The 141,935-nt window shown below is 49.2% G+C and overlaps 2 protein-coding genes across 3 annotated transcripts in view; one reads left to right on the forward strand and one right to left on the reverse strand.

Annotated features, from left to right (window-relative positions):
- The first annotated feature begins 40,919 nt into the window (after window positions 1-40,919).
- AR (androgen receptor) lies at window positions 40,920-108,616 on the forward strand. The gene is made up of 8 exons (XM_074601114.1): window positions 40,920-42,368; window positions 73,640-73,791; window positions 83,668-83,784; window positions 90,768-91,055; window positions 98,991-99,135; window positions 100,000-100,130; window positions 100,693-100,850; window positions 101,843-108,616. Exons 1-8 carry the CDS (start codon window positions 41,365-41,367, stop codon window positions 101,996-101,998), a joined length of 2,151 nt encoding a protein of 716 aa, XP_074457215.1. The 5' UTR covers window positions 40,920-41,364; the 3' UTR covers window positions 101,999-108,616.
- An 8,077-nt stretch (window positions 108,617-116,693) lies between these two features.
- Window positions 116,694-141,935, reverse strand: part of OPHN1 (oligophrenin 1) — a 68,968-nt gene continuing 43,726 nt past the window's right edge. Inside the window, exons 10-24 of one of the 2 annotated variants that reach the window (XM_074599638.1) lie at window positions 141,276-141,367; window positions 141,065-141,143; window positions 140,152-140,185; window positions 138,341-138,403; window positions 137,226-137,300; window positions 135,032-135,116; window positions 134,622-134,680; window positions 132,993-133,098; window positions 131,050-131,209; window positions 127,074-127,221; window positions 125,510-125,812; window positions 122,217-122,382; window positions 120,646-120,696; window positions 119,795-119,845; window positions 116,694-119,412 (exon numbers count right to left, since the gene is read on the reverse strand). In XM_074599638.1, coding sequence (XP_074455739.1) covers window positions 119,803-119,845; window positions 120,646-120,696; window positions 122,217-122,382; window positions 125,510-125,812; window positions 127,074-127,221; window positions 131,050-131,209; window positions 132,993-133,098; window positions 134,622-134,680; window positions 135,032-135,116; window positions 137,226-137,300; window positions 138,341-138,403; window positions 140,152-140,185; window positions 141,065-141,143; window positions 141,276-141,367 — 1,464 coding nt within the window. In that variant the 3' untranslated portion in view covers window positions 116,694-119,412; window positions 119,795-119,802. Of the gene's footprint in view, window positions 119,413-119,794; window positions 119,846-120,645; window positions 120,697-122,216; window positions 122,383-125,509; window positions 125,816-127,073; window positions 127,222-131,049; window positions 131,210-132,992; window positions 133,099-134,621; window positions 134,681-135,031; window positions 135,117-137,225; window positions 137,301-138,340; window positions 138,404-140,151; window positions 140,186-141,064; window positions 141,144-141,275; window positions 141,368-141,935 lie in introns of both variants that reach the window. The other variant, XM_074599636.1, reaches the window with a different exon arrangement.

Here is a 141,935-nt window from a genome sequence, read left to right on the forward strand (position 1 = left end):
AAATAAGCCTGGGTTGTGGACAATCCTCCTTTCTACTGAGACAGATAGGCAGGACAGTAGCCTGAGCTCAGACGTGCCCCAGACACTCCTTTCTAGAGGAGCGGCAAATGAACTGTGGCTTGATTTTTCCTCCCTTCACCGTATACCAGAACATGGCAGACTGCAATACAAATAGTATAGTGTTGAGCATGCATTTTGTAACTGTTGGTATTCCAAGAGAGTCCAGAATCTAACACAAATCAGCCTTGTGGAGGCACTGTACCTGTGAACGTTATTTATACTGGAAAGTTTGCATTCAGAGACAAGAAATGTTACAAACTGGAGATTAAAAGAGGAACAGAAAACAGATTTTCCCAGGCCAGTGACAAAGTCAGGAATGGAGTTTCGGTTCCTGTTAAGCTAACAACCTTTCCTAAATTTCTATCAAATGGGCATAATAGATTGATGTGGGTTTAATATTATCAAAATCTATACATATTGGTAACATTTTCTGTTTAGGTGTCAAGCCTAAACCGAGAAGCTGAGATACGAAACAAAGTGTGTATAATAGAACACTTTTTTTTTTTTCTTAACTGGAAACAGAATTCAGAGTTGCGAGCCTGATCCTCAGTATAGGCTCTGAATTCCGATGGATGTGTTCAGAACGACAGGAGGAGGATCTGAGAATAGGTATTGGTTTCATATCCCCACAGAGAGCATTTGGGATGAATCTTTCATGAGTTCAGAAAGGTCTTGAGAAATATGCATGATAAAAAAGCACCAGTTAGTTTGAAAGAGGTTAATATGTATTTCGAATAGAGTAGATTTCATGGGGCTTTCAGCCAGATAAATTCAGGCTTCTTTCCTCATTTCTCTGCTGTGAAACAGTCCTCTGTTGCTCACTTAGACCTTTCCTTTCATGGAGGTGGGAAATGGAGGCCTCAGACAAAACAGATGATGTTTGGTCAGATAAGAATTTAAAATAGGCCAACTAAAGTTGCTGATAATCCTGCCTATTTAAGATTTTTATGTGCCGAAGAGAGATATTTTGTAGTAGACAAGTAATTTATAGCTGTGGAGCAGATTCTGAAAAAAGGGACAGAATTGCTCTGTTACCAGTTTCAGCCTCCCTGGTGAAATCTGTCTGCATGCGTTGCACCTTGCCTGTCGGTGGAATTTGTTAAATGCTCCTGGCAGAAACAGCCTTCCTACTGTGCTTATGTGATTTATGTGACATAAATTCATACCAGGCAATCCCTAAACATTAGTGTACAGTCATCATAGGGTGACAATGTTACAGTCATACAGTCACAATAAATCATAAAGCTGGGACTCTCCTTAAATATATAATTTTCTCAGCTGCATGCAAAAGTCAAGGTACAAACGCTATTTTTACCATGAGCTTTGCTGCGACTAAGTGATTGGACTGATTATGTGCATGATTTTGCTCTTAAATACTCCTAAATGTAGGTTTGTGACGTGCTGGGTCAATTATTTCCTGAGGGCTAACTAGACTTACAGACATGACTCCGTGTCTCCTTAACTCTTATTCTACTCTAGAACTAGTGCTACTCTGTGTGACAGCCTGTGAACTTGCTTGAAAACTTGAAATATTTGAATTTATAAACAGTTAAAGCACTCTAATATTTAAATTCTGTAGTATAGACTCTGCTGGAACATCTGCTGAAAGGATGAAGTTTGCATTTGGTATCCTGATTCATGTAACCCTGAGGTATCATCCACGTCGTATAAAATCAGCAGAGTAATTCCCCCAGAATCAGAAGTAGTGGTGTCCGGTCCCCTCTTCGTGTGTGAAACGTGATTGATATTCCAAATGAGTTTGAAGGAGCTGGTACTCTCTAAATGAAGTGTGTTAAGGCAATGATGTGACCTGCACCTTACCAGGTATTAGTGAACAAAACATTTTCAAAAGTGTGAACTCTAACTGAAGCTTTTCTCTCCCATGTTTTGTGAATGTGTAATACCTCTCCCTTATGTGACTTCTTCAGTGGCTAAAAGGGACTGAGGTCACATTGCAGCTTTTCACCTCTAACAAGTCATTAGTTCATTCTCCAGCTCCTACAAATAAGCTTTTTTTCACAACACTGCTAGGATTTAACTTCATTGGCCCCTTGGGAGTAGTCCTCCATCAAAAAAATTGGAGGCAGTGAAAAGATCCCCACACCTGCTTGCGTATGGACATACACACACAGACAGCATGACAGCATTAACTTAATTTCCTTAGGAAAACGGGCTGAAAGAGAGGAGGAAGAGGAAGTACCATTTGACCTTCCCAAGTCAGTGATTTATGAAATAAACAAACATGGCATTAATTTGTTTTGTACTCCAACACGAAAACAGAATGAAATCTACCTGGGAGTTTAGATTGAAACACAAATAGATTTAAAAAAAAATCCCAACCCATAAAACGGACTGAAATGTGAATGGCAAAAAAATATCTAGAAGGAACCTTGGTTGTTTAGTAATATTCCCCAGGAGAGCAGGTTCTCCACCCAGCTTACCCTCTGTGCTGTGCCCAGGCTCAGAAGTGAGGGCTCACATAAATAAGGGGGTTTCCAAACTATCAACTTTAAGGTTTGCCCCTTTTCTCTGTTTTGGGGCTAGTTGCCTCGATTCTCTGCTGACAGAATGAACACCTGAAGCAGAAAACAGGCAAGAAGCTGGCCAGCTAGGAAGTGGGAAGAGGAGAGCTAATGAAATGCAGCTGATAAATTTCTCAAACTCTAAATATGAAGTACATGTCATGGCTGTATCCCTATTCTGCAATTTTCATATGCTATTTGTTCTTCTCAACAGACCTTTCACTGACAAGACATACATTTCCTGACACGGGCATATTTTGCTTTAGCTCTTTGTCTTTTAGCCTGTATACAATTTCAAGCAAAAGGTGCTTAGACACTCAACACTTGTAGTACACCCTGCCCAGCATATCTGGGCGCTAGCAGGGAGATCCTTCCCCTTCCTTTCCTCTTCTCACCTCCAGCAATAATACAACACAAAGTCACGAAGCAACTGCTATTGCCTCCATCCACACCCACATGTATCAACTCTGCCAAACATGGATCATGCACTGGAGAGTTGAGGATTTTGGAAATGCACTATATGGCTCTTCTTGACCCAAGCCAGTGGTTCAGAGGAGAACCCTGTGAGGAGTCACTCCAAAATCCAGTAGATACCTGGTGGTCATTCAGCCTGCTCCTGAGCAGAGGGTGTTCAGCAGTGTTGGAGGTGGTACCTGTTTGCCCCAGTAAAGAGCTTGCAGTTGGGAAGCTGGGGTGAAGCGTCCGGCAGTGGTCGATTGCCTTGTTACCAATGGTCCCTTTAGGTCTGGGGCTGCCGTGATTGCAGGGAAGCCATAAAGAAGGCAGTTCTGTTGCTCCACCTCTCCTGCCAGCATCTCACCCGGCCAGCTGGGTAGCGCCAATGAACTCATACTTTCTACCAACACTAAAAATAACCTTTTAGTTGCCGTTGTATTTAAAAAGAAATCAGCCATTTACAAGCAACCTGGCAGCTACTCTTCCCTGAATGTTTCTTGACATCTAAGCTCTGTAGCATTACTGGTGCTTGCCAGGAAGCATGCCTTTCTGAAACATCTACGTGCCATTAGTTACGCTGAGACCAATCAGTCTGGCCCTGTCCCATCCAGCTGCCAGCGTCAGTATCAACGTTGCTGAAGGCTGTGACAAAATATTTGTTTTATTTTCACTTCTTTTAAAGCTTATTTAAATCTTCTTGCTTTCCAATGTAAATTGAACATCAAAACCTCTCTGGGCAGCAAAATGCACATGATACCCAGGATTACCAGAGTTTTTTTCCATGAAGAGTTCTTTATGTTATTTGCAGATTTGCACAACGGATTTTTACCTTCTGTGATATTTTCAAAGGAATTTTAATTTCAAACACAGTTTAAGCTTGTGTCATGTAAGTACTAAATATTCTCAGTAGGAAGTTTTGAAAGGTTTCTGGGATGATCGAGTAAATGAGAAAAATAAGCCGGCATTCAGAAATTAGACATTGCTTTAGCTGAGCACACTGTGTGCAGTGGAAGGCACTGCAAGAATCACAGCTGTGGGTCCTGTCTCATGCAGAAGTACTCACTGCCTGCATCATGTTAGCTTATCAGTTCTCTGTTGTAACAACACAGACTTCGATGTGTCTCCTGTTTCCAAATCCACCATGATTACCCAACCTCAAAATTGCTCATGTTCTTCTAAATCTAGAACTATGTTTGGTGTTAATTGTGCAAAACCAGCAAATTCTATGCAGATGGAAACAGCACAAAAACCCTGCACAACTATGAGCCTATAAGTGTGGAAGGAAAGAAGGAACCCCCAGCATCCAGTCAAAATGTTTTGGAGAATATTCCTTGCTAATGAGAAGCACTGTATCCCGGGTGCTTTTCTTATATCTGTTCTTCAGTGATTACTGGTTCATGCTGGGTATATACCTGTGAGACGTGAGGACTGCTGTTCATAGGAATGAGCCTTTTGGGTAACAGCGCTACAGGAACTCGAAGTTGGTTTCAGTGACAAATCGCATCAGCCAGCCAAGACAAAACCAGGAATGACCTCAGCACTGGCTTTGCAAATTTAAGCTGCGTTAGCTGATTAAAAAGAAATAAGAGGTAAGAAGGGTGTCATGGGAGCACTCCCAGGGGTACCCTTTGTGTTTGATGAAGGGCTGGTTTTGCAAAAAGCCAAGGCAAGAGCGGCAGTGTTTGGAGCTGGAAAGGAGCGGAAGCACATTCAGCTTGTCGTGAGGCTGCGCTGGGCCAACCGCCTGCCAGCAGAACTGCAGCCATCCCAGCACAGGGACTGGGACTGGAGCTGGCCTGGGCACTGAAGGGAGGGCTGGGATGAGGTCAAGCCTGTCTAACGAGAGCCCAGAACTGACCCAGCATTTAGTAGAAATGCTTTCCCTTGATGCTAGAAATACCTAGGGAAAACTTCCCATCCATCAATGACAGACAGAGAAGATCCCGATCTCGGTATGGTAAGGGCTAGAGACAGTGTGCAGCACCAGTAATGCTGACTTGCTAGCACAGAAAAGTCTCTTTAGAAAGTCCAGGCCTCACAGAGAAACTTCCAGAGTGGATAAAACATCAAAATGCTGAAAATTCAAATCAGTAATTGCTAAGCACTCTCAGTTATTTGTTAGCTTCCCTTAATGCAAACACAATATTCACTATCTCCTCTATTTAATTGGTTTCTTGAGCAGAATTTCAATTCCATCTATTCATTCTTTAAGCACAAAGAAATAGTTCTAAACCTTTTGTAAGTATCTGAATGGATTATTATCTTTTACACACATACACATAGACTAGTTCCTGTATTCACACCAGGAAGAAACTAGAAGCCAGACAGAGAAAGGACCTGGAATAATAAGAGCAAATCTTCATGCCGTCTGCTGGATGACAACTAAAAAGCCCAAAGCAGCTCATCAGGTACAGCAAGTTATGAAGTGCACCTTATGTAGCAGCATTTGAGAAGCTGAGCACGCCCGAGTTCTCTCCTAGCTTTGCCTCTGACTCCATCTGTGGACCTGGGTCACTCACTTCAACCCCGATGAAAATACCGGCAGGCATTACATGCTTAATGCAGATACTGCAGTCTAATGGGAAGAAAAGTTCCACCTCTCTCGGCATGCCTCTGACTAGGAAGATGCTTTGTTTGACCTGAAAGTTCCTTTGGACATGTGTGAGTCTGGTTCTGGGCAAGACCCAGCCCAAGAAGCTTAAGCTCTGAAGAGCTACAAATGAAATAGCATCTATGTCGATTTTTGAAGTGCTGACAGTGGCGTTGGTTCTGCTGGCTAACATGTCATCTTAGTGGAAGTATTTGTTCCAGACAGGGCAGCTATTACACTTGCCTTATTCCACTATTATTATCTTTATTACTATTATTATACTTGTAATTATTTCCCAACCTGGGGGCATCCAAACCTGTAAGACTGGACCACATCCATAACGCTTATAGGCTAACCTTGCTGGTTATATGCAGAAAGGAACAGCTTCCACCATTCCTCCTGATTCCTCTTCTTTTCGTATAGATGAATCCAAGATTTGCAGAGAAAACAAAATACGTTGTTAGTCTCAAGACCAGAAACATAGTTGAATATGTGGGGCCCTGAATTCTGGCCCCAGTTCCACTGCTGTTTAGGAATTTTCTAAAGTACCAATTGAATAAACCCCAGACTTCTCCTGCTCTATTTCCTTCTGGTTTGGTCCATTCTCCATTGTTTAAATAGTCCAAATGATTTCAAAGTTTCATTATGTGCCTTTTGTTATTTTACTTTGCAACAGTTATGATCCATTATCACCATAGATTCACTAAGCATGGGGGGCTCTATGAGTTGCTCACATCAGAACACAAACAGGCTCTGAGAAATGTCTGTTTGTCCTTGTGAACACGTATGTCTGTAAATTGGCTGCTGAATTCAAACCATTATGAAATGCTTTGCTTTTTTATTTTGGGTACAAAACAAAAGTGAAAATTCGGGGGGGTTTTTTGGTATGTTTACTTTTTAAACTTGACTGAAGAGCTATAGAGTTCTAGATTATCCATTAACTTCAAAAATGTTTTGTTTTTCCAAAAGAACGGACGGAGGTATTAAAGAGAAAAACAAAAGAGCACTCTCCAGATTATTCCCTGAGTGGGAATGAGTCATCTGCAAAACTTCAACTACTACACAGCACAAGATCCTGTCTTTAAAAAGTTTCTGAAATCATTTGAAATTTGGACAAGGATTTTCAGTGTTACCAGCTGAATCTCTTGCTACTAAGGAAAAAGAGAAGTAAAGAAAAAACCTGTACTGAAAGGATGAATTCTTTGTTTGTATTTGTAATTAATTTAAGGCTGATAAAATGCGCTGGAGTATCAGTCTCAGACAATCGCATCCATCTCAGACAATCGCAGGTGCAATGTAGGGATCTCCTGCAGGGCCATCTGTGGGTACTGCAGCTTACTTCCAAGGTCTGTCCTGAACATTGGCCTCATTGAAGGGCAGTTGCACATTGGCGGCCTGAATTTGAGATAGTTCTGGACTAGAATTGCCTTTGAGACAAGACCACCTCTTTAAGGCCCTTTAAAATACCAGCTGTTTACAAATGCATCTCATTTCACCTAATTCCCTAACTTTTGGGTAGCACAGTAGGGCTCTAATCCTCCTCCTTAGGACAAGAGGAAATGGCCCCAAGTTGCACCAGGGGAGGTTTAGATTAGATATTAGGAAAAACTTTTACACTGAAAGGGTTATCAAACATTGGAATAGGCTGCCCAGGGACATGGTTGAGTCTCCACCCTGGAAGTATTTACAAGGTGGGTAGATGTCGTGCTTAGAGATATGATTTAGTGATGGTTTTTGTCAGAGTTAGGTTGATGGTTGGACTCGATGATCAAAAAGGTCCCTTCCAACCTAGACAATTGTATGATTCTATGAAAAAAGTAATGTACCCAATTTAACCTGAGCTCAAAGAAGCATCCTTGGCTTCAAAAGCAGTGAGTAGATGAGGCAGAAATGCTAAGTTTGCTGACCCTTAGTCATACACTGACTTCAAGCCCTGCTGTTGGCAGGAGCCAGAGCGGACCACAGGACATGGCACTCCTTTCTATATATTGGAGCAAAGTGACAGCTCTGTTGTTAACTATGGCTGAACATCACTCTCTACTTAAAGGTCAAGTATTATAAGTGCTCTAAATCCTCATGCTGACTTGGGCTGCTTTGAATTTCCTGTGCTTCTTCAGGGTGTCATGTAAGATAATGGCTGAGATACAGGGTCATTACTGAAAGACTTTGTGCATTTCAACCCCATTAAAGCAGGCTTTATATTGTAACCTCCTTTAGAGAACTCCCACGTCGCTAGAGTCAAACTTCGTACCTAGTCTTCCAAAAAATACCCTTAGTTGTTCGGGAATGACCTCAGTTAGCTCACACTTCCCACAGCCCCTGCAGGGAACCGTTACTGCCGGTGTGAGGTTGGCGTGAGGCTGGTCCAGTGCAGGCAGCAGGCGGAGCACGGGGCAGGACATGGGCTCACGCCTGATGTGCTGTCGTACGTCCCTGTTGTCACAGGAGCCTCGGGAGTCTGTGCAGTTGTCTCTGAAGCTGAGCAGTGCTGGCAGGCTGGCGAGTTTGAAATCCATCCGGTAACTTGCAGGAATTGTGGCACGTATTTTCTTCACAGACTCCTAGTGACAGTCTGGGGGCAAAGATCAATCCTGTATGTTCCCAGGAATTTTTTATCAGGTGATTTAAAGCCCCCACACAGACAGAAATTCTTCAGAAATGGCCTTGGGAAATTAGTGGCCATTAAATACAGAAAGTCACTAGTAAGCAGATGGTAAATTATTCAGAAAAAACTATGAAGGGCATGAAGCATCAGCAGTTCCTTGCTGTTTTTCTTTCAGGCTTCTTTGTCCCAGGTGGCCGAGTCCAGCTTCGTCTCTCAGCCTCCAGATTAATTCCTTTGGCGACCCAGGAAACTTATCAAACTCAGCACAGTGCAGAGCATTGACCTGAAAAGGGGGCTTTTCGGGTCAAAACTGACGGGAGGATTGCCATAGTTCCCTTCTGAACTGCTCCAAAGTAAAATTGCCCCAACAGACCACAGGAAGAGCCCTAATAATTTACAATTTGCATTGTAGAGACCATGTGGGAGTCTGGTCTTGTTATCTGAAGCATGCTCTAGCCTAGGTGCGCAGGCAGAGTCTCTCTACAATATTGCTTCTAGCTGTTGCAGACACCTCTGGCACCAGAAATGGGAATGATAATACTGTGTGCTGTGGCCCAGGCATTAGTGGGCAACGAATTAAATAACATGAGTACAGTCAGACCAGAATGAGAGCAGACTGGGTAAGGGAATATGTTGCAATATGGAAACGGAAAGGTTCTGCAGCAGAGGGTTGTAATTGTCTTTGTGATAACAACTTCATGCCAGGTGATACCTTGGAGAGTCTCTTAGTATACAGTTCTCCTCCCCTGGAGTAAAAAGGAGCATCGGGAAGCCACAGTAGAGCTAGGAAAAGCCAATGTGTGTGAACACATTCTCCCGTTCCCTTCTGTTTTACTAAAGATGAATTGGAAATGCTTTGTGACAAACAGGCATTTATTCATTCTAAAGTGGTATTCCAGAAGGAAAGTGTCATGGGTTGTCATTGGCATGGCAATGCACCAAGACCAGGTCTTAAGACTGACTTTTTCAAAAATAGTTGTATGCAAAATTCTCATGGCATCCATAGTCTTCATCAAATGAGTATTTTCTGGGCTGGCTATACTAGATACCTGTGATATTAGCAGCATTCCAGACATAAATAATTATGAAATTATGAGCTAATTCATAATTTTCCCATGGAGGGAAATTGCCTACCAGGTTGCGCCTGGATCACCTTGATCATCCAGTGGCAGACTAGAGTCCATAGACTTCCTCTGGGCAACTGTCTTATCAATCTTATCATGAAACTGACCTAGTGCTCAGACTGAGTTAGGGCACAACCGATTGTTTGAATTTCTAGCAAAAATGGATTATATTGATGTTGGAGAAGGCACAAATCAAATACTGAAATGTGTTCATACTGGTCAAAGACCTGAACCTCCGCCTCACTTCAGTTTGGAAAAAAAATGATGCTGTATGCAGAGAAGATCTGCCCTGACTGAGCATTATAGACATTTAGAAGAGGGAAGAGAAGGTAGCTGTTTAAAATTTCTGTTTCATTTTTTTAAAGGATGTAATCTCTTTTGCAGTATGTATTGGAGAACACCTGATTCACAGGGCACACGCATCTCAGACTCTCCCGGTTTCTAAATGAACATTTTAGGACAGTGTCAATGGGATCTAATTCTAAAAAAAAAAGGCTTATAGATTTAATCACTATTGGTAAACTCATATATCTGTAAATGTTTACATATATAGATGTAAGTGTGGCTTGGGGAAGTGTGGCTGGAGAGCTGCGTGGCAGAAAAGGACCTGGGGGTTCTAATTGACAAGAGGCTGAACATGAGCCAGCAGTGTGCCCAGGTGGCCAAGAGGGCCAATGGCATCCTGGCTTGTATTAGAAATAGTGTGACCAGCAGAAGGAGGGAGGTGATTGTCCCCCTGTACTTAGCACTGGTGAGGCCACACCTTGAGTATTGTGTCCAGTTCTGGGCACCTCAATACAAGAGAGACATCGAGGTGCTGGAGCGAGCGCAGAGGAGGGCAACGAAGCTGGTGAAGGGCCTGGAGAATAAATCTTATGAGGAGCAATTGAAGGAGCTGGGACTGTTTAGTTTGAGGAAGAGGAGGCTGAGAGACCTCATCACTCTCTACAACTACTTGAAAGGACACTGTAGAGAGGTTGGTGCTGGTCTCTTCTCACAGGTAATTAGTGATAGAACAAGAGGGAATGGGTTCAAGCTGCAGCAGAGGAGGTTTAGGCTGGACATTAGGAAAAAATTCTTCACAGAAAGAGTGGTTAGACACTGGAATAGGCTGCCCAGGGAGGTGGTGGAGTCACCATCCCTGGATGTGTTTAAGACCCGTCTAGATGTGGTGTTAAGGGATATGGTGTAAGGGAGAACTTTGTAGAGTGGAGTTGGTGGTTGGACTCGATGATCCCAAGGGTCTTTTCCAACCTAAATGATTCTAGGATTCTAGGATTCTATGATAAGTGTATACATCTGTTCTGAGGAAGGTCTGGAAGTAGAAGGAAGCTGCCTCGCTAGACTGAGGAAGAGATTTGAGGTATGGACAGGCAGGAGAAAAGCTACAGAGGGTGGTGAAGTGCATAAAAGCTGAGGGCGCACATGGGGCAAGAAGAGAGGAATACAAAATGAAATGTGGGGAGCAGCAGAGCCAGACGGCCCTTGGAGAGGGGACTGGAGGAGTCCGAGCATTTACAGAAGGGGATTAGAAGGCAGCAGAAATGCTCTAGCCGAAGGAGAAGAGGGCAAGATTCACTTCCATATGGCAAGTAGATACGTAGGATCTGACGAGCAATGAGCTCATGAGGAGAGAACTGCGCTGGGAACTGCCAGAGACCTGCTAGTGTTCAGCCATCGTACTGGGCTTGCTGTAGTGATTGGGAAGGGCAGATCACAGAGGGGGAGAGCTGACGAAAAAGCTTGCCCAGAACATGGGCTGGTGGCACAGTCTGAGATTACTGTGTTCTGGGGTTGGGTGTTCTGACACAGCTTCATGGGCACCCCAGACCTTAGTGGAAATAAAGAGAGAACAGTGAGAAAGAGCGCAGGGCAGGGCGAGATAAATTAGCAGCAGAAAAAATTAAAACAGCTGAGACTTGCAAGTTTGAACTGAGAGACCTAAAAAGAGATGGAGGGAGAAGGTAAAAGAGTGGGTCTGGACATGTGTTGGCAGTGCTGGGTAAGAAAGCCTGCGAAGTTTCTGCATGCGAGGCCAGCTGTCAGCAGGTGTGAAGGTCCGCTCGCTCCTTGCATGGGCCCTGCAATACATCCAGTGTTCCGCTCATCAGTCCGGAAACTGCGGGCTCAGGGCCAGGTCCAGATGCCAAAAGGCAAACAAACAGCCACTTCACCAGCTTTCTTACTAGCAGCTCCTGCCTCGGAGTCAAAGGAAGCCTCATGAGGACTTCAGGAGCCTTGTGGTCACTCCGGCATGGTTCCCACTGACCTCGTCTTTACTCCCCTGTCAGGAGATGGTGCCATCAACACCTCCACCCTCACCTCTGCCCATGTTGAGAGCTGCCACTGGAAGCAATCCCGGGTTCAGGTCTTTCTGTTTCGCCATTGCACACACATAACCTTTTATTAAGCAAAGCTTTTTGTTCAACTCTTGAGGAGGTGTTTTCGCATGCAGCAAGAAGCCCAGCATGAGACTCTGGTTTAGGTTTATCTTCACAGGAACAACCAGGCAGATACTTTCTTGAAACTGAGTGAAGAATGTGAGTGATCATTAGGAGGAGAAAAAATCAAGGACAAGAACAAGCTGCAAAATCCTGGCCTGCGCAAGAAATACACAAAAGTTTCCAACTGGTGTTTTTTTTCCAGGGGAGTTAAATATCAATGACCTATTTTAACTTTGGTTTCTTTGCTAAAACTGACAACAGGAATAGTAAGTAACTGTGCGGGTGGGTCCTGTTACATGGGATCCTGTTCATCAGCGGGTACACTCAAGAGCCAACACCTGGGCTTGCTGATAATTAATCCTTCTTGTAAGGAGTGCGTTCCTCAGACAATAGCTCGTTCACAAACTTCGCTTTTTCTGTACCTGCTTCGTAGGGCAGAACATGCTCCTTGTATATTCTCCACAGCACTGATATCGATCTCCGTCAAAACAGTCCCAGAAGAATTAAAATACAGTCACCGCAATGGACAGAATTACAGTACAGTGCCTCGAAGCTAAGCAGTGACAGCTTAATAGACCGGCAATAAATGAACAGCAAGACAAAAACAGTATGCTGTGGGAACCATAAATATGTGATTATGAAATAACAAACCAGGATTCTCTAAGTGCCAACAACCTTCTGGCATTCCATTTAAAAACTATAAATCTGCCATGGCCCAAGTTAAGTAAATTCCCCTCAGTGTATTAAACTCTCTGTTTACAGGAAGGGTAATTATACTGACTCTCAGTGCAAGGAAGCGATGCCCACTCCAGAGCATGTAAAATTAAACAAGGACATTTCATACTAAGTTGAAAAGCTCCCTCTGACATTCGGGAAAAACTCCCCATCTTCTCAGGCAGGAATGGTCTGTACCCAGCATTGCTGCGTACCTGCAGCCTTTTCCGTGGGGTGGTGGGAAGGGGTTAAAGTCTCCTGGTAGTTGTTGATGTGGGCAGGAATGGATCATGCAATGTGCCAGTGGTAAACTGAATGGGGAGGTTTTCTGCAGGAGGAGCAAGGTCAGATCCCAGGAACAGGAGCTAAGGATTTCTGAGTTTTAACCTTGATTCTGACATTGACTTTTTTATGAGCTTGGAGAAAACAGAGAACTTCACCGCGGATAGGTGAAGGATCAGAAAACTCACCAACCTCAAAAGGAAGTTTTGCACATTAATTAGGGTTTATTTTCATGGCGCTTTGCATGTAAAAGGTGCTAAGAGATACATCTGATCAGAAAATTTACAAAAGGCCACAGATCAAACCACAGCCGAGAAAGCTGTAAAATATTTGTTGCAAATTCAGTGGAACAGGAATGGTTCAGATACAAGAAAGGAATAGGAATAGTACAGGAAATCAACTCAATTTCCAGTTTCTGAGTAGCATCCCTCTGTAGGTCAGGAGGCTGCCAAAGAGTGACAGCGTTAGAGCATTTGCTTCCACCATCAACAACATTAATTCTTAAGGTTGACGGGTAATTACCAAATGGACTTCCAAGGATACCGTGCAACCAGTGCCTGACTCTTTAATCTAAATTTAAGCTGAACAGCAGTGAATGAGCTTAATTGTGCCTTAGGGAAAAATGAAAGATGAAAAGAAGATTGACATCAACTTAATGGTCCTCAGAAATAACCACTGAATAGAAGTTCAGGTGAAAAGAAAACAAACAAGACAGTAAAAATGTCTTTATACACATTGGCACAGGACAAACACTGTAGTCACACTGAGTCACTGGAGGAGAAGCTTAAGGAATCACGGCCACACAATTTGGCAAGGAGGTGGAACACTGGTGTCGGTTTATTCAGGGTGAATCTAGAGATCCTGCCTGCACGTGGAAGAATATCTGTTCTGCACCTCAGATGCTCATGTCCTGGGTTTGTTTCTAGCAGCTCTACTGACTGTCAGTTGTCAACACCTAGCACTCAGCTAAGCTCCCAGTGAAAACTGCTAAAAAGGCTAAAATTAAAGAAATAAATCATTGCTTAGAGTATGACTAAGGAGCACAAGAGAGCACAGAGATGTCCTTCAACACACTGTACGCTCCTACCCATGTCTGATACCTCATTACATATAAAGAGTCCCCGCAGCTAATCTCAAACATTACGATTTGGCCCAGATGAAGCCATAGACGTGGCTTCACAGGTGAAAACCTGCAGGTCAGTCACTGCTATTATAAAAAAGCAAGCAAACTTCAAACAGCACAAATGTTCATGTCCGTAACAAAGAAAGGGGAAAACATTCTGCAGCATCCTAGCAGCTCAGACCTGTTTGCAGTTGACAGCTCTACTTTTACTGCTTGAGCTTTTCAGATTTTCCTAGTCCAAGCCCTACACCCAAGAACACCAAACAGCTCTGCCTATTTTGCCAACTAAGGCTCAGGTATAACATGTGTTACTGTTACCTGTACAGTCACTTCGGCTCGGAAATTTGGCAAAATGAGTGTTTCTGGTCCCCTTGAACTTTCTTTCAGAAACATTCAAGGACTTTTTGGCAACCTTTTCAGTGGGTTGATTATGTCCTGAAGCCACCTTGTATTTTTGAGCAGTGATGATTTCTTTTATTCAGGAGTTGTCATTCTGCATGTTCCCTTTTGCCTTGTAAGAAAAATAAGAGTACCTTTAGGGAAAGCAAGGGGACTGGGGAATACTTCTCATGCATTGAAAGCCAACACGGCTCAGAAGTAAATTGGAAGAGATACATTCTGCAGCCTAGAAGGAGTGTTACTCAGGGGGAAAATTTTGCTTTGTGCTCTTCAACATCCAAGTCCAGCACCATTAAAATCAATAAGGGAAAAGGGTTTGCAGAAGCTCTGGCTTTCCCAGAGCCAACATTTGTCCATAGGAATAAGGCCAATTTTCAAGATAAATGTAAAAATAAATGAAAATTCTTTCTTTGGGAAGAAGCATACAAAAAGATGCTTCAAGGCTATTTACTTTAGCTAGGCACAGGATGTCCACCAAGCTATTTTAGAAGGTAGTAAAGGCTGACTACTGACCCATTTGCACTCGCCAGCATTAAAAGTGCAAAAGAATTGGGAGGCTAAAACAAAATAAAAAGAGAAATGAACTATCTATTTAGTCTTTTTTCCAGTAGAAGTGTTTCAATTGCCAGAAACAGAAAAATAAATAGAAATTATGGAGTCAGAATTACCGTACCATAAGGTACTGCAAGCACATTGCTAGCTGGCTGGCTGCAGAGAGGCAGAAAACTCTTCTGTATACACACACACAGTGCAATGTATGGATTCCCAGGCAAGTTCTCAACCCAGTACCCATGGACTGGAAGGTACAAGGCAGCATCAGTGCTAGTTTATCCTCCTTCTCTATTTATTTTTGGGACTCCTTCCATTACATTGTGCCTTGTACCTGTTTCCCATGGGGTATAGTAGAGGTTGCACGTCATCTCATTCTCAGAGCACTCCCCAAAAGCATTACATGTTCGAGACAGGTGAGACAGGGTCTTAGGAGAGGGCAAAGAACAGCGATGTTTTGCTTGCTATTGCGCCGAGGTTTTGAAATGTACAGGAAAAGCTCTCCATGCTCTGCTTGCTTCATTAAATGACAAACTCGTGGTGCCTAAAAGGGGGAGGATCTCTGATAAGCTGTATACCCCTATCTAGGTTGTAAGTGAGGCATAATTTATGCAATAAATAATTAAACAAAAAAAGTAGTTAAGAGCTCACTCTAAAATATTTGTGTCAGTTATGACCATTGGTGAAGGAACTGTGATCATTGCAATCTTTCATGCAAAGGAAAGTAGCTTTTATTAACAAATGAGGGGGAAATCCTCAGCTTTTGAAAAATATATCTCTTTTTTCATCCCTTTTGTAATCAATATTGGCCCAAAAAATATTATTAAGATAACTGTTCATAGCAAGCTAAAAATTCCTATAGTTCTTGATTTTGATTAAAATGTCAGTTATTTAAATTCTCTTGTTACGTCAAAGCCTAGAAACACCTTTGGATTTTTTTTTTGTGAATGTCTTAAAAATATCTACTTGGATGCAAATAATTTTACTCATTATTTGTTAAATATCAAAACTACATGATGCTGTTGTTAGTTCTTGAACTTGTGTTCCTAGAGCCTTGAATTTCACTAATCTCAGAGAAATTTCCTCCTTGTAATTACAGTCTAAACTGTTTTTTCAAGACATTAGAAATCTTGTCTTGTTGCATTATATAAGCTGTTTTTTTCCTGAATTACTATTAGAAAGCTGGTAATTGTTTTTAGCTGCTTGAACTCTCTCCAGAAATTGCCCATCCCATAGAACAAGGAACTCCTCAGCTGGTTTATGCAAACCCTTCCTGTAATTTTTCTGAAACAAGAAGTTGCTCAGATCCTGTTTAGCCTAAGCCATCTACTTGATCCTTGATTGAGATCAGAGGGTGGAGGAAACAGAAAAATCCTGTTCTTTTCCCTTTCCCAGCTTTTCTCCAGCGATGCAAGTTGATTGTAGTGGGTTAAAGAGTACTGGCCTGAGCGCACACACGCAGACATGCCTTGGATTGGTGCTGAAGTGTCGTCCTGCCAAAGTACATTGCTGTATCACGTCGTGGCAGAGGAGAGTCCACCAGACTCCAAACCTCTCACAGATGATTCCTAATTGTGTCAAAACTAGAGAGAATCAGAGATCATTTAGATCTACTTTGGAAGTTCTCTCTAACCTGCATTTGCCTTAAAAGGCAATCTTGCTTTATACCCAACTCCTTAATTATGATTATATTTAATAAGAACTTTTGCCTTTCACGCAGGGTTATCGCAATAGCAGACCTTTCCTCCAGAAGGCTTTATGAGATCACTTCAAAAGTGACTTTTCAACACTTCTCTTTCAAGGAACCCAAACGGGCAGGTTTGGGGGTGTTTTTAATGAGCACAATTTGCAAAAATGGATTTCCCCCTTATTTCTTCACCATGGCTGCACACTGACTGTTGAACTGCTCCCACACATTGTGACTCCAAGGTGGACTGAACAAGGAACACCATGTAACGTTCTCCAGCTGCATCAGCAGCAGGAACAAAAGTGATTGGAATTGGAAAACACGATATAAACAAAAAATATAAAGTGGTAGTAAACAAAACTGAGACTTTAAAACCCATGCAAATTCTGGGCATAAGACCTTAGCAGGAGGCTAAATGAAAATGAATATTAAAATTAAGGCGTACCGTGTTAGGTATTAATAAGCCATTTTCAGAATGAAGACTGACTCCGGGACAGCAGCCTGGAGTCCTGCGTTGGGCATAGTCAGCGCCGTCGCACGGGCAGAGCTGGGTACGACCGTCTCTAAAGGGGACACGACCAGCTTCTGGATGTGAAGTTCTAGCAGCCACCGCAGTCACGGCTCAGTGTTGCCCGCTCATTCCCTGTCGTCACCAGCCTCTACAGGCTGGCAATTTATGGGGGATTTAAGTGTCTTCCTATGTGTTCGTCCTAAAATAATCATTATTTTCTGCATGAGAGTTGTATTCCAGGTATTCATAATGTCTCTTAAAACAATATTAATGCAAAATCATCTTTATAGACTTTGAATACTGTCAGACAGAAGAACTTACTTTAAATGAATGGATTCAATGGAGACAAATCCTATTTCTAACCTGGTTTTAATTTTTTTTTAAATAAAAAAAATCAGAGTACAATAAATTCTTCCATCAGCTATACCCCAATAACTTAATTAGACTGACAGTAAGCTGATACTTATTTCAGGATACATTTCATTTAAATTCTGCAAAAGTTAAAGAACTCTTGTTTGTTTCACAAGAAACTGTACCTTTAGAAGAGTGTAGTTCTGAAAATCTCAAGGAAAACAAGCCATTATTTCCCATACATTACATGCCTAGAGTCAGATGCCTAAATACACATCACATTAGCTCAGAGGCTAGAAATTAGGATAAATGGAGAAACCTCCACTGCAGCATGTCTAGCTGCAGATTCACACCACACATCCAGGACCCATCTGCTGAAATAAAAATAATCTCTACACCAGAATTTTTCCATCTGTGTCTTGGAGCACTTTACAGAAAAGGGTGGGAAGACCCTAGATGCTAAAATCTTATCTGTCTATATATCTACGTGTTTATCTGTCTGTCTGTCTATCTATTTACCTGTCTACATCTCCAAGCTACCTGTCTACCTAACTGTTGGCTGGCAGCCTGGCTAAAGGATTTTGTATTTTTGAGTTAGCTTACAGTTGCTATGTTTCTTCATTCTTCTAGTGAGGTGAAAAGCCTTACTAGCCTCATTAGCCACGACAACACTTGAAGTAGATGTGGCGACAGGAGTCATAGGCAATGAGCCATTGGCAACGTGTTGTCCAAATGAGCAACAAATGTAGGAAGCAGTCACAGAGACCAAGTTTTTGCCCTTTTTCTTCCTTCACCTGCTCAGATGAAGAAGCAAATGCTAGCAGCACTGCCAGGACCTTTTGCGACTCTAAAGAAAGAAAAGGAGCTGGTTTTGTCAAGAGAGAAGGAAGTCGGGCAGCTCGGTACTGCATGAGCAGTCAGCACCGCGATGGATTGTCCAGTCAGTGTGTCACTGAAGGATGCAAAAAAATCTAAGTTCAAAACAGAAAGCTATTAAATTAGATATCCAACACCATGGACAGAAAGGCAAGAGTAACTGTGTTTGAGGAGAATTCATGCATGTCCTTGGACCCTCCTGTTTTACAAACCAAATGGAAACTGGCAAGGAATTTGGTGCTTTGCCGTAGAAAGTGCTTGTGTCTTCCAGCTTGACTGTTGCCAGAGTTTGGTTTCAGGGGAAGTGTTGTTGACAGAGGCAGAGGGGCTGGCCCACTCAAGGGACTGTGGAACATTATAGATGGAATTCTGTCTTTTATGCCAGTGGCCTTACACAGAGGAAAAGGAATTTTCTTTCTACTTGACAAGACCGTTTTTTCAAGACAGCAACACCCTAACCATTCTAAGGACGGGCAGAGCTGACGTGGAAGGTCTCTTTTCTCTGTTGGGTGTTTGTGATTCTTTCATCCACACTTTTTTGTTTTATTTTCTATTATATTGTAGTCTCTGCAGCTGTCCCCCATTTTTCTCTCAAAACATATAATTTCATCCAAATCAATAAGGTCCCACCCTTAAAAATGACTGGAAGCATTCCCTGAAACTTGTTACATGGAAACGTTCTTGCATGGCTGAGAAGAAGATAGAGCTGGATAAGGAATTGCATTTCACTTTGCCAAATGAATCGACACAATGAAGGCAGCAATCAGTCAGTAAACATGAGGCAGAACCTGGCACCTTCTTGCAGATAGACAGATAGATAGGACAGTGTGGAGGCAACATGTCCCATATTACCCAATAAGCAGCTAATATGGATCTGCAGTGTCGTTACTGAGGTCTGGAACAAGAGCAGGTAGTTTGTTGAACAGAGATTTTCTTTGCAGAGAAAAAGATGAATTGGAAATATTATATTTGGCCACTCTATTAATACCTTTGAGACACACTGGGATTTTTCAATGGGACTTTAAATATTTGCTGTCACACTGGTGAAAGCAACTGATTCCTTTTATCTCATTGTTTTTCTGAGATCTTAAATCTTTTTCCCAAGAAGTTCATGGATAAGACTTCAATCTTATCTGCAGCACTGTTACACACTCTGATTCCTCCTTCTTTGAATCAGGTCTCTGATTCTTCAGGCCTGGCTAGATTCCACCAACAAGTACAGATGGTTTGGACTTCACACAAACCTCAGAGCCCAAAAGATTGTGGAGGCTCAAAGAGATGCAAAAATCTCATTCTCAGACTTCCCTTCCTGTCCTTTGTTGTCTATTTGCGTATCAGTTACACTGGAGAGTAAAACCAGCCAATTCAAATTTCCTCGTTGTTTGTCATGTGGCTCATTGATCTAATAATACGAGATGTGTTTGTGTTTCCAGGTCTAACAGGATTATTTATACATAAAGCAGCTTTGTTCTTGTTTGCCCAGATCAATTTTCTCATTGCACTTGAATCCAGTTTTATGGCAATTAAGTTTTAGGGCTGGAGAATCTTACGAGCTCCACTGGATACACAGCGGGATGATTACACTTCTGTGCCTGTGAGACGAAAGCATCTGACACATGTGAGCACAGTGCAGGGTACAAGGACAGCAGCTGGACTGTTTGCACCAGGATAACTATGTAGAGCTGTCTTCTCTTACAAAAAGCATGATGCCCTGAAGGCACTGAGGCCATTGATGGATTAAAGAACTGATGCAGTGTTGTAGGAAGGTCAAAAAAGGGAAAAGAAGGACTAACCACCACTAAAATAAAGAGGGAGAGCAGGCTGCTAGTTTATGTCTCTTTTCTTTGTCTGCCAAATATTGTACGGCCATTTGCCTTTCCCTTTCCCTGGGGTAAAATTGCGGACATCAAGGGGGAAAATCGCCTTCTTGGCTTTACTGTGGTCCTCGGGGCATCCACTTTTTGCATTTCTTCTCAACTTGTTTCTCCCAGGCTGAAAAGATTGGTTTGTTTTGGTTTGGTTTAGGTTTTTTTGCTACCGCGTGAAGACCAACTCAGTTCAGGTCATGTTTAGTAGATAGTACAGCTTTAAGGTAGTCAAAGATCAGTTGTGAGGCAGGACCTGGATAGTGGCAATCAATTCGAAATAGACTGCTCATTTGGTTTGTTTCTACTTTACCTTATTTTGTTAACACCAAATAGGATTTTGTCTAATGGAGCAGAAAAGCAGATGCCCCTGATGAGCTGGTGTGAGCCGCACTAGTAAAGGGGAAGGAAGCACTAAATATTTGGTTGAAAGTCTTGGCTTCCCAGCAAATAGTATAAACAAGGTTGTCAGACACTGACATGAGTTTCTGACACAAGGGAATTCTATTTTCCTTTTAAGCTGTGTTTTCTATAACATGAGTGTTTCACCTAGCTTTGTGCTGCAGGTTTGCAAACACAATATTCATCCTCCAGCAAGACAGCTCTTCTAAATCCATGCAGCTGGCTTCACTTTTGTAAAATATCCAAAAGCCTCTGCTTTCAGCAAAACTGATGGACACTGTAAAGTGTGTGCTTCAAGGAATCACAGAATGTACCAGCTTGAAAGAAATGTGGAGTGTGTGTTGATACGCTGGACCGGCTTTGTTATATGCCTGGGCTGAACTGCTGCAAGGAAAATCATATAACAATAGTTTTATATGCTCTGTGGCTCAGTGACAGTTGCCTGTTTGGCACAAACAAGACCAGAAAGTTAGTATTTCAGGCTGACTCTGTGGAGATTAGAACGTGACACTGCATCGGGTTATTTTTGAAGGGTTACAACTGTATCTTGAAGGCACAAAAAACATGAAACAAAATTCATCAAAATAAAGCAAAGTGTAGCTCTGCAGAGCTAAGACAGCTACAAAAGATGGTTTAGCCACCACCGCCCCTTCCAGGCAACTATGGCCAATATGGCCCCAGGTTCAGGGGAAAGAGAGGAGACCTGAAACCTGGAATGAAACCTGGTGCTTGGCTTCCACGTGAAAAGGAACAAGAAACAATACCATCAGGCTTCCCTTCGGTCAGTAAAAAGACAGCAGCTTGCTGCTTCTACGTGGCAGAGGGACTGCGAAACGGCGTCTGGCTGGTCACAAGGGTGGCAATTATAGAATGACTCTGATAACGAGCAAGGCTTCCTGGGGATGGGTGGACACCAGGCTAGTGAAGTCTCTCCACAGTGAGGGTAGGTCAGGATTTCAAAACCCGACTGGTACTTCTTGTTTCTGCTTTCATAATAGGGCTTGATATCAAAAGTCCATATTCCTTGGGGGAAAAACTGAAAAACAACAGCATACAAATATATGCAAGTACTGAAGACTTTTCTTGTTTAATAAGGAGCTACAGTAACAACAACAACAATGTTCTTCTTTTTTTTATTAGTAAAGCTGCCAGTTTCTGGATGTTTCATAAAAACGAGACATCTGCCAATAATTTACGAGCACAAAAAGACTCCCCAAATGAATTTGCAACAACAGTTTATGAAAGGACCCAGAATATCACATGATGAACAATAATCAGCTCTAAAAAGAAGGCTTTGGACAATATGGTTCCAGTTACAATTATGTAAAACTTTAAAGTCAATAAACGTTGGTCGTTGGCTAAGCAAGGCACAGACCAACACTCCACTTGTTAGCATTTCAGTTCTCTGTTCAGTTCACCAAAGGGTAAGAGAAGGGTGGTAGCCATTATCAGCTTTCCTTACCTGTGTTCCCAGTGTGGGACAAGGCTGCGGCCACTCAACTACAAACCTAGCACTGAACACTTGAATTTGAGAAGGTTGTTTTTGACTGTTAAAGCCTTTCCTGAGATTTCACAACGTTTTAAAGCCTAGTTGGATATTTCTTAACCATATATCAGAGCAAGTACTGATTGCACAGTCCCGCTAATCGTATAGTTCCTGCTATGTCCAGGTGTGCCCTGCACTGCCTGGCGTTGCCGTTTTCTTATTGTTCAGAGCAGGAACTTGTCTGAAATGTGACAGGGCTCCTGCCCGGCTCCTGCACCCAGGCTGCCTTTCCAGGGGAAAAGGATACTGGCAGTGGCAGCCTTGTCTTGCTGTCAGGTTAAGACATTGCTAAACTAGGCAGCTAGACCCTAGAGATGGAAATTGCTACCTGAGATTTACACGTATTCTGTACAGATGGTATGAGATCTACTGACAAACAGAAACCTGGAGGCGAAGTGCTTTGTCTGATCCAGCTGTCTCCTGTAATGCATACGCATATGCCTACACCTCCTTCATTTTCTGGGTTCTTGTCATTCACAGGGGCTGGAAGAACTGCAGCACGTGTGCGTGTGTGTGCCTGAGTCTGCGTCTGTGCGTGCCCTTATGTGCGCTGTTAAGGCTGGAATTGGAGCAGCAAAGATAAAGCCTAAGAAATAAAAACGGCATCTCTCTCCCCACGGGAGCAGTATTCTAGAAATACTGCTCAGGATGCAGAAAGGCTAGAAGTCTCTGTTGCCTGCTTATGCCAAGATTTACTGCCCTGTAATGATGTCACTAACAATTGTTTGTACTATAAGCCAAAACTTTTCAATACTAATTGAAAGGCAGTAGGAGGCAAATCACTGCAAACCTGTTTCACCAGCAGGTTACTTTTGTACCGCAGAAGAACATTTGGTGAACGTAAACCCATCCAGCCTCTCAGAGTTTTCTTTAAATTATTCTCACCTCTGTTAAGGCTGTATTACATTTGTTCTGGTCAGTTCAGGTTCCCGCACAAAAAGATTTCTTTGTTTTCATTCACTGGAGACACTTTGGAGACACTAAACTACCCATATGGTGATTTTAAGTTAATGGTATATTCCTATTAGCAGCACAAAATTGATTACATCTTTTTATGACAGTCTATTTATACCTGCCCCTGAACTCACTGATCTTTGCCATCCTTAAATTTCTCGATTCTTTCTGTGCAGTATCACCTGTGTTATAGATGGCACAACTTGCTGTGCAGCACAAAAATAATTCAGTGATAGTCTTTAAGATATAGATCCTCAATCCATGATACCCTGCTGCATTCTGGTATTTCTTATGCTACAGAAAATTTTAAAAATTAAGACTTGAGACCAATAGGAACTTCAAGGGGGTTGTTACCTACAGCAAGCGATTGCTATAGCATCAATGCTGTGGATGATCCAGGGACAGTTCCCTTTTGCACATGAATAAATGCTTTTTTTTCTGTCAAATCTGCAGGTGAAACCTGTGGTATCCTCTGGGATACTGACCATCCAGCCCTGGTCAGCGGAGACAGAGGACCGTAAGCACTGTTTCTGGAGAACAGATTCCCCACCACAAACTCATCTTCACAGGTGGGTCTAATCAATGACCACCATCATTTTAACTTTCCACAGAAAAAAGCTAGGTTTGGACCAGCTTGTGGTGGGCTTTGCTGTCACATCACCCTCAGTGGGACATCCTTTCAGAGTAGGTGGGGTGGGGTGAGAAACAGTTGACGTAGCTGTTGTCCAGATGTGTCAGTGCTGTGTGTAAATAGCTCTCCTGCGGATTAGCTGACATTTTTCCCATCATTGTGCTTAGTAGCTGTAAAAAAAAAAAAAAGGGGGTGGAGGGGGACACAACCCTCCACACCTGTGTGTTACAACCATTTTGCTATATATGGCTTTCTTTTCCAGGTCATCTAAGTGAGGTTTCGCTTGCCAAATACTTTTCATTTCTACTGTCTCCCTTGGGGATGCACTATGCGAGTTTTCCTTTTATTACACAAGCACGCTTCTTCCTTATTCCAGAGAGTTATTCCTTATTCCTCTCTACAATGAGAGTGGTGAGACACTGGCCCAGGTTGCTCAGAGAGGTGGTGGAGGCCCCATCCCTGGAGACATTCAAGGCCAGGCTGGATGGGGTTCTGAGCAACCTGGTCTAGTTGAAGATGTCCCTGCTCACTGCAGGGGGTTGGACTAGATGGCCTTTAGAGGTCCCTTCAACCCAACACATTCTAAGATTCTAAGATTCTAAGAGTCAGGCAGTTCCTCAGAAAGTGCACTTAAGCAGTACACACCAGCCAGGCCTGGATTTACCTGACCAGGGCAAGCCCAAGGACACATCTGATCCACCTTGCCTGTTATTCCAGGATGCTGCGTGGTCTGCAGCGTGGAATACAATTGCAGCTGCTCAGCTTCTCCGGCGCCTTGCAGCTGCCTCCTGGTCAGTGCCCCAGGGTGTGTATTAGTCAGCAAAGGAGCCACGTATGGAGACAGACAGAAGAAACAGAAACTATCCACTTCAGAAACTTACCTTACTCTGTAAGGGACAAAGGGTGCTTTTCGTACTGGCCCATGCAATGCCCTGCAGAAAGAGCTCTGTGCTCAGTGAAGGGCAGGGCCAAGGCGCTCAGAAAAGATGGTAGATGGGGATACTGTAGAAAGAACTCAAGATTCAAGAGGAATGACTTAAAACTGGCATGGGAGTAATGCAGTTTTTCTCGGTGCAGTGTACATAGATCGGTTAAACATCCAGGCAGTTTGCATTTGCACATTTGGTCACTGGCTTACTGATGTCTGGATCACAAATTGTCTTGGCAAAGATTTTTCTGAAAGAAGGATGGATAAGGGGACTAAAGGGAAAAATCAGAAAAATCAGTTCTGCTCACATGCAGCTTAAATACACGATCATAGCATTTGGGAGATTTAGAGTCTTTTTCTGGCTGACGGTTGTGTTATCAGCAAGCTCTGTGATAATGGATCTGTAGAGCTGTCCTCAGTCGCAGCTCCTCCTTAGAAACATTCCAGCCACCTGGAGCAGTGATCAGCTCCATCCTGAGCAAGGTTTTACTTCCAGTGCTCCAGTCAGTGTGAGCTGCTATTCAGAGTTTCAGAAAAGGCAAAATGCGTTAGTGCAGAAGTAAGTTTTAATAAAGATCTAGGACACACTAAACTACTACTTCAGTCACACAATATATTTACCTGATGAAAGAATGGACTCCTCGGTGTCCCATTAGCAGTTATGAAAATGGGGTTACAAAGTAAATTGTGCAAAGTCTTATACCTCTAGGGCATTGCATCAGAGTTTTCGTGACCCGTACCGTAACGAAGTGATACAGATGTGTAGTTTTACTGAAGTTTCCAGTGGGAAATTTCCTTCCCACAGCAGCTTATACTATGATCAATGCAACCTAATCCTATCAATCACACTCTCAGCTGAGCCATGACACATTTTTCCTCTATGATATTCCTTAGCTACGTTACAGGATCTTTAAATAGCAGCACTGGAAACAAGAACTTAAAATGACCTCCAAGAGGTACTGAAGAAGAGCTGTGCCTGCTAAGATGGGACAAAGACCAGTAACATTAGAAACTTCAGATAAAGGAAAACATTCTGATGCTTCCTGGAGATCCTCAGAGTAGACAAACAAGCAGCAACAACATAACATCAACTACGTATTTAAGCCTGGATGAAATGCTGGACTGCTGAAGGCAGCAGCAAAGTGCCAATGGACTTTGGTGGACCCCTTGACTCTCTGTTAAAGTCTGAGATCTCACCTTAAGTGGTCATTCCTGTCTGGCAATGCAAGTAGCCTTATCCCAGCCTTCTCCCAGCTGTACGCTGGGAAAATGGATCTGCCAGCATTGCTGCCTTGGACCAGATTTCTTATAGGAACTTTGAAGTCACAGCATCATGTATTACCTCCCCAGCTCCTGAGGAACTTCAAACTGCCCAAAATGCAATTGTGTAAGACACGATAAATGGTACAAATGTGTGTTTCATTAGGAATGAAATTTCTTAGCTCTCAGTACTGCAATGATTGCCTTTGATCAAATGGACCAAGCACTCCAGTCATTTCATTAAGGTGCATGAACAGGCTGTTCTGAAAATCTGTCTCCAATCTGTAAAAGAAGGAAAATACTTTAGTGATTCTTCGGAGGTGACAGAGATGAAAAAATAACATTTCAGATTGTAACTGTTCCAGAAATATTACCTAAGGCATCTGCTTATTCCTGTATTTAAAGCAAGATTTGTTTCAAAACATGTGAACAAAGGCATTTGAAAGCTACCGCGCAGGTCTGCTGCTTTCTGTGCAAGGATGCTGATGGTTGCTGAGCAACCTGGTGCTGGCCTGAGGCTGCTCCTGGGCAGAAAGTGGCCAGTGGATCCTACCGCATGCCTGGAATTGATCAAACTCATCTTCTCCTAAGTGCTTTCTTCTTGAGAGGTAATGATGCTCAATCAATGTCCCCCCCTCGCTGGGACTAGGCATTACAGGGTGACTGATGAACAGAGCAGGATCCTCTCACTAATCTGTGCCGTAAGTGTGATCAAAACTCACTGAAGGCAGTGGCACGGAGCCAGGCAATTCCTCTCCCAGGGGCACGTGAGTTTTGGGCTTTCTTCTGTAAAAGCAACACGAGCGTTGGACATCAAAGAGAGGTACAGGGGAGAGCTAAGCACCCTATGGTCCTAAATCAGAAGAATGCAACGTATTGAGCAACGAGATGTAAGCCACGCTTACCTTTCAGAATTAAAATAGATGAAAGTGAAAACATTTTCTGCACCTCTCTGCAAAGACAATTTTTAAAGCTTTTTAACCCACCCACATGAACTCACACGTCTTTCTGACAAGACAAGGCAAAGTCAGCAGTCCAGGATTGATACAAGTGGCCAAAATATTCAAAATTTTAAGAAATGTGCTACTTCTGTGTAGCACTAGGCAATCTAAGAATAACAGGCTCCATCAAATAACGAGGAAGAGCTGTGGGTGGTAGAACTAACGAAGCCTGGTTTCCTGCAGACTTCTGCCTTGTTACTGTCTGTAGGTGCTGACTGGTGGGAGGTCTCTGGGGCTGTCTGCTGGACCTAATAACCCATCAGCCCTCATCGTGGTTCCCTCGGGACAACGTCCGGAAGAGGTACAAATAAGATCTCTCTCACCTACTTGCATGTTTCTTTCCCTCAAATTACGTGGTCTTCACTGCCGCTGAATCCGTGCTTCCCTGTCATAATTAGGTGAGAACAGTAACAAGTTCAAACACACACATACACAAGCGCTCACACCACGGCTACGTGCCTTTGGCTAATGAAGGTGCCTCTGCCCCAGGCGGAGAGCGGGATGACGTTTGTGCTCAAGATGCCTTTTGAATATTTGCCATTATTTTAAATGCACCGCAGGAACAATTCTTAATTTTCCCATACAGGCTACTGTGGTTGGAAAGGACTTCATTATTTCCACATGTATGGGACATTAATAAGGCAGGTCTTCTGCAGCTACATTGCAAATGGATTAATGACCTCATAGCTGGGATGGCACAAAAGAAGTAGCACAATCAAGATAATACTGTAAGCAACTGGCTAATGGATTATGCCTGCAACTTGCCTCAACTGAGTGGAAGCCAAGCTGCCGAACTGTGTGCTAATTGCTTTATTTTACTAGAGATTAATGGCAAAAAAAGATTGATTCTGCTGCTGGCAAGCTCTACAAGACTATGGTAACATTTGAGCTCTCAATGACTGTAGATTTGTGCTCTTGAAGATCATCTGGTGTTGAATTTTTTTCAGGAAACAAAGCAAAGGAACAGCTGTTAATCTTGAGTCTAGAGAGAAATTTTTAATGGAATGTCCCCTATCGCTCTGAAAAATGTTATGGCTGGAGTTCTGAGCAGTCACATAGGATATTCTGAGCCAAAGGATTTTATCAGAATAAGTATTTTCTTAGTGTCTGATGTATTTGACAGCACTTCATAACAATTATTTTGGTACTGAACCAGCAGAGCACTTAAAGTCAATACTTAATGTTAAGCACATGGGTATTTCCTAGATTTCGGTGGGGCTATTTATATACTTAAAGATGAAAACGTCTTGAAGTGTTTTGCGGGATCAGGTTTCTTTAGCATCTCCCCCTGCCCTAATCAGATCTCATGCGGCTTGTGATGAAGTCAAAGTGCCTGTTGAGTAATGCAGAATCAAGTCCATCATCTTTTCTTTTTTTTCCTCCCCGTTTGTTTAAATTGACTTTCTCTGAACTGAAAGACAAAACTCTCAGTCACATCCACAGATCAAACCTGAGCCTGTGGTGAAAGTCCCTTATAAATATCTGGAGGGGACTTTAAAGTTCACCCTTGAAAAAGATGTTTACAAACAGATACAAATTTCTTCAATACATGCGGTTGAGAGAATGTGAAAATAAAATTCAAAACCGTGTCAAATTCAAGTTGAGAATAGGTCATCTTCAAAATATTGCATGATGCCTAAAGCAGAAGGAGGGCCAGGGAACAAGTTCTTTTTCATACTGTTCTCTCAGGATATTTTGTTTGCCTCCTCTGCCAGGCAGCCCAGGTTTCTCCTCTGCCTTCTGGAAAGCAGAGAGGCCAACGCAGCTAGAGAAAGGCAGGCTTTTGAACTCTGCTTGCCTTCACGCCCTGTGAGGGATGGGGAATATGGGAGAAAAGACAGATGGAATCTTTTTATCCTTATTTGACCTGGCAGTCCTATCGGTTGGAAGAATCCTACTCTGTTTATTGAGCAAGCTGTCTCTGGGACTGACTGAGAAAGAAGAAATATGAAATACCCAGATAGATGATCACTTTTCTAACCGTGACTGACTTGCAATAAGCCACACGTGGAAAAAGCTTGGAGTCAGAGCACAAGAAAATAAAAAGCCGTGAGCGCTGTTCCCAGCCCTGCCACTGACTCACCGCCTGATCGCCACCAGGTCATGCAGCTGCACAGCCACCACGCGTTTCCCAGGGTGGGAAACAGGGACAATTAGTGATACCACTGCCTCCGTCTTCCCAGATCTGCACCAAGGTTCAATTTGAAAAAGGTTGTAAAGCATTTTGGTGATTACAAATAGGGAAACCACAGGAATGAGAAAAGGAGAGATGTCTGACAGTTTTCTATTTGACCAAAGAGGTGAAATTTCTAAAAGCTGCGTATCTGAACCTTCCTTGAATGAAGATTAACCCCTCTGCATTTCCACTGATTTTTCCTTCACGTCTTAGGAATACAAATACTTTGCTTTTATAACTGTAGTGTATGTCTCCCCAAGGCAAGTCAGGTTGCCTGAAATCTGAAAAATCCCTGCATCCTGCTGAGCAAACTGAACCCTGCACGGAGAGAGTGACGCGAGGTGTGACAGCCCCCATCCTCCGTGCAGCACTCAGTACTGATCTCTCCGCTGACTTTGTTGAATGCTGATAGTTTGGGAGGAACCGAGCACGCTAGAGATCCCGAACGTGGGACAGGCTACCCTGCGACACAGAGCTACGATCTACCTCCTTTCTTCCCCGCTCCCCTTGCTTTTTCAGGGACCCTGCCCTGGGCCAGGTGCAGAATGCACATTCTGGCCCCGTGGGCTGCTCCAGTCAGCTGCCTCCGTGGCAGAGCTATCCCAGTTCTCCATTGCCTGCAGGAGAGAGAGAAGAGCCCCTCAAAAGAATGGCAGCAAAAGGGAGATAGCCAACATATATCCAGGGGGCATGGAGGGGACAGCAAAGGTGGTTCTGTGAAAGAAGGTGGGAATTCCCATCCAGTCCCTCCCAGGGGTGATATCTCAGGAAATACCACTGATGGACTGACACTAATCTGAAATTCTTTCTGGCAGTTCAGTGTTTTAGAGTATTAATAAGTTGTAAATGTTAATTAAACTACCATGTTCATTAGAATTGCTTCTTTTTTTCTTTTTGATGTTTTTTTCCAATAGCTCTAGCTGGCAATTTCAGCGAGAGGCAAAATACTGACTGTGGCCATGGGAATGAACTTGCTTGCTATCAACTGACCCCTGGAGAGTATGTGGGTGAGCACAGGGGAAGCCTGCACCATGGTATGGTACCTATTTTCCTACTTTTTCCATTGCTTTCAGCTGGACACTCTTGCCTGCCCTTCAAATCTGCACCCAGCCCACTGCTCAAACTGGAGTGTTGCCCGTTACATGGAGCAGAAGTTGTGGAGAGTTGAATCTTGTATTTTTAACTGCTAGGATGAAGGGAGGCAAGTGCAGAGGAAGATGAATTATTTGCAAGCTCTTCTTCAGACCCCTCCGAAACTGGCGTGTCCAGGTTTCCCCTGTAGAACTGCAGAATTATGTTTTTAAATAGTCACAGTCTTGACCCAGTGCCCAATAATTCTCCTCAACCAAAGAGCTCTCCACGTTGCAACAGCACCACTGGCTTCAGTGGGTAGGTGTTGGTTAAGGGGATGAATCCTGAGCGCAGCGAGTCAATACAGGAGTAAGACAAGGATAGAGCTCCCATATGGGACTCAAGGCCAAACAAGTCAGTGCTGGATGCTGTTTGTGTTATTTGTGCCCCAAACAGCAAATGCCTGTCACACCTCCTTTGTATTGTTTTCTGCTATGTCAAGCCCCACTGCAAATCACTAAAATATAGAAAAATCTTTTCACAGAAGATAATAAGTTTTCTCCCATTGTGCAAGGCCCTTAGCCAATAAAGCGTGGTGGACACATGCTGAGTTTTAAGCATGGAGGCCTCACAGACTTGAAAATAACTTTTTTTTTTTTTGCCTGAAGTTAACAGCATGACTGCTATTTGCTATACCAGGGCCTAAATGATTTGAAATGAGACGGCTACTGCAACTTTCGGTTCCTGAAATCCTGATGATAAAATCTAAAATCCTCAAAAAAGAATGATGATTTCAGTGCTTAAGCTGAAATAGAAACTTTACAGACAAGGTTTGAACAAATTTCTTGCACTTAGTTTAAAAGCAGAAGTTTTAAAAGCATTTTTGTGTGCTGTAGACAGGCACAATCAGGTCGCTGAAGATGTGTATCTTCATAGTAGAAAGAAACTGAAAATTGCATACAATAACATTTTCTTTCTGTGGTCAGAGTGGCAGAAGAAACTGTCTAATTTCCTGTGACAGTTGCATTCAAGAATAACTAACTATCCTCAATTTACTGTTTGTTGTCCCTTAGCACAGCCTGAAGAGTATTTATAGCTGTTGTCCTATTGTGTCTACAGAGCATGGAACATTTTGAGCTGGATTCTGATATATGGGGTGTCACTGAAAGCCCTGCAGTCGTCTCCTTGGAGTAAGTTCCTACAATGTAAGATACTCAGACTCTAGCTCTCACCTACCCAGGTACTAAGACTCTGCGGCCGAATCATACTCTAACAGGTTTAAGTCATACAAAAGGGAAAGGCTAATAAGATAAAGATTCCTGGTTAATTGGAAATTTCCTAATTAGAAAAGGCATCCCAAAGGACTCTATTAATGAAGCAATTGCAGCATATAGTTATCTCTGTATGATTACATATATAAATACTGGGAACACCCCCCTTCAATCAGTGGAGGCCAGTCCCAGCTCTCAGTAAATACCATCTTTTATAGGCTCTTGTTACTGGTATTTCCTTGCCACAGTGTTTAATTCTAACTTTAAGGCAATTCCCAGGCAGCTACTGCGCAAGGATGAGAATCTATTTTAATTTTGCAAAGGTTGCGTCTCAGTTGCAAACTGCACCTTATCCACATATCAGTAATCTTCTGGTGCCATCATTTCCACCGCAACGCCCGACAAGCGTGTATCAAGTTACTGCAAGAAACCCATGTGCTGTTCTCTTCCTCCCATTCTGAAAAGTCAATGCCTCCTTGATCTTTCTAGGGATGAGCAATCGTATAATGTCTCCAGAGAGCATTTTCGTCTGTTATAAAACTCCTGATCTAATTCATCTGCTTGCCAGGGAAAGCCTCCTTGAAGAATTACCTCCTCTGACTTTCAAGAGAAGGTGTATGTTCCAGATGAATAAAATTAAGTCTCTGCAGAGACATTTTCACTGTCACACCAAATAGAAGTAGCAGGTAATTGTTTCCCTCCATGGGGTAAGAATCCATCTGTCTGCCCACCTCTCTACTGGCAATTTTCCCCCACCTTCCTCTTGCCCACTCCCCCAGATGATGACCATGTGGTTCTGCCACGGCTTTTTCTGAGGGTGAGAGAACAGCCGAAACATTTTAGGTTGTGTAATGAAAAACAGCATTTCGGAAACTGCTTTTTTTTGGTAAGGATTCAAAATGGTAAATGCTAATAAGGGCTGGAAGAATCAAGCTTTTAACTTTGTGAGTCTGTAGGTATTATTGAAAAGAATGCCAAAAGCTCCTCTGGTATCAGTAATGCAGAAACAAGCTACAGAAAGAATGCAGGAAACGTTTATAAAATCATAAAATTGTTTAGGTTTGAAAAGATCTTTAAGATCAAGTCCAACTGTTAACCTATCAGTGCCAAGTCCACCACTAAACCAGGTCCCTCAGTCCCTCAGCACCACATCCACACGTCTCTTAAATACCTCCAGGGATGGCAACTCAACCACATCCCTGGGCAGCCTGTTCCAGTGTTTGATAACCCTTGCAGTGTAAAAATTTTTCCTAATATCCACTCTAAACCTCCGCTGGTGCAACTTAAGGCCATTTCCTCTTGTCCTACTACTTGTTGCTTGGGAGAAGAGACCGACCCCCCCTGACTACCCCCTCCTTTCAGGCAGTTGCAGAGAGCGAGAAGGTCTCCCCTCAGCCTCCTTTTCTCCAGGCTGAACACCCCCAGCTCCCTCAGCCGCTCCTCATCAGACTTGTGCTCCAGACCCCTCACCAGCTTTGTTGCCCTTCTCTGGACACGCTCCAGCACCTCAATATTTTCCTTGCAGTGAGGGTCCCAAAACTGGACACAGCACTCAAGGTGTGGCCTCACCAGTGCCGCGTACAGGGGGACAATTGCTTCCCTCGTCTTGCTGGCCACACTCTTTCTGACACAAGCCAGAATGCTGTTGGCCTTCTTGGCCTCCTGGGCACACTGCTGGCTCACATTCAGCTGGCAGTTGACAAACCCCCCCAGGTCCTTTTCCACCGAGCAGCTCTCCAGCCCCTCTTCCCCAAGCCTGTAGCGCTGCATGGGGTTGTTGTGACCCAAGTGCAGGACCCAGCACTTGGCCTTGTTGAACCCCATACCACTGGCCTTGGTTCATCAATCCAGCCTGTCCAGGCCCCTCTGTAGACCCTTCCTACCCTCCAGCAGACCAACACTCCTGCCCAACTTGGTGTCACCTGCAAACTTACTGAGGGTGCACACCATCCCCTCATCCACATCATTGATAAAGATACTAAACAGAACTGTTCCCAATACCACTTGTGACCGGCCACCATCAACTCTTTGGGCCCAGCCCTTGAGCCAGTTTTTTGCCCAGCGAAGAATACACCCATCCATGCTGTGAACAGCCAGTTTCTCCAGGAGAATGCTGTGGGAAACGATGTCAAAAGCTTTACTAAAGTCTAGGTAGACAACATCCCCAGCCTTTCCCTTGTCCACTAAGCGGGTCACCTTGTCACAGAAGGAGATCAGGTTTGTCAGCAGGACTTATGTAATGGCTGGAGTGGTGTTACCAACACTGTGATGGGTTTTGTCTTACTGTCAGTAACACGTTTTTCTGGCTAATATCCTGCATTTTCTTTTTAAAGGACGTTCCATGGGCAGGTAAGGTCAGTCATTAAGATGTGAACGCGGCTGAGGTACTAAAGGGCAGTGATGCACAGTATTAGTATAAATATTGTCACGCTTTTGGATTTAACATAATTAATTTTTCTCAATTTTAACTGTCGTCTTGAGGTCAGTAGCACTAAATAAAAGCATGAAAATGGAAAGAGAGAAGCTGTTCTCTTACTTCTTTTTCATGGGAGGCAGAGTGCTGGGAGGAGGAGGAAGAAAGGAGGCCCTTGCTTGGAGAGGAGGTGGTGTGGCAGGAGGGTGGAGGATGTGGGGAGTGTTTGGGTGGCTTCTCAGCAGAAGGGGAAAGACCAGCAAATCTGGGTCTCAGAATAATTCGACTGCTCCCCCGACTCTGCCCAGGGGCTCTATAGTGCCCGAGGCCAACGCCATACAGCACACGGTGCTACGAACAACAGGGACACTGGGGAATGCACGGGTGGTTTGGATAAAGCATGCTTAAAAGCTCAGAATTAAAATAGATAACTAATCCTATTTGTCTGTGTCTTTATGCACAAGCAGCTCCAGCAGTGAAGGAAGTTCCACGTGGGTTTCCATCGAAGTCACTGGAAGCAAATGCCGCCCTTTCTTGGAGAAGCAAAGGGATGTGTCACTACAAGTCCTGCCCGTCCCTCTGGCAGCGCCGGAGCCCAGCCGGTGCCTTCTCCTGCCAACCAGGAAGCGATGGTACACACACACACACAAAAAAAAGACATTCCAAACCCGCCTGGACGCGTTCCTGTGCAACCTGCTCTGGGTGACCCTGCTCTGGCAGGGGGTTGGACTGGATGATCTCCAGAGGTCCCTTCCAACCCTGTGATTCTATGATTCTATAGCTTTACTTTTTGTTCTTGCAGGATCTGCGCTCACTCCTTTCGCCAACTGATTCCTACCAAGAAGAGCCACCCGCTGCTGGAAACCAAACAGGCACCAGTGTAAGGACAGAAAGCCAACCCGATGGCTGACAAGAGGTAGCAGCATCCTTAGGAAAGATAAAAAGATAAGCTAAAAAAAGCTACAGGGGCTTGGGAAGGAAAAATGGAAGCTTATTAGGTCAGATGTTAACTAAAATCCCTCATACTGCTTTTTGCCATAAATACATATTTTAACATTGCTTATGATAAAATAAAACATAAATGATTTGCTCTTGTATGAGAGTCATTAGAAAGCACATATTGGACATTTTTATTGGTAAACAAGATTGTATAAGTACCAAAACAGAAGCTATAGGAATACAATGTAGCTAACATGGAGCTGCTTTTGAAGTCCCAAAGGATTCATGTCAAATTTTCATGTATTCTATTCAGGCAAACTTTCTATTAACCTGATATCAGTAACAAGTAATTGCTTATGTGAAATCCTTTTTAATTTTAGCACTGTAAGGGGTATACTGCCTTGTAGCCAAAGAGATTCTAATTATACGCTTGGTCTCTACAGAGCAAGTTGAACAAATCCAGCTGTAAGGTAACCATAAAGGTTTCTAACATGGAGTAAATGAAGTAAAAGTTTACTTCCATGTCCTTGGCTATCTTTAAGCTGTGCCTAACTTCAAGGCAAGAAGAATGTGTTCTTTTTAAATATTTTTAATGGAGAAACTGCTTGTAAGATGCGTATAGCTGAAATAACAAAATACATGCAAACCGATTTTTTAAATTAAGAGACTAGAGAAAAATATCTCAAAGGTTTTCTAAATGGATTCCTTTATTAAAATGTCTATTTTGTGTTGCGAATCGTGCAAGTGTACATGGTGCACTGCACTAATGCTCTTCCCATCCCAAACATCCAAACAAACAGGTAAGCTTACGTCTTGTTTTACAGCTAAGCACACGGTTACCTCATTCAGTTGCTTTTTATTCTGTATTCAATACACGTACAACTCACTGGTTATCTAAATAACTTGTATTTTATCACACAGCTCAGGCTAGTAGAAGATTAATCAATATAAAAAAGTTTTAATCCTCTACTTAGGTAAGAGAAACAATCTGCAAATGTTGGACTGCACCTTGTTCAGCATTTATTTTTTTCATACTTTTCGTAACATTTATCACATTAAATAACGGTGAATGAAATATTTCTTAATTACAGTGCGATTACTCCTTTTATTTGGGTGCTGTATCACTGCATTTAAAATCAGTTAAAACATATATGCAGAATTTCAAGATTGTTTTTACAGTTACAGAAAATGCTATTCAATTCTGAGGACGAAAAAACTTTATTATTTAAATGTAAAGAAGTATTTTATTAAATAAATAAAGCGCTATCCACATGCAATGCATTGCATCAACTGCACATGGTCCTTGTCTCCCTCCTGATTTTAGAAGTAGTAGATCTCATCCATTCGCATCCCATTTTGGCTATAGGATAGGAACAAGAGGGTTTTCCTGCTTTACCCAGTTTTGAGCGCATGAGTTACTGATCGGGGCTAGTTGAACGAACTAAAATGAAAAATTCCCTCTGACCCTTAATAAGACACTTGGAAATGGTGATTTAACTTTTCAATAAACTTTAATTTTAGGTGCTCATATAGTGACTTCCACCAGGCAAATGACTAAAATTTCTTTATAATTCTGGGAGCAAATACAGAGATTAATATGATGCTTTGATGTTTAATTTAACTTATTTTCCTAAACTATATTAAGCTTAGACATGAATCTATGGTGTCATTTTTTAAAAAAAAATGAATCAGTATGCATTTAGATTGCATCAGTAAACCACTCGTAAAATAAAAATTATTTTACGCACTTTACGTATTTTATTTTCAAAACATCTCCTTTATTTGTATCTCTTCGCTCCCTGCCCCGCTATACAAATTCACATCTGTCTGACTGCCAGGTATTACCACGTCGATACGCTGCTCACATGTGTAGAATACCAAACCCGGCTGCCAGCTGTGCCGCCTTCGGACCAAAGAGGCAAGAAAACTGAGGCCGCAGATCCCTGCAATGCCGCAACGGAGAGAAGAGCTTTGCGGAAGCAGCTGGAGTCCGTGGAGACCTTCACCAACCCTGCCGGCAGCGGGGCTGTGCTGGACCCCACACGTGCCCAGCTCCTTGCTCCCTGTTCACCCCCCCAAGGATGCTGCCAGCTCCCCCAGCCGCTGGGATAAACTGGTTTAGCAACACCTGCCTCCTACTGCATCGCCCCCCCGCTCTTCCTTTCCCCTTCTTCACTCAGCACGAAGCCGCGATAACCTGAAGGAACATATGCCACAAAACATTCAGATAAGTGCTGGATTTTTCTTTGAGTCATTATTTTATAATAAAAGCCACATGTACCTCAGTTAGAATCAAGCTGGTTTGCGAAAAAAAAAAAAATATCTGTTTTCCCTCACGGCTAATTTTCCATCTAAATGATGCATTATCCGTAGTCAGAAAAACAAGCGACTGTGGGGAGATGCAGAGAGGGGCAGGGCCCTGTGCTGGCAGCCCCACAGGCAGAGCTCAGTCCCGCGCGGGGACCGGGCCACCGGCCAGGCGACACTCGGCTTCACTCTGTCAAAACAGTCAGTTCATCGGTACATGCCTCCAAACGTGTTTATCTGATGTAAACTGCAGTACTTTTAGATTGGATATCCACCCCGACGGCCGATTTTAATGCTATTTTACGTAACAGAAAACAATCTCGGATTTAATGAATAAAACCACTCAGATTTAGTGAATAAAACCAACTACCACTGGGGTGTTAGAAAAGAATGCTTCAGCATTTGTAGGGCAGGAAAGTGAAACAGAATACGTTCAGCCTGCCTTCACGTTTTAGCAATCAAATGCAATCAAATGCGCGAATACCTTGGCCTCAGCCACTGACAGCCACGTGTAAGGTCCAAGCAAACAACCCATAACATGTTCTTCAACTTCGTTCTGAAGAACGGCACAGACTCGTTTATGAGAAAAGCACTTTTCTGAAACATGCAGAGGCTCATACTGCTGCTCATTTTTCACTAATTTCATAATCAAAACTACAGCTTAGCTTGCATACAGAAAAAAAAAATACACATTTGTGTAGGTTTCGCCTGGTCTTTCCATAAACGATGCCTATTTTACCGTCTTAAATATATAGCGCTCAGCATTTAAGATGTAAGCTGAGATCATGGTTGAGGTCTAAACTGTAGAAAGTGATTGATGGAAAGGGTTTAACTCAGCTTTAATGAAACTAGTAAAAGAACTTCGAAACACTACAGCAAGTTACATTTTAATATTTGTAAGATAGTGACTGCAAGTAAAACACTCCCTGTGCACTAGCAGTACAGATTTTTCTTTGTCAACCAAGTATAAAGATTAAAATACGTGAAGCCTTTAAAAAATAGCATGCGCAGCCATACATGTACACATCCAGAAAATCCATTAGCGTTTAATAATTTTTATAAGAAACATGAGAATACCAGGAAAACAAATTGCTCGCAAGACGCCTTTTCAGGAAATACATTAAAAAGAAGAAAAAATTAAAATGGGGAGCTTCTTCAAATTTATGTGAAGATCGAATCACAAAATTGCTTCTAAAATAGTACTTCTTAACCACACAGACAATCAGTCAAAACTAAAGTGTTGGCTCTGTAAACTGAGAAGAGCATAAACCATTTTGCAGTCTTTCTCTATGTGCATTTGTTGTGCTTAGATCTCCCAAACCCCGGCAGCAAACTCCAGATTGTGGGAAAATCCATGCACCCGCAGATGTTGCAAAGATAGGAGAGGCCAGGAGAACACCAAGAGCAGCGGGACAAATACCAGCCCGAGAGACAAAGAGCCAGGAGACACATGCAAAGGCCCAAATATATCCGATCCCAGACAGAAAAGGCTATCTGAACATAAAACGTCTCACTTGTACCAAGGTCTTCAGGGCTCCTGGTGTTTTCAGTGCGTAAGAACTGGGGACATTTCTTCCTTGGTGGGAATGGTGATGGCAAGCAAAGTTCTTCCGTGGCTTGTCAGAATCGCACATGGGAATAATCCACTTTTTACTTAAAACAGAGAGCCATCTGTTTCTTAAGTGATATTACACTACATCGCCGATCCTCAGCTTTTTTTTCAATACATTTCATGATGCTAATCGTGAGAATCCTCCCCTTGATGTTTTCCAGAGTCCGTATATTTTCACTCCAGAAGCTTGACAACTATTGGAGGCTGAAAGAGCAAAAACAACGGAATCCACATCCACTTGGCAGGTACCTGCATGGATTCGTGGCAACAGCTAGTTTTCTGGGATGGGGGGTGTTTGCATCATTTACAGGGGATACCATAAGATACAGTTGTGAATCCTGGGTTTGTGCCTCTGGGTTTTTGCCATCATTTCTGAAGCTCAGAGCAGCTTTGCAGTAAAGCTAGACTATCATTATTACTGTGTAGCTGGTAGGAAGAGTGACTTCATACGCTCATCTGTGTCCAAGAGGAAAAAAAAAAGAGGTTCTTAGAACTAATGGTACTAATCTTTCAGAAAATCCAATTAAGGCTTTACACCAGCTCTTTGAAAAGCGATGCACACAACCTTACTTCTGCAGGAGACACTTCTCACAAGCCGACCCCATGAAAAGGCATCCTACACGCAGGCTTTTCCCCAAGTAGGTACGCGAAGAACAATTTGTAACATGGTTAACGCTTGGCCACACAAACGCCCTCCTTGTCTCTACGGGTTTCTTTGCACCCCTCCGAAACACCTCTCCGATCCCTTCCCGTCATGTTCCCTTCCCTCGTACCTGGGGCTGCGGCTCGTTCCTGCAGGGCTGTGCTGTGCCCATGTCACTAGGCTGGGGCTTCTGGGCCACACGCGAGGAGGGAGCCCCCATCGAGCTTCAGACAGGCTGTCTCCAATGATGCAGGTGGGATCACTGAGACCTACGAGTGTTTAAATAGGCGCTTTGCACATATTTTGCAGTATCTCCCTCTATTTTTACCTTTTCAGGTGTTAGCTGTGCGTCTTTATTATTTTAAAGGCTCTATTACTTGTCATTAAAAACCAACTTGGTGTTTCATCCATAGTGAAAGCCTACAAGGTTTCTCCATAAATTCCTCTCCAATGGCCAGGAAGAGCTGGGCCCAGCATGGCCCGGGGGGTGGCAGCCCCTGCCCGCCACCTTCCTGCCCCACTGGCACCAACGAACGGTGAGGTCTGTGGGACGGGCAGCGACGCCATCCTCACCTTGTGCACTAATCCTTTGCCTTCTCCAGCTGCTTTGCCGGCGGGAGGTGGGGTTCTCTGGCCACTCAGGCCGTATGGTGGACACTGCCAAATTTTGCTTGGCTGTACTTAGTTTTCTATTTTTATCTTCTATGGCTTGTAAAAATGCTTTTAAAAGACTGGATGTGATTCTTCCTTTTCCCGACTGGGTCCACTTCTCCATTTGCAGCAAATTATTATTTTTTTCCCTTTGTCTCCAAAGGGGTTGAAATTAATGGGCTTATTTTAACTTATCTCAAATGAGTATGATTCCATTACCTGGCTGCCTGGGAATGGAGCCTACCAGAAGTTGCTTTAAGACTCTTATTACAGGACCAGTAAGGGGAGCTCAAGTCTTGTTTACAGTCGGTCCTACACTAATTATATCTGCTATCTGTTTGGTCTTTTTCAACCTTGTGCTGTGACCAGAGCAGTGGTACGGACCCACTGTTTCTCTCTGGTGGCGAGTGGGGATTATTCCAAGGTGTGGAGCAGAGGGAGCTGGGAGCAAAGTCTCCCACTCGGTGAGGAGAGCGCACCTGGTTCCCGCGGGTGTGCGGTGAAAGGTACGCGGGTGCTGAGTTAGGCAGCCCCCCTCCCTTCTCCAGGCCCAGCTGGAGGAACCTGTTGACCAGCGCGCAACGAAAAGGAGCGGATTTTCCGCTGAATTCCGCCCAGCTGCGCGCAGTCCACGGGCTGCGAGCCGGGGAGGAGAGAGGGGAGCCATCCCGGCCCGGGGCTGCACGACCACGCTCCCTCGGCAGCCGGGGCCGCCCGCCTCCTCCGCCAGCTCGGGGAACCGGAGCAGCCGCGCTCCCGCTCCGCTCCGCCCGGCCGGGCGCTCGCCTGGAGGCCGCGGTGACGGGCGCTGTGTCCCGGCGTGCCGAGCCGGGCACTCCCGTCCCGCTCCGCTCCGCTCCGCCCGCGGGGGCCGACGCCGGTGAGACGCCGAGCCCAGAAATTGCGGCGAACGCCGGCGGCGGCGCTGCGGATCCGCAGGCCGCGCTGGCCCGGGGCCGCCCCGCGGGCTCCGCTCGCCGCCCCCGCCGCCGGAGAGGTAGCCGAGCCGAGGGCAGGGCGGGCGCCGCTTCCCTCCGCAGCGGGTCACCGGATTAATCATTGCATAGCCCCCGGACCGCGCCGGCGGCGCGGGGCGGTCTCCTCCGCCGCACCTCCTTCCCCGGCAGCCTGCCTCCCGCTCTCCCTCCGCCGCCGCTCACACGGACCGCAGGCAGCTGCCCGCCGCAGCCGCACCTGCCCGCTCTCCCGGCGCCAACTTTTCCTGCCTGTTGCACGCACCGAGTATCCCGCCCGCCGCCGCCGCTCCCGCGGGGATGGACGCCGCGGGGCAGCACGGCTGCTAGCCGGGACGGCGGCCGGCCGGCCGGGGGGTGCTTGCCGGGGCTCTCCGCCCCCACCTCGTCTGCCGCTACCGTTTTCGCTGTCCCGCTCTCTGCGGGTATGGAGGTGCAGCTGGGAGTCGGCCGCGTCTACCCGCGGGCGGGTGGCAGGACCTTCCGCGGGGCTTTCCAGAGCTTCTTCCAGAGCGTCTGCGAGGCTTTCCAGGCGCCGCGGGAGGAGCCGGGCACCAGCCAGCAACCGCCGGCGTGCGCGCCCTGCCCGCCGAGCCCCCCGCCGCCGCCGGGCTCGCCCGCCTGCCTGCCGCCCCAGGAACCCCGCGGCGCCGGGAAAGCGCTGCCGGTTGGCGGCCCGGCCGCGGGCTCGCCCTTCCCCTGCGCCGGCGAGCTGAGGGAGCTGCTGTGCGAGGCGGGAGCGCTGCCGTTGCTGCCGCCGCCCGAGGCCGAACCGGCGCCCAAGGAGGACCCTCTGGGCGACAGCGCCAAGCAGCTCTGCAGAGCGGTGTCCGCTTCCATGGGCCTGGCCCTGGAGGCGCTGGAGGCGCCGGGAGAGCCGCTGCCCCGCGAGGACTGCATGTTCGCGATGCCCGCCGAGCCGCCCCGCGCCCCGCGACCCCCCGGCGGGGACCCGCCGGAGACCCCGCCCGCCCCGCCCGCCTTCGCCGCCGAAGCCGCCCTGGCCGTCGACGTGGCCGCCGGGCCGGGGCTCTACCGCGGCTCGCCGGGGCACGCGGCTCGGCCGCCCACCGCCTTCAGCTTGGCGCCGCCGCCCGCCCGCATCAAGCTGGAGACCCCGCCGGGGCCGGGACCGGCGGCGGGCGGTGTCTGGGGCGGACCGTGCCGCTACGGAGCCGAACTGGCCCCGCCGGGCCCCGCGCCCCCCTGGCCCGCCTTCTTCGCCGAGGAGGGGCAGCTGTACGGGCCCTGCACCGAGCCTCCCGCCGGCCCCTTCGGCTGCGGGCGCGGACCGACCGCCGAGACCGCCGACTTCCCCGCAGACGGCTGGTACCCGGCGGGCCGGGCGCCCTTCGCCGCCCCCGCCGCCTGCATTAAGAGCGAGCTGGGGCCCTGGGCCGAGGGCTACGCCGGCGCCTACGGCGACGTCCGGTGAGTACCCGCGTCCCAACAGCTTCCCGCAGCCCATCGGCATCCCGCATCCCGCCGGCATCGGCATCCTGGACCCGGCATCCCGCATCCCACGGCTTCCCGCACCCCGCCGGCATCGGCATCCCGCATCCCACGGCTTCCCGCACCCCGCCGGCATCGGCATCCCGCATCCCACGGCTTCCCGCACCCCGCCGGCATCGGCATCCCGCATCCCACGGCTTCCCGCACCCCGCCGGCATCGGCATCCCGTACCCTGCATCCTGCATCACACTGGCATCCCGCATCCCACCGGCACCCCTCGCCCCCCCATCCTCCCCGCCGCCTCCCGCAGCTGCCCCGGCAAATGCGGCGGGTCCCCCCCGCCTCTGTCCCGGCTGCCCCTGGCTTGATTCACCTCTCCGGTGTCGGAGCTTTCCCTTTTTACCAAAATGCTGTCACTTGTGCTGGGCAAGATTGTGCCAGAAATACTGCGCTAAGCTCCTGGTGTTCTCCACCACCCCCTTTATGGGTTTGTCTCGTTTTGTTATGCGTCTGTTATACCCCTTCTCTCGGCTGCTCTAAGTGTGTGGGAATCAGGATGCCGCGCTTCGAGCACAGACCAATACTGAGAGTAAGTTAAAATTCTCCCTGCACTTTGCTGTCACACGAGCTAGCTGTGCAGAACATGCTGCAACTGCTGAATGTATAGGCAGAGAAATACTGCATGTGCTTTGAATCTCAGTTTTAAGTACAGATAGAAGATACATTTTGAAGTAGATAGAAGAATATTTAGGAGTACGGCAAAGGCAGAAGAGTTCATGTGTTTGAAAAGAAGGATTTGATCAGAAGTAATTTTTTCTGGTGGATTAACCTCAAAAAAAGGAGATTAATTGTCTCTGTAAAATAAGTATACGCAAACAGTGGGCATACTGCATCATCACCTTCCATCATGGCAAAATCCATTACTGTGTGAGAGAATCACTGCAGCTGATAGAAATGGGAGGGAGAACATGAATGCAAAAGGATTTTTCTGCTGGCTCGGAGGTAGCCCCAGCCACAGGTGGCTGGTAGCAGCCTCGGCCGGGGTTTGCATCGCTGGAGTTTCACATCCATATGCTCACCCTGTGGTACTCTGCGTGATGGGAGCAAAGATTAAAACAAACTGATTTTTCCCTTTAAATTAGCACAGGGCAAAGGCATCACACTCCTGCTTCTGTGCCTGTTTTGCGGCTTTAAAATGCTCCCAGCTTTGTTTGGGCAGTGTAGTAATTATCATCCACACAACTGTTTACTTGGGAATTTTATGAAGAAGTTGAGGGCTTCACAAAAAAAAGGGTTAAAAATAAGGAAAGGACCAAATGAGTGTCGTACCGGTGGCGGGAGTTGTGTGTACCCTGTGTATCTTCCTCTGGAGCCTGGATAAATCTCTGCTGAAATCAGTGCAGAGTGAGCAGGGATGAGTGAAGTTGGAAAAGTTCAACTGCCGAAATGCAGTCAATGGATGATGCAGGTTCTTGATAGCAAAAGGTTGTAATGGTTTGTTTGCCTGCGAAGCCCGTGCGATAGAGCCCCGCACAGATAGGGAATATTGTGCTAAGGAGAAGAGGTTTGGGCTTCCGTGGTGGTCAGCGGGCAGTCCTGTGGGCTGGACCTGGGCAGAAGGTAAATTTTCCCCGAGCCTTGCCATAGAGATAAATGATGCCTCCCTTATACCTGTGGGAAATGCTGTATCCTCCTCTTCCTTGCGGCTCCGTTCAGTGTTGTGTCCATGTCCCTGCTTCCCCTGGCACAGCAGCTCCGAGGGGACCTGGGCTCCTGCTGGCAGACTTCTTGCAGGGATCAGCGGAGTCGGAGCTGGCACAGAGAGCTTTTAAAATACCATTATCTTGTCCTTTGAACTACATTGCTCGTACAGCGTTACCTAGCTGCTGCGAGTGAGCGACGGGACTGGCGGTATTTATACCCCTCTCTGTGCTTGGATGTGACTTTAAAACGCTGTAAGGAAAGCAGAACGCTCCATTGTGGTCTGTCTAAAGCTGTGCGGGTTAATTGCTGCCAGGTTTCTATTTCATCCCAGCATAGTCTCCATTAACTTTACAGCGCGGTGCCTATCAATTGCCATGGCTTTTGATTTTCTCCTAGACAGGCAGCGGTGCCGGTGCAGTGAGCAGCCTCTGCTGCAGCTGGAGCTGATGGCAGCAGATCGTGTACCAGCTTCCCAGGCAGCAGCGCTCGTACGGAAAGAGGGTCATGGGAGCTAAAACGCTTTGTAGTGAAGTTTCCTCAGGACGGTCTGCTTTGGACCTGTACTCCCCTGGTATCTTCTAGTGCTAGGTTTAAGTTCCTGCCCTACGTGGCGTTGCACAGAAAGCTTTACCCTCTCAGCCTCACAAAGTGTAGTCTCAGCGTTTTCTTGAAGGGCACCACTGTGGGCTCGCTGCAGCTTTACCAGCCTGAGGAGATCAGCGTTCCAGATCCCCGTGCCGCTGCAGTGCTGGCAGCTGCAGATGCAGCCCAGTCTTCGTTGAAGACGAATATGGAGCATTTTAAGGTGTGTTGATCCTAGCTCTTTCCCTTTGTGAACAGTCCTGCTTTGGGCTGGCAGGGCTGCATCTCTTCCCTCCAAAGTGAAGCTCTCTTCAAAACCCTGTCTCTGCTCTGGTGCAGTCTGGGTTGGCGTAGATTGGTATTTTTGAAGTTAGAGACAACCCCCGGCCTCCCTTCGTATATGACACTAAAGCACGAACAGTTTCTTACTATTTTGGGGGAGTTGTTTACATTTTCCCTTCATGTAAACTACTATTGATTTGGGTTTTGGGGTTCCTAGTAGCAGAGTTTAACTCTAAAGCCGTGAGAAAGGGGGACTGGGCTGCTTGAAGGACCATTAATGGAAAATCAGGCGCTGGCTTCCACCTCGGTCCAGGATACAACACGCGCAGCTCATAAAACAAATGCTGTCACCCGCCGGGGGAAGCCGGCACATCCGACAGGACCGAGTGAAGGTGCCCCCTCGGCAGGAGCCGTCCTCGCCGCTCCGTGGCATGGTCAGGGGTCTCCCGGGGTGCGGCGTGGGACGGGTGCTCGGAGCAGCGCCCCTGTGGATCCGCGACTGCTGCCGGCCCCTTGGCGTGTGCAGAGACGGGGTTTGTCTGGGCTTAGAGGCACCGAAACATTGCAGAGGAAGCAAAATAGGCATTAACGCAATTTGAATTAATTTAAAGCTTTTGATATGCTGTACCTGATTTTGCCAGTAATGATTACATATAATTAGCAAATTAATCCAAGCTTTTGTTACACTACAGACTCATAGCTGTTTATCTTCGTGTTCTTGTTATTGCATAATTATTACCAGCAGTCTTTGGTGTGACTAAATAATCAGTTTTAAGGGTGAGACGCGGCATTGATAGAATAAATCCAAGGTTACCATGTCAAAATGACTTGTAAGACCAAAACACAGCACCGGGTTAGTGGTGTAGGTGGTTTAAGCTAAAATGGACTCAAGAAGGAGCTATTACTGAAGCAATGGCAACAAAGGTGATAAATGAATTTAGGGGGGTGGTTGGCTCAGAAAAATCTAGCTGTCCATGTAGTTTCAGACTTTTTTTTTTTAAGTGGCATTTGCTATTACTGCTGCTACCTGTTTGGTATCCCTGTGTTTGCTGGTTACGCTTACCTGCAGATTCCTTTCTTTGGTTCGGTTGCAATCAGCTTGGCCGAGCGCCATGTGTTTATGCATCACCTGGCATAATGGCTATATAATCTTGTTGTGACCAGCTATGTAATTGTGATCCTGCTTACAGATAATACCTGTAATAATTTCTACCTACTGAAGGAGATAAGTCTCATATAAAAAGATCAAGGGCAGGTTATTACACTAACAGATGAGAGAAGGCAGGAGGCTGTTCTCTGGGCTGCCCTTGCTCCCAGCTGCCGTCCGGCCGGTGCCCGCCTGGGCGCTGCTCTGGCATCCCCTTCCCCAGGAGAGGTCTGGGGGACCCTCAGGTCATCATTGGTGGGACTTAAAAGCCCTTGGGAAGGGGCTGAGTCCACTGTTGTCAGTATGACCTTTCTGTGCAGGCGAAAGGCGGTATTATGTAAATATTTCTTTCGAAGACAAGCCGTGCATGGATGAATGCTCATTCTGAAGCCTGTCCCTCTGGCCAGCTTCGTGGTCCACAGCTGCTGGTACGGACCCATGGATTGTGAACCTCGGGTGGCTGAGAACGTCATTGACCTGCTAAAGCTTTTTGATGATTCCCGATAAAAGCAGAAGAGAAAGCATTAAAAAAAAAAAGTTCTTCCTCATCACCTTTCAGTTCTTGTTTTTAATTCTTTAGGCTTACACTCCTGTTACCAGGGCTCTCGGCTGGAATCAGGTCCTTCTCCCGAGGCGCAACTGAGGTTTTGCTCTTTTCAGGAGACCTTGGGCATTGTGTTCTGAGGTTTCTGCGTAGGTACGAGTCATTGTGGGGCAAACGCACGCTGTCTTCACAGCACTGCATCTTCCCCAGGTAATGCCCATTTCTTGTCTCCCTTATTTAGTAGGTGATGGGGTTGGTCTCTTGTCAGACCTTGTTTGGAACACCAGATTCCGTATTTTTCCTGATGACTTCCAGATTTTAGGCAAGTCTTGGGTAGCAGCGAGTTCAGTGGTGTACGCTTAAATCATGGTCATCTGTGTTTTCATGTTGCGCCAGGCCAGCTTGCATCGCTGTTGTTCGTCGGGAGTGACTATGCCTTAAATTAGCAGTTAATTTTCCAGGTTGCAACAGAGATCCCAGCAAGTTTACAGCAGGAGAAATCTTTCGTAGGACACGCCTGAAAAGTATCCTGAATTCATGTAGGTGCTTGCCAAGCTGCCTTCAGTCACTGCTAACCGTCGGGCTTCTCACAGTCAAAGGGGGAGCCCAGGGTGGAAGAGGGGACCCCAGATCCTGCGATACTTGGCTGACGGGCTCCGTGGCGTCAGTGGCTGCTGGATCTGGCCACTGATTTAAAGCCTGTAGATCTGCAGGGTTTATAACTGCGTGCGAAAGGTCTCCTGCAGCCAAGTTTTGTCCCTGCTTGCCAAACCAGTGCTCCGCTTTTCCGTGCAGAATCAGATCCACATGGAGCACAGCTGAGTCACGGGTGGCTTCTGGAGTACGGGGCAGGGCCGGCGGGGCTGCCTTTCAAACCGCCTAAACACGGAGGGGAAAGAAGCAGAAGACTCAGGCAAAGCTCAGGAGGGATCAGAGCTGAGCTTTCCCCAGGTTACAGCGTTAATTAAAAGCTGCTTTCATAGGTTCCCTACCGACAGGCAGGAGAAGGCTGTTGCAAATGCAGCACAAAACGCCCGTCCTGCACCAGTGCTGTGTCTGGCTTGGAGAACTCGGGACGCATTTAAAAGCGAATTGGCACGCTACCAGGCTATGGCATCTGTCCTGGCTCGAGTTAAGGTTGTGAAACAAGTGATACACTGGGGCAGGGTAACCAGAGTAGCCGGGATGTTCAAGTTCTGCTCAAAGCTTATTCTCACAGGGTAACAGCGGGCACAGCAAACCCCTCGTGGCCAGGGAGAGCAGCAGAGATGGGCACTGCCAGCTTTCCCCGCGGTTGGTGTGGCCGCTGGGTCACCCAGTGCCAGGACACAGCGGTTGCGGTTCCTTTTCCTTGCTCCTAAGAGTTGCTGTCAGAAGGGTTGTGGCGTGCAAGCCAAAGCTCATTTCTTTTTTTCCAAGCTTAGCCGGTTAACTTGCTTTCATTTCCTTTTGAGGGCGATGATTTATTTAGTGTTTCCCATGAGTTAGTTTTCATTTAAATCAATAAACAAGGTTATCCTTTTTCACATTTAGTCACCTAGACTCAGCCCACGGTGGCCTGAGGGCAGCAAGTGTCCCTTTCTGAGGATGGGCTGTTTGACTTGATGCTGGGTGTGCGTTGGGATCTGCTCCAGGAGCGTGGGTGCTGGTGGGGTAACACACAGAGAGACTGGCTGTCAGAAGACACTCCAGATCCAGGATTGTGGTCCTTGTGTTGACACACTGGCGGCATCCATAGGCATCAAAAAAGCGGCGGTACTCTCAATCCTCACCCAGGTTTGTACTTGCCGGTGCAGCAGCCCGAGTGCGGTGTTGGAGGTGGGGAACTGGGGAACAGCTCTGCCCAAGGGGCTGGCATGGTCCTCTGCCATGCTGTTAAACTGGGGTTTATGTCCTTGGCAACGAATGAAGGAAAAATAACTGTTTAGAATGTTCTTTATTTTCCAACTTGCTCCTTCCGCTCAGTTGATGTTGGTTCTGGAGTTTTCCTAGTGTTTCCGTATACCAAGTTTCATAAAATGGGCTCCCTCTTTCCCCCTCCCTCCTCTGTCTGTCCCTCCCTGTCTTCCCTCTCTTGCCGACTCTCCCACTCTCCAGCTCTCCCTACCTACTGGGAAGTGGAGATGCGTCACCTTGTTAAGGGACAGCTCTGGAGGGCGCACACACGCGGTGTGTTTGTGTGGGACCTGCCTGTCTGCTCTTACAACACAAACCTTCTATTTGCTTTTTTACCCGTTCATTACGAGACTGTTCAAGGGCAGATGTTCCCCCATCCACCTGTGTGCTTTCCCATCCTCTTCTCCCCGTGTCTTGAATTTCTGAGCTCTTACACCCTCTGGAAACTGGTTCCAGCGTCTCATGCTTGATATCAACAGTGATTGCTTCCCCCGCACCCCCACTTACTCTTAAGTGCTGGTTGCAACGAAAGCATATGCTCTACAAGACACTTGGCATGGAAAGCAGTGGCTGAGAACTTGGAAAACTTTACCAAAGAAATAATACATAAAAAGCTGTAATTGGTATTGTTGGGTTTGAATTGTACAAGCATTTTGTTTACTCTGTCCTGTATTACCAAGGGCTTCTGGGCAGGAAGCAGTGGATTTGCCCATGGCAGCTACTCTCCCACTTGTACAGCCTTTACATTTTTTCTGCTGCTTGCGGCATTCACTGGTATTTATTTCTTACGCAGATGCTGGCTGTGCTCTGCGTTACTTCTTACAGGCAGTCTATAGTGTAACCCATTGATTTTCCTGTTCTGAGAACTTCATTTCAGCTGAAGAGAGCTAGTTAAAAAGCGGTAGTCATTCAGTGCTTTTCCTGAGGTCGAAAGGGCAATATATTTCAAAATACTGATTGTGAATGAGAGAGAAGGCGTGTTTTGTAGCTCCCGTAGGAACCTGTGGCTTTGCATATTGCCGTATCTGAAAGAAGACTGCGCCGGTGCACAGCTGCGCCTTTCCACCCACGTTTCCTTCTCGGGAGGCTATGGAGATGGGCATCGTCCCCCGGTGCGGCATCACCCGCTCCCTCGGGACGTGCCTCCTCTGGGGCTGCACGCTGAGCTGGGATAATGGTGCTGCTGCCAGCGGGTGCCTGACAGCGTGGTCACGCTCGGTGACGATCTGTCACCACGCTGCCAAAAGCGCCTGTGGGCATCGTGGCGTAGGAGATATCGGCAGAGGGCAGGGGACGTGCCGTGCCGAGGAGCCCGGGAGCCTCCGACAGGTTGGTGGGCGCTCCTGTCGGGAGCGCGCCACTGCTGCCAGCCTGTCCCTGTGGCATGGAGCTGGCGATTCCTGGAAGTCTCTGGCCCCTTGCTGCAGATTGAGGACGCTGTGGGGCAGTCCCGGGAAGAATTAAAGCAGAAACAGTGTAGCGAGGCGGTGAATGCTGAATGCCATCCATTGCCCAGGCAGCCCCTCCGGATGATGCGCAACTCCCCTGGCCTCCGCTCCGAGGACCCTCCAAGGCCACGCTTAGCTCCAGGCAGGAGACAACAGTTCGCTCTGTGTCCCTTCCCAGGGTGGCACCTTTGAATCGCGTCTCTCAGGCAAACGAAAGGCAAAGGCACCGCAGTACTTCGAGAGCGAATTTCAGACGGGCAGTCCAAGGGAAAAGCACAGTGAAAACTGGAGCCCATCAGCAATCAGTCTGTGCATGGTGCGGGGGGGAGAACAGGCATGCGGGGGAACTGGGAAGAACGCTGGAAATGTTGCTATTTGTTGCAGGAAGAAATTCCGATATTTCTTAAAATGTTGGAAACTTTTTTTTAGTCATATGGGAACATTTTGTTTTGGTATGGTGAAAGCGGTTTAATTTCACTAGGGTTAAAAGTAATTTGTAATAGCGGGTGGTAGTTGAGTTCCATGTATTTTTCTGCCATTCACGTTAATTACATTCTTGTCTAAGCACTGAGCTTCGCTTGCAATTTATAAACTGCTGATTTTAAAATGGCTGTCCTAATTTGCCATTTCTGTATTGGCAATTGGTGTTCTAGTTGGCTTTCAGTCTGTACTTGGCACACTGGCTGGTGCCTGTCTGCTGGGCTGCTTTGGTGGGCTGTTTAGTTAGAAATGGATACTTCCCGCTTGTGATTGGAGGCTAAAATTACAAAGATAAATATAAAAGAAAAAAAATCATATTATTTTATCATCCTGTGGAACGTTTTTGAATTTTTCAAGGGAGCATTTGCTGAAAGAAAACTATTCTGTGGGAGACTTTCTACTACTTTTAGTAAAAACTGTTTGTTTCTGTGAGTTTGATCTCTGCTCAAACAGATCCCAAAGATCTGTGCAGTGGTTGTAGGACTCTGACAGTTAAACACTGGAAATATGTAGCAAAGCACCTTCCCTCGGCAGGTGGAGGGAGGGGATTCTGCCCCTCTGCTCCGCTCTGGGGAGACCCCACCTGCAGTGCTGTGTCCAGCTCTGGAGCCCCCAACATCAGAAGGACATGGACCTGTTGGAGCGAGTCCAGAGGAGGCCACGAAGATGCTCAGAGGGCTGGAGCCCCTCTGCTGTGAGGACAGGCTGAGAGAGCTGGGGGGGTTCAGCCTGGAGAAGAGAAGGCTCTGGGGAGACCTTAGAGCCCCTGCCAGAACCTAAAGGGGCTCCAGGAGAGGTGGGGAGGGACTCTGGATCAGGGAGTGTAGCGCTAGGACAAGGGGTAACGGTTTTAAACTGAAAGAGGGGAGATTTAGATGAGATACCAGGAAGGAATCCTTTGCTGTGAGGGTGGTGAGCCCCTGGCCCAGGTTGCCCAGAGAAGCTGTGGCTGCCCCATCCCTGGAGGGGTTCAAGGGCAGGTTGGACGGGGCTTGGAGCAACCTGGTCTGGTGGGAGGTGTCCCTGCCCAGGGCAGGGGGATGGCACTGGATGGTCTTTAAAGTCCCTTCCAACCCAAACCATTCTATGACTCTATGAAAATGAAGTTCCCCCTTGCACAGGCATTCAGTGCGAGGCCTGGGAGCATCTTTCCCAGTGAGATGCTCCCAGGTGGGGCTGTGGTGTTGGCTGGGACCGTGTCCCCGCTGCGTGGGGCTCAGCCCGCAGCCCTGGGAGCTGCCAGGCTGCACCTTCCCCAAGGCAGCAGGCGGGACCCCAGGGGTTGAGAGAGGGGATGCTCCTCTGCAACAGCACCAGGACAGTGTGATGCAGCTCAGCTGGTGCACAGTAATTTGTGAGTGTAATCTGCACTGCAGTAGTTCATAGAGGTCCTGAGCAGCCTCTGGCCCTTGTCACGCAGTTCCTCAAACCCCTCCTTTGCTGTTACAGCTCACAGACATCTTGACATAATAGCCCAATAAACCTCACACATCCGCATTTACATGAGTTTTTTAAAGGAGGATTTTAGTGTTTGGTATATTGCAAGATGGTTTACATGCCTTGAGAGGTATCAGCTTTACCTGTTTGCTCTATTCCCTCTGCATTCCTCTGTTGGATTTTCGGAGTGTTGGCAGTCTTGAACGCATTTGCAAGTGGAATAAAAACAGCTCGACATCGTAAGCCAGAAGGCAACGCTAAGCAAGAAGCATCAGATGAACCTAGCTGCCTGCCGGGCTTATGAGACATGGTCTTTTCATCCTCGTTTGGTTTATTTCAATATTTTTTTGCAATTTAAAGTGAATTTTCTTTTTTTGAATAATGTTTTCTGCCAAAAGGGACGTCTGCACCAGAAACTGACACAAAATGAACACTGTAAAGTCATCTGGGACAGACCAACCAGCTTGTGTCAGCCGGGAAGAGGCGGCTCTTTGACACCACGTTGAATTGGTGATGTGATGCAGAGGACATAGAATCATAGAATCATAGAATTGTTGAGGTTGGAAGGGACCTTTAAGATCATCGAGTCCAACCTTTAGCCTACCCTGACAAGAGCCACTTCTAAACCATGTCCCTCAGTGCCCCATCTACCCTTTTTTTAAACACCTCCAGGGATGGTGAATCCACCACCTCCCTGGGCAGCCTCTTCCAATGTTTAATAACCCTTTCAGTGAAAAAATGTCTCCTAATATCTAATCTAAACCTCCCCTGATGTAACTTGAACCCGTTTCCCCTCGTCCTATCACTTGTCACCAGGGAGAAGAGGTCAGCCCCCATCTCTCTACAACCTCCTTTCAGGTAGTTGTAGAGGGTGATAAGGTCTCCCCTCAGCCTCCTCTTCTCCAGGCTAAACAACCCCAGCTCCCTCAGTCGTTCTTCATAAGGTTTGTCCTCCAGACCCCTCGCCAGCTTTGTAGCCCTTCTCTGGACACGCTCCAACACCTCAATGTCCCTCTTGTAGCGAGGGGCCCAAAACTGAACGCAGTACTCGAGGTGGGGCCTCACCAGTGCCGAGTACAGGGGGATGATCACTTCCCTAGTCCGGCTCACCACACTATTCCTGATACAGGCTAGGATGCTGTTGGCCTTCTTGGCCACCTGGGCACACTGCTGGCTCATATTCAGCCGGCTGTCAACCAACACCCCCAGGTCCTTTTCTGTCGAGCTGCTTTCGAGCCACTCTGCCCCAATCCTGTAGCGCTGCATGGGGTTGTTGTGTCCCAAGTGCAGGACCCGGCATTTGGCCTTGTTGAACCTCATACCATTGGTCTCAGCCCATCGGTCCAGCCTGTCCAGATCCCTCTGCAGAGCCAACCTACCCTCAAGCAGATCAACACGCCCGCCCAGCTTAGTGTCATCTGCGAACTTACTGAGGGTGCATTCGATCCCTTCATCCAGATCATTGATAAAGATATTAAAGAGAACCGGCCCCAGCATGGGCACCTTTCTTTGTTCTTATCATTACCATTTGCCAGGCGTGATCTCCTCTCACCTTGGATGAACCCATTTCTACACCATATTCATAGGAATGCAGCAATGGCAAAGTTTTCTGCATGGGTACCGGATCCTTTCCAGCTGTTTTTTTTTTTTCTTCAAGAGAGCTAGGAGACAGCGTGCACAAGAGGCAGATGTTCTCTCTCCCTTTTTAGTGGAGCATTTATGCCTGGTAAACAATTAAGAGACAGATAACAGACTCTCTTAATACCTGGCCAATGCAGGCGTGCTATCCTGTCTCTGCTGACTGTCTTCCTCTTGGTGTCACAGCTGTTGGATTGCAAACCAAACTGCCGTATTGCAACTTCTCGTTGCCACCAGGGGTCAAGAGGCAGCTCCGGAGTGCAACTCGCTGGCTTCTGCCAGATGTGTCTGTAGAAGATGTTTGGCAGTGTCTTTCTGAGTCTCTGCTTCAGCTGGATCTTCTCCTCCTCCTGCATGGGCTGGCACAGATACCAGCAGGGAACGCCTGGAAGGTCCTCTCTGGCCACTACAAATGTTCTGCCTGGGAAGCATATGCAGCAGCATGGACTTAGAGGGACCGATAACCTGCTCAGAGTCCTCCTCTATAGCCCAGGCTTCATGGTCCAGTGAGCAATGAAGGGGGGGAGGCCACAGGGCCACTGTCTGGATCTCGCTAGTGTTCTTTTAAGAAGTCTTGAGGACAGCAGTGGATGTGTTACCTTCCAGTATGCCGGTAGGATGTGGTGAGTGCCGAGAGGTCGCACCGCCAGGGGTTAGGATGCTGCCACACCGATGCTGACATCCAGCATTCACCCGTGGGGTGTCCCTGCCCTGCTACAGCTCACATCAGGTGGAAGCACTACCAAATCCGGGTCCTGCTTCCTTTCCCTCTCATCCTCGGCTGCGAGGGCGGACCAGCCAGTACCTCAGTCTGTGCTGGGCCTGGCACGCTGCTCCGTGCGGTTTGGTTGTTGGATGCAGGATGCTGTGCATGTGCGGTACCGTATGGAGCACCGTGTTGCATGTGCGCGTACCATCCCTGCTTCTCTTCTGCAGCCCAGGGGAGCCCTGATGGCTGCAGCCTCCCGCTGCGTGCTCCCTGGGCACTGCAGGAGGTACCCCCCTGCATCAAGTATTGTCACACGTACGGGTCCTTGCAGAAGCTTGTTTTGCTCTGCATAAGAGCTTTAAATTAATTAATAGAAAGTGTAACAGCATGTGACACTGAATATGAACAGTAGGAGGACACAAAGAACTTCTACCTGATACCCAGAAGCACAGTCATTTTCTTGTAGGTTCAGATCTTTTGCAGAGATGGGTCATATGACACACAGCTGAATAAAAAGCCTCATTTATTTGAGGGAGTGAGAAGCAAATCTTGGATTTTACATACCCACAGGGGTGAGAATGATATACTTTCAGTGCCCTCATCACTCACAGTTTTGAGTTAGCACCTAAGTGAGGAGGGTGGCAGGGGCCTCCCCTTGGACGTCCGGAGGCCTCGGTCTCGCAGGCTGCGGTCGCAGAGCGGTGAGCCTTGCTTTGGAAAGAGTTTTGGGGTCCAGGGGTAGGAAGTCAGGTCTGATTGTTGCCAGTATTTGCTCGGAAAAGCTAAAGCCTGTAAAAGAAGTTGGTTTGTGAACTTCAGATTTGCGCTGTGCAGCAGAAAGTATAAATTCTGCTTGGAGAAAAAAAGAGCCTGAGGGAGGAGCTGAGGCGTCCCTGCGTGGCTGGCGGTGCCGCTGGCAGCAGCGGTGTCCTGCTGAGCGGGGCAGGGAGCCCCATCCATTATTGCGCTCATGTGCTGACAGCAAAGGATCCTTGTGATAGCTTGTGGTCCTGGAGGGAATCCCAAGAGCCGAGGCTGAGGCTGCGGGAGGCATTCATCCTCTGCTTGATCTCACGCAGAGGGAGTTAAAGCAGCCGGGCAAGCTGGAGTCTGGTGGGGCGCGTGAGCTGCTCTTGACCAGGTGAAAACATCTCTCTTTCGGGAGGGAGGTGTTTCAGGGCTTGGGATTTACAGAATACACAGCAGTACTGATATAGGGGAAGGGAAAAAAAATGTAGAGATTATGGCCGTTTTCCACCATCCGATGATTCTCAGTATTTTGAGAAGCTGGTTGTGACAACAGGGGGGACCCAAAGGGAAACAGAATATGGTCAACGGCTATTTTATCCTTTTATCCTCCTTTGGCCAGGATGGGGTTGTAGTGCTCTGTCAGTTGGTGTCACCGCTCTGCACCGCCTGCCAGCATCACCGCAGGCTTTTCCGGCTGTCGCCGTGGGGTGGCTGGACGCCGTAATCTGTTCTGCTATCAACGTACAGAGTCAATTGCTCTTCAGCCGAGGAGAGAAGAGTTCGTTTAGATTAGTGAGTCTGTCGCAGCGCTCACAAGTATGAAAAAAGCCCGAGGGCTGCGAGCAGCCCGGCCAGCCCTGTGTGGCCGCGGGCAGTTGGGCACAGCCGTGCCATAGCCACCGTGCCACGGCATCCCAGGGGGGAACGGAGAAATCCCTCCTCAGTAAGTAAAAGGTTGAGGAATACCTCCCTCGCAGGGAATCGAAGGAGTACGGCTGCGTGGAGATAGGTAGTTTGGTGGCCGCATCTGCGTGAATGAGCATTCCTGGCTTTTGAGCTGGAGCGACCTTGTCCAGCCCTGACCCGGCGTCGGAGGCTCCGTGCCACGGAGGAGCCAGGCTCTGTTTGTTTTCCTGCGGTGCAAGAAAGCACTTTGGGTCACTTGGGGGTTTTAACTCAGATGGGCTGCTGTTACCACTGGTCGCTGCGCGCTGTGTGGACCAGAACTGGCTTTATTTTTTAAGAATAATAGTGGTATGAGTAAGCTCATTAAAATAAAAAGGAACTGACCTAGTTGTCATGGCAAAGAGTTGTGATGGAGGTTCTTCATCCATATTCCCTTTTGCTGTATCCACCGCTGTCTCTCTCTCCTCTGCTGACCTGCCTGTGTTGCCTGTGATACTCATCCGCGTCCAGCTACAGCTTAATCCTTCGCCCAGCTCTGGATTTTGGGCAAAGCGAAGGAGAAGCAGCCCCTGGGAGAGCCCCGCAGCGAGATGCCCCGCTCCCCCGGGCGAGTGTCTGCAACAGGCAGCGTTGGCAGTTGCCGCAACGTGTGTTTGTGTTTGAGTCTGCTTTAGAAATAGTCATTATGACCCTGATTCTTCTCGTGACTATTTTTAAGTGAAATTCAATGTATCCTGTAACAGTAATGGAAATACTACCAGTAACAGTACTTTGTGCTTTTATGGCACTTTTCTCCTGAAGCACTTACGAGCAGCGATTCATTTAGCCTCCAGGCAACCATGCAAAATAGGTATTATTCCTTTTCTGGAGATGGAGGGAGGTGAGCCTTTGGCAGCAGTCCCTCAAAGCATATGAACGGCCGTGGGCCCTGGCAGCCGTCGGAGCTGGGCTCCCGGGGGACCAGGTTGGGGTTGGGTTTGTGCTTGATTTTTGGGAGAGAGTCCTGCCGAAGCAGACTTGTGCGCTGGACTTTACGCCCCGTCAATAGTCCCATTTACTTTAGCAGACCCGAGTGCTGTCCTCAGGGACGTCTGACCCCGTCCAGCTCTAGACTCCAGGACAGTGCTTGCAGGACAGGGGTTACGGGAGTGCAGCATCTCACCTCGGGGGACCCGGGCAGGAGCCTCTGCGCGCCCCGGGTGACTGCGCGGGTGGCGGGCAGGGGCAGGCAGGGCAGGCTCAGCCTACAGGCTGCTCTCTTGCTGCTGTTTTTTTCCCGTTTGATGCAATCTGAGCAGAAGCCAGGAAGAGCAAGGTCACCCGTGCTCCTCTGTGGTTTGAAACTCCCCAGCCCCCCGTCTGGGGAGGCCTTTTTAAATAATGAGAACAAAGTCAAACGCTGACATGTCCTCAGAAGCGGTAAGAATGATTTGTCGGGACACAGACCAGAGATTAAATGGTTTTGCAGGAACAGAAATAATCTTAAAAATACAGCCCAGCTCTACAGGTATTTATAGCTGCTGCCCTTTCCCCGGGCAGCAGGCACCTATCCCACTGGGGCGGGAATTGGATGCCGCGCTGCTCCGGGCATCTCAGGTATCCGCACAGGCTGGATTACACCCTGAGCTGGTGGCTTTCCTGTGCAATCAAAAGGTGGAATGGAGCACACCATAATAAATAAATAACAGTCCCCAGTGAAGAGCAGTGGATAAGCCCGTGGTTTTGCTGGAGGGGCTGGTTGGGTGCCTCCATCGCGCTGCCCGGGGACGTGGGGCTGCCGAGGGGCTGCGTGGTGCTAGGGAACACGGTGAGGTCCTCGAGATTGCAGCAAGATGGATGCTGCTTCCAAAGCAGCTCTGAGAGCAAGACATACATCTTGAATAAGGCTTAGCAGTCGGTGCAGAACTGCCAGTATTGGGACACCAGTAGCATTTGTATGGGGCATCCTCTGCTGTGAGAGCGAGGGAACGCTGCCGTCCTGTGAGTTAGCTGGGGAGAGCAGCCAGGCACGTTCTGCTGTACGTAACCATGGTGGACATCGGTGGATCTGCATCTCAGAGAGCTGCGTTCCCTCCAGGACACGTTTGCTGTGTGCCTGGGCCAGCAGAGCCTTGGTCATGCTGTGCAGAGCACGGAGAGCTGCTTCAGCGTGTCCCGGCCACTGCTCCTGTGCTGTGCATGGACATAGTTGTAATGATTTATCTTTGTTTAATGTCTTTAGCCGGCCGTCTTTGACAGGCAGCACTGGGAGGGATATCCCTGGGTGCTGGCTGCCTGATCTGGGGTGTCAGCGCTGCCTGCGAAGCTTGGGGTTAAGCCCTTGCTGGAGCCCAGGGGGTCTGATGTGCTGGTGAGTCGTTGAGGGTGGGTGGGTGCCCTCTCCCTCCGCACCGATGTGCTCCTGCTGGGAGTAGAAACTGGGGCTGTCCGCAGCTGGTGGCTTTGGGAAGAGCCACGGGGGTAAATCCCGCTTTACAACAGCATCTTCCCCCTTGCCGCTGGATCACCATCCGGCTGGGTGTTCCTGGGGTTGCTGCCATCAGGAGAAATCCCCAGAAGTGCCAGAGGAGAGGATGCAGATTTCCTAGAATGCATTTTATAGAGTCACTAGGACATGGTCAGTTCTCAGGATGAGGTGGGAAAACCCTGGACTTTGGTTCCTCTCCTCTCACCCTGTTCTCGGGGGAGGGGAAGGCCTTAGAGGGCTGCTTCTTGTCTTCCCCAAGATGATACTTTACTTCTTTTTCCAGTGTTTTCTCACCAGCCCTTCAGCAGTTTGACTGCGGTTACATATTTTAGCTGCATTAGCTTCTTTGCTGGTTAGAAATGGCAGAAAAAATGCTTTGACCTTGGCCCATGTGCTGAGAATGGAGTCCAGGCGCAAGTTTTTATATCAGTAATTTCCTAGCGAAGGCTTCTGCCTCCTCCCCCTCCCGCCTATCTGGAGCAGCAGCAGCGCTCGCACATTTTCCGACATGCCGTTGGGGAGGGTTCGGGCGGGCTATCTCGGCAGCTCCGCTTTCCTCTTATAAAAGAGAGGAAAGGAGAAAAGCAATTTGGGTGCTGATCAGGTTAATTGCTTTCATCTGGGTGGCAGTTAGGTGCCTTAACTGCAAAATGAAATACCGCGTGCAAATATTGTTCAGGTGATCTACGGCTTTCTTGACTCGTGTGCGTGTGTGCGCATTTGTGGGCATGCGTCTTCTTCCACCCGTGGACACAACGCATGAGTTTTGTTATATGTATTCTTGTCTTGTATAAAGTGCAGCTCCATCCCTTGCCCTGGTGGCTGCAGCAATCCGTCTGCAGACACTGCGGAGGAGGCATGGAGAAACGGGGGTTTTGCACCATCCTGTCCATGGGAAGGTCACAGGAGTCCCCCCCGGAGGGATGGGGCTCTGCCAGCCTCTGCGTGGGGACATTGCGGGGGTTGGCATGAAATCGGCATCGCTGCTTCTCGCTGCTCAGGCACAAAGTTGAGAACTAACCCTCCAGGTCACCCCTCTCCCTTCTCCCGCTCTCTGGAAGTGCCGTCTCCGTTCAGCAGGGCAGGTCTGGGTGGCCCGTGTCCAGCTTGGGTCCGAAGCCTGGAGCCATGGGGTCCCACGGGGACCGTGTCCCCTCCTCTACCAGCTCTGGGCTTTGTCCCTGCGTGTGCTCGTACACTTCAGAACGTGTAAGGTCATCCCAGTTAGCTCAGCCTGTTCACATGGATTTAGTTTTCTGGTTCTCAGTTATTTGCTTTGTTTTGATGTGTCCCCTGTGGTCGGAAAGTCTTTCCCTGATAACATGATCTTCTACTTGTGAATAAATCCATTACTTCCCGATGTGCTCCCGAGTCCCCAGGAACATCTTCAAATGGTTAGGAAAAAAATAAAATAGCAGCAGAGGGATTTATTTTTCCCCTTTCTTGTTTACAGCACAGCCTGTGTCAAATGCCAGGCCCTCGGTTCTGGGCCGTTTTGGAGGGCGGCTTTGAGGGGGGAGCGCAGCGGGGCAGTGCCGGGGTGCCTGCGGGATGGAGCATCCCCCCCCGGAGCTGTGCCGAGGGTGGGACGGGGACGGGCTGAGGGTGAGCGGTTCTCCCTTGGTTCAGCTCGCCCTCCGTTTTGCCACATTGGTGCTTAAACTCGTGAATGACGGCCTGCGTCGGAACAGTTGCCCGAGTCCCCGCGGGGATGAGGTGGCAGGCTGAGGGTAGCAGGGTGGCGAGCTGGTCCCTCTGTGTGCCTGTCTGCAGTTAGCTGAGGGGGGTCCGCGTGTCCTGTGGGGACCCCCTGGGATCAGCAGTGATCCTTTTGCTCCCGGGTGGCAGGGCAGAGCCGTGCCCTCGCCACCGGAGGAGGGGATGGGGCTCTGCGCCTCTGGCTTTCCAAGAGCTGGGGTCAAGGTGGGCGCTCGGCCGCTTCGGCGCCTTTGTCCCGAGATGACTATCTTGCTGCTCGCTTAAAAGAGACTTATGAGAACGCTCTCAAGGCTAGGAGGCCTAAAATTAGACGTGGCATCTGTGTTTTGGTTTGCAGGCGGGCTTAAAAAAAAAAAAAACCCGATTCCTGGCTGCTTTCGTTCTTTGCCTGCTTGGAAGAGTGAAGCAGAGGCAGAGGCGAGGCAGACAGGGCGCTGGGCTCTTAAACGATTGCAAAAGCGCCTCGGCTCTCTCAGGACGTGGCTGCCCTGCAGGGCCAGCACATCTGCAGGTTTCAATGTCTGTCTGTGTTTTATGGGGGTACCTCCCATGCACGTGGATCCCCTGGGATCAGCCGATTGCAGCTGCTGCAGGGTTCTGCTCTCTGTATTTCCCAAGAAACGCTTCCAGCCCCCAAAACGACAGGTCCAGCCGGCCGTGCCTTGTGTCACAAAATGGAGCATACCGGCATCAAGGCACCGTTTCCCGTGTCTCTGCCGGGCCGGGATGCCCCGGGCTTGCCGTAAGCGTGCCGCCGGGGTTGGTGACAGCATGGCTCGCTGCTCGTCCCCGCTGCAGTGTCCTGCCCCAGGTGTGGGCAGCTGGGAGCCGTGGGCACGCACGGCCGTAGGGCAGCCACCAGGGAAGGCAAGGCCACGGAGCAGGAGGACCCGGCTGGGCCTTAGCCGCTTGCTGCGGGATGCTGAGGAATTTGCCTCCGCGTTGCCTCTGTTGCTGAGATCAGGGCTAAGAGTGCCAAGAAGACCATAGATATGTGAAACCTTTGCTATAATTTGCGTGTTTACTCTTTGTGAGATGACTCAAAGCTTGATCTGCTTTGAGGGCACGGGGAGATGATATTATTGCGTAAATTGTGAAGTCTCTAGAAAACAAGTGGTTTGCCAGCAGAAAAGAAATTTTGCAGATATAACTTACGCCCGTTTCCCAGACATAATAAGGAAAAGCATTTTTATGCCCCTGCAGCTGTGTCTCTGCAAAGGCTTGCTCTTGGTATAAACATGCCTAAGAATAAAACAATTCTGCCAGTAAGTTCTGGCACCAGCTGAAGTTCCCACCTAGGCCAGCCCAAAAACCCCACCGCAGGCTCTCGGCAGCTGCGCCAGGTGCGGCGCGAGAGCTGGCACGGCTGGCGACGCACAGCCACCGCGGCGCGGCAAGTCCCGGCATCCTCCTCCGGCTAGAGGGGACGCTGCGGGGCCGAGGGCGGGAGCTGCTCCCTGGGTGGGATGTTGCTCTTTCTTCCTCTCTTCCCCATCCATCCCCAGGGCCGCTGGGCTTTGCCGAGAGGAGGAGGGTGCTGGTCCACTCGGGGAGGTGGGGGAGGCAGGAGCAGTGGTCCTCCCAGGGGCAGCGATGCTGCCTTTTGCTTTGCTGCCTGTGCCAGCAGGTGTTGCTCCGGTGGTGTGTGCCTCCCTGGTTGGCTGCCACCGCGAGAAGTGTTTCTTGTGGTCTTTTTCCATGCTGGATTCCTCCCTCGTCTGCCATCTGCCCATTTTCAACTCACTCTTCATCCAATAGAGACATAAAAATGCAGAATTTGTGGTAGCGATAATTCCACTGCCAAATAAAGTGGGGAAAATATTCTGTGTTTTAAATATCTGCGTCTGGGAGTGACTCCTGACATCCATCAGCATTCCGGCTGGGAGCCTTCCCGTTGTACTGGTGGTCTGAGGTCTGAGCCGGGCACAGGGAGCGCTCCGGTCTGCAGCCCCCGTTTGCACCGACTTGTTCTTTGGTGGAATAACTGGGATTATCAGACAGTTTTCCACGAGTTCCCGCAGGAGCAGTGGCGGATGCCATCTCCAGCTGCAGAGCCGATGGGGCGGTTCGTGGTCCGTCAGAGGAACGCTGTTAAGCCCATGTTGCAAGTGGGGCAAGGTGTGGAGCCATATTCCCACTTTCTCATCAGGGAAGAAGAGTGTGGAAGCCCGTGTTTACTAGAGTCTGTGAAACTCAGGGGAGGTCAGTAAAATATAATGGTGGGTGGTTCACGGGTTTTGCTGGCGTCTCGGAAGAGGTCAAGCTCCCAGCGGAAGGCAGCACCTCAGCACCGGGAATTCCCTGTGTGGCTGAACCAGCTCCCGAAAGCAGAGAAAATCCAGTTTATTCAGCCAGTTCAATTCGAAGGCTGGTCATTCAAAACGCAGACCTACTCAGAGCTGAAAAAGCCGGAAAATGTGAGAGGTTTTCTTCCAACCTGTGTAGAGAATGAGGCATGGGACAGGGGTATCCAACCACTGTAAAATCTTGGAGATCCCTTAGGAAAGGGCCAGTCAGCAGGGTTTGCAGCTCACAGGTAAGCCTGACTTGGCTTTAGTCAATTGATTTGAAATACAGTCTGCTTTGATAAGTTTAGTTCCGGCTTACCGGAAAAGCAATTTAGAATGTTCACATTTCCATTGAATTTATGGATCCATTTGAATGCAACTGGATGCGTATCACAAATAAAATATTAACCCAGCATCTAATAAATAAGAAGTGTGTTGTACACCATTTTCTAAGTTATAGAATGGAAAATCAAAAGTCACGGCAAACTGTATAATTGCTTCAAAAAAAAATAAAATATAAATGGGTATTTGCTAAAAAGGAGAAGGCTCTTGCTAACAAAAAGAACTGTCACATCCTCTGCAGAAGGATCAGCATGGCCCCTATTTAATGCCAAGGTAGGGAACATCACTGAATGCATTCTTTAGGGAAAATCACTGCAAAAGAGAGACATAGGAAAGATGAAAATAAATTACTTAAGTAGAGGGATCCTTGTTGCCAAATTAAATTCTGATTACATTAGAAGTTCTATATGGTGTTGATTTAAACCAGCCCACTTTTGTTTTCTTTTTGCAGTACCTCATCAGAGCTAGCTGAAGGTGCTGAGGGGACCACGAGGGAAGCTCTGTTCCAGCAGGCATCCTCCTGCGGGTGGGGGCGAAGCTGAGCCCCTCGGTCCCTGCCCAGGGATGGCTGGAGGGGTCAGCCCATGCTCGGAACGGGACACCACGTCTTGGGGTGACCCCCGGTGTGGGGCTCAGGGGGGTTGAGCATCTCGAGGGTCAGTTGCCCGATTCTGCTGCCCGCGGGCTGGAGGTGACGGTGAGCGCTCTGCCGACGGCGCCCGGAGGTTTCCCGTTCTCTTTTAGAAAGCCAAAGCTGGTGAACGAGGCTCGTGGTGCTCATCCTGCTGCCAGGCTGCAGAGGAGATGCCCGTGGGCTGGAGAGGGGCTTTCTCCTCGCCCGAGCGCAGAGGTGAGCAGGGCGTCTGCATACGGCATTGCCAGCAGTGCCCCCGTCCTGCCAGCACCCTGCGTACCCGATCGGCTCTCCCGCCAGCAGCTGCTGCTTTCAGTTTGAGGCATGACAGTACTTTGTGGATTGGGCAAGTGATTTGTGGAGATACCTTGGGGACCAAATGGCCGGTTCACATGAGGCTGCGCTTCTGGACACAGCTCCGTTTGTGCTGGCCGACGGCCAGCCTCTGCAAACCTCCCCTTATCCCTCAACCCTGCCAGGGAAAAGGCTGGGAGCAGGTATTGTTCTACAGAGGCTTTGGGAGCAGGAGCAGGGACCACTTGTCTCATTTATAAACACAGTGCTGGCATTAAGGTCCATGTACTACAAGAACAAAAAGAGCATTAATCTGCACGTGAAGGACGTGTGGAGAGAGTAGCTTTGGTCTTCTGCCCCAGGCTGATCTCTGTCGTTGCTTGAGTCTGGCAAGCCCTGGGAGAGGACGGGAATTCCTGCTGAGAAACCCGCTCCTGCCCCGGGATTGTCACCCCAGCACTGTTTGAGGCTCCTGGAGCCGTGCTGCTGGCACGGCCGGCTGCGGGTCCGGCAGCCTCCCATCCCCCTTCCCAGCCCCGTGAGACATGGGCTGCCGAGGGGTGGCCCTGGCCAGTGGGATCAGAGCTGGCGCAGGCAGGGAGATGTTCTGTTCCTCTGTAGATTCACACTTCAGACCTGAGTGTTCTGAAAAGCTACCAAGAAATTTGCATCACCTCTTCCAAAGCATTTAATAAGTATGGCTTATTTTCAAAGAGGGAAAGCTTAATGCGGGAAAGCCAGCAGGTCGAGGGAGGGGATTCTGCCCCTCTGCTCCGCTCTGGGGAGACCCCACCTGCAGTGCTGTGTCCAGCTCTGGAGCCCCCAACATCAGAAGGACATGGACCTGTTGGAGCGAGTCCAGAGGAGGCCACGAAGATGCTCAGAGGGCTGGAGCCCCTCTGCTGTGGGGACAGGCTGAGAGAGCTGGGGGGGTTCAGCCTGGAGAAGAGAAGGCTCTGGGGAGACCTTAGAGCCCCTGCCAGAACCTAAAGGGGCTCTACGGGAAGGACGGGGAGGGACTCTGGATCAGGGAGTGTAATGATAGGACAAGGGGTAGCAGTTTCAAACTGAAAGAGGGGAGATTCGGATCGGATATTAGGAAGAAATTCTTTGCTGTGAGGGTGGTGAGCCCCTGGCCCAGGTTGCCCAGAGAAGCTGTGGCTGCCCCATCCCTGGAGGGGTTCAAGGCCAGGTTGGACGGGGCTTGGAGCAACCTGTTCTGGTGGGAGGTGTCCCTGCCCAGGGCAGGGGGATGGCACTGGGTGGTCTTTAAAGTCCCTTCCAACCCGAACCATTCTAAGATTCTATGAAAAGTCTTCCTATAAAAGCAGACCGTTAGTATGTGGTACTACAAGCCTGAGGTACCCCGCCAAGTACAGTAACAGCCAGGATGCCTCCTAGGGGACTGTAAGCAGTACTCCCTATCTGGCATGATGGCAGTCTCTCTTGGAGCATGAAATACATGGATCAAAAGTATCTTATTATTTGTGGTTTTCTTCATAGTCACATTTTCTTTTTGTCAGCAGAGGAGATGGGTTTGAGAATGGAAGATTATAGTGTGGGCTAAACTAACTTAAAAAATATTAGCCAGGACAGACTGTTTCCTTGGGAAATAAGTCGGGCTCTCTGTGCACCGAGGACACCAAGGTCTTGTCCTTGGAGGCTCCAGGTGACTGCTGTCACCAGGACGATATGGTGTACAGCGCTGATGACCTCGGGGGTGCTCGTCAGGGCTGAAGCCTGCTTGCATTACTCCTGTTTTGCTTTTTGTTCCCTTCGTGATCAGGTGAGTTCCCATCTTAAATAACCTTGCAATACGCTTATGCCGTCTCTTTTCATGGATACCTTCTCTGTCTGGGGAAATCAAGTGTTTCATCTTCTCTAAGCTGATTTACTTAAGCCACTCCCTGAGCTCGCTGGCTGGAAATCAGGTTTTGAGGCAGAAGTTTTGGTCTCAGTACTGTATCCAAAATACAGAGCCCGCCTGTGTGATACAGAGCCTGCAGAGTGGCTTTGCGTTTCAGGTATAGCATACTTGCCTCCTTTCACCTTTTTAACCTTATTTTCTGCATCTTCCTGAGGGATGACTGGAAGGTGAGAGCCAATGATGGTCATTAAAATCAGGAGAGACCCCAGTGGTTTGGGTTGTGATGTGGCCTCTGCTGTCCATCCTGTGAATAGGGGAGGGACTCTTTGTCAGGGAGTGGAGCGATAGGACGAGGGGTAACGGTTTCAAACTGAAAGAGGTAGATTCAGATGAGATATTAGGAAGGAATTCTTGGCTGTGAGGGCGGTGAGCCCCTGGCCCAGGTTGCCCAGAGAAGCTGTGGCTGCCCCATCCCTGGAGGGGTTCAAGGCCAGGTTGGACGGGGCTTGGAGCAACCTGGTCTGGTGGGAGGTGTCCCTGCCCAGGGCAGGGGGTGGCACTGGATGGTCTTTAAGGTCCCTTCCAACCCAAACCATTCTGTGATTCTATAATAGGTGTGGGGTGGCTCGGTTGGTCGGGGTGGCGGTTTGGGACTGTCACCTGGGTGCCAGGGCAAAGGCCACCCATGGGACAAAGGGCGGCCAGCTTCCAAGCAGCTCCGGGCTGGAGCAGCGAAGGAATGCAAAAGGAAAAAGAGCCGTGGGCTTGCCTGGACCTGGGCTGGTGGAGATGGGGCTTCAGCTACGGCTGGGACCCAATGTGTGAAAAATAAACTGCCAAAATAAGTAAACAGAGCATTTGAAAAGAAAAAAAAAAAAGAAAAGAGAATTTAATTTGGGAGATTTGAGAATAGGTTTGTGCAGCTGTGCTTGTTGAAGTTATTCATGCCCCCAGGGCCGGGAGGCAGCCGCTGAGCTGCTGCCCTCTCTGCTGGAGAGCCCCAGGCTGCTGCTCCTGGGAGCTGCTGGTGGGAGGACCCTCTCCGGAGGGCGTGCTCGTTCTGCCTGCCCTCAGTGCCAGGGATGTTTGGAAAAACCTCTTGTCATCTGCTAATGTTATTTAAATCCAATGAAGATCAAGTTCCCATATGTGTTTACCACGGACGCGTCCCTGTTGTTCGCGCTGTGCACCATGCTCTGCTCTCTCGGAGATGCTATCTCACCTCTCCGCCTCCAGCGGTTATACATGAAAACAAGGCATGGTCAGTTTAGAAACATATTCAAGGCTATTTAGAAAAAAGGAAATAAATTCAGTGTACAAGGCTGCGTGTTTATAGATTAAAGTGCTCAAAGCGTTTTAACAGATGGGATGCTTTAAAGTTTCCGTGCAGGCTTTGTTATCTGAACCGGGGCGGCTTAGTGACTGTGGTTTGAAGATTCAGTTCAGCTCGGGCTGAAGCCAGTGGCAGTGAAATGGGAATGTGCGAGAGGACACGAGGCTCGTGCCTGAAATGAACAGCCCCTCTCGTGGCTGAACGTGGGTCTTGCCCCTCGATGGGAGTCACAGCCCTCGGTCCAGGCAGGAGCCACACAACTCCGTTGACGGGAAGCCGGTTATTTTTAATACTGTGTTCGAAAATGTCGTGCACGGATGGTACCATTTTAAATGCAGCATTTACTACTGATAACATCACAGTATCGCAGAAATGACAGTACTTGAAATGACCGGACAGGATTCTGTGTCATCCCGAGTTTTTGTGCGAGTGTTTATTCAGTTCATGGCTCGGCGTCTTCTCGAGCGTTATGGCCGGGCAGATTTTTAGAGACAGCGTGGTAAAGGTGCAAAAGCCACCAGCCGCTTTCTCCAAAGGGCAAGGCGTGCTCCGTGCTGGGGATTCCCAGCTGATGGCTGGTCGGGCTGGGATGAGCTGGGCTGCGTGGCAGCCGCTGTGGGCGGGCAGGCAAATCCCAGTTAGGGATTCTCCGACGGCCAGCCCAGCGTTTGCAAATCCACCGCGTTGTGCTGTAGCGGATATGTTTCTGGACATGGCAGCTAAACCCCGGAGCGGGTTCCAAGCCCGCTGGTGCTAACAACGGCGCTGAGCGGTTTCACGCCGTGAGCTGGTGGCACGAGGAGGTCGTGCCAGCCCGGAGGGCACAGCCGTGCAGAGAACACCGCGGACGCCTTCCACTTCAGCCTGGTGGGTTGTGCTGCTGCAACTGTTAGCGTGATTTTAACACGGAAAGTGCAGTCAAATTTAAGAGTGAGGGAGGTGGAAATTGTGTTTGTTCAGTTCTGTCAGATTGAGGGAAAACAGAGGGAGTGTGAGGAATCTGCATCGTGTTATATTAGCGTGGTGAACTGCTTAATGAATTAATCTTATTTGAGCTGGTAGGCAGGGACTGCAGAAGCCATGCAGATAAAAGCAGCAAACATACTTTTTCGTGGTTTGTCTTTGGAATCAGAAGTTCTGGGCAGGGGGCAGTTGTGCCTTGGCTCCTCTTGGGTAGCGTGTACCGTCTGTTGCTGAGACGGAAACTTTCTTTGTGGCTTGTGAGAAGTGGTTGACTTTTCTCCGTGATTGCCCTTGGTTTTCTGGCTGTGTTGTGGAATCTGGGCTGTTGGGTGAAATCTGCTATGGACAAGTGCTCCCACTGCAAAAGTATGGTTCCTGCTCTACAGAAATATTTGCGTGTGGCAGGAGCTCAATAGATTCTATTCGTTTCCTTAAAGAACCCTTCTGAAACGACAGTAAAAATCTTCCTATGGCCGTAAGAGAGATACTGAGGTTGTTTTTTTCTCCCTGCTGAAAACCGCCGTGCTCCTTTGTGAGCAGCCCTGACCTTGGCCTTCAAACTGTGTGCCAGGGCTGGAATCTCTGCCCGACGTCACAGCTGCACCAGTTGTGTCTGCCCGTGCCGCGCTATCTCCTTGCTTTGGGTTTCGGAGGCAGTGTGACACTTGCCATATATTGTGTAAACTTCGGTCACGTCTTCTGGAGCCCTCGGCAACGCGCTCGGTGTATCAGCAGGTACCGACAGAGTGAAAACTTCCGCTTGGGGGAGAGCTTTGGCCAGCCCATGGTGAAGCTGCTGCCGAGCCACCCCTCCGGTCCCTTGCAGAGGAGCTGCTGGTGGCTGGGACACCCCCTGCAGGGGGGAGTCCGGGGCTCTGCCCGGAAAGCTGCCAGTCCACACACCATTACAGCCTCTGTAAACCATCTTTTTTGGCTCATTGTGGTGTTATTACCTACATATTTTGAGAACGCCTTTAAAAGGTCTCTTGGAAACTAGAAAATAGATCACTAAAGGTACCATTATCACAACTCACGCCGAGTTGCCTGTGTTTTCAGCTTTATTTTTCTTACAATTTTACCTCTAAAAATTAAAAAAGAAAAGGCAAATTGGCATCTTTTTAAAATCAAGGGCGTTCCTGGGCAAATCCTTCTGCTCTGTGGACAGTGGCTGCCAGTAATAGAAGTGCAGGAGTGAGCTGGAAATCGCGTTGCTGCTGCCGGGCTCGGCCTGGAGCCGAGCCGCTCCCCAGCTGCCAAAACATCGAATCCTGACAGATGCTCCCCTGTGCAAACCCCGAAGGCAGGAGGGTTAGACCCGTGACGAGCGTGTCTCACAGCCAGGATTAACCTTCAGTGTCTGCCAGCTCCCTCTGATTTCCATCCGTAAGCGGGTGGCTGGGGGTGAGACCGGCCGAGCACACGGAGGTTTGCGAGGATAGCCTGAGCACCTCTGGGATGCTCTGCTCAGCACCCTTCGCAGGCAGATGCACATGTATAGCTACTCTAGATACGTAGAATCACAGAATGGTCAGGGTTGGAAGAGACCTTAAAGGCCACCCAGTGCCACCCCCTGCCCTGGGCAGGGACACCTCCCACCAGCCCAGGTTGCTCCAAGCCCCGTCCAACCTGGCCTTGAACCCCTCCAGGGATGGGGCAGCCACAGCTTCTCTGGGCAACCTGGGCCAGGGCCTCCACCCTCACAGATTTCTTCCTGAGATCTCATCTAAATCTCCCCTCTTTCAGTTTAAAGACGTTACCCCTCGTCCTGTCGCTACACTCCCTGATCCAGAGTCCCTCCCCATCTCTCCTGGAGCCCCTTTAGGTTCTGGCAGGGGCTCTAAGGTCTCCCTGGAGCCTTCTCTTCTCCAGGCTGAACCCCCCCAACTCTCTCAGCCTGTCCTCACAGCAGAGGGGCTCCAGCCCTCTGAGCATCTTCTGATCATCACACATCCATGAAAGCGTATTTCTACGTGCACAACTCTCCTCCTGCAGAAACCGCTATCTAAAAAGCTGTTGAAAATTGCTAACCTACTTTGCAGCTTTTAAATAATTAAGCCTCAAAAATACTCCAAGGTCTTCCAGGGGTCCTACTTCTCTCATCACAACAGCTGCTACTGTGAGAGTCACTTTTGCTCGTTTCCAATCTGAAATACATAGTGCAAAGAGTAGGGAAAGCACAGTGTGGAAGGCCTTATGGAAAAAAAGAAATTAGCCCTTTTCAGATTTCTGATTGCATAGAGGGGAGAAAAAAGGTAGCAGGTCGTTTAGAGGAAAGGTCTGGTACTGCTGGAATCTAAAAAATTGCTGGGTAAGTAAGACATTTTTAGCCAAACTTTTATATCTGCTGCTGGTTGTTTCTTAGTAGCGTCTGCTCTCCAATAGCACCTCACAGCGAGTGCCAAGGCTGCGTAGCGTTGGGTGCTTGTGCAGACGTGGCACGGGGGAAACGGGGGGTGCCCTGGGCTGCTGCTGGGGATGGGACAGTGCGGTTGCACTGGGAAGACAGGCGGGATGCTGGGGGGCGAGGGAGGGAGATGACTGTTGCAGCAGGACCTAACTACGGCAGGTGTGCTGCAGCCAACTGTGTCTCCTCCGTTTAATCACTAATTCGAGAAAAGCCTTGGAAATTGAGATTGTCAGGAGACAATCTCAAGGAGATTGTTGGCAGGAGAGTTGAGCAGCATCTACAGGTGAATCACCGATTCCGATTGCTGCTGCTAAAAGGATGAGAAATCACTCAAAACGTTTCTTGCCTTAAGAAGAGAGGATAAAATTGCTGCTCCGGTTATTAACCTACAATTTAGGTAGGATCTGCATAGCTGTCATATGAGGAATAGAAGATAGCAGCGTTCTTGAAGGACACAACCGACAGCAAGATCAGAGGAGAGAGGTGAGCCCGGGTTTTGATCTCACCAATAATTGTCCCATTTCGTGCTTTGTTCTCAAGGTGCGAGGGGCTCAGAAAAGACAGTCGTACTTCGGCAAAGAGCCCTGACCTGTGTGAAAGGCAAACCACAGCCGGACTCTGGTCACAGACTTTTAAGCTTTGGTTGAAATTAAGCATCCCAGCTAGTTCACATAACAACAGCAACAGTCCCTTAAGTCCTGTCTGCACCTGAAGGTATTTTTCAGCCTGTGGTATGATTTAAACCAGTCAAATATTGGCTCCTCATCTGTTCTTGAGGAAACGCTTTTTCTCATTTAAAACCTCCCTCTCCTCAGTTTCTGTCTCTTGGGAAGCGGAGCAAAAGGGAATGTGGATAGTCTGGACTAAAGAAGCCACTCTTATTACCAGAATTAAAAGAGCTGAGCAAAAGATGATTAGCAGGCAGCTGCCCCTACACGAGTGCATCGTTGTCCTTGCCACAGCTCTCCTTCAGAGCGATTGCTCTTTAAGCTCTTCCACTACAAGTAGTTTTAATCCCGATGTTTGTGTCCCACTGCTGCTTGTGCTGCCGGATCTCCCCGGGTTTGGGGAGTAAGTGAAACAAGACGGGGGAGAGGAGGTGGGAGAAGGATGGGAGAGGTGGGGGTCTGCGGGGGACCCACCGACCGCCCGGGTGCCTGCTGCAGCCTCAGCCCGGCAAGCGCGGGGCAGCGGTGCCCTGCGTTGTAACTCACTGCAGAGATGGAAATCCCAATGGAAACGCTGGTGGTTAGCCCTGCCAACACACATATCTTTCCTTAATTAAACCTCAGTGCTGCCAGCTGCTCTTTCAGTGTGTGAGATGTCCCCTTGTGTCGTGCCAGGACGGGCAGAGCTGCCGGCGGGACACGGAGAGGCTGCCACGGGCAGAGGGGCTGAGAAGCAGGACAGCAATCCCTTGCCCTGGGGTCTGTGTCAGTGTTTCACCCCTTTTTCTAAAAGTTGCGAGGCTTTTAGGAAGATTCACGGTACGGGTTCTGCCTGCCATCTCTCCCAGGACTCTCTTCTGTTTCAGTGGATTTTGGGTTTGTTCACGCTGTGGACCCAACTGGGGCTTTTTGGAATATAAAGATTTTTTCTAAGTCCCAGCATTGTCACATTCTCTCTTAATATAATTTGATTTCTGAGAGCTCACCTGCAAGCATTCAAACAATCCCAGAAACCAAAAGCAGATCTAATTTTGACCAAAAAGTTGCAGTGACCTGCTTGCTGACTGTTAGAAGTTAATTGCCTCATCCAGTGTTTTGACAAAAAACCCTATTTTAGCAAATAACTTAACATGCCATTGCTCCCCATTCTGCCTGGACATGCATTGACTTGCAGCTCTGATAAGCACCTCTCGTGCTGCCATGCCTTCTGAAGAAGCAGCTTCTCCACAGATCTGATCAAACAAGTGTGTGGCAACGAGTGGCAGGAGGGAGGTGGCAGGAGGGGTGCCAGCCAAGAGAAAAGGATTTGGGCATGCCAGATGGAGGGAAGCATGAGGAATATGCAGTTGGATAGGAGGGCTGGCTCTCGGAGCATCTCGATGCTGCGGTTGACGTGGCTGGTTGGCACTACATCAGTCTGGCGCGTGCGGGAAGCGTGGCACTGGTGGGTGAAGTCCTCCCCCAAGGTCCTGGCTCATGGGGACTCGGTCCCACATTGTCAGCACCATGGGAGCTATGGGCTGTGCTGGCTGGGGAGCGGTAGGAGGGGTGGAGGTGGACCACCGCAGTCCTCTCGTTGCGCTTGGCACCTGCTTGGGTTGTGCCTGGGCTGCAGGAGGCTCCTTGTGCTTCCTCAGCAGGACTTGGAAGAGGTTTGTGTCAAAACTGGGGGCTGGGGAAAGCAGCAACAGGCAAAGATGGCCCCAGGTCTTCATGGGAGTCCATGCTCTGCCCCTGCTGACATCTGGTTTCCATCCCCATCCTTGTTCCCAGCTATGCAAACTGAAAGCCCAAAATGGGTCGTTCAGGCTATTGAGCTGGCATGTGGAAAATGTGAAGCTCCGTAATCCATGCTGACCCTCTTCCAGCATTTAATCGTATTTATTATAAGACAGATCCTGCAACTTTTATTTTTGGCTCTGAGGCTTGTTTTCACCATTCGGTGGTTGGCAGCGCTGTGCTCTGTCCATGGGGCCATCCCAGGGCAGGGACCTTGGTGGCACTATCCCAATGTGCCCCGTGTGACTGGGAGACGCAGAGGCAGTGCCTTTAGTCATGGGATGGGTATAAACAGGAGTCTACTTGGGCACATTCACAGCAAATGTTTTATGTTTTCACCAGAGGCGTCTGGCTGGTTTTAGTAGTCACGTGGATGAGCAAGGCATCCTGGAAGAAAGTTCAGTCCAGCCATTGCTGGGTATTGAAAGAGGGAACAGGTAGAAAAAAAGCAAGAGAAAAAAGCAAGAAGAAAAGAATAGCTTAAGGGAGTTTGGTAGCTTAGGAAAAATTAGTTTGTTTAAATTAAGAATCAAAAGGATAAATTAATCTGTATTGAAGCGACAACAATGACTTTAATGGAGCGGGATCACATAGCTTAATGAGCATGCAGAGTCCTTTTTTGATGTACAGGCCTCACTATTGAGGCCAAAATTGAAGCCAACAGCCAGTCCCAGTCGTCTTCTCTTTCTAGGCTGTGCTGTCACTGTGCCTGTACTTTGTCCCACATTGTACTTAGGGGCAATGTCAGGAGGAGCACCCCAGCATGGTCTTCTGCATGGTCAAAGAGAGATTTGGCTTAGTCATCTCTTGCCTCCTTTCTGATCAGTGCTTGACTTGTCCCATCACTGAAATTTTGGGTTTTGCCATGAAAGTTCTCCCAAGCGCCATCTGCTATGCTTACCCATAGCTTGTCCTGACCTCATTTGCTGACCCTTTCCCTTGTTCTCTTTCTCTTTTATGCTGCAGATTGGAGACCGGCCATGAACATGTCTTGCCCATTGACTATTACTTTCCACCTCAGAAAACTTGCCTGATCTGCGGAGATGAAGCATCTGGGTGCCACTATGGAGCCCTCACTTGTGGTAGCTGCAAAGTCTTCTTCAAACGAGCGGCTGAAGGTAATGCATACGGAGAGAGGAGGGAAAAATCACTCCCGCCTCCAAGTGTTGGCTTTCTCTACCAAAGTAGCCTAAGAGTCAAGTTCTACTGACCCAAGTTCTCTCATCAGCAGTCAAATCATTAACATATAATGTGCTGGAGGCATTTGCAGCGTCACGATATGTTTTCCTCCTGTTGAAAGAGGTTAAGCAGCCTTGCTCTGGGGAGCCTGCCAAGCCAAGGGGACTGAGGCAAGAGTAGTGGGGACAAAGTGTGGTGGGTTTCTAAGGTCTCTTAAACTAGTAAAGGAGAAAATTCAAGGATAAATTGATTTCTTTGTCATATGTTTGTCATTCCACGTGACAGATTGCCCTCAAAAAGTAGCCAAACCAGTTTGCAAGACAGTCCTTTTCAATGCCTGATTATCTTAGTGACCTAGTGAGACCCCGGAGCAATCAGTGTCTGCTTCTCCTCTTGACTCTCAAGGGTGCTTTAAGTTCCCATCATCCCTCCTGCGATCTCAGACCCACAACTCCAAATTTAGGGGATGGTTTTCCTCTCCTGCATCCCTTTCAGAGGGTCACTTCTCTCAATACCTGCAAAACGGCAGAACCGCCTGTCCAGCAGGAGCCATGCTCTGTCCTTGGTGTCCATGATCCTTCTCCTCAATCCTTGAGAAAGCAACTTCTTCACGTCCAGCTCTGTAGTGCCAGGCTCTCCAGAGATAAGTGTGAGCCCAGATGTTCCCTCTCAAGAGCAAGGTCTTTTCACCATCTTTCCTTGGTAATTAGCTGGTAGAAGGACCTCGCCCAGCCGTTTCCTTGGGCTGGGGGTCAGCAATGTCTGGTTACTATCTGCAGTTAAGAGCAACGATTCCTTGGCAGCAGAGTGAGTCTCTGTTGTAGAAGCCTAACTGTCTGGTAACGTAATGTGCGTGTAAATCACACATCTGACTTGTTTTCTGGAGTGATGAACCAATGCAAATCATCACGCTTCCTCGGTGCTAACACAATTTATTCGATGCACTAGCACACCATTGGCAATCGGTGTTACAGTCCGTGGCATCCATGGGAGAGGGAGACACGGTGGTTCCCAGACGGTGGCCAGCAACAGGGGTGGAGGCTTCTGTCTCTGGCTTGTCTCGCCGTGACCTTCCCCTCCCATGCCTTACGTCACCCCTCTGTCGAGCGGAGGTCCCAAACCGATGGGTGCTCACCTGCCGTTGTCAGAGCACTGCTTCTAGATTAATTCCAGCATTATCCTGCGCATTTTCAGAGTCGCATTTTCCCGCGTTGATCGTGCATGCCAGGAGTGAGCTTGCCAGCACTGGTTCCGTGAAGAATCGGGGCTGTGCCGTAGAGGACAGCATCCTGTTGCCATAATAGGACAGTCAAATAATATTAATAGATAATAAGTTTGGCATATTTTCCCCAAGTAAATCATTTACAGATATGTCTCTTCGCTATATGCTAATTCTGTGTAAGGCCAGATGGATTGGCTTGTACAGCCAGAGTAAATAACAGATGCTTGTTTAAGTCAGCAAGTTATTGTTGATTTATAGTAAGTGGAGTCTTGGCTCTCTCTGTCAGATAAAGCGCTGATGAAATACCCTGTGTCAGCTGGCGGGTCCCGGAGCGATGCTCCTCCTTTTACACCAGGGTGGGCTCCGTCTGGCGGGCGAGTGGGCGGGGGCTGTGAGATGTGCTGGGGGAGAGGGGGCGGCCGGGCTGGCTGCGCTGTTCTTAGGCACATGCTGTGGGGTCGTTTCCCTCTCCTGACCGGGTTACGTCATTAATCTAAATCGTATTTATGCCTCTTCTTAGTTTTTAAGCCTCATGGTATCGCAGGGGGTTGGAAGTGTTTGGTTGCGTTAGGCTCAGGCTGCAGCAGCCCTTTGCCTTTCCCCTGGGTGAGACCATGGGGTGAAGCGCATCGGCAGTGAGGGGCGGCAGCGGTGGGGGGACCTGCCTGAGCGTGAGGTTTCACCTTACGCTTCCCTGAGGTACATGGATATAGTCTTTATTTTGGGGAGGAGACAATAAATCAGAGTCCTTTATAAATATTGAATGCAGGGTGGTGGTAGCTGATGATTTATATCCTAACTCTTGGTGATTTTCCAGCCAGACCTTTCCTTTTTAAAGTTGAAGAACAATATTGAAAGCTGATATTTCAGCGTGTTCTCATGTTTTAAAGTCCATAAAATGCATCTCTGAAAACCTTAGGTCACCTTTTGGAGACTTTTTACAACAGCAGATCAGAAAGCTTCCCCGATGAGGAAAGAAACCTTTTCTTCTGCCTCTGTTACCATCCTGTTACTGGTGTAAACCAGCAGCCTCCAACGCGTCAGAGAAGCAACGGACTGGGAGCTGAAGAGCAGCACAAACAGATCACCTCGGAGGGAACGGAGAATAGCTAGACGTGTAGTTTTTCTTTTATTATATTCTTTGCCTAATATAATACTGAGCTTATTTGGCAGTAATTCAGGTATATTTAAGAAGGCTTCTAGGGGGTTAGAAAGGGAAAAGATTTATGACAAAAAAAAAAGTTTCGACATTGATTCCTCTTCCCTTTCGAAACACACTGAGGGATTCATGTGGTTTCCAGTAGAGAAGATGACTCCTGCTTTGATACAATTTTTGACAGATTTGAGGGTTTTTTCAAGCTCAGGTTCCCTTGGTTCTTCCCGAAAGATGCTGGAAGAGTTAACAGAAAAGGCTGATCTCTTTCTGTCAGCTCTTTTGATTTATAGACTATCTCAAGATGTCCAGGTTATATATAGGCAAGCTCTAAAACAGCCTGCGGATTCTTCAGCTGTGATGTGGACTTCTTCACTTGCGAGATGGCCAGCCTCATTTTTGTAATCAAACCGGGCGTTTGTCTCTCCCTTTCTGTCACCCCCTTTGGTGTCCAAGCATTGAGGGATCCAGAGAGTTGGGGCTCGCAGCTTCTCCTCTGCTGCCAGACACACTCGCAGCCTGCAAAGGAGGGACGCCTCCTTCTTCTAAGTCCTCTTTCTCCTGCAATAACAAAGATTTGGAAAAGAAAGAGTGCATCCACCTCAGCACAGATTTTGCTTTTCTTGTTGCGAGTAGGCAAGGCATCACTTTGCACAGTTAGGGTGGCCTCAAATGAGTTGAAGACATCAGGGTTTGGTCCTCGTGGTACCACAGTTGTCCCTGGAACAGAAAAATGCTTCAAACACGACACACTTCCAAATCAATTGGCAGTCCAGGAATTCCTGTTGTACCATCCCATCCAGGAAGGGCATCGGTTTTGTGTCCCCTGCATCCACCCCTGAAAAGTGGTAGACCTTCCTGATCCCTCCAGGACTGCGTGAGACCTGGTGGCCATCTTGGCCAGTTCAGAGCTGCTTCGGTGCAGTGTTCCTGGCAGCGCAGGACTGGGATGCTTTAGGCTGTGTTCCTGATGGGGCTGCCTTGAAATAGCAGAGAGCTAAATGAAAAAAATAACATGGCATTTGGCAAATGTCCTAGAGGGCTAACAGCCAGACTGCTGTGCAGTCTGTCCCGATTCCCTTTCAGTCACTCTCCATACGGATTATTGTTCTACCTCCTGACCTGCTGGGGATTAGACTTGCGCCGGAGAAATGTCTCTGGGCCAACTCAATGGTTTCTTGCCAGTTTCCAGGATGACAAGTTAAAGTTAACTGTTTTCCGGGACCCTCACCATGTTTTAAAGTTCTTCTTCTTCTTCTCGTGGCCGATCTGTCAGTAAGTGAAAGAGTTGCATCTGCAAAAGACTTCCATGGTGCTGCAGCACCACGATGCTCCTGCTGCCATGGTGGGTTTCTCACTACCCTTTGGGTATTATTGGCCTTAAAAATCCACGGGAAGAGCAGACTGTGGAATAAGCAGCCCTTGGAAGGCTCAGGCCCTCCTGGCACAGCCTGCTGGCTGTCTCCCGTGTGTCTCCCTGCCAGGTGGGATTGCTTCTCTCGCCTCTTGGTGTCCACAGACCACCCCGGCGCAGCAGTGCTTCTCTGTGGGTGACCTGGTCCGTGGCCACCGGGTGCCCGGAGAGGTGGCCGCTCTCTGCGCTGTGCTGTGAACGGGCATCTGCTCGCGGCTTCAGCCTGCACTCCAGCGAGCTGTCAGTGAAGTGTCAGCCGTGGCATTGGTCGGAGCCTGAAGCAGACAGTTTGACTTCAAGCAGGCTCGTGAGTTCAAACATTACGGGTTTGTCTTGTTGCCAGAGAGCTGAGCAGTTGAAACCTTTTTGCTTGCAGGATTTGCAGTCACACGAGGAGAGGCTGAGGGAGCTGGGCATGTTTCGCTTGGAGAAGAGGAGGCTGAGGGGAGACCTCATTGCCCTCCACAACTGCCTGAAAGGAGGTTGTGGAGAGGTGGGTGTTGGCCTCTTCTCCAGGTGAATAATGACAGGACCAGAGGAAATGGGCTGAAGCTGCGGCAGGGGAGGTTTAGGTTAGATATTAGGAAGAATGACTTTACTGAAAGAGTGGTCAGGCGCTGGAACAGCCTGCCCAGGGAGGGGGTTGAGTCACCATCCCTAGAGGTGTTTAAGAAACGTGTAGATGTGGCACTTCAGGGCATGCTCTAGTGGCAGAGATTGTGGGGGTTTTTTTGTGTGTGTGTATGGTTGGACTCGATGATCTCAAAGGTCCTTTCCAACCATGAAGATTCTATGATTCTATGATTCAACCATCTTTAAAATAAAGCCATTTCAGTTTGCACAGTCCTGTAGTTGTTTGCTTTTAAAGCTCGTCATTTAGCCTTGGCTTGCTCCGGGCTTCTTGCTCGATTGTCTCTTGTAGCTGTTACCTGCTCATGCTGTTAGTTCACCAACATCTGTAACTTCCATGCTGACGTTTCTCTGGCTGGCTAATGTTTTCACTTTCAGACCATCATTCCAGGTTCCCTGGAGAGCTTCCCGCCTGCTCTTCCCACAGCCAGGCTGCCTTCCCAGCCACCGCAGGCTGCTGTAGTTGCTGCCCTGAGAAAGAACTGGAACTGGTGCTAAAGCTGCACGCCGTCACTGGGGCTGGATGCTTTCCTTTTGTTTTCTTTACTCTTCTGGTTAATACAGGTGACTATTAAGAAAATGGCCTTGCAAAGACAGTTTATTAATAGTGGCTTAGTCATTTTTACAGAAGAGCACTAGAGACCCTGTGGTTAGAGACCCTGGAGGATTTGCTTTCTCAGAAAGCTTGGCCTTATCCCCCAGCTGTTATAATTTGGTTTATGCCCTGAAATACGAGGATATATCTCTCTTCCAAAAGGCATTTAATTCACAGTCATAAATCTTACTCCAGATGTTTGCAGAGATTAGATTGCTTTCTGGAAGAGAAAGCTATTCTAAGCACAACAATTCATGTGGCAACAGGCACTTAGTTAAGTAACTTTTCTGGAGTGAGCAACTAGTCTTTCTCCATAAATCTTTATTTTCAGTCGAGGCAGGAGAACTGCTGTTCCCCTACTGCCTCTGCTCCCGACGTTCGTTGCAGGTGATGAGCAGGAGTTCTCGGTGGGGGCAGAGGCATCTTTCTGCCTGGTGTGGAGGGGGCACAGGAGGGAGCCGGGGGTGGATGTTCCCAGCGAAGGGGGCAGTGGTACAGCAGCATTTAAGGGGGGACCTACAGCAGCCTGCAGGAACCTGGCTTGCACAGTACTGATCTCCTGGGATTCCCGTGCTGGTCTGACAAAGCAGAGGGGTGCTGAGTACCTTTGTGGCTTCACTTCTCACCTGCATGTATGGCAAACAGAGTGTCTGGAGTGGCAGGGGAGGAGAGGGGGCTTCCCAAGGCATACATTTGCGGTGTGGAGAAGAGGGGACGGGCGTAGGCAGTTCAGGACGGTTGACTTCACCAGGGCAGCGGCATGGTGTGGTCCCTCTCCCAGGTCATGGATTGCTTTCACAAACGGTATCCCTGGCTGGGATAATAGTGATGAGGGCACTGGGTTTCTCCCAATAGTTAAACGGGGAATCTCTGCATCCCTAGGAATTAGGACAAGATGAAAAAGCAGCTTATTCTCATGCTGAGCAGCAGCAGGCTTATGAATAGCCTTTGCATGACCGTTTGTTTCCCTTTTTGTTGATGGCTAACAGCTTAAAATAAACGGTGCCAGGCTATGCATGTACAGTTAACAGAAAATCGATTCCTGCCCCAAAGAGTTTATTTTGTGAACCAGGAAGCAGGCCCTCGCTATTTCAGCAAAATCACTGTACCGTGACCGTAGGGTGAGTTGTTGAATGCAACTTAAAAGCTTGCATTCATCCGAACCCATCGGCAGGGAGGTAAAGTTGTCATAAGACTCTTTAAAATGTGCCGGATTCGTGCATAGCAATCCGTGAGGGCCGCAGGCGCTGAGGACCTGCCTGGTGGGATATCGCTCCCTCTCCCTGTCCCTTCCCAGCAGCGCCAGAGGCGGCGGATGCTGCTGAAGAGCTGATGGATGGGGAAACAGCACGGCTGCCTCATCGGGCAAGGCTTGAACCCAGTCCCCAAATCTCGTCCGCCCCCCGCTCCCCTCCTGTGGGTGCCCACAGGTGCTGGGGGGGGGACAGAGCGGGGTGGGGGACAAGCCTGCGTGTGGGGATGCTGCCCGGAGCGTGGTGGGGAGGAGGGGGCTGGGGCTGGTGGATGTTCCTCCTCTTGGAAGAGGAATTTAGATAGAGCTGCGCCTGACGCTGGAGCGTCCTTGGGGAGCTCGGGCAGTGACTGTGCCGCCTTCCCGTCCTAAAGCCATTCACAGGAGAGGCTTGACCTTTTTAAAGATTTTGAGCTATTATTGTTGCAAAAAATGCTGTAGTTTAGACTAGAGAGGCAAGATAGGGAAGGAGCAGGAGCCGACGGGCGAGGGGAGAGCAGGAGGGTTGTGCAGATGCTCCAGAGCAGCATCGCTCACAGCAGCCCGACGGCCTTGGCCAGAGGCTGAGTTGGCCCCATGAGCTGGGCTTGAGCTTTCCCAGTAGTCCCAGCCCCAGCCATTTTGTACTTGTGGTGGTTTTGATGGGCTCTGGAGCATTCCAGTGTCAGCTGTTGTCACGAGACAGGAATCCTGCAATGCAGCTGGAGGGGAAGGAGAGCAAAATCACCTTACAGCTCTCCATGCCCATGCCTGAGAAAGTAGGGCGTCCATTCTTGTTTGATGCGTGCACGTAAAGAGGTCGAGTGGAGAGCCTATGGCCTTGGCACTCGTTTCCCATAGCACAAAAATAACTCCATGTAACCCAGTTTCCGCTGAAGTTGTTTATTACTCAACCTCCTCAATGAACTGTTGAAAGGGAGGATGGTGCTTGTATTCTCTGGGATTTGGTGTAGTCACTGCTGCTGAGGCTTGACTAAGTGTCCTTAACACTGGTAATGAGCCAAGGGAGGGGGACGAGAAGAGGTGCTGATGAGAGTGGTGTTAAAAGGGTTTAGCGAGGTATCACGTGCTGCAGGTAATGCACTCTTGCCCCATTATGTCTCCAGTCTTAACAGCGAAGGCACTGAGGGTGGTGTAGTGATCAGCTTTTAATGGGGACGATCCCAAGAAGTGCAAACGCATGGTGTTTTTTGCAGCGCTTTGGCGTGGCCCCATGCACAGGCAGCGTGAGGAGGAGTGGATTTATACGCCGAACTTTAGAATGACTTTTCTGCGACCCTGTGATGAGGGGCTGCAGGAGGGATCTTGCAGCTGGCGGCCAGCGCTGGGGAGGAGCGGTGGGACCTTCCGTGGGTACCCCAGGGCGCAGGAAACAAAGCTGCTCTCTGGAGCAGGGAGGGCGACGGGGAAGCAACAGACGGGGCCGGTGAGGTCTGTGATACTGGGCTGCTAAAAATTTGCCGCTCTTTCGGACTCCAGAAGTTGTGGTTATGTGTGTGGGGGAGGTGAGGAGCTGTGAAATCAGTGCCCCCAAATCAGTGCATCTCCTGTCAAAAGTGGTACATTAAGCAGTTAGATTCAACCTCATCCTTTTCATGGATCTCTGATGACTCCAAAGGGCTATTTCTATAAGAATATAGAAAGCAGACGCTTGCAGGATGATAAGTAAAGGTTAAGCTAGATATAGACTGATTTCCCATGTCGGCTGCTTACGCAGAGTCTGTGAGGTGCACAGCTCTATTATTTACTGACAGTGGTTTAGTTTGGAACGGTATGAAGAGCAACAGAGAAATCCTGATCCAGTAAACGTGTTCAGACTTGACAAGAAAACAAAAGATGAGTCAGGAAGGAAAGTTAATTCTCGGCACGTCTAGCCAATGAGGCGGTGGAAAAAAAAAAAAAAAGATGAAATTTTGAGCTCTAAGGGCTGCTCTCTAAACAAGTGGAAAGGGTGAGTCTAAGATACCGGTTAATCTGACAATAAGTAACTTCTGAATTTTCTGCAAGCCCCCCTAAACCTGCTGCTGCTCAGGGTCTCTCTTGCAGGGAATCGCAAGGTCCCAGTTTCCTGATGGGTTGCTGTGGGGCAGGGGCTCCCCATGCAGTCGGTTCCCCAACCCCAGTGTCTGTAACCTGCAGACAACAAGCCCGATTAGGATTAATGGATGGCGCAAAAAAATACTGCAGCCCCAAAAAGCACTGTAAAGAGAGTCGTGGTTGTAGAGGGAAGGCCACTGTCTGGGGAATACATTCAGCAAACTGTAGGTAAGTGCCGTGGCAGGAGGATCACACTGTGTTTTGAAGGCGTTCCGTGAGAAAAACAGCTCTTCAGAGCAAAAAGCCAAGCAATAGATGCATGACATTTAAAAAATGAGAACCAAACTATCCGTATTTCATTACTTTTTAATTGCTGTTTATTGACTACCTCTGCTGTGCTTAATAGTGCGGAGCAGTTTTTCTCCTTGGGCATCTTGGTCTAAAAGCCTCCGCCGTGTGCCAGTCAAGAGGAGCAGTGCCGCCGGGCAGCCGGCCGGGCGGGCAGAGGAGGGATGCTGAAGTATGGCAAAACAGCGGTGACCGCGTCTGCATTTTGGGTAGCCAGCTCTCGTACAAAGCGTGTGAATCTGCCAGTGAACCACTCTTGTAGCAGCAGAGCTCTTTTCCCAAAAGATAGCAACTTCCAACTTAAGTTTCCTGCTGAGGGGTGAACTGGGAAACCAGCACTGATATGGTCCTGTCCTGTCCTGTCCTGTCCTGTCCTGTCCTCTCCTCTCCTCTCCTCTCCTCTCCTCTCCTCTCCTCTCCTCCGTTCTCCTCTCCTCTCCTCTCCTCCGTTCTCCTCTCCATTCTCCTCTCCTCTCCGTTCTCCTCTCCGTTCTCCTCTCCGTTCTCCTCTCCGTTCTCCTCTCCGTTCTCCTCTCCGTTCTCCTCTCCGTTCTCCTCTCCGTTCTCCTCTCCGCTCTCCTCTCCGCTCTCCTCTCCGCTCTCCTCTCCGCTCTCCTCTCCGCTCTCCTCTCCGCTCTCCTCTCCGCTCTCCTCTCCGCTCTCCTCTCCGCTCTCCTCTCCGCTCTCCTCTCCTCTCCTCTCCTCTCCTCTCCTCTCCTCTCCTCTCCTCTCCTCTCCTCTCCTCTCCTCTCCTCTCCTCTCCTCTCCTCTCCTCTCCTCTCCTCTCCTCTCCTCTCCTCTCCTCTCCTCTCCTCTCCTCTCCTCTCCTCTCCTCTCCTCTCCTCTCCTCTCCGTTCTCCTCTCCTCTCCATCTCCATATCTCCATCTCCATTCTCCTCTCCTCTCCATCTCCATATCTCCATCTCCATTCTCCTCTCTTCTCCATCTCCATTCTCCTCTCCTCTCCTCTCCTCTCCATCTCCATTCTCCTCTCCTCTCCATCTCCATTCTCCTCTCCTCTCCTCTCCTCTCCTCTCCTCTCCTCTCCTCTCCTCTCCATCCTCCTCTCCGGTGATACCGAGAAAGGCTGAGCCCATTTCTCCTTGTAAAACCTGGTCTGATCGGTACCCATCACTCATCTGCCATTTCTGCTGATGTTTGTAGGTAAACAGAAATACCTCTGTGCCAGCCGGAACGACTGCACCATCGACAAGTTCAGGAGGAAAAACTGCCCGTCCTGCCGCCTGCGGAAGTGCTATGAAGCTGGGATGACGCTCGGAGGTACTGTCTGAATAATGTCCCCCAGGTCCTTGCGATGGGCTGGGGACGCCGGGCTAATCCTGCAGATAACGAATGTACTTGGTATATTAACGATCAGTAAATGTCTAAATAAATGAGGCTGATGGAGTGTAATGAGCTTGGGGAAACATTTGCAGGTTTCTAGTACCAAAACGGTGAATTTCATTAAACTTTTGTTTGAGTTTCAGGAAACATGCTTTTTAATTTAAAACCTTGTTAATCTGAAAAAATGCCAATGGCTGGGTAAGATGGGTTCTCGCTCACACCAAAGCCTCCTTCAACAGAGCAATCCCATTTTAAGATCATTTTTCCTAGGCAAGAAAGGGGTATTTTTCTTTATAAAATTACAGCCCCGGTATTTTTCTTTGCGGAATGGAAGTTGCTCCTTGTGTCACTGGTAAAGATCCTTGTTACCGTTTGTCTCTGTTCCAAAACCTGTAGCTCTACCAAAACCTGTCAGAGTGCCCGTATCCAAAATGTGAGGTTTTCTGCTCAAAATCTCGGAAGATACAATGTAGCTCAGTGGGTGGCTCGTCTCTGGGTGCATTTGATGTGAGAGTGAGGAAGAAAATACCTTGGAAAACAGAGCTGATGGACCTGAGCCGTGATGAAAAGGCCCCTGACAGCGAAGCGGAGGGGAGTCCCAGGTGATGCAGAAGGGAAACCCACTGGCAGCATCAGCACAGCGTGGTGGGAAGCAGGGAGCCCTGGCTAATTAACTGGGCCAACATTTTCGTTTAAACACTTCCACCATTGCTGGGATGGGCAGTGCCTCCCGGAGCTGCTGGGCTGCTGGAACGTTGTCTCGAAGAACTTGCTGCCGGCAAGGTTCTGGTTTGTTGCTCATCGAGGAGCAGCGGTTATCATTTTATTTCTCCCCAGAATAGTTGTTACAGCTCAGGTACCAACACACGCGTGCGGTCGGCAGGGCAGCAGGGAGGTGCCCCATCCACCTGGTGTGACCAAGCAGGCAGTTTCCTCGCTGGAGTTAGCGGGGGGTTATCTCCGACTCAGTTCCCCGGTATCTGCCTCACTGGTTCTGTCCCCAGCCCCAGTCATCCAGCCCAACTGGGAGGGAGCGAGGGCAGAGGAGCCTGTCCCGGCGCCATGCCTGCCTGCGCGCCTTCTGGCAGGAGTTCCTGATGACAGTCATTTTCATGGCTGTTTGTAGCCGTGGCTTCCTAGTGGAAGCAGGGAGACTCCCGCGGGACACTTCCTTTGTCTGCCTGGGAGGGTCGGAACTGGGATGTCACCACCACCCTGCCCATGGGTTTGCTGGGCTCCCGAGCCGGGGGACAGGGGTGAGGAGCCAAACCCCGCTCTCCTGCCCGCAGCCAGCAGATGGGCTTCATAGCGGCATCCAAAACAAGTCCTTATGCTTATTTTGAAGTCCTCTTTTCTGGTGAAATTTCCTTAAGTAAGAGAAGACATACATCAGTGTAACCGCCTTCTGCAGGACACACTGACAAAATTAATGCTAATACTGATAGTTGTCGTCTCCCCCCCCCTTTTTTTTTCTTAAGCTCTTTGGGTCACCCTGACCTGTTCTGCCTCGTCTGTTTTACATTTGTTTTGAATGTCGGTTTAAAGGCAATTGTTAAAAACATGCATGCTATGAGTTTGTCCACAGTTATTTCTCCCACAGTAGAGAGGCAGAGCATTTGAAAATGCTTCCAAGCTCCAAACAGTTGTTTTTAGCTGCCTGTTAATTACCAGTCACTTGTAGGGTATAATAGAGCCGCCTGTGACCAGCAGACCTGCAGCTCTCGGTATGTTTAATGGGAGGAGGAGGTGACACACACTGAATACTTTATTTAGGACTCTCTGCTTTGGCACAGAGTGGCAATATGTCGAAGCACTTCATTATTGATTGAGATCACTCTGACCTGCAAGCTGAAATCCATTAAACAGAATCTTCTCTCCTGATCAACAGTGTAAAGCCTAAGAGAAGGGGGGGGGGGGGGAAGAAAAAACCCAAACCCCAAAGCGATAATGTGCCGGTTTCACGTGCTCGGTTCTGCTGGTGCACTGTCCTGCCTCTCCCACAGCAGTAATTCCTGCTGCGAGCACAGGTGCCTGCACGGATCACAGAATCACAGAATGGCAGGGGTTGGAAGGGACCTCTGGAGATCATCTAGTCCAACCCCCGGCCAGAGCAGGGTCACCCAGAGCAGGTGGCACAGGAACGCCTCCAGGTGGGTTTGGAATGTCTCCAGAGACGGAGACTCCACCACCTCTCTGGGCAGCCTGTGCCAGGGCTCTGCCACCCTCAGGGGAAAGAAGTTCCTCCTCGTGTTGAGGTGGAACTTCCTATGGTCAAGTTTGTGCCCGTTACCTCTTGTCCTGTCACTGGGCACCACTGAAAAGAGCCTGGCCCCATCCTCCTGACACCCACCCTTTCAGTATTTATAGACATTGATAAGATCCCCCCTCAGCCGTCTTTTTTACAGACTGAAGAGACCCAAATCCCTCAGCCTTTCTTCATAAGAGAGGTGTTCCAGTCCCCTCATCATCTTGGTAGCCCTTTGCTGTCCCCTCTCCAGCAGTTCCCTGTCCTTCTTGACCCGGGGAGCCCAGAACTGGACCCAGTACTCCAGATGTGGCCTCACCAGGGCAGAGCAGAGGGGGAGGATCTGCCGGCCACGCTCTTTTTGATGCACCCCAGGATGCCATTGGCCTTCTTGGCCACAAGGGCACATTGCTGACTTATGGTCATCCTGGACGGCAGAGCTCTGGATTTAAGGCACCTCCTTTAAAATGCTGCCTGTGCATTTTGATCGTGGCGAGCGAGGTCGCGTAGGCTGTTCCCGTTGTGAGAACCATGCGGCTCTGCCCTCGGCCGGAGCTGGCAGCCTGCTTGTGCTGCCCGACGTCGACTGCGCTCCCTCTGGGTCCCGTCTTGGGGCAAAACCTCCCAAACATGTAAAATTCCGCTCATTTCATTGATGGTAGGACTAGAAAACTACTGTAATAACTGCCGATATCTTGTAAAATCCCGAGGCATGAGTCATACCTGTATTTAGTCCTAATTCAGTTCCGGTTGCAGTGGTTAGAACAGAGCTCATGTCTTATAAAAGCATTTATTATCAATGTAATCATTTCCAGCAGTGGAGAATCTAACACGTTTTTTCCCATGCAGTGGCAGTAGTTAATTACGTTCAGTGTTGTGATAGATGTACCTCATTTTTCATCTTGTCTGTCCTTGATTTCTAGCAACTGGATCTTTATTACAGCCTTGCTTGCTAGATTGAAAAAACTACTTTTATTGAATTTCTGTCCCCGCCGTGGGTATTTGTTGGCTGCAACTTAATAACCCTTTAGCCTTCTGCATAACCACCTAGGTAAAATTCTTTACTTCTGTGCTCCGAGGTGTGTGGTCTCATCTTTGCTGTTGTTACGGCTTCTGCAGTTTGCAAACAACTCCCTCGTACGGTGAACTGAATCACAGTTTCCCAGTGCCAGCAGCATCAGTGCTTAAAGGCGCTGGGAAGATGCTCTTCAGACGCGGGATCCTGTTAGTCCTGCGTCCGCTGAACCGTGCTGCCAGCTCAGGCCGCTGGCTTTCTCCATCAGCTTTTGGTGCGAGTTCAGGCTTCTGAGGATGGAATTCAACATCCACTGAATATGGCTTATTTTTTCAGTTGCTCGATATGTCTGCTTACAGGGAAATGTACTTTGCTTTAATAGACTGAGCTTATCAGCAGACCTTGATCAGTCTCTTCAATGATCAGCCCTTAACGGTCATTACTGTTTTCTCATCTATGCATTGTCATACAGGCTTTTTTAGTGGAAATGGTTGATTTTCTTTTTGGAATGAATGTAGATATTCACTTAGCAAAGGGCCATGAACAACCCTTATAGGAAACGAACCTGTCTGATGTTCCTTCAACATTTATTATTACTTTTGAAATGTGTCACCGGCGTGATTTAAAATCATTCAGCGGTACCGTCTGATTTTATATCGCTCGAGTTTTTTCAATTTGTGTGGGCCCGACCGACATGTCTGCTATACCAGTACTACTATAATTATCAACTAAAATTATCGTGCCGGAAAAGATTGATAGCTTGACAGGGTCTGGTTTTGACAAGCCACATGTTGGTTGATGTTAATAACAAATTTGAAGAACAGGATATGCCAGGTCCCGTTTCAGCGTCTCTGTCATTTTGCCGGCAGCTGAAATCAGTCGGCAGTGCCTGAGGCTGGCAGGGTGTATTTGACATTCCTAGTGCAAAAGCTGTTTTCTGCCGGGTCCCCAGAACTTCTCTGAATCCCAGCACTCGTGAAGAATCCATGCTGGAGCCCAGAGCGCTCCTTCACCAGCTTCAGAAATGCCTGGCAGGAGGATGGGCCGGTTAAATTCCTTAAAATGTGTGTCGCTTCAATAATCTCTCTATAGCGTGCTCCCTAGGGTGAATGCACCGGTCAGTGTTTTATTGTGATACCATATAATTATACCCTCTAAATTTTTTTTCCGAACCTGTATGATACTTTCCCAGTTAAGCCCGAGCCGAGTTGCAGATGCTTCAGCCGGGCCAGTAAAACTGCCGCTGGGGTCACACGTGCTGGGCTTCGTCCCACCTCAGTTTGCAGAAGTACAGCGCCGAGCTCAGCTCATCCTAGAATAAAAGAGTAACAGACATCTTTGATTTCGATTTTTTTTTTTAATTTCTGTTTTTGTTCCCAGTAGCTGCCAGCAAAAAGGTTTTTTGCACAGGTGACACAAAGTTAAGGCAAAAGTATTTGGCTCAACTACAGGAGGACTGGTGTCTTCAAAGTTGTGTTTGTGAGAAGGTTCAGGTCTCCGCCTGGACCCCAATATCTTTAGTTTTAAAATAAATGTGAAGGTTCCAGTAAGGCCATTGCAACGCTGAATTTCAGGGTACAATAAGCATGGCAGTTTAACAACCTAGAGCCCTGCTGTAAACCGTAGATTTTAGACTGAATATAAGCTACTCTTTCCCTCTGAAGCTTTTCTGTGGCTGGTCACATCAGTGTTTCAGTGATCTGTGGAAGAACTGCTCCTGGAAGGCACAGACATGAGGCCCCTCTGATAAGAGCAGTTATCGTCCACCTTCCCTGCTCTCCGGCACGGAGGGGTTTGGTTTACGGCTGCGGTCTCAGAGCCCGCTGGGTGGTTGCTTGCTCTCTGCTTACTTCACTCGATATCTTTTAGTGCTAGATAATTCAATTTGAAGGAAAAAAAATTAACAGTAAAGCCAAAACATGTGCGTCTTTTATACAGTGTGGGTTTGGCTCCAGTTACGCGCAGGACCTGATGGGCACTGAGTATTCATCTTTGGAAGATACAGTTCAGTTTTTATTTCTTCTTTTAAGCCTGGGAGCTTTTCTTCCCTAGCAGCACTCCCGTCTCTGAAGGTCCAGCACCAACCGCGACCGTGAGATGTGGTTTCTGCCTCAGGTGGAGTCAGCCCCAGTACCTCCTTACTTAACGGTACATCCCGAATTAACGCCAGGTTGTTTGGGAACGCGGGTCAGTGTTCTGCGCTCCACTCCTCCCACGGTGCCTGTCGGGAACAAAACCCGAGCGCAGCTTCCCGGGAGAGCAGTGCCGTCCCTGTCCCAGGGACCGTCTCTCCAGGGTTAGAGAGGAGAGCGTTGGGAAGACGCTGAAGGAGCCGAAGGATGTCACGCTGCACTGCAGCCCCTTTTCCTGTTGCTCTCTTTTATTTTTATTCCTCTTTTCCCCTCCTTTTTTTTACGGAGCAGCCTTGTCTTAATTGCTCGTACAGTAGATGATCCAAAGTACATTACTTAAGGATCAGTGTTCTGAATTGATTTACAAAGCCGCTCTTTAACTTGACATTTTTATGTTTTGCCGCTTATTTTTCTAATTACAGCTGAAAGGAAATTTGAGATAAGTATCATGTAATGAAGGAGCCAAAACCCCAAGGGCAATTGGTTTGATGTTGTATTTTCCACGTGAATTAAACGATTGGCTTTTTTTCTCTAATTAATTAGGGATTTTCGGAGTTGGTAAGGGGTGAAAGCTGTTCCTCTCTGCAGCAGCCTGCCAGCCCGTGTTGTGCTGAACACCATCGTGTAGATATCAAATTAGGTGAACACTAACTCTCAAGTACTTTGAAGTCACGCATCTGAAGCTCCGGCTGTATCTTGCTAGCAGACTGGCAGCTGTAATTAAGAGCCGGGTGCACGGGAGTGACACTTCGTCATGGTGACATGGGCACAATCGTTGGCTGCCTCCAGTCCCAACCCCACACGGCCCCTCTGCTGACGTTGGTCTTGAAGCTGGCCAGCAGAACTTGGTCACCCCTGCTCGAGTCTTCTCCTTGTCGGTGGGCTAGCTGGGGCGACTCCAGGGAAACAGCAGTGGGACCACCTGCTGGCTTTTAAAATGCATTTTCCATAATATATTTGTAGAGTAGTGACCCAGCTGGGAGAGCGTGGTTATAGGGCAGCGGGCGTTGCAGGAGCCCTGGGCAGGGAGAAGGCTTTTCTCTTAGTTGCATTCCACTTCCAATCTGGCCAACAACAATCCCCCTTAAGCATCCAAGTGCATTGGCTTTTTTCCCTGGAACATGACCAGGTACTGAGTTTATTTGCTTGCGTTGTTTCCCTTTTTAATTGCCTGTGAATAGTTGTTTGAATCGAGTTGCCTCTTCCCTCTTTTCCCCAGTTCTTCCTCTCCATTTCTAAGTGGGAGTTAATGTGAGACGAGTCACGGCTGGGGATAAATAATACTTGTTCTTTTCCATATAAAATTAACGAGCAAATAGATTTCCTTGTGCAGTGTGTGCTCCCTTTTGTCCTTACATGAGGTCTGCGATGCCGGGGCGCTCTTTGGGCGGCATGCACTGAAGGAGTAGCTGCTGCTGGCCATCAGTTTCCCTTTCCTTGTAAATATAAGTGATGGAGCTGGAGGCTGAGAAACCTCAAGCTTCTTTTTTATTTTTAAGTCTCACACTAAAATGTATCATTTCCACAGCCCGCAAGCTGAAGAAGCTGGGTAACCTGAAGGCACAAGACGATGCTGATGCAGTCAGCTTATCCAGCCCCACAGAGGAGCAAGCTCCCAAGATGGTGATGACGCGCATTGATGGGTATGAGTGCCAGCCCATCTTCCTCAACGTCCTGGAGGCCATTGAGCCTGGCGTGGTGTGTGCCGGCCATGACAACAGCCAGCCGGACTCCTTCTCCAACCTGCTGACCAGCCTGAATGAGCTCGGGGAGAGGCAGCTCGTCTACGTGGTCAAATGGGCAAAGGCTTTGCCAGGTGAGGAGGAAAACTAACAAATCCCATCCCTTCCCTGCATGCTCCTAAAGTCCCCTGCTTGCATTGCCTGGGGTGGGTTTCCAAGGAGGTGGTCTGCAGCTCCCGTCCCACCATCGTACAGTTCCTTGGAGAAGCATCTTCACAAGGTGGCTGGCTGTGTAATATCTCCGTGAAGCAGGCTGCAGCAGTGTCAGGTTTGTCTCCTTTGGGTGACTGGTTGCTGGGAGCGGTGATGAAGGGGTGACAAAGTATGTCGAAACTTACCCTTTGGGTTCCGATAATCCCCGCCACACAGTGGGGTGTAGATGTGTGTCTGCTTCCCCGCACGGGAAGGGCTGGTGCTGGTCAGGGGTTCAGGGTCTTGCTCTCTTCCCACTCTCCCTGCGGTGGTTTTGCTCCACCTGCAGGGCTGCGTCCACCAGACCTGCCAAAGTCTTCTCTAAACAAGTATTAGCCCCATCCTGTAGCCTGCGTGAAGTGGTGAAAATGGTAAATTCCCCGGGTGAACTGTGCCATCTCATGATGTGAAAGTGAGATGGGGTAAACCGGGCTGAAAGGAGATGAGGCTTGAGAGCTGGGAGACAGCCTTCCTTGTCATTTCTCTGTTCCACAAGCCAATTAATTGTAAAAGAGCGGGAGAGATACAAAATCCCAAAGGGCTTCTTCCTGGCGGTCAGGTTGTCTTTGCGTGGCAGGCTGCTGGAATATATTTATGATGCATTCAGAGTCGTGAGGTGGGAGTACATTAGGGTCGGAAAGTTTCCAAACGGTAGGAGATATCGGGTGCTGTAAATGAAAACATCCCGGTGATAGATGTGTTTTATTGAACACGCTCCTTGGTTCTGAGCGTAGAGGCTTCCAGTCTGGAACATGCTGCCCGTTGCATGTCGTAATCCTGCCAACTGAATGAGTGAAATTACAGAAGACCGAGATCACTGGGTGCAGCGGGATCCAGTTCAGCTTCCAGCATCCCTGAGACCGGGGCGTGGGGATGATCCTGAGCTGCCTTCCTCACCCTGGCCCCGTTCCTCAGGAAATGCCGCAGAAAACAGGGATCCTGCTCTTTATGTGCAGGGTGATACGACCAAAGGAGGAATCTGAGGCAAAATAAGTTTGCCACTGTATGCCAAAACCTGGTGACGAATCTATAGTCAGACATTCGACATTCCCAGAAATTCAGCATTTCCCCTGGAAGCAGCTTCACCGGTGCTCCAGGAGGGGTGTTATTCTGAATATGCTTAAATGCAGAATAGCCCATTCTCTTTCTTACGTTCTAGGGTCAGAAAAAGTTCACCTAGCCTGTGAAACCAGGGGCAAGTCATGCTTTCTCTTCTGGCTTATCTGCATCAGACATCAAGACTTCTTCAGAAAAGTACACGGAGACACCACCAAACCTGGCCAGCAATCCGGGGGCTGAGGTTGTAAAACTGCGGTAGCGCTAATGGAAAGGGAGAATGCTTTGAAAAAACATCTTTTGTCCTAACAACCCCCTCCTCAAAGGCTTTTGCTCTCCTGCGCTGCGCCGGATCTCCGACCCGCGGTGCTCCCTCACGGCATGTGCCGGCGCGGCGGTGCCGGCGGCTGCACCGCTGCCTCCTGGGGCCGGCGACGGCATCTGGGCAAAACTAATTCTAATTTTCTTATGTCAGAGCGGTTCCTGCTCTCTGGGCAGGGGATCCGTTTCGGAGGCCAGCTCTCCTGCATGGTGGGATGCTGCCTGGCTGCCTCCCCATCCCTGAGCAACCTGGTCTAATGGGAGGTGTCCCTGCCCATGGCAGGGGGATTGGAACTAGATGATCTTTAAGGTCCCTTCCAACCCTAATGATTCTATGATTCTGTGATCCCACTGGTGCTGGCCTGACCATTAGCATCACTGTGCTCGGGGCGAGAGGCAAAGCCACTTTGTTTTCCCCAGCTTTCTCTCAGCCGTTCCCTACCATGTGCCAACTGTTATTCAACAGTAATAACCACAAATTCGCCACTTAGTCATTCTCCTGATATTTTCCAGGGAAGGAGTAAACAACCGCAGCACTGTTGCTCTTCTGGTGACCCGGGTGGTGGTTCCGCAGTCCCTTCGCTCCAGCAGCAGCTCGGCTGCCGCTGCGAGGTGGGTCTCATCCACTGCCGGGTGCCCTGCCCCGCGCGCACCACGGCCACCTCGCTTTTTTGGGTAAACCTTCAGCATCCTACACCGTAGCCAGAGAGCAGTTTTTTGGTTAATAAAGCAGAAGTGTTTTCAGTCCCCAGATCTGCAGGTTGGCTTGGCAGCCTGGCACCCGGCGGGCTCAGGAGAGGGGCGATGCAGGCGAATGCATGCAGGGGGAGAAGTGATGGAAACAAAAGCCAGGCAATTTAAAACAGCGGGATGCAGTAGTTTTTATCAAAACAAACAAGATCTTCGCGCTGTCTGTTGTGAGACTGGAGGCTGTTTAATGAACGCCGTTGCTGGGGAGGTGGGATGGGAGCAGACCGGAGGGCTTGACCGGCCGCTGCAGCGCCGGGGCACAGCCGGCCTTGGCCGGTAGCAGGAACAGAGCCCGGGGCCGACAGCAGCGTCTCAGCCGGGGTTTATGGTGCCAAGAACCAAACCTCGCTCCGCAGGGAGCCCAGCAGCCAGCATCTGCTGCCTGGTCCTCAGCAGGTCAACAGTAAGGGCGGAAATTTTATCCTCTCTTCTCCTTTCCCCATTAATGAAGCACATCTGGCACTTATGGGGCTTAACTAAGCATTGGCTTAACTAAGCATAAGCAGCCCTGCGTGTCACTTAAGATATACATATCAATGCGAAGAGGCAGAGGTTTTACTTCCCAACGACTGCTGCTGGTGGGAGGAGGGGGAACTTGCACCTGTAAGAGAGGGAGTCTCAGCCTGGTAATACTGGCAATAGATTAGTATTAGTTAATAGGTGATTATTAACCTCGCGTCCTGCATTGACCGTCACCTGTACACCAAGAGTGACGAATATGCAGCAAGGTGTTCCTGCACTTCTTCCGGTGAGGTTTCGGTGGTGTCCTCGAAACAAGACTGCACCAGGCAGGAGCATTTCTGAATCCCGAGTTCCCGCAGCAGCAATATCTGTCCAGTGGAGAGAATGTAATGTATGGCCCTTTGGACCCTATGCAATTGAAATTCTGCACAGGAGAAGGCAGAATCAAACTGTGGTTTCCCTGGAAAGGAAAGATTGAATAACGGCAGCTTGCCAAGAAAGCTGCTGAAACACAGAATTAAAAGATCTCATTAAATCCATAAAACCTGTCCACTGCAGGGTAAGTGAAAAGAGTACATATTTTTCCTTTTCCATGTATATAAATTCAGTGAAGGTGTTAAAATTAATTTAGATCAGCACTTGAGGGCGTTATTTTAAAGATCTGTTTTAACTGGCAGCAAATGAAGAGTCTTGTTCATTCCCAAAGCTGTTCGGAAATCAGACTATAAAAAAATGACTGGACTGCGAGCGTTTGGGAATGGCGGCTTCCCGGCAGAGCAGGGGAAGGGCCGGGGCTGCTGCGGGTCTGCTGCCAGCGAGGCAGATGTGCAGCTCGGTGCACCTGGGATCAGGTGAAATAGCCCACCTGGGATCACGGGACATGGATCCATTTATTAGAGCTGGTGCAAAATCTCTGCGTGCTTGCCGTTGGTTGGGGCGTTAGGGGTATTCCAGGCCATTGCTTGCTTTTCTTTTCCAAATCTACTGCCTTAGACTATATTTACTCCCCCTTTAAGTATAAGGATACAATTAATTGTGCACCTTTTTCCATTCCCCAGACAATAAAATTCCCAGATAGAAACCGAGTACTTGTTCACCTTAGAAATGTTTTTCTAAGTTTTACCCTAGTTTATGGTAACACGGGAGGTGTTCAGCTGCTGATCTCTTAGGAGGATACCATTCTGGTACAGCAGTGCCTCAAGAGAGAAGATAGAGCATTTATTTCCAAACTACGCTGCTTTAAGATTATTCACAAGAAAAAGGTTGTGCATTGATCTTCTCCAAGTCACCAGTAAATTTAATTTTACTTTCGCTGTGATTTCTTCCTGTAGAAGGTAACTTTATTTGTGTCTCTTCAGACTACGCCAGTACTAAAAATCTAACAATATATTGTGGCATTAGGTTTGTATTTATTTTCTTTTACAATGATTTTGGCCATTTTGAAGGACATGGACCTGTTGGAAGGGGTCCAGAGGAGGCCACGAAGATGCTCAGAGGGCTGGAGCCCCTCTGCTGTGAGGACAGGCTGAGAGAGTTGGGGGTGTTCATCCTGGAGAAGAGAAGGCTCCGGGGACACCTTAGAGCCCCTGCCAGAACCTAAAGGGGCTCCAGGAGAGATGAGGAGGGGCTGTTTGCAAGGGCATGTAGCGACAGGACGAGGGGCAATGGCTTTAAACTAGAGCAGGGCAGGTTTAGATCAGACATCAGGAAGAAGTTCTTTACACTGAGGGTGGTGAGACACTGGCCCAGGTTGCCCAGAGAGGGGGTGGAGGCCCCATCCCTGGAGACATTCAAGGCCAGGCTGGATGAGGCTCTGAGCAACCTGCTCTAGTTGAAGATGTCCCTGCTCCCTGCAGGGGGGTTGGACTAGGTGGCCTTTAGAGGTCCCTTCCAACCCAACACATTCTATGATTCCGTGATTCTATACATCATCTCAGATGGCTGGAGGGAGGAGGTTTCCGTGAAATGATAGGTATCTGGTTTCTGAAAACCAGTTTTGTTTGAAGGCATTTCAGCTCAGAAACTGGAAGCGGTGATTCCTTTTAGAAAAAGTTGGCCACTGTCTTTCTAGAACTTGTTTTTGTGGACAAGCAGAAAGCAGACCGTAAGCCCTGTAACAACAAAAGTGTTGTGTTCAAATACCTTTCCTTAAACAGTGATAAAGCTTGCACAAATATTTTTTTTTCAGTGAACGTAATTAACAGGGCGATGAACAAGTGCACCAAAATCCTTCTCATAGCAAAGATTAGGTGCAACAAATGCTTTCATAGATGCGTTGAAAAGCTGATACTGGGTAGCTAAGGGAAAGCCGGTCCTGGATGAGAACTGCAGAGGTGGCTTTGGCGCTGGTTTGCCTGGGCACAGGCAGTGCTTGCAGCACCACGACGGGGTGAGCAGGATGAGGAGGTTCTGCCATGGATATTGGTGTCTCCAGCAGCCTCGTCCTGTTGATGCTGAACCCAGCAACAGGGGGATGGATGCCTTGTGAGAATTAGGGTTAATTTTCACAGAGTTGGCTGTTCATGGGTGTGTTTTCTGTTCCGAGTCACCTACAGGGTATAGGTTTCCTCTTTGGTAGTAGGTTTTATGGGCCTCGCTCACAGAATATGGGCAATGAGGGAAGCCAAACACCAGAGACCTCTGGTTTGGCTTCTTCTCCCCCACCTCATCCTCTCCATCACGCCTTGGTTTGCCGTTCATTTCTGGCTCTACAGCACCTCCTGGGCCCAACTTCTTATTATGCCATTTTTGCATCTTTTTTGAGGACGGAGCATCTGCTGTCATAAATACATTTGTATTTGCAGGATTTTCTTGTCTATGTGGTGAAGAGCATTGTGGCTGCCCCATCCCTGGAGGGGTTCAAGGCCAGGTTGGACGGGGCTTGGAACAGCCTGGTCTTGTGGGAGGTGTCCCTGCCCAGGGCAGGGGGGTTGGATCTGGATGATCTTTAAGGTCCCTTCCAACCCGAACCATTCTATGATTGTATGTTTCCATGATCTTTCCCGGGGAGCTCCTTCGCCCGAGCACGCTGGGGTGTGCGTCCTCACTTTGCTGTTGGGAGGGCTGTGCTGAGCCTTCTTCAGAGCTTCCTTCAAGCTTCAGAAGACATTTTGATCCTTTGTCTTCAGTTTGATCTACTGTTTCATGTTTGCCCTTTTTGTAATAGAGCGTGTCGTGCTAATTCTCCCTGAGGACCAGATACGTTTTTCCTTCAAAGAGCAATTTAAAAAGGAGGAAAACCCAACTCTATGGACTTGGGGTGGGATGAATGTGCAGCAGACTGACGAAACGTTAATCCTCATCGCTTGGTGCCAGTGTGGGAGTGTTCCCTGCACCATCTCGCTGGCTGCTCATCACAAAGTCTCAACTATAGGGGCCAGCAGCGTGGCTCCTTTTCAACTCAAGTTTTCCCAATCTTTTTAGAAAATCTAGGCAAGGGAAAAGAACAGTGGTAATTATGGAGCAGGAGGAAATTCAAGGAAGCGGTCACTGTTGAATGGCTTAGGTTTTACCAGGTGGTGAATTCGTCTCTGACTGTATTTACTGGATAAATAGAACGGTTTTTTATAGCATGTGGGATTGTAATTAAGTACGAATATCTAAGTTAGACATGTCCTGGAGGTGAGTATGACTGATTTTGTGAAGTCCTTGTGTTGCCCAGATGCGTTGTCTGGACTTGTGAGCTGTTAACGAGTTTCACTCTCGCTGGCAGAAGGTCCATGTTCAGCCAGTAGCTGAGAGCCCTCCGGATGGAACTCACCTATTCAGGTGTGGTAGGACACTACTTGCACCCAAGCTTCAGGGTTTTTTTTAATCCGGGGACATGAAAACTGAAAGGAACATGTACAAACGTAAAGCAAGTTTAGTCAACAGTAAAACACGACTTGTGCTCATTTGCAGTTGACAGCTTCCCAGGCAAGAGACAGACGCTTGCCTCAATGGATTATAATTATACACTGGAGGTGTTATAATTGCTTTAATATTTGATTGAAATAACATATGATTTTCTTGAAAACAGATTACATTTGACTATTTACAAGTATCTGGAAAAAAGTACAGTGTTGGAGGTGATGTTTGTGCACGTGTTGTAAACATGCCTGCGATTTAGCTGTGAACCACCATCTGGAAATACCAGTTTGAATTTAATTGTTATTTTTGTTTGGCTTGCGATGCAGCAGAGGTTTTCATACTCATTTTCATAGTCATTAGATAAATGCATTGTGTATTTGAGGGGAGAAACCACAGTCTGTTAACCATGTGATAAGCCCTTTGGGATTACTTGCTGGCTCTGAACATTATGCATTAAAATCCACTTACTTAAATTTGGTGAAGTCCTAATGGGTTGAAAATAAAGGCAGTTTTTTGACTTATTTCCTCAAGTGCCAGAATTGCACCAAAGGAGGTAATTGGTTAATGAGGGCTCGTTTCTGCCTCAGTGCCTGGAGAATGTGATACGGTTAATTGTATTGCTGCTGGGGCTCCCGCTCCCCTTCGGCTGATTTATTTCTGTTAGCAGAGCAAAGCAAACAAATCCTCGTCGGCTCTTTATTTCACTCACTTTTGACGTACCGTCTCCCATGGTAATGGTGAACGTTTTGGAGTGGAGGCTTTGGGGGTTACGCCGCGACTGCGGAGCGTATGGCACAGTAAGGCTCGGTCGGTTTGGGTGTCTAATTAGTGCCGGTAATGAGGGCTGTGGCAGGGCAAGCCTGGTGCGGGGGGAGCTGGACCAGCTCAGCACCCCTGCTGGGACCTGTTATCCTGCAGGACTTCAGGAGGTCACTGAGTCTCATCCTGCTCTATCTTTTTTGTCCAATCTGTTGCAGAATGAGTCTTGTTCACCTCACTGCAAAGCCTTCAAACACAATTTGCGAAGAACTTTGAGACTCTTAGGGAGAAGATGTCATTACCACTTGTCAATGCCTTCCTTTAAATTGCTTTGTTGCTTGGCTTTTTCTTTATTCCTTCCTTGCGTTTGGGGATCCCCTCTTCCCCCTTCCAGTTTAGTGCTTTGGCTGTTCCTAGTTGCCCATCAGGCGTGAGCATCTTGCTGCTGACACGACGGTTGTGCGTGCGTCCTGGGACGAGCTGAGGTTAGGCTGTGGAACACCTTGTCATAACAGGAGCCCTGCGGGAGAGCCGGAGCCTGCACGAAAACAGTCCTGCTACCCGCAGAAAGCCAACATTAATTTGCAACATCCCTCTCTTTTTTTTTTTTTTTTAAATAGGATTTCGCAACCTGCATGTGGATGACCAGATGTCAATAATCCAGTACTCTTGGATGGGCCTTATGGTTTTTGCTATGGGTTGGAGATCTTTCACCAACGTCAATTCTAGGATGCTTTACTTTGCTCCAGATTTGGTCTTCAATGAGTAAGTGCGAAATAACAACAACCTAATAGTGTGCTTTGTCTGGGTCAGACTAGGTGAGAAATGAGAAGAAGACAAGGAATGTGCTTTCCAGTGCGCTTATGAAATGTACAGCTTGAGTAATCGTACTTTCAGAGCTGGCCAACAAAACATAGGAGGGCCCTGCTTTTCCCCTCTAATTGCTCTGCAGTGATCTCCAGGAGCAATAAGGAGAGTTGCAATGTCGCTCCTGGTCCTTCTTCCCTTTCCCTCAACCTTGCCTTTGGTTCGACTTCCATCAGGGCAGCAGCAAGTGCTGGTGCAGGGTGCGAAGGGCCGGTCTGTACAGACCTGCCTTTTTTCTGAGGGATTTGAGCTCCTGTTTTCATCTTGGTTGGTCAGCTGGAGTGAGCAGAAACAGAAGCAAACGTATATTGTTAAGTTCCTGATGGGTTCTCTCTGGTGTAGCATCAGCTCAGAGTTGGGGAGGGTTTGTTGACGCTAAGGTAGAAGAGCTTAAAAACAGTAAGTACAGCAGAAAGCAAAAGCACACCTTCTCTCTGAGAGCTCCAAGCTCAGCTTCGCATCTCTTGCAGGTGGCCTATTTGGTGAATAGCAAACGACTGGTGGCAGTCGTTTTTCAGGGAGGCAGAGACTCAGACAAACCCTGTAGATCCCAGATAGTCATCTAGTTCCAGACAAAGAGGATTAGACATGGGCATTTTGGAAAACGTTCCTCTCCCGCAGGCGGTCCTATTGCTGCCAGCATCCCCCGAGACAGAGCTCAGGTTCTTGGCGGCGGGGATGTGCCAGGCAAGGCTGGGATTGCTGGGTTGGGCAGAGTGTATCCTCCCCCCCATCAACGCTTTGGTCTCCTTGCCCTGCCAGGTATCGGATGCACAAATCCAGAATGTACAGCCAATGTGTCAGGATGCGGCACCTCTCTCAGGAGTTCGGGTGGCTTCAGATCACACCCCAGGAGTTTCTCTGTATGAAGGCTCTACTCTTCTTCAGTATTAGTAAGTACTCACATCCTTTCTTCAACGGATCTCCACTTGCCATACGCTGTATCACCCTAGAGGGATCTGGTGCTTTCCCTGGGCATGTGCACGTACTCATACTTCCCAAGGGATGGCTTTGGATGTTTTCCTCTCTGCTTCAAGCTGAACTGCTCAGAGACAATGAGCTGCCAAGCATAAGGGTGCCACCACCCAGCTGCCCTGCAGCGAGCCCATCCCACCTATGGACAGTGCAGCGTTTCTCCATTTAGCTCCTGCAGGACGTTGCTCCTCAGCCTACCTGCTGTCATCATGGGGACCTCTGAGCATCAGCTGCTGAGCAGGAGAATAGCACTGCAGTTTGTTACCTTGCCTCTCTTTTTTAACGAGCGCTCAACAAGGGTCCTTGGGTTAGCAGTAGCCCAGCAAGCTGATCGGAGTGAGGGCCATAGCAGAAGCAATGCTGGTGGGCAGATCTTCCCTCTTAGGTCTGCCCTGACCACTTCTCCAGCCTTCCTCTTGCTCTTTTATTCTCTCCACTCTCTGGGCAACTCTTACTGTTTCCTTCCCTTGTTCCATCCAGTTCCAGTGGATGGCCTCAAGAACCAGAAGCTGTTTGATGAACTTCGAATGAATTACATTAAGGAACTTGACCGTATCATCGCTTGCAAGAGGAAGAACCCTACCTCCTGCTCTCGGCGATTTTACCAGCTCACCAAAGTCCTGGACTCCGTGCATCCTGTAAGAGAGGACAGTGAAATGTCCATCTATACACATAAGAAAGGATATAAGAAAGAAACTTTTTACAGTGAGAATGATCATTCACTGGAACAACCTCCCCAGGGTCGTGGTAGTCCCCATCACTGGAGGTTTTCAAGATGTGATAGGACAGGGCATTAGATAGTCTCATCCAGGATCCCTTTCCCAGTGAAAGTTGGACCCGGTGACCTTTTGAGATCCCTTCCAACCTGGGCTGTTGTGGCTTGTCTTTTAACTCTTGTAAAACCTTCGCAGGGACAGCATTGCAGCGTGCTGCCAGATTAAGCGACAGAGGAAAGCCAGCCGCTAACTCTACTGAGGGAGTGGAAGTTACCTGTGTCCGTCACTCCCTGCCATAACCGCTCTTGTGCTTGGGTTTATGGGCTTCCTTTTTTAGCAAAGAAAAGCTCTTAGTAGACAATACTTTTCCACCGTCAGCCTAGCAGAATAGCTCAAAATCTCAGCGCCCCCAGTGAATCTTCTCTGCTTACAGCAGAGAAAAAAAATTCTCTGTTTGTGACTTGAAGTGGTACTGGTGAAAGGTGAGATAGATCCTTCCTCCTTCCTGGGGCTCAGCTCCATGCCCATGGAGTTATATGTCTAGAAGCAAGAAGTAATTCTTAATAAGTGAAGTCAGCAGCATCTGCACACAGTAAGACAGTTTCTGCAGGAGTAAGAAAGTGCCATTTTTATACATTCCCGTTTTGGTGGGACTCGGTAGTGTCTGAGTGTGAAGGGCCGTGGCAAGATAATACAACACGCTCCCAGACTGGGTAGTTCCCTCGCTCGTGCTCGGGATGCGTTCCTGCCGTCTGATAACTGCCAGCAAGGCAGTGATGGCCAGAGGGCAAAGCAGGTCCCACCGCGGCAAGGCCAGCCCTGGCCTGCTGTGCCTGCGAACGCCTGCTCGGTGTCTTCCCAGGGAAATCACTGACCAGGGGCTTCTTGCTTAACAAACTTCCTTCCTTTCCCAGATTGCCAAGGATCTGCATCAGTTTACATTTGACCTTTTAATTAAGGCACATATGGTGAGCGTGGACTACCCTGAAATGATGGCCGAGATCATCTCTGTGCAGGTTCCCAAGATCCTGTCTGGAAAAGTCAAGCCTATCTACTTCCACGCACAGTGATCTTCCAGAGGGACCTCCCAGTTCTGCCACCCCCATTTCAGCCATCTCCTGCCTGTTATTTCTGCACTACTGTACTGCAGTGCCTTGGGGAATCCCCTCTGCAGCGGCCGAGAAGACGGACAGTAGCAAACGACTACCTGCTGGGATTCCTGAGATTTCTATTTTTCCCGAGGTACCTCTGAACTGAACTACCTGCCACAACTTCTGCCTAGATTTGGCTGGCTCGCTGTGCTGGGACAGGGGACTGTGGCACGGTGGCGGCGGCACTGTGTCTACGCTCTCTCATTCGTGTGTTTTCTGCAGTGACTTTTAGTGGCCCGGGCCATGGGAGATTGGGAGAAATGCCAGCAGTTGTTGGATTTGGTTGTTGTTTTGTTTTTTTTTTTTTAAAAAATGGAACAAGACAAGAAGCAGGTTGAATCTGTAAGTTTGAGCGTGGGTTACGTTACTGGCCTCCTTTGGGACTTTCTATTTGCATTATGGTGCTGGGAAGCAGACGAGTGAAAACGTTGCAGTAGAGAAACAGCGAAGAGTTGCGGGAAGAGATGAACTTGCAGCCTGATGAATTTACAGGACCTGCTGCCGGGTCAGAAAGGTGGCGTGCAGCCGTTGTGGGGTCTGCCCCGGCCAGCACGCCGCTGCCGTGTGCCGTCCTGCAGCATTAGTATTAGCTGATGGAGTGTTACGGGGTTGTCAGCGAAAGAGCTGGAGGGGAAAGTGACCTTCAGAAATCCCCAGAGGTGGCAGATGGCTACTGTTTTCCATCTGGGATGTTTTTCCTGCAGCTGGTCAAGCTGGATCTCGGTCTGCCCCATGGACACCCGGGCTCTCAGCAGTCACATTCCCGTCCTCGACAGCTGCTGCTCCTCCGACACAGCAGTACCCACCTCCGCAAGTGCCTGATGTCCTCAGACCTCACGCTCTCCCCTCCTCCTGTGGGCACCCGAAGCCCCCTGCCCAGCCCCTCACCAGCTCTGCTCCCGCTGGGTGTCCCCAGACCCCAGGTTTCCACCTACACTACTTATTCCCCATCTGTCCCAACTCTTCTTGCTGATGCCAGCAGACGAGCATCCCAGGAGCAAAACAGCGGGGCCGGGATCTGCGGGACCTGCGAGGCCACGGGACTGTTGTCCCAAAGCGGGGTCGTTTACCCGGTGTGCGAGACACCAATGTCCACAGGGCTCCGGCTGTTAATCCTCTCCTTTGGGAGGTGGCTGTGGTGACTGCCTGGTGCTGCCATGGCGCTGCGGGGGGTTGTAAAGGAAACGCCAAAGAGACCTTCTGCCCTTCCAAGCAGCGTGCACGGCTCCTGCTAATTGCAGTGGTTGATTGCAGCCTGGGGGGACACTGTCCCACACGCACCGCCTGTCCCCAGCAGCTCTGGGCGGCATGATGGTGGCACAGGTGGCATGATGGTGGCACGGCCACATGGCTGACGCAGGACAGGCTGCAGCTCTGCCCTGAGGATGGATAAATGTGCCCTGGCTAACGGGGGCATTCGGTCCACAGTCGGCAAACAGCAATGGTTGGTGGGTCTGCAGCTGCTGGTGGCTCCCAGCAGTCAGGAACATCTGGGAGAAGCAGGTTGTTTTTTCAGGCATAAGCGTTGGCTTGATTCCGTTTCATACCTCAAGTTCAGAAGGAAACGCAGGCCCACGCAACACCCTTATTCAGATTTATTTGCTGGGCTCTGCTTCCCACAAAGTGGCCAAGCCTGGGTTCCCCGCGGTATTTCAGTTTCCCCCTTCCCGCACAGCCATGAGCCCACCGAAACCTGCTGGGCAGACCTGGCCGGGGGTTGTTGGCAAGCACGGCACGTACAGGCTTTTGCCAGGGTCATACTTCTCATGGGGGGCTGCAACGTGGTCTGGCTTTACCGACAGACGTCAACAAGGGCTCCTCGTGCCGGCAAACAGCAAGTGTGTGGTTCATTGGCAGGCAGTGGATTTGCCATTGCGGTATGGAGCTGGTGGTGGAGCGGTGCCCACCCGGGGCTCGGTGCCCACCCGAGGGCGCTGGGGTGGTCCCTGGCACGGAGCCACCACAAGCGCGAAGCAAACGCCGGAGCCTGGAGAGGTGAAGCTGATCAGACACGTGCATCACGTCGCACCGTGTTCCCCCCCCTGCGTAATACCAGCTACTCGTGTCTTGTCAGATGGCTTTAAAAGCGAAGGGCATGAGGTTCAGGCCAATCGATTGCCACGTACGTGCCGTGCAGAAAACAGTGCTAATGCTTCTGCTGCTTGGACCGTTCGCAAGCTGAGCATCGCCGTCGGCTCTTCAGGCAAATGCCCTCATGCTACGTCTGGGTTCTTTGCAAACTCTCAGTAAGAACAAACATTTGATTTTCCTGATACTTTTCAGTCATGCTGTCGGATTTTCATTAAGGGAAGGAGTAGGGAAAAAAAACCCCAACCCTATGGAAGGGGAGGATCTCTCTTTACAGTTATTTGTGATGAGTTTTCCTGCCCTGCTAGATATGTCTCTGATCGTGCTCTTCCTCCTGAAATCCCTTAATGTAGGCGGCAACAGAATCCGTAGGTAACCTTCCTGAATGCCAGCCAACAGGATGATGTTCTCAATAGCTTTTCCTGTTTTAGAGCGCTGCAAGCATTTTAAGTGTAGATATGATCTACTAATATTTTGCAAATGAACCAGCAAAAAGATCCTGCTGGTGCGTTCTTCTCTTCTTGAACATTTTCTGGCCGTTAGCAGAAGAATACAATGAACTACGGGGTTGGTAATGCCCTGGTCTCTGTCATCAGCAGAAGGATGTTTATGAGCAATCTGAATAGCTCCTTTGGAGAGCTTTATATTTTACACAAGCTCATGTCAGTAAAGTTTTTATTCATTAATAAGATCGGAGGTCTCCTGATGGGTACTTTTCTGCTCGGAGATTGGGAAGAAATCAGACTTCATAGGGATTTGCATACACTGATTTGCTGGTGGACGCATAGCGCAGATGAAAAATGGTTTAGAAGGGGATAGTGCTTGTGTGTCATCTGCCAGACGCGTGTAACGCACGTGTGGGCAGCCTCTCCAGCCGTGCAGGCTTTAAGGATGGAGCAGGAGATCAGATGAGGTACCCCCGAGTCGGGCCGCCTTCGGCACCCGGTCCCCCAGAGCCCCCGTGGAGTTGTGTTCCCTCTCTCTTCAGCACCGAAGTAAGCTTTGGCAACTTTTTTATTCAAAAGTTGACTTTTTATGATATTATTAGAGGGATGACCGGAGGATATGGGAACCCAGATCAGTAGCACCTGTGTGTGTATTTGCTGGGGGGGGGAGTTAACACTGTTTCTTTGTTTATTTTCATGGGCTGCTGCAGGAACTGGGGAAAAAAGAGGTTTAAAAAATACCAAAGTCCAGATACTGCCATATATCTTTGTACTTTGTGGTTTTTCTGTGCGTTTTCTTGTCTACTTTTGCTTTAATAAAGCAAAGAGAATTTCACCGTCGTGTGGAAGCCGTCCCCGAGGCTTCCCTCGGGATGGCCAAGTCCCGGGAGGGGGGACCCCCTTGGCGTCGCTGACTCGCACATCCAGGGAGCAAACCACGTCAGCGTCCCCTGGTGGTTTCACTGGCTCTGCTCTGGTTTGTCTGGGAAGTGCCTGGGCTTTTGTGCTGGCTTAATCCGGGTCGTGGCTCAGCCCGTCAGCTCCCGCTGAAGGCAGCAGGTGGAAGGCAAGGAACACACACGTTGGCATCGTCCCGGGAGCAGCATCGTTGCACGGAAGGGAACAATTCCATGAGATAAAGGGTGTGAGATGAGGTTGCCTTTAGCACAGGAGGAACTCTTCCTCAGTCCTGTGTAATGCCAGAAGACGTGAGCCAGGTGACGCGGTGCAGTTGCGTGCCTGGGTGGGCAGCGTTCTTGAGCCAGCGGACCACAGATCTTCTCCCGCTTTTTCCCACCTTTGCCCAGCAGGCTCCCACCAGCACCATCTGTGGTCAACAGGGAGCTTCACTTAGCAAGAGTAAGAGCTTGGGTAGCGGCTCTCCACTTGGCGAGACTTTACGACCATTCCTGGAGAGCCTGGCAGCATCCGAACGCTGTTCCCAGAGAAGTCAAAAGGCCCTTTGCGCTTGGCTTCAGGGAGAACGGAGTTAAGCCATGAGCATCGCACGCCGTGCACGGCAAGGCAGATACGGAGGGAGTCAGCCCTGCGGAGGGAAGGTGGGACGCTCACAGCCTTCGCCACCACATGCTGGTTTCACACTTGTCGCTCCGGGTGATGCCTGAGAGGTCATTGCCGTGGTCCGTAGGGATGCTGAGGTGGTACCCGAGGTGTCACCTGCCTTCTCCAGCAGTGCCCCTGGGAAGAGCTGGCCTTCCTTGCAGGGTCCCCTGCCAACGCAGGCTGTCCCTGCAGCTCCCTGCCGCTGTCGCTCCACTTACTGATCTCTCTCCCTTGATGTTTCAGTAACGTTATATATGTTAAACATATATATATATATATTAAAAAAAAGGCATGCGCCATTTTATATTGCTAAAGATACCTATTTAATATAATGCTTTAAGAGAGTTTTCTTTTCTGATTGCAACCAAATCTTCAGGAGGTGAGTTAGTATGTGCCGATATTAATGGAAACTTCTAATTTAATAATTTTTTCTGGTGTCGGTATCTGCTTCTCCGGCTTTAGACAGGGATAGTATTTGCACTTGGGGGACAACAGAGTGTCCTTTTATTTCTGCCCTCTCTGACTGCACAAAGTGTCCTTGCACTTTAGGGCAGAATCCTGGAATTAGAGAGCGGTAGCTGTTTTCTAGCTGTTTCAAAGCAGACTTTTAGAGGCACGGACATCCTTTCTTGTGCCGTAACGACTGTCTCTGCGCCGTCACGTCCTGGTGCCTGCTCTCAGACGACAGAGTACCTGGGAACCGGTGGCCACGCGAGGTGTCCGTGTGGCAGGGGGACAGGCGGCGGTTATGGAAATCTGCGTCGGGCTCCAGGGGTTGCTCCAGCCCGTTCCCAGGGTGGGGGCCGGCGTGGGGCTGGGGGAGACGGGCGCAGGCTGCAGCCCTCCCGCACCCACCTTGGCTCGCTCATCTGCTCCCAGGCGGCACGGAGGGACTTTTGCTCGTCCCCTTTTCGAACGGCGGGGGAACCTGCTCTTGTGAGTCAAAAAGTAAATATCTGCGCCACACGTAAAACCACAGCAAGTTTCTAATAAGCTGCTCTCTGTGCCGGGTATTTTGTGTTCTGTGGCAATTTAATGCTGTTTTTATTTGTTAACATGTTTCTGTAATAAAAAGAGTTCTCTATATTGATATATTCTATTTTCTTCGTAATAAGCCAAAAAGCTCATTGCTGGTGCCTTTTTGCCTGGGGAGGACTCCCAGCCCACAGCTATATTCATGAAAGCATCAAAGCGTAATGTCTCTGCAAGCGCTCGTTTCGCCGTGGCCGGGTAAAGTCATGAAGGAAACACCGCAGGATTACCGGAAGGAAGAGAACCCAGTGGCCTACAGAACGGGCGGAAAGACTTTCAGGTACCACGACGTGGTTATTTCCCTAGGCCTAGTTCCAAGGCGAGCGGTTCCAAGGCGAGGGCTAAAGCTTTCAGCTTCTTACGCCCCACGTGGAAAAAGCCTTTGCCCCGTCCCGGCGGGACTTTGCGGCTGCGTTGCGAGCCTTTGTCCTTTGCGAGGTGTGCAAGGCGGTCGAAGCCTACTCCCGTCATTTTCTTACGGTTGCAATTGTATTGCAGTTGCGAGACTGTGGTCTTTTTTCAGTCACCTTTCAGAAACGGCAGTATTTTGCCTAAATTAATAGCATCTGAGGCCAAATTCCGCTTCTAGAGAAGGACGTTAGTTGGATTGTTGCCACTCCTCTTTTTTTTTTTTCTTTTTTTTTTTTTTTTTTAAATTAAATTGGAACTGATTACATTGAATAAGGAAAATCAAGGCCTACAATGTTACGATGTCATCCGGACTGGAGAGCAGTGACATCCGCTGCATTGGCCGGTGAGATGCGGTGGGGGATGGCCAGGAGATGACCATCACTCAGAGGTCACTTTATGGGACTGAAGGACATTTATTCTCGTAACCAAAAAAGAGGAGCCTGTCTGGCATCCAGGCTGAAGACAAAACCAATTACACTGCGCTAGGGGAAATTAAAATACTTACTTTTTGACTGTTTTAGTCCATGCTTGGGTCCCACGCAAGCCCTCAGCCTGTGCTGTGCCACAGGGCAGACCTTCATGCTTGGTGTTCAGCTCTTTTTGTAATCTTAAAAATCTGTTGTTGTTCTAAGTACAATAAAGGCAAAAAAAAAAAAAAAAAATAAAATCTCGTTTGTTGGAACACTGCTCAATGCGCGTATTTGGCTTTCGTTTCAGTTGTGTGCGTGAAAAAACGTTATCCGGTGTGACGAACGTTAGCTATTGAAGATGCCAGGAATAAGTGGGTCATTTTTCAGTGGACGAGGCTGTATGTTGGATCACTCATAGGCCATTTTTCACAGTCAGAGTTTGCTATTAATCACGTCTGAACTGTTAATTCATTTACACGTCAATTGACTAATCCTTTCACATATGCCTCTTTGGGTCTTTTAAATTGAATTTCATTTGATTAATGTATTTCTCAAAGCAAGGAGCTAATAAAGGCCAGTGTCCTCCTTCTTTTGTTGTTGTTTTCAGTATCTTTATGAGCAGTTGTAAATCCATCCCGCTGGAACGTCTTTATAAAATTGACCTGTGCTCTCCGAGTAATAAAAAAGACTGCTTATCAGCCCACTTTTTAATTCAAGGTACAGATGTGAATACTGCACAGGGTCAAGATTTTATTCACTGTGAGATAAACTGAAGAGCTCGGGGGAAAAAAAAAAAATAATACCTCATCAGGCCACAAATAGCTGGCAATGTCTAGTGTGTAATTGCACAGCGGCAGTACATGTACCAATACCCCGCAAGCTGAAAGCGCAATGTACTGAGCAGTACAAAAAGCCTTGCCCATGTGGAGCAGTGTCATTCTTAGTCATCTACAGAGAATCTGGTCCCATCCCTCTGTTTGAATCACTGTGAAAAATGAATGTGTTATTTTCAAAATTCACCCTTAATCGACACTGAAAAATCCACCGCTGTTCATGGACTGCGGTGCCGTCTCAGATACCTGTGTCCGCGTGTTAGCCCCAGTGTCCCTCATCAAACTTGGCCACCAACGTCCCCCGGGACATCCAGGAGCCGCCAGTCCAACACGTGCTGGGGTGACGGACCCAGTCCTTCACGTGGCTACGCATCTCCCGGTCTTACGCTGGCCTCTGTCCTCTTAATGGGCTCCAGCCTCCTGTGGCTCGCACAGTATTTGCCTGCTTGGGAACAGTAAGGAAATTAGTCTGAGTGTCTGCAGAGGTTTGGGTCTGGCCAAAAGGGCAACTTCACGTCAGCTGAACTAGTTTTGCTCTGTTACGCTCCAGCCATTTTCTGCTGCGCATCGTGCACCCATCCACCGTGATGTTCTTCACCGTGACCTACAAATGACATGGACGTTGCTGATAGCCCTGATGGTGTCTAGCAGCACATGAGCCGTGCGGGCTGGAAGAGCTGGTGACTGCCACCTTGCCAGCACGGTGCTGGCACTCGTGCTGAGAGAAGCCCTTGGAGAAGCCTCTGCTCTCCAGCTAACGGCACCAGGCTCTCCAAAGAAAGTCCAGTCACCATGAGGAAGAAGAAGGTACTTGTGGTCTGCAAGTCCAGGATGGGTTCAGCCAGCATCTTCCTTCCTACCAGATAAAGCTGCCGGTGTCACTTTGGTCTGTGTTTTGGGAAGTCCTTGTGACTGCTCACAGACACACACACACACACACAAGGGCTCCAGGGCTTGTTTGCCTCCTAACCAGGTCTTGGAGCTGCCTGTGCCACACTGATCACTGCCCCATCAGCTCTGATGGCCGTTCCTCATTCCCCAGACAGAGGAAGAAGACTGGGCAAGGAGACATGGTGGTTGCAGGTGCGGAAGGGCTCCAGGGTGGGCCAGAGAAGACCCTGGGGAACCAGGCCTGATGCTTATGTTGGTGGGGGGAGTTTTGGAGTGATATGTTTCTACACAGAGAGAAACAGAAGGAGAAGAGGCACAGCTATGGCATCTCATGCAGGTTGTCAGGCAAAGAAAAACCCCACTTTTCCCCTGTTTGCAGCTCGGTCGGGAGGCTGCGAGCTCTGCCCCGCAGCATCACCTCTAGCCGAGGCCAGGATGCCCGGTGCCAGCCGAGCAGGGGCCAGGGACCACGAGCTGTCCTCGGGGCACTGGCTGGCGCTCAGGTGTCTCCATCTCTGCTGTGACCGCAGGAGAATGAAGACCAAGCCCCCAAACCTGCAGTGCTCCCCTGACCTGGGCCAGAGGCACCCCAGCCCTCCCTCCCTGCGGAGATGGGGGGGGGCTCCACGCAGCCCAACCTCCAGGGAAGGGAGAAACACTCGGGCCAAGAGCTCTGTCCTTGGCAATGCTCTTGCTCAGGAGCAGAAACCCACTCAATATCCACAATAACCATTCAATTTAGAAAAAGAAATGCTTTTCAGCAGGGACGAGGGTTTGCTGGGAGGTCTAAGAGGGCTGCAGAGCTCCACTTCACGCTGCCGGGTGCATTTTTTAAATAGGTCTCTGCAGACTCCTGGCCCTAACCCTCCCAGCCCAGTTAGCAAATAGCCCCTCTCCCAGGCAGGCTGCTGGGGGGCGACCTTTCTGGACCTTTACGATAACTGCATCCAGCCTGACCTTTTCTGAAAGGCTCCGTCGGCCGCGTGGGGCTGCTGGGAGACACGGCAGCTCCCCGCGTGAAGCAGTGAGGAGCAGCCGCCTGTGCCTGGCAGGGGGCCCGTCTGCTCCAGGATGGGCTCGAACAGCAGAAACCAAGGGAGGAATCAGTCTTTCTCTATTTTAATTTTTTTTTTATTTATTTTTTTTTTCCTGAAAACATCTGATGTCAAGCAGCCCTAAAATGGCTCCGTGAGTTAAAGCAGTTTCCTTGCCTTTGAAAGTCCTTAGAACAGACAGTGGGAAATCTTTAAAACAGAAAAAAAATTGCTCCATTTCCTGAAACAATAATGAGTTGCTTTAAACACACATTTCAATAGTGCTTTACCTCCCCAGGGGTCCCTGGAGCGCCGCGATCACTGACACAGCTGCACTGGCAGCTCTTTCCCTGCACGCCTTCCAGTTGTATCAGGGTTTGGGCTGCGCTGACCCTCTAGGGCTGCACCGGAATGAGCTGGTGGAGGGAGATGCTCTGCACACTGGATGATTTCAGGAGATGCGGATGGACTTCATTCAACAGCCCAAACCCATTCCAACCGCGGGGACCCCAAGCACAAATGCAGGCTGGGCAGAGAATGGATTGAGAGCAGCCCTGAGGAGCGGACTTGGGGGCTGATGGTGGATGAGAAGCTCGACATGAGCCGGCAACATGCACTCGCAGCCCAGAAAGCCAAGCGCAGCCTGGGCTGCGCCCCCAGCAGCATGGGCAGCAGGGCGAGGGGGGGGATTCTGCCCCTCTGCTCCGCTCTGGCGAGACCCCACCTGCAGTGCTGCGTCCAGCCCTGGGGCCCTCAACATCAGAAGGACATGGACCTGTTGGAGCAAGTCCAGAAGAGGCCACAAAGATGCTCAGAGGGCTGGCGCCCCTCTGCTGTGAGGACAGGCTGAGAGAGCTGGGGGGGTTCAGCCTGGAGAAGAGAAGGCTCTGGGGAGACCTTAGAGCCCCTGCCAGAACCTAAAGGGGGCCTGCAGGAGAGGTGGGGAGGGACTCTGGATCAGGGAGTGTAATGATAGGACAAGGGGTAACAGCTTTAAACTGAAAGAGGGGAGAGTTATACGAGATCTCAGGAAGGAATTCTTTGCTGTGAGGGTGGTGAGCCCCTGGCCCAGGTTGCCCAGAGAAGCTGTGGCTGCCCCATCCCTGGAGGGGTTCAAGGCCAGGTTGGACGGGGCTTGGAGCAGCCTGGTCTGGTGGGAGGTGTCCCTGCCCAGGGCAGGGGGTGGCACTGGATGATCTTTAAAATCCCTTCCAACCCTGAGCATTCTGTGATTCTATGAATCTACGCTTCTATGCTTCTATGACAAGGGTTGCCTGTTTCTCGCTGCTGCTGAAGTTTGTGCCTTGGCACACTTGGCACGTCCCACCCGGCTGGAGCACACAGAGCCGTGCAGGGCTGGCAGCGGCGCCAGGAGCTGCTCTGCCCTCCGTGTGTGCCGGGCTCTGCTGGCTCACGCCGCAGCCCTCGGCGGGGTCACGCCGACTTGTGTGCTCTTGACATAAGGAATGTCAGCCAGCTCTGGAGTTTTGCTCCTTACCCAAAATTGCTGCCGCCGGTGGGTAGATGCCAAGGAGAGGGTGAGCAGGGTCCTGGGTGACCCATGTCCCGTCCCCGCTGGAGCAGAGTGACCGCAGGGACACGGCGGGATGCCGGGGTGAGCCCATGGGACCAAGGCACTGGGGAGGGACCAGGGTGTGCAGGACGCAGAGCAAAGGATGCCGGACCGGTGAGGGGACAGAGGGTCTGGGGGACAACACACTGTGGGGGATGAAGGGGTACATTTCTCTAAGCCTCCATGGGAATGGCAATGTTTTATATGTGATTTCAGGAATCCTCACAACTTCTGCCTTTTCGGAGCTCTCTCACAGGCTCCGATAGAGGCTGTGAAAGTGCTTCTTCCATAGACTTCTGAAAATACAAGGAAAATAAAAAGCATCGCAGCTTTTACTGGTTCAAAGCATCTCCTGATTTTTTTAAGCCAATCGCAGGATTTTTTTTTTTGGTGGCCCGACTCTTGATTTATGGATGTATAGGCCAAGTAATGCTGCCGATGTCTGCCAAGAAAACGTCCAGTGTAGAAAGCTGGTCCTAAATCAGAGCATTCAGCTGGTTAATTGTGCAGAGAGTTGGGCCAGAGAGAATTATGGAGCTTAAAACTAAGGCTCTAATCTTGCAAGAAGTCCTGCGTGGGTGGATTCCTGTGCCTTTATGGGTCTCTGTGCGGGACATAAATTTAAAATGTCATTGCACCACTAAGTACATTTCAATTCTAAATTTATCATGTAGATGTGTCTACTGAAGTGTGCCTTTAACCTCTCCAAATTCTTCCTCTGGGAAGCCCTCACCGAAGCCCAGTCTCACGCTTTGAAACCTTGTTTTGATACCTTTTCCCTGCATAAAAACCTGCAAGGCTTTACTTACCCTGGAAAATATTTTCCTTGCTCTGATGAAATCAAAATGTTTTCCTTAAGGAAGCAAACCACGCACCTGTGGGTTGGGACGCCAGAATTGTTGGGCTAGTGCCTTGGTGCTGGTTCCAATCTGTAAGCATCTACTACGAGGGCTGATAGAAAAAGAAAACAGCTTCTTTCCCTAAAACACTGCTGTTTTCAAGGCATCCACCTCTGGAAAAATTACAACCCCAAAAGGAAACTTCAGAGAAACAAGGAGCCAGGAAAAAAAGGGAAAAAAATAATAAAAAAAAAACCCTCAAGCTGCTGCTGCAGCTTGTGCTACCTGGGCATCGAGCCCCTGTGTCCGCCCCAGGCGGGGGATGCGCCGGGGTACCCGAGGGGGGTGGGATGTGCCCCCGGCAGGTGCCCAGTGCAGGATGCCTTAGAGCAGGTGGCACAGGAACGCCTCCAGGCGGGTTTGGAATGTCTCCAGAGACAGAGACTCCACCACCTCTCTGGGCAGCCTGGGCCAGGGCTCTGCCACCCTCAGGGGAAAGAAGTTCCTCCTCGTGTTGAGATGGAACTTCCTATGGTCAGGTTTGTGCTTGTTACCCCTTGTCCTGTCCCTGGGCACCACTGAAAAGAGCCTGGCCCCATCCTCCTGACACCCACCCTTTCAGTACTTGTAAGTGTCCAACCCTGTGGTTCTCTGATTCTATGCCACGCATGGGGCTGTGCCCATGGCCAGCTCCCACAACCCACCCCCCCACCTCCCCCCGAGGCGCAGCCTTTGCTCCGCAACACTGCCCGTTTTGTGTTTTTTTTTTCCAGCTTTAACAAGGATCTTTTGTTAGTTCTGGGTTTGAAGCTACAAGACCTGGACAAGCAGCTCATCAGGTGATGGGAGGGCAGATGGGGGCTGTACCCACCCCTGAATGCATTATTCATCCCACACCGCTCCCAGCGCCTGGCCCCCGTCTCGCTCCTCATCTCCTGCTCCTGGCTGCAGCAGCACCCTGCAAATACAGCCCTGGGAAGCAGCTCCCATCTCACTCTTGCCTCATATGACCAAGTCACACGAGGAGAGGCTGAGGGAGCTGGGCATGTTTCGCTTGGAGAAGAGGAGGCTGAGGGGAGACCTCATTGCCCTCCACAACTGCCTGAAAGGAGGTTGTGGAGAGGTGGGTGTTGGCCTCTTCTCCAGGTGAATGATGACAGGACCAGAGGAAATGGGCTGAAGCTGCGGCAGGGGAGGTTTAGGTTAGATATTAGGAAGAATGACTTTACTGAAAGAGTGGTCAGGCACTGGAACAGCCTGCCCAGGGAGGGGGTTGAGTCACCATCCCTAGAGGTGTTTAAGAAACGCGTAGATGTGGCACTTCAGGGCATGCTCTAGTGGCAGAGATTGTAGGGGTTTGGTTGGACTCGATGATCTCAAAGGTCCTTTCCAACCATGAAGATTCTATGATTCCCCTCCCCAAATTATTGCTGACAAACCTGCACCCTGTTGTTCAGTCCCCCCGCAGGTAACTCAGCAATAACAGCCCCCAAGTACTCCCGGGATGGAAATCAGGAGAAGGTTTCTAATCATGAAAGGCATGAGATTTTGCAGTCTGTGTTAATCAAAACCTAGCCGTGGTTAAGATGGGATTAGGTCAATTTATGAAAGGACGCAGACACAGACGTTGGCATCTCCAGGCAACGTCCCAGCGCCAGCTGCAGCCGCCTGCCCGCTCCTGCCTTCCCTGGCCCCACGCCAGAAGGTGCACCCCATGGCCAAGCCGATGCTCGAGCCAAGCCGATGCTCGAGCACCTGCCTCCTGTTTACAGCTTCGATCCGAGCCCTTGCGAGGGGGTGATTTCACCCTCCGAGCCCTGCGAACGCTCGCGCTGTCGTGTGCGGCGCATTAGGCTGGAGGAGCTGAGGAGGGATTCTCTGCCAGGCTCCCTGGCCTGGCGTGCGCTGGAGTAATTTGATCGGGGCTGCGGGCTCTCGCCAGCTCGCTTTATTAGGATTAGTCTTTCCGGCTGAAGAGACGGGGGGAAAACAAAAAGGGAACGAAGGAAGCATTGCACGTTGCGTGCCATGAGCCTCATGCATGAACTGCGCGACTCGGGCGGCACTCGCCCACCGCCAGTGGCAGAGCACAGCCATGAAGAAATCAGCATTTCACTCGCGCTCCCTGCCAGGAGAGAGATTTTACTCTTTGGCAAGAGACGAAAGGCCAAGACTGCCACAATGCACGGGGCGCCGTAAATTCTACAGTCGGGAAAGTGCCTTGGGGACTCCTTTGTCATTCCTGCTCCCTGCGGAGGATGTTGCAGGGGTTAACGGGCACCAGCGATTCCCGAGGCTGGAAGAAGGATGCGGTGGTTTGGGGGTGCCGGGGTTGGAGCGGGGGGGGGCAGGTCTTGGGCCCCACATCGCGATGCTGAACGGGAAAGGGGAAGGCAGGACCCTGCGCGGTGGGGACGGTGCCCAACCGGGCGCTTGCTCAGATGCCTGGCGCCAGGACAAGGCACAGAGCTGCTTCTGCAAAGCCGGAGCTCCCGCTGCGAAGCCCGGCACCCTTCAACTGGGGCTGGGATGGTACAAAATGGTTGCGGCAAGGATTCGGAGAAGAATTACAGCAATTGGCAGCCTAAAAATGGGGCAGGTGAGAACATTCCCCGTCGTTCAGCTGAAGACCCTCAGAGACACCAGAGCTGAATAAATTCATCTCAAGCTGCCGGAGCGGTGCCTGAGCTGCAGCCTTTTCCATCCACGTGCTATCAGGTTGAAAAAAAAAAATAATAAAAAGCCCTCAACAGAGCAGCAAATAGTGTACTTTGGAAATCTTGTGGAAAGAGGCTGCATCTCCTCTTTGGGGAGGGAAGCAAAGTAAGCAGTGGGGGCAGCTCACCCACCCCACGTTTGCCCCAGGAACATCTTCCATCTTCCAGCACCTCGCGGGCCGCTGCGAGCTCCTGCGTGGTCACCTCGGTTGGGCACTTCTCCATAAATTCAGGCTCAAAAGCAAGTTGCAAGACTCCCATTTAAAAGAAAAAGCCTGGTTTTTATCTCCTGTGAGAGGTCTTTTTGTTAAATGAAAGCAAGAAGCCTGAAAGGGAAATGCTAGTGCACAATGTCACAACGCCGGAGTTGAGAGGGATGGGAAAAGAGATGGGAGGAGGGGAAAAAGATGCTGGATAGATGGAAAGAGGCCGGTGCTGTGTCTGCAGCAATCATAATTGATTCTATGATTCGACAATAAATAAGCAGAACGGTGTTTTTGCTGACAGAGGCAGCTGAACACGAATCGGGCAGCTGAAGTTAAAAATGAGAAAAGGTTTTAAAAAACACATACTATCAAACATGCCTCCCTGTAAGAGGCAGAACAACCCATCCCTCTGCAAACCCACTCCCCAGGGAGGGCTGGCTGCGTCCCCGGGGGGCTGGGACGGGTCCTGCGCTGCCCGTGGGACCCGAGCAGTGGGACCTGCACAGCAGAGGATGGCTACAGCACGGGCCACACCGCGGCATTGCTTAGAGAAGAAAAAAACCCCCACATTCGGACTCTTTTCTTTTTTTACTTCATGGAAACTTTATAAACACTTGAAGTAACCTATGCTTTTAACATGACAAGACGGCTCCGATGGCTGATGTCTGGGGGCCCCGCCGTGCTGCACGGGGTGAATCCCATGTTCCCAGCTGTGTCGTTCCAGTGACACTGGCAGCAGGGCTTGTGCTCCGCGGCCCTCCACCAGCACACCCAAACCTCCCACCGCCGCACCGCTGTTGGTCCCCAGCGTTCAGCTGCGCGCACGGAGGAGGGAAAACCAGCAGACACACACATAAGACAAATGACTTTAAAAGGACACAATGAAACCTGTTTCTAATAAGCTGCTTCCTTCCATTGTTCACAATGTCAGCCTTAAAACCAAACTCCCTTGGATTGCTTTCTTCCCACGGACCCCGGCTCTGTCCCGCAGGATCTGCGATGGGCAGCGAGCATGAGGCCGACTGTACCCGAGCCAGGGGGTGATGCAACAGCCACCGATTCCAACGGGACGGGCACTGTGGGGGCCAGCACTGTGCAGCATCCATGTGCAGCACGGGGGGGGTGTCACCACCAGAGCCATCCGTGTCCCCAGAAGCCCAGGTGCTTCCCAAACCGACAGCCTTGAGGAGGCCCCAACGCACAGCCCCAAGAGGGAAGGCATTTTGGGCAACGCTGGCCTTCCGTGGAGGAACCACTGGCCTGACACGTCTGGGACAGCCACCCCAAGAGGTGACAAAGCCACCAAAGGGCAGGTCAGTGCCTGCCCGCAGCAGGCGACCGGGGGCCTCCCACTGCCTGGCTGCTGGAGAGGCTGCCCCAGCGATCGCAGCCGTTCTGGGCTGGTCGGGGCACCTCTCGCCCTCCTTCAGCCTCGCTGGCTCCCAGCCGTACCCGCTCTCTTGGGGACCTGATCAGAAAAAACATGATGCGCTGTTTCGGTGCTGCTCACACCTCCTGGCTGCTCACCAGAAGGTGCAGCAGAAAGGGCTCACCGTAGCTTTCAAAAGCCCTGAGATGCCAGTGTGCGTAATACAATCTAGGTGTTGATATCACTGTTTTGTTTGTGTGGTGGTGTTTTTTTTTAAAGCCACTTTTATGTGCCACTGCTCAAAGCAGGAGTAGAGGAGCGAGCAGCTGGGGCACCGCCAAAGCCCAAGGGAGCGGAAGCACCATTGACATGACACGTGTGTGTACAGTGAACGCCAGAATTACATTCAGCGATAAAGCAGACGGGCGCTACGTGCACACACAAGGCAAGTGTCCGGAGACAGCACGGGAAGGACCGCGGCAGCATCCCACCGGCAAACCTGCGCCGGACAGGACGCAAAGCACGCTCGAGAGGAGGGAGCATCTGGGAAGCGGCTAATGGGGACGGTTGGCTACTGGTTTGGGAATGCTCCCAGCACCCAAGGAAAATCATTCAAAACAGGGAAGCTGCCTTTGGGCTGGAGAGAGGAAGCAGGGAAGCTGCTCGTTGCCTATTTACAGGTAAATGCTACAGCTCAGGAATGGAGCCCTGGTGTCAGCTGGTACCACAGATAAGCCTCTACTGTTAAGAGGGGCACTGGGGGCGGTCCTGGCTAGGAGAAACCTTCCAGGCTAAAGGGCATCATCTACACGGCCGCTGCTGAGGAAAAGAGATGGACATCTCTTGGACTGGAAATTCATGTAACAAGCAGACAAGAAACTGGGTGCCTCTTAGAAAAACAGTGGGCTTTGGCCCATATTCAGCGAGTTTCAGTTCCTCGCCACCTCTGTGCTGGCCCACCGGAATAACCCCAGGGCAAAGACTTCACAGTGGGCCTGTGGGAAGCGGATCTGGTGGGAGAGTGGCTCATGCAGGAGAAGGAAGAGGAGGAAGAGGAGAAGAAGGAGGAGGAGGAGGAGAGCCTGCTACCTCCTTCTCCCAGCTGCGCTCTCGGAAGCTGCTGACAAGACGGGGGCTGCCCGGAACGCCAACCCGCAGGCAGGGGATGCGGCCCCTCTCAGGCAAAGCCCCCTGGCACAGCCGCGTCTGACAGCACGGTTTCCCAGGACAGGGTCATGCTGACGCCAGGGAGAAGATGAAGAGACAGAGCTAAGTGCCATGGTCCCCCCAATTCCTGTCCTGCCTGCCTTAGCACAAGCAGCGTTTCCAGTAAACATACGCTGCTCTCCTACACACCAAAAAAACACACTATAGCTTAACTGAGCAAGGAAAACACAACATAAAGAAAGGAGCTTCTCATGGCAAGGGGGGGGCCAACCCAAACTCCAGTCATTCTACCCTTGCGTCCAAGCACGGGGAGTCAGCCCCTTGCGTTTTGTCTCCAATGTCTGTCCGAGGTCACCCTTGCCAAGGTGCATTTCCCAAAAAGTGAGCAGGTAAATGGCCACTCCCCGTCCTCCGTTGTCCCTTCCACAGCCCGTCAGTGCTCACCCAGCCCTGCAAACGCAGCCGGCCACCTGCAAGGGCACACGTGAGCATCCTCCACAGCCTGCGCAGAGAGGAGTGGTGGAAGGACTGGGACTAGTTCAACACAAACGTGTGGGTAGGGTCTTCTCTCCATCGTTATCTCCCTCTCTTCTAATTTCTTGAGCTACTTGTGACAGCATGCTCTGAAATTATCGTCCGGTAAGATAGCTGCTCTCCAGGGGCACTGGAACTGGGAAAGTCTTAGCTGTGACACGTCTGTTTCACGAGCACAGAAAATCTCCTGGGTCTAGCCGGGCTGAGGTGATCACAAAGTCTGGAAGAAGAAAAGAAGCACGGTGTAAGCTGCAGTGTAAATTGATCAGCCATGGCAAAACCACGACCAGAGCAAGCCCAGATCTCGGCAGCGCCGTTTGCACAGCTCTCGCATTTCCATTTACCCTGAGCACTGCGGCGAGGAGGCTCGGGAAGGGCAGAGCAAGCTGATTTACTCCAGCCTGCCACAACTACCACCCCCAAGGAAGAGCATGGCCCACCTCCAGCCATTATCTTTCCTTCTGCAAGGGGCTCCTACAGGAAGGACGTTTCTCCTCATCTTTCTTTTGAGAGTCCCATTGCCTCCACGGGACTCCCACCACCCCATAAATGCTGAGTTTATGTTACGTGTGTGCTTTTGGTTTATTGTCATAAACACGTACCTTTAGCCTCAGCTCTCATCACCTGGGATCCTGCCTTGTGGTGATGAAGAACTGTATATAAGAAAGGAGAAGAATACAGAAGAAAAATAATTAATGCAATAAGCAAACTCAAATGCAGACCCGTAAACCTAGATAGAGGGTAACAGTCAGGTCAGGGATCTATTTTTCAATATAACTCATTGTCAACACTAGCAAACAACATTTATCAGACTTAGGTGCAAACCTGCTCGCACTTTTGGCAGAGGCTGGCGAGCTTGAAAAGCGGTAAGCTGAAGCTTGTTCGAGCAGATATTATCACAAATGAAATCTGCTGGCACAGTGCTTGCAATTCAAAGCCTAGCCTGAAGGCTTCAGTGCCCAAGCTACCACTCCATCCCACCGTACTTCTCTGTGGCGGAACTACGCCTGTACATACACCGTGTGTAGGACCATCCGCCCGCTGATCTCGCATCTCTGAGTAGCTGCTGGGATCTAACCAGCCCTTCTCGTCTCTCCCATGATCCTATCTCTGCTCCTTGGAAAGGCTGAGAAGCACGTACAATGTGCCCTACGCTGACTTAGACTCACACACATGATAAAGGGAATCCGTAGGTATGTTTATTGCTCAGCAGATTTACATTTAACTTATCAAGTCTGTATCTGGATTCACATTTTACACTTTGTGCTCTTCGTTTAGTTCCAGCATTTCAGCTGAGACACATTTTCCGCCCATGAGTACGAGAGGCAAGAAAGGTCAGAGGCAGGAAAGGTCGGGGCTGGGGCTTCCCGAGGTGACTCACTGCTTCAGCGAGAGCACCCTACGCAGCAGGGCTGCTGTTATTTACATGCCAACTTCCCAGTGCCAGGCTTACTTGCTTGTTCTTCGGGAAGCTGTCTCAAAGAACTTTGTCCTAGAGGCCACTCTGCAAAGAGAACAAGAGATGTCACTCCAGTTATCCGATAAGGCAACTTGCTAATTAGATCTCGTCTGTGCCAGGGAAAAGAACAGCAGCGTTAGCAGACACTGAAGACGATCACCTAATGATGTCTTTTCTGCTGAGGCAGCTCCTCGTGCTGCCAGCTCCATTCCCCTCTGCCTTCACACCACCCTGGCCAGGCAGCCCTTATCGCTTTCAGCTAGACTGCTTATTTCCATGCTCTTGCTTATAATCCTACATACGGGTTTATAAACCCACATCCATCACTTTTTACGACCTCTCCTTCAGTTTTTATCTGCTTCATATTTAGCTTCCAACTGTCCTCATAGAAAGAAAAGTTCTAAGAAGTGATTCAGGAGAGCAAAGTCAAGGCCTGTTCCTGCCCTGCAGGTGCGGAGCTGAACCTCACGGCACCTTTGCCGGACTAAGGAGTGAAAATGCAGGACTTGGATCAGCTGCACAGGGCGGATTTATCTGGGGAGGTGTCGGCAGACAGCAGGGGCCAGCGTAGAGCGAACTCAGGAGCTCTCCCACGGCAGGCGCTTCCCCCAGGACAACTGCCGGAGATCGTCACTGGTGGGCTGCGTGGCTTCCGCAGTACAGAGGCACTTCAGTTCGTGACAACTGTTATTCCACCTCGTGTCACTACGGGCAGGGTGAGTCCCCGGGGGTGGTCCCTGCACACTCCAGGGCTGCGGTGTGGTGGCAGAGCACCAGGTGAGGGGTGTCAGCACAGACTTGGGGTGCCCTGCTGGGAGGGCAGGGGAACGAAAAGCGCATCTTTGCTGGATGCGCAGCGGCAGCAGCGAGCTCCGCAGCAGCACCCAGGTTACAGCCTCCCCACCAACCAGCGCTGGATGCGGGGCTGAGATCCCTGCACATTTAGTCACCCTTTTTTCTTTTGTTTAATTCCCGTTGAAAGAGACATGGTTTCTGTCTCTCTAAAATCTGAAAGAAATCCGATGATGAAGTTGAACTCCACCCAATTTCCCTAAGAGAGATCCAAGCTGGATCTTGTCCTTCCCCGGGAAGCGTCTCATTTGAGGCTTGCCCAGAGCCAGGCAGGGAGGGGCTCTCGAGCTTCATTAACACGGAAAATAGCAGAGAAGGTGATGGGACAAAGCTCAGCCCCAGGGCTTTACTTGAGAAGGTTCAGAGCTTTGTTTTTCCAGTGTGTGTGTTTGCCTTTGCTATGACCACGCTCCCCTCCCGGGCTGTGCCCTCTGCACGGCTTTTCCAACGTCATGTTCAATACATGCTTGCACCGCTATCGAAGGGGACGTCCACAGACTCCAGCCATTGTACACCACCGACGCTGGAAACCAACATGGTATTTCTCCTCCTTGTCTTCCGAAATTCCTGGTAGGTGACTTCAGCTCTTACTCCTGCCGCCTGGGCTGACCTCATCCCCCCATATGCTCCCCAACCCCCCGGGAGCTGGCAACTCCCTCAGGCCAAGCTCCCCATCCTGGGTACCACGTGCCCGCCGAGGGCTGCTGACTTACACAGATGAAGGCATCTCTTCTGCCGTTCCTGCTATCAGATCTGGCCTCTGCTCCAGCCTCGGAGGGACAGGAGTCCTGCACGGTGGGTCCGGAGGTCTCACGGGGGGACGCATTATCACGGGTTTATCGCCATGGGATCGTGGCTTAGGGACACCGTCGCACTCGCCTGCAAGGTTGAGGATAGCAAACACTGGGTACGAAGCTTTGGTGGAGGGCTAGATGTTTATGAAGACGCACTATACAAGTTAGTGGGCTTGGTTCTGTCTGTCTGTCTGCCCCAACCCCCTCTCCTTGACAGCGGCCAATAGCCAGAATTTCAGGAAAGAGTCCCAGGAAAAGGCAGTTCCCATCCTGCCTGCCCCAGCACAGCCTTCCCGGCGCTAGAAAGAGGGGCTGATGCTGGACCCTGGGATGACAAACTTGCTGTAGTTGCTGACTGCAAAGATGATATTGCCTGTGAATGACAGGTTTTCTTAAACAAAACCTGTGCAGTGCTGCTCTCCGAAAGTGAGAGGAATAGCACGAATTGGCAATCCCTGCAGTCCGGCGCCGCTGCTTCTCCAAGCTTTTATCTCAGACAGTGGCACTACCTGTCCTCTCCCCCGGCTTTCTGCTCTGCTCGCAGGAGCTCCTGCCTTGGCTGCTTTTCTTCCCCAAGATCCAGCCGACCTCGTTTTTCCCTTGAAGACTTCCAAGGGTTAAATGAATAAGGAATAAGTGTCAGACTTCACCTGACACCCCTGGTGACCCCACACCCTCCCTCCAGCCCCCAGGGCTCCAGGGCGAATTTCTGCAGGACAGCAATCCTTGCGGTCTTTTCATCTGGCCATTTACACGGCTAAAAACCGTCATAATAGCTGGGTTCCTGCCCTTCCAATTTAGACTTTTCCATGTCTAGAGAGTCCTGTTTCTGATTAGAAATAAGCCAAAGATGTTTTTCTATTTGGTAAAATAGTGAATTGCTGCAACTACTTAACCAAGGCTTTGTTAACCCCTTAGTTACTGAACCTTATTGTACCCTGGTGTGCTAGTTCAAACACCAGTCCTTAACCAACTCTCTTCCATATTTGCATTTTTAAATTCTGATCCTAAATTTTCCCCTTAGTAAGCTGTATAACTCGAATTTCTCAGTAAAAGGCCTGTTTTCTAATCCTTCCGCCTATACTTCTTGCTTTCTCCAGTTTTTCCAAATTATTCCCAGACTGCGCACATTAAAGCTCAATGCAGCGTTCTAGCACTGACTTGCAAATACCAACACCAGTGTAATGGAACTTTATTACTACTTCAGTGTTCTTCTGTATACACGCGTCCAAGGATCAACACAGCTGGTTTTATTATGCCGTCTCTCCAGGACACGCTGTCAGCAAGCTATGTGTGATAATGCAAAACCGTAAAACTTGGAAGCACTAAATGCAGTCGATGTATAAAAGAACTTATCTTACTCTCCCAAAAGCAGACTTCCACCTACCATTTATGCCACAAATTTAAGTTAAGCCAGTAGCATCAGTCAGCTGAATTTGATGTTTGTGCTACCCAGCCGGGCCTTTCTTCTTTCTCTCCATTGCACACGGGAGTCATTTATCAAGAATGCAGCCTGGTTTTTATTTTCTAAATACAGGACTTGAGGCTGTCAGGGTATGACAGCATCTGGAAAGCACTGGAAAGCGCACGGGAAAAGCTGGCAAATCGCAGAAAGCAATACCTCTTTTATTATGACCATCATCCTGAGTGTTTTATAGAACTTGTCGCCAAAGCCCTGCTGTTGCAGCAGTGCGTACTGTCCTGCAGGCAGCTCCCTGGCGTTATGCTGTTGCTGCCTATAGACAGGCAGATGCACAAACGCCTACCTGCCCTCCTCCACTGAAAAGGACAATGCCAGCTCTGATCTGGCCCCAAACTAATTATTTCTACCTGTAATAAGTTTATGTATGAAGCTTCTTAGAACACAAGTAATAATAATCATTTATATTTAACACCAACCGGATGAAATGTTGAAATAACAAGTTCCCAGTAAAGCCTCAGTAAGCCAGAACCTGTCACAGATGGCCTGACAGATAAAATGATCAGAAATTAAAATGTGAAAGTGACTTTTGCCATTTTCCTCCTCTCCGCTGCGCCGAGCACTGACAATCCAGAGCGTTTACAGCTGGTTAGACTGGGTACAAATTGCTTCGGGTTTAATGTTCTTTATATCACTACTCAAACCTGAATTTTATGAGTCCGCTGAGCTAGGCTGAGCTCTGCGTATGCAGTGGCTCTGCTACCACACAGAAAACCTGCTTCATCTGACGTTGGTGGCATCTGCCCGGCACACCAGAGGAGGGACAGTACCAGCACTGGCACTGGGGTCCGCAGGCTGCTCCGAAACCCCGCAGCAGCCGCAACCCCAGTAAGCAACAGACCAAAAGTACCCACTGTCTGAAATAAAATGGCACAACTCAGGAGGGCCAAGGCTGGATCAAACCCCCGGGCTGCGGGCCCACGCCCACATCTCAAGCTATTCTGGTCTCCCAACCCCTCTTGGTGAGCTACATCAAGAGGACAAGAGGAAATGGCCTCAAGTTGCGTCAGGGGAGGTTTCCTTCCAGTACCTAAAGGGGCTACAGGAAAGGTGGGGAGGGGCTCTTTATCAAGGAGTATAACAATAGGACGACGGGTAACGGTTTCAAACTGAAGGAGGGGAGATTTAGATTGGATATTAGGAAGAAATTCTTTCCTGTGAGGGCAGTGAGGCACTGGAACAGGTTGCCCCCATCCCTGGAGGTGTTCAAGGCCAGGTTGGATGGGGCTTTGAGCAGCCTTGTCTGGTGGGAGGTGTCCCTGCCCAGGGCAGGGGGTTTGGAACCGGATGATCTTTAAGGTCCCTTCCAACCCAAACCATTCTATGATTAGGAAAAATTTTTACACTGAAAGGATTATTAAGCATTGGAACATCCCAGGGAAGTGGCTGAGGCACCATCCCTGGAGGTACTTAAAAGACGGGTAGACATAGTGCTGAGAGATATGATTCAGTGATGGGGTTTGTCAGTGTTAGGTTGATAGTTGGACTAGATGATGTGAAAGGTCCCTTCCAACCTAGGAAATTCTATGATTCCATGACTCAAGGCGAGAAGCACACCACCCGCTCCAGCCATCCCGGCACATGATCATAGTTCATGATCATAGAATCATAGATGATGTGCAGCAGGGAGGGCTGGCTCAGGCTCCTTGAGCTCTCCCTGGGAGAACGGCACTCCTTCTGCCTTGCTTTGGCTGGGACCCCGCAGGACCCACGGCCCTGGACGCACACTCACCCTCTCTGCCGTAGATCCCCGGCCGGGGAGCTGGTCTCCTGGCCTGGAGCGTGGAGGTCCTCAGGGCAGGGCTGGTCACCACCCCGTTGGCAGCCTTGCTGGATGGCTTCGCTCCTCCGTCCTGCAGCCTGGCCACCAGCTTCCCCACCTCTGCCTCAGCGCGTGGGTCAGGCCGGCCTTCGGTGGGGGGACGCCCCGGCTCGTCCCCCCCTGGCCGGGGCGCGGGCAGGCGGCTGCGGTGCAGTGGCTTGGGGACCTCTGTGCCGACGCTGTTGCTGCCGTTGGGGGTCTGGCCGTGCCGGTCTGCTGCGGAGCCAAGGGGACAGAGAGCCATCGGGTTAGGAAGCATCACAGAGGTGTCACAGAACTCTCCCCCAGAGCTGCGCAGCTCCTGCGGTACCAAGGGACGCCCTTGTGGCGTGTGGTGGGGGATCGACAGACCCTCACCCTGAGCAAAACACAAATAGCGAGTAGCTCACGCAAATGCTGAGGAATAAAGAAAACTGAATACACTTAGGGGTTTCTTTCAAATTGACGGTACTCTCGCTCATGAGAAGTTTTGTACCATGCTTTTATGTCCCACCAAAAATAATTCCTCTCATCCCTCTTGCTGTGCTAGCGACCCAGGCACGGCATGCAGGACTGTTATGAAACCGATGGCACCCTGCAGCCTTGGGGCAGTCAAACGCTAATGCTTCTGCTCCCAGTTCAGAGAACCATTTGAATGCAAGGCCATCTAAAACTACGTGAGCAGTCTTGTGATTTTAAAGAGCAATTTGACTCAATCATGTTTTACTAGTGCCATAAAGTACACTTGTAGTATTAAGCCTAAAACATCCTCAGGGCTCTGAAAACTGTAACAGAGAAAAAGACTTTTCATCTCTTTGGGTGATGTGATCTAGGGCACAGCTTGCAACGCCAATTAGAGCAAATCAGGTGCGGAGAGAAACATGATTTTAAATCGATGTGCCCTTTGACATGATAATGGGCCTTAACATTTCCTTACAATCCAATGAATTTAACCACAGAGTTGTACTTGGTCTAGAAAATACTATCACTGGGTCCTGAAAAAGTGCTTCAATGTTCTTGCTCTGGATGTAAAATCACCAGCGGCTGAGCCAGCCCTGCAGACCCTCTCAGGACTGATGTGCTCTGGTGGGACAAGACGCCAGAAGCACGCAGCCACCCCCGGCCCCAGCCCCCACCCCCATCCCACCAACTCTGCTCCTCAGTTCAATTTCCGACACTTTGCATTTTTGCCTCTGAAACTGCACAAACTTTCCAATGGGCTTCTCATACGCAAGAACCAGGCTTAGTTTAGCTGACGGAAAATGCTGCAAGTAACAGAAAAAAGAAATCCCCATGCCGTTTGAGTTGTGAGGTGATGCAACTGATACGTGAGTATTTTTTGGTTTCCTTTCTCACTGAACTACAGAACTCACTCATTTTCACAGCCTGGGAAATGCAATCCTGCTAATGTAATCTCCATTGCTCCTGGAGAGGTGTTAGAAGAAACAGGAGGGGGGAGGGGCAGGTAAGGCATCAGTGAACAGCTGGGACTGACCTCCACTGTCTTCCACAGAAGCACCAAAGAAGACGGGTCTTTCCCTTAGAGGACGTTTGGAAATGGTGATGGGTTTGTGCCGCCGGGCAGCCACCCTGGGAGGAGGCACCGGGGGGGCCGTGGTGTCTTCTGGGGGGCCGGAGTAGATCTGTAAAGGCAGACACGTTTAGATGACCCTCCCATCCCACCAGGTCGAACGACATCCTCAGAGGCTCGCCTCGTTAACCCTGGTGTCATTAAAAGGCACCTCACAGCCAAGTACGGAGTTCGGAGGTTGAGCCACACCAGGAGCACAGACCCAGCTCCTGCATGGCAAATGGCCACCCACCACCTTTGCCAAGGGCTCCCTGCTCCTCCCTGCTCTCCGGCAGGCACAGAAGCCATCTGTGGCCCGAGTCACCTCCGACTGACCCAGGAGGGCTGGAAAAGCCGGGGCTGCTCCAAACCACCTCAACCAGCTGCAGCCCACGAGAGCCTGGCAGCCGTTTGCTCCAGCCCTGAGACCCCCCAGCTCCTCCAGCCTCTCCGGAGAGGAACGGCACGGCGCCCACCAGCCGCTCTGGCAGGTCGGCAGCACCCGGGAAAGCCCCGACTGCCGGGGTTAGCGGGGCTGGAGCAAGGGCTGATGCTTTAGTTATGGTTCTACAGACAGGTCCTGCCATGAGCACTCCTACAGACAGGCCGCTTGCTCTGCACGTTGGACATCCACTGCAACTGCAGCGCTGAACTAATGAACGCAGCGAAATCCCAGGGACAAAAATGTGTGGAAGCAAATTATCCTGGAGCAGATGAAGGAAGCTTTGAAACTGACAGTTTCTGAGATATATCAAGTTTTCCACACCAGCGAGGTGATAACAATCTACAGAAAGCACCCGAACAAACCAGCGCATTGTTTTAGATTTAACGCGAAAAAACCCTCCAGCTCTTGGCTTACAATGAAGTGCGTGGCAGTATGAAATTATCTTGGATGAAATACTGGCATAAAAACAATGCTGCTAAAGAGTTTTATCTCCTTTTCTCACTGGTCATATGGCACCTATTTGGTTGGGTTTAATTTAGAGGTTCTTATTTATGTCAATGCTTTTTTTTAAGGGCTGAAAATAATCAAGCTTCTGGGCAGTCTCCTGACGATGTGAAACACCATATTAAGGACCAAACCCAACTGCTCGTGTTTTTCCCATGGATATTAATCGAATTTATATTTAATTTTAGAGCTTTAAAGAGCAAGTGAGTATGGACAGGGTGGCATTGTGCTGCCGTGACCCGAGGCTGCGTTGCCCGCCCTGGGAGAACGTGGAGCCGGTCCCTTCCCAGCTATCGGCAGGAGATGGATCAAGCCCAGAGGACGAGAGCCGGTGCCAGACCCACCGACGAGCAGGGCCACCGCTCCCTTAGTGCAAGCTTCCTTACTGAACAACAATTTTATCGTGTCACCCCGAAAAAAATTTAAATGAAGAAATTAACATTTTGATTTGATTAAGGATGCCATTTTTGTAATTTAAACCAAAAGTACGTTCTTTCTTCTCCCAGCCAAAGAGCGGTTCCAGGAAATCAAGATGGGTGACGAGAGAAGAAAACATGCCCCCGCTTTAACCTTCTTGATCCCAAAGACCAGGTAGCGCGTACCACGGCACCGCGGCTGCCGGTGCATAATGCCAAGGGGGGGGCTCTGCCCTTTGCAGGGCAGTACATCTTCTCCACTCCAGAATACAAAGTCTGGTGCGTTCTCCTTGCCTGGATCCAGAGCAGTTTGCTCTGACTTTAAGAACCCGGGATTTAAAAGCAGCAGCTCATGTATGATTAAAACCGCAAAGGTTTACCTGCAGCAGGGCAATTTTTTGGAAACATCAACCTCCTTCCTATATATTGACAAATGTGTTTTTAAAGGAAAAAAAGTGTTAAGCTCCCCATGGATGCTTATACAGAATGCTGTTTTCACTAGATGCTTTTCAACGTCTGAAAAACAGGCAAAAACCCACCGCAAACTACTCTTTTGAAGATGTGGGTGCACCCTCTGCTTTGCTTCTGCCTTCTAAATGATTAAACAACTTGAAGGTACAGAGATATTGACAGAGCCTCATATTTAGATGGTTTGTACAGTGAAGAAGGTGTTTCCAGAGCCTTCAACTTATTTAATTTAACTCTGGCACTGAAATATAAGCTGTGGAAACAGTAATTATCCACAAAGTAGTCATGAGTAGTTACTTTGTCCTTAAGAGTCTTCATATTGCGCTATATAAACCATAACCCTCTCTTCCTCCAGACTCATTTAGAGTGTTTGCTCATGTGTGAGCTGAAGACATTTCCGGGGCTGACGCTGAACTTACAAGCTCAATCTAATAAATGTTACTAACTTAACCTTATCGCTGAAGAAATTAAAAGCAAGCAAAGAGATGTCTGGCTTAATTAAAGATTTAATTCCAGCTCTTAGAGGTGGCCGTGTAAATCCCGTGTTGATTCAGTCTGCACCACAGGCTGCTCAGGAGGGGAGGACAGAGGCTCGGTTCTGGAGGAAGTCGTGTGAGGATCCCAACGCACAAATGATGCACTGTTTTGCTGTGGGAACTTATTAAAAGCGTTCGCAGAGACCTACAAAGAAACCGGCATGTGATTTTCATGAGCTCCTTGTGCGGATACTCCAAAGTCTCTCTGAGCTCTTTCATCTCATTTCTCTGGTTCCAATCCTTGGCACCACAAGCGACTCCCACGCCACCCATCTGGTCCCCATTTGGTTGCTCTGACTCCATATCCACTTTGGCAAGAATCTTGCTCTTCTAGCTTCGGCTTCCTCTTCCTTTCCCGAAAAGGCAGCTTCACTTCTGCCTATGTGCTGCCCTGTCTGCTGGGAGCGCTACCCCATCTTCCTCACAGCAACCATCATCCTTTCAAGGATGGCTTCAAACCTCCCCTACCTCTAAGACAAAAGAGATTGTTCGCCCACTCTGGTGATGTAAAGCCTTATGACAAGCTGAAGGACCAAACTCACTCCTTTGAACCTAGCGCTGTTATTAGGAAAGCAACCTGGTCCCTGGTATGCTGATCTGAATGCAAACGCTGCTCAAATTTTTAAATATTAACATACAGCTCCATCATCCTCCAGCCACCCTGAAAACCATTATATCATAAATATATCATATATCATAAACCTAAGCCATTATATCAGATATCATGTGGAGAAAGCGCTAATACAGTAGACAGTGGAATATTCTGCTTTCCATCAGGAGACAAAACGCCACATGACAAAAAGCTGTTGACTCCACGTGAATCTTCAGCACCCACCACAGCAGATCTAATCCAGGCTGCGCATTTGGGCAACGCTCTCAGACAAAAACACTCAGCAAGGTCCCACGAAAGGCAAAAGCTGCCGGAGCCTCGCTGGGATGCTGCAGAGCATCGCCCCACCACAACAGGCACCGGCCGCTCGCCGAAGCCTTCTCTGAGAGCTCCACCCCAAGCACCAGCTCCCCTCCCCGGACACCATCCCTACACCTGGATCTGAACAGATCATATGCACAGCTGAATTATTTCCATCAAATGCTTGTCTGCTTTGGGTTTTTTCCCCTGTATAAATAGCTGTATAGTGTCTCATCTTGGACTGGGCCCACTGAAACCAGTTATGCTCTGGTCTAGCCCCTGCCTTCAGCAAAGGAAAGTGTAAATTTGTAATGTCCAAGCATAGAATACTTGTTTTTTTTCAATAAAGATTCCTCTTATTTAAAAAAAAAAGCAAAAATCCCTCGGCTCAGGGTTTCCTTCGGGACTAGCTAAAGGCAACAGTGAGGAACATGTCTGCTACACTTTTTATTTCCTTCTGAAGCATTTCAGAACAGTATATTATATAAAAAAATTCCAGCCCCTAAGGAGGCTCCAGGAAAAAGAGCCAGAGCTCTACATCGTTGCCACAGCAACAGTTTGCACGAACATGATGGAGCAGCCAGAAGCTGCGTGGAGGTGCTCCCGGGGCTGCCACCTGTACCTTCCCAAAGTGCTCGATAAGGATCTCAACTACGATGTTTTGGAACTTGATGTTCATCATCGCTGCCACGGTGTCCTCCTGCGCTCGCATGAGGGTCGGTCCAAATATCACCCCCATGTTAGACGGTGACATCAGATTCTCTCGGCTGTGCTCACATATGCTGTGGACAGGAAGGAAAGAAGGAATAAGGTTTTGGTTTGGTTTGCGTTTTTTTTTTTTTCCAAATGAATCTTATTCCAAGCAATAGAAAAGGACACAGTGAGAATCAGTCATTCAATTTTCTTCATTTTGTTTCAGCAGAATTTGTTTCCCAACCCTACCAGAGATAAAATATGTCTCTGGCTATGACACGTTCATTTGGCTACGACAATTGTCTGGGAGAGCAACATGCTGACAGCATTTTTATTTGATCTCTTCCCACTCCTAGCTCTTCTTTTAACTCTGCAATCAAAAGTCATCTGCGTAACACATGCACGAAAGGAATCATTTCAATTGGAATATCTGAATTTTGGCTTTAATTTTTCCTCCCTCTGAAGGAGGAGGATTGAATGCAGGGAGCACACTTCGGAGGTCTGCAATAAATCTCTACACAGCATCTTCTTTCTGAAAGAACCACCGTTTTCACAGAACAGAGCTCGCTCTGTGCAGCGTGAGCCTTCAAGCCCTGGAGGAACGTGCAACCAGGAGCATGTTCCAGTTGATGGCTGAAGTATTAACCACCCAGGTGGGCACTACCTGCTTCCAGAAGTGGACCAGAGGAGAGAGACTCTGATGCTGACATGTAAGGAATTCTGGGTTTGCCCTGTAGCTCTGGTGTTAAAGAGGTTTCTGTCAGCGTGAAGGGGAGAGGGAAGAGAATTTAAGTGTAAACACTTTAAGGAATAAACAGAATGACCACAAGTATGGTGTTAGCTTCGTTGGACTGCACACCAGACACCCTCAGCTCTGCCGCGTAGGCAGAAAGGTGTCTAAAAACCACACAAACACGTGCATGAAAGGCTGGAAGTGGATGGCAGGCAGGATCCCCCAGCCAGCCCTTCCCGCCCCAAAGAGGGGGCATGGCACCGAGGGACAAGCACTCACCCTCGAGTGTTAGGGCGTGACAATGCCAGATCAGCCCTGCTTATTTCTGAAACAGCCCCGTTTTGAAAACAACTTCTCCAAAGGTCCAGAGCAAGCCCTGCCCCACAAAAGCCATTGCTTCTGCAAGCCCTGGTCCTTCCTGACCCGCACACAGATTGCTCTCTTGCTTTTGAGCTTCAGCACGGCTCGTCACGAGCCTCTCTCGCTGCTGAGCCCCTGCTCCTCCCTGGGGTGGAGCGGGCAGAGCTTCCACACCGAGCCTTTGCATTCGGTGTGACGAGGAGGCAGGAAAATACCCATTTCTCCACGCAGTGCTGGTGCCATTATCACCAAGTAACAGACTTTTTCAGTGGCTCACTGGTGGAAGCACGTGGAACAGTGCTGCTCGGTGCCACCAAGCATCCAACATGCCTGTACGAGAGCAGAGACTGACACGCTCAAGCCTTCGCGCTGCTCTAAGGGCTCAGGACATTGAATCCATAGACATGGAGATAAAACCAAAGCATGCTTCATGTTCAGCCCGTGGGCGCAGCAGCTCCTACAGCCGTTCCCAAACCCCAGACCTAACATTCTTGTTAACTGGAGTGAGAGGTGACAATTTATAGCTCAGCTGTCAGAGGACATTTTCATTTTACAATTATTTCTTGCTTGGTATTTGTCAGAAAGGGGATGAAAGTGGCAATTAGAAAGAGAAGCATCACTTAATGCAGTGGGTGGCAAGGATAATCATACCATTTGTGCAGTCCAAACGTAAATTCCTAGGGGGACTGTGCTGGATGCAAACCTGCCACAAAAAAAGACTTATTCTGCTGATTCCATTATTCCCCTTACTTTGGCTTTAGAGAAAAACGTCTGCTTACTTGACAAGGTGTTGTATGAGGAGCTCTAACATCTCTCTGTTCTTGTCAGGTAGTTTATAGACCAGAGCGTGAATGGCTCCCAGCCTGTAATCCAGGTTCTCGGATTCTGGAAAGAAGTAGCAGGAGGAGAAGTTTGTGCCCAACACTTTCAAAGTAAACACATAAGAGAAAGATAAAGCTAAAGGAAATCTGTGGGAGCCATTCCTTCTGCAACGTAGGGCTGGCTGGCCAAACCCAGCGATGAGAAGCAGAAGGAAAGTGAGATTACATAGCAACAGGGTAACCATTGTGAGAAACAAAATGAAGTGGAAAGAGGGAGAAATGAAGCTTGAAAGGGAGCTCAGGGTTGCACTCTGCCTCTGAGCACGACCGGGGAAACAGGCTGGGCACGGCCGGGTACTGCCCTGCGCACCCTCGCCCCGCACACCTGGGAACACACGGCCTCTCTGCTGGGTATCTTATCAGCCCAGATAGCTGTAACGCTGAACAAGGCGGTAAAATGTCCCTCAGGGAAAAAAAATGGAGTCCCTGACCCAAAGAGGTCACCCTCAGAAGCATAAATAATCAAGAAACAATAAAATACTCAGTGTGAAAAGAATAGTGTGGGATCTCGTTAGCTGGGAAGCTTAATGGTGCAAGTTTCTGAGGGAAGGTAGGGAAGGGATCATGGTTTTGCACATACCCGGACATCATTGGTTTAACCAGTTCTGAAACTAATAAATTTTGGGCTTGAGCACGATCAGTACGTGGTGGAAAATTTTCCTTGCCAAGTAAGAACAAGCGTTATTAATTCTCTGGAGGTCCAAACCAAGGAGAGGCGGGTGCTCTCCTACCCTCCTGTTGGCTTCAAGCAGGCATGGGGATGGGAAGGATGCTTTAAGCCAAAATGTTTCTGAGTGTGCCATGAATTTCCAAATGCCAGTACTCTCACGCTGAGGGCGATGACCAGTTCCCTGTATCCCTCTAGTCTCCATCTCAGCGTGCTAGCTCTCAACGCGCTCTGAGGATGCAGCCAGCTTAGAATAATTACAGCTTATTTGAAATGGCCATAAGAACAGGACAGCCGAGGACCGGCTGGTTTAGCACAGGCGATGCCCTGTCAGTACACCCACGTTATTCGGCTAATCTCCACTAATACTGGCTGTGTCTCAGTCCCAAGAGCTGCAGCAGAAAAATGTCTTTCATGAACTGGTAGACACTTTGGATTCAACATCCCAAGACAAATTTCACTACCTAAAGGGAGCACCTATCTATCTACGTGGCAACAGCACATCCCATTCCCTCACAGGTTTTAAAATAAATATATTAATACTATTGAGAAACAATTCTTCTGGGTCAGTTGTGCTGATTTCAGGTTAGTTGATATCCCCTGGCTCTCCAGACCCTCCAAGAGCATGAAACCCCATTAGAGGGAAGAGCACTGCAACAGCAAGGGAAAGAAGGGAAGGAATACCACCACCTCCCTTGCACAATTAAGCATTCAAAAGAAAGGATCACTCCTCTTTCTACAGGGGGAAGCAGCCGGACACCCTGGTGTCAGGCTGGCAGAGCTCCATCAAGTGATTTTGATGTACGCTGGTTGGGGAGGGCAGGGCTAGGGACTGTCAGCAGGGCAACTGCGGGACTTACTGGCAGCCAGGACCAATTCTTTGTGGAGCTTGTAGGTCATGACGGGTTCAGACAGGTTCCTGCAATAACCAGAAAGAAATCTGAGTTCTGTCAGGGCAGCGTGACCCACGCGCAACTGATCTCGAAGGACCAACGGGCAAAGCCGCTTCCCTAGAGCACCACCATCTCCCAGCGGCATCTCCCCCCCTGACAGTATTAATTTAAACAGCTTTTCCCATGGGATGTGGGGTTTACACAACAGGCATATTGCTCAAAAAATAATACCAGATTAAAAAAATCCATTCCTGCTCCTCACTTCTTTGCCCTTCCCAACAGCCAGATGTTAACATCTGGCAGTTCATTCTGCTTTTCACCCGCATCAGCCCCGAGCTCCTTTGCCCGCTCAGGGCAGGCGTGCCCTGCAGTGCTACCTGAGATAAAACTTCAGTGAGCTGGTAATCGTCTTGATGTCCCAATCGCCGCTTTGGAGATCCACGTCCCCTGGACATTTTGGATCTGGAGGAAGAACAAAATGGCTTTAAAATAAGGTCCATTTTGAGGTTGTTAATAAATAGCCCACTCTCAGGGAGGGTATGCTCTCGAGTCAAACGGAGCTACAGCAGCACGTGATGAAGAAAGCTGCTGATTCTCATGACTAGGAAAAACAGAACAACGGTACCAGCGCCAGTACTTTGGAAAGGCTGAGGAGCAGTGCTAACCAGGGACAAAGGAAGAAGCAGAAGGTAACATTTAAGCAGTGGTGAAAAGTTAGCAAGTGCATACTCTCTACAGTTTGTTTTTTCCCAGCACAGACAACACTGGCAAAACCAACGCATTTCAGCAGATCCAAGACAAGCTTTCTGATATCCAAAGTAAACTAAGTGTCCAGTTCCAATCCCTCCTTCACAGCTACTCCCCTGAAGGCTGGTCTGGAAATGTTCCCTCTTGCTGCACAGAGAGGAGGGAGCTCAGAGGAGGAGGCACAGCAGCATGGAAGTACACTTTGCTCCTGCCTACTGTCACCGAACAACCGCATCATTTCTGTGGTACGATGAAGTAAAGGTTGTGGTTGGAGGATGGGGGCCATCTGGACTAAAGAAATAAACTGGATGATTTATTTAAAAAAAAAGAAATAGGACTAGAGACCAAAAAAAATACTATCTATCTCCTTACTCAAGTTCAGGATGAAATCCTCCTGCAGCAGTTATTTCTGTGTTGTTGGACGTTCCATCCCGAGTTTGTACGCAGTACGGTGGCAAGTGGTCAACCAGACCAGTGCATATAAATAAAACAAAAAGCCACTCAACTGGTGGGGTTCAGATGAGAAAACCACAGAGCTTCTCACAGGGAGGGTGAGAATCAAGAAGCAATGAAAACTTATCTAAGGGATTAGTCACCAGGCAAGCGTAACTGGATAGTTGTCTGAAGTCGTGGCTCCATGGGAATTGGGTATAGCTATACATCAGCACAAACTGTCCGTTTTAACAAATAACAACAATAGTAAAATCAATAGTAAACAATAGTAAAAAAACAATAGTTAAAGCCTGTGAATGCTATATTAATATCAGATGTCTGTGCACACAGATTATCAACGTAAATGTACTTTCTGCCCTGTGCTCCTGCTGCTGGGGCAGGGATGGCGAGAACAGTTCAGCCTTTGGGCATGTGGGAGACCGACCCTCGGGGCTCAGACCGACCCTCGGGGCTCACAGCCTGCCCTGGCCCACGTGTGCCACCAGACAGGGGCACGATTGGCCTCAGCCAGGTGCCAGCCTGGGAACGCCTGTCCCAGCCCAGAGCAATGCCCCACAACCCGCTGCTGGGAGTTTAACTGTTTCTTGTATAAAGGTTACCCACTAATTTACGTATGAAATACAAGATTCAGCGCCCAGAAAGGCTTACAGCAGAAATGCATACATTGGCATATTAACATATACATTGCATGCAGTGAGGTATCTCAGCCCTTCCAGGTGAAAACCTTAAACCAGGGTAACAGCTTCCCTGTGGAGACCACCTTCCCAGTTCAGCTCTCCATGATACTCCACTGAGGAAAAGGGTCCCTCTGAGCTCGTCTGTGGGGCTTGGTTTAGGAGATGGCCGTGAGATGGCCGCGCTGGACCCAAGGGACAAGGCACCTCCCCATGAACGGCATCGGGCGGGCGAATTCCCTGGCAGCAGCGCTGCAGGAGGGGCTGCCGGCAGTGGAGGAGAGGGCGAGGGTTCATCTCTCCTTGGCTGATGTCCCGTACTCCGGGACTGCGGCAGAAACGTGTCCCCAGCACGTGACTCCAAAATGCCTGAATATTTTTAGCACATGATGGGAGAAGGCTTGTCCCCTCTGCCCCAGGGTCACCGCCTCGCTTTATTTCGCTGCTGCTCACTTAACTTAAAATGCAGGTTGCACCACCAACAAATAATTGCCATTTAAAGCGGCACTAATAATAATTGCCACTAGAGTGGGGTGCAGAAAAAAGCCCAGAAGAGAAGGGGAAAACGTGCCTTGGAGGGACCTTGGGGACCAAAAACCACGCTCGACATTTCTCACTGTGAAACCTGATCCTCTCTGTCCCCCTTAAACAATACAAAAGCAGGACAATCTAGTCGCATGGAATAATTAATTCTTACCAAAAAAGGCATTCAGCAACTTCTGCACCTGAATATTGCTGCCAACAGTCCGGTAGATGCCCTCCGTAGTAATCCCTAAGCAGGAGAAAGCCGAAGAGCATTAGCCAAAGGTCTTCCCCAGCTGGTGGGAAGACCAAAAGCCCCATCTAGTGGAACCCCTCTCCCAGCTGGTTCTGGAGAAATGCTTCTGCCCCAGGAACCATCCAGGATCTGTCCCTCCACACCCCGGGCTGCCCCCCAGCAAGGGGCTGCTGCTGCCTGGGTCTGGGGACAGAGGGCAGGAGCTCCGCTCGCCTATGGTGGCCGCCAGTACATCCACATACTTTCTGCCGGGATTGTGTCACGGGCAGGCGAGCACAGCCAACGCGAATACACGCTGGAGCTGGCACGCCCTACCTGCCTAAATACGCCATTTCTGGAGAGCGTTGCTTTACCATTCATCTGTTCCAATTGTGACAGAAGGCAAACAGGCTTAAGCCGATTATTTGAAAATATTAGCCAACGTGAGGAACGACAGAACTGCTGTATTTGCCTGGCTCCGAGAGGAGGGTCTCTTTACCTGGCTCCTCCCCACTTCAGCAGGGTTTGGCTGGCCACATCCCCCAGAAACTCTGGAAATGAAACCAGCCACCTTTCCCTGCCACAGCTGGGGGATCCAGCTGTTCTGGAGTGATTTATCTTTGTGTGATAGCCCACGCCACCAATGCATGCGGGTAGAGGCTGGGCATTCCATGAAAGACCAGACCTGCTTCTGCCCTGCTGCTTGTAATAAAATGGGTCCGAATAACGCTGTACCCCCGGTTAACCCCTACCTGTCCTCCCAGTACAGAGAGACTTCCAAAGCTGCTCTCCTTCTGCCTAACTATGAGTTTTCTCAGAGCCAAAGACGAGAAACGGATGAATGAAAACAGCATAAAGGTGGAAATTCAATCCTAACCCAATCTGGTATAACGACATTGCAAACAGCACAGGATTTCTACTCCTCTGACATGCGTTCTTCGGTTAAAAGTCAGTCTCGTTTCATTGACTATGCTGCAGAAAATACAGTACAATTCAAGGCCACGGGGAGCAACGCCAGGACGGCGGCAGCTCCTGATGCCAGGGTGAGACCTTACCTTTCGTTTCCACTGCGTTGATGCACTTCCGTACAAACTTGAAGCCCACCTCGTTCAGCTCCACTGTTTCAAACAAGGGAAGCGGGGTTAGCAGCCCGAGCACCAGCACGCGACTCCCCATGGAAAACTACTGGGAATGCCCCATACCCAGTCCCTGCTCGGCACACAAAGCTGCAGTGCCCCAGCGCACGGCCGGGATCCCACGTGCAGCTGCATCATGTACATCCCTCCATGAAAACACAGGCATTCTTTAAATCCTGGCAAGGAATTATTAGCTCCATACGTTCTCCATTATTCCTCGAATTTATTTTGAGTTCCAGCACTGCTCCCTCCCCCCTTTCTGCCTCTAATAACAAAAGTGTAAATCAGAGTCCCGCCACATGCGAATTTGTGCCTGATAAGGAGTTGATTAATCATTTCCAGAGTGCTGCAAAATCTGCAGTTGAAGCTCTTCCACATCATAGGATCGTGTAATTTCTGCTTATCTACTTGACTAGATTAAAAAGCAAAACCAATACAGCTTGATACGCTGAGTAAAGCAGAACACAGGTTTTTGTTCCAGCCAATTAACCACAGACTATCTCTGTGCCTGTTTTGCAGGCATCGTGAAGCAGGCAGAAAGTCAGATTTTGTTTCTATACGCGTATTTCAACTTCTGTCATCACACTACTACTTCTGCTTATTTTTCCTGGATATCTGGAAGGATTGTTCAAGTTATAATGTGAAATACCTTTCTGTTCAGTGCAAACATTTAGCTTGAATTTCTCCTAAATGACCCATGCTGTTGTTGGCTTAGAATTGTTTGGGTTTGGGTTATTTGGGAGGAGTGGGGCTATTTGGTTTGTTGTTTATCTTTTTGATGTAAAATAGCATTTTATTGGAAAAAACAGCCACAGGACACATCTGGACCAACTCCAGTCACAGGACAGGCCATGCTGGCGAATCCTATGAAATCACTGTATTTTCAGCAAGTTGTTTATAATGATTCTCTCTTCTCTGAGCAACAGCAATGACAAGCTCAGGCGTATCTTAGCTCTAATACAGGAGTTAAGACACCCTTAAGGACAGATCCACTCGGTACTTGATACTGAGTGGGATGATAACATTTGAAGTCTTTCTAGCTCTAATCTATTAAAAATAAAGTGTATTTACTTTTCTGAAACACTGAGTCACATTCTTTCCAGGCGTGTAATGCAAACACAGTCAAACAACAGGTTTCACGCTTATGCCTCTGATAATGCTACCGCTATGCTCATTAAAGTCAGTTAATTAAGGGCTCATAAAAGGAAGCTCCAAGATACAGAATGCAAGTGTTCCACGGCAGCGGGCTCAGCGATGGTCTGCAGAAGGGGAAAGGGAAAGGGGCAGCAGCCTGTCCCGGGGCTGCAGGGGCGGTGGGTAGGGTACATGGGACAAAGCAGTGGGACGGGAGCTCCAGGGAACTAAATGCCACCTCTTATTTTCCTATTATAACCTTTGCTCTGGGAAACGCCCCCAAAATCCCTCACCGATCTTTTTCCCCCCCTCCGTTATTTTGGGGTTCGGAGGTGCAACTTGAACTCCGCATCCAGCTAGTCCTTGCTAAATAAAAACCGCACGTTGCAATCGGTAACTTTTGCTGTTTGCAAATTTCTTATCTGGCCTCAGTATCAGACACCGGGATGAAAAGGAAAGAAGTTACACTGCCGCCAGGGAGGGAACACACAGCCTGTTCAGCAGAAACGGAGGACGAGTGTATCTGCAAGGAAATACACTGCCCGACCCCCAGACAGCTTCGAGAGCGCAGAGGAACAGCAACAGAAATGACTCACTTTCTTCCTGTTTTGTGATGGGACTGTGGTAGATCTGAAAAAAGGGGAGGGAATGGAAGAGGAAAAAACAAAAACATGATGCAATGCGATTCGATATTTATTTTCAAAAGAAAATGCAACCCCATAAATCATCCAAAGCCAATCCCAAACAGTAAATGTCCCAAAGAAACGTCACTCTATAATTAAGCAAGATACCATTATCTACACAATAAATGTGTTTTTGCTGACTTTCTACGTTTTGTTGGAGCACCTATTTCTAGGAAAGAGGTCTCCCAAAAAACAAAAGGAAACCTTGACCTTTAGGTGCCCTGTGAAAAGGACAGCGGGACAGTCTGGCACACGGGGGTTGTGGGCTTTTTGTTTGTTTGCTTGCTTTTGAAAATTCAAGTGTCAAGACATTCCTTCACCCCATACAAAAATCCATCCTGTATTTTTTGTTAATAAATAATAAACAGCAGGTGCCATCCTTTATGCATAATAACACGTCACGTAAACCTAGTGAGCCCCAGACATCCCCGAAGTGACTGGCTGCCCAGCATGAGCACGCTGACCCTCCACACTATCCCATGTCCTTTCCAGTTTAAACGAGTAGGAGAAATGTGCTGTGGAGGGTGCCCGTGTCCCATCTCCCTCCTCCCGCGTCCCACCTCCGCATCAGCAACCATAGGGAATGCACCAGACCTTTAAAGGGGGAAAAACAAAACCCTCATTGCAAGCTGTGCCACCAGCAGAACACCACAAAATCCCATTTCAGCCGTGCAGTGGGTGAACCGATTTATTATTTATGAATTATGGGTAAGTACCAGCAGTGAGGTGGCAGTGCCTGTGTCACTGCTCTTCCCCAGGACCTGCCAGCAGAGGACACTGCTCGGCAGCATATTCACGGCTGTGCAGCAGCTCCCTCAACACTTACCGGCTCCTTCCCGTCCATGGCTTCCATCCACAGCCTTCGATTGGCTTCTGAGAGCGCTTGCAGTGTGATGGTCCCAGACCTGTGCAGAGTTCGCCCAGGGACAGGCAGGAAAATGAAGCAAAAGTTGTTCTTAGTAAACAGCAAAGAGCAACTTCATCGAGGTTTACAGGGTTTATCTGTTTGGAGGCCATTTGAATACTAAGCATCTCACCTTTCATTAGTTTCAATGTCAAAACAAAACCTCTTGTCTATAGAGTCCGTCTTTCTCCTTACACAGGATTTCAGTGTCAGGTCTAAGGTGCCCTAGGAGAGAAAATGAAAGCCAAGGTCAGAGGCAAGAAACACAGGAGAAGATTTAGGGTTCCTGAGCACCCTTAGGCTCCAGCCCAGCAGCACACTGCCCGTAGAATCACAGAATGGTTCAGGTTGGAAGGGACCTTAAAGACCACCCAGTGCCACCCCCTGCCCTGGGCAGGGACACCTCCCACCAGACCAGGTTGCTCCAAGCCCCGTCCAACCTGGCCTTGAACCCCTCCAGGGATGGGGCAGCCACAGCTTCTCTGGGCAACCTGGGCCAGGGGCTCACCACCCTCACAGCAAAGAATTCCTTCCTGATATCCAATCTAAATCTCCCCTCTTTCAGTTTAAAACCGTTACCCCTTGTCCTATCATTACACTCCCTGATAAAGAGTCCCTCTCCAGCCTTCCTGTAGGCCCCCTTTAGGCACTGGCAGGGGCTCTAACGTCTCCCCGGAGCCTTTGTTTCCCCAGGCTGAACCCCCCCAACTCTCTCAGCCTGTCAAAGCTGGGAGCACCAGGGTCCCAGCGGGCGCCCTGCCAATCTGATGGCATTGGTACCAGGAGCACAGAT

This window comes from Larus michahellis, chromosome 9 (assembly GCF_964199755.1).
Source record: "Larus michahellis chromosome 9, bLarMic1.1, whole genome shotgun sequence".
In the NCBI taxonomy this organism is placed as follows: Eukaryota; Metazoa; Chordata; class Aves; order Charadriiformes; family Laridae; genus Larus; species Larus michahellis.

What these genes read in the sequence shown, in the direction of transcription:
- AR (XM_074601114.1), top strand. Translation starts at nt 41,365, where the DNA reads ATGGAGGTGCAGCTGGGAGTCGGCCGCGTCTACCCGCGGGCGGGTGGC. An exon ending in CCAGATTTGGTCTTCAATGA is followed by an intron (nt 99,136 to 99,999) that starts GTAAGTGCGAAA and finishes TTGCCCTGCCAG; the next exon opens with GTATCGGATGCACAAATCCA. An exon ending in TCCTGGACTCCGTGCATCCT is followed by an intron (nt 100,851 to 101,842) that starts GTAAGAGAGGAC and finishes TTCCTTTCCCAG; the next exon opens with ATTGCCAAGGATCTGCATCA.